This window comes from Carassius auratus, chromosome 46 (assembly GCF_003368295.1).
Source record: "Carassius auratus strain Wakin chromosome 46, ASM336829v1, whole genome shotgun sequence".
Lineage (NCBI taxonomy): Eukaryota > Metazoa > Chordata > Actinopteri > Cypriniformes > Cyprinidae > Carassius > Carassius auratus.
The window spans coordinates 2762108-2906286 of NC_039288.1; the positions used below are offsets into that span (position 1 = coordinate 2762108).

At 37.4% G+C, this 144179-nt stretch overlaps 2 protein-coding genes across 2 annotated transcripts; one reads left to right on the forward strand and one right to left on the reverse strand.

Moving 5' to 3' along the window:
• The first annotated feature begins 25505 nt into the window (after window positions 1-25505).
• LOC113063861 (gamma-aminobutyric acid receptor subunit beta-4) lies at window positions 25506-89412 on the forward strand. Its single transcript, XM_026234256.1, has 10 exons — window positions 25506-26916; window positions 29070-29164; window positions 57634-57701; window positions 68657-68877; window positions 74955-75037; window positions 77490-77627; window positions 78658-78810; window positions 82416-82672; window positions 83308-83397; window positions 83646-89412. Exons 1-10 carry the CDS (start codon window positions 26837-26839, stop codon window positions 83997-83999), a joined length of 1539 nt encoding a protein of 512 aa, XP_026090041.1. The 5' UTR covers window positions 25506-26836; the 3' UTR covers window positions 84000-89412.
• A 37673-nt stretch (window positions 89413-127085) lies between these two features.
• Window positions 127086-128452, reverse strand: LOC113063708 (probable G-protein coupled receptor 34). Its single transcript, XM_026234038.1, has 2 exons — window positions 128407-128452; window positions 127086-128266 (listed from the first exon to the last, which is right to left on the reverse strand). The coding sequence occupies exon 2, from the start codon at window positions 128215-128217 to the stop codon at window positions 127258-127260; it is 960 nt and encodes a 319-aa protein (XP_026089823.1). The 5' UTR covers window positions 128218-128266; window positions 128407-128452; the 3' UTR covers window positions 127086-127257.
• Window positions 128453-144179: the final 15727 nt, after the last annotated feature.

Genomic DNA, 144179 nt, shown 5'->3' on the forward strand with positions numbered 1-144179 from the left:
TAGACATCACCAGCATTAGAAATTAGAAATCATTTTTAAAAACTGATGACTATAGGTTAAATAAATGATTCACATTTTATCAAGTACATTAAGCTTTGTATTTTATAGGGAGCTGTCAGTGATCTATTATTGGTGTTTAACCTACCAACTGAGAACCCTGCAACAGTGTTTGTCCTTTGTTAAAGTACTGTGACCTTGATACAGCCATGCAAAAACCATGACTATATTTACATATGTAACCAAAACATGTTTGGTTAATACAAGCACTTTGAAGATGAGATGTATGGGACAAAACGTTTGTGTGCTGTTGATTAATCTATGAAGAGCTTGTCCAGTTTAAGCACTTCGGTGAGTGAGGAGCAGCAGCTGTCCTCCAAATGCAACAGTCCCCGGATGTGATGTTCCTCCAGTCCCCAGACACTGACTCCTACAGCTGTTCTTCATGGGAAAACATTCCACGATTGGAATGGACAGCCAATGTCCACACCCCATGGGCAAACTGCTCTGGCAAAACAACAGATAAATATTTACATTTGGTATGGCAGTGAGTCAGCAAGGAAAATAATGAGCTGAAGAACAGACCAAAATTATGTTCTTATTCAATGATAATCTCTGAAATGTAATTCATTTTTAAGTTATACACTTTAAAGGGGTCATATGATGCGATAAAAAATTTTCCTTTCTCTTTGAAGTAATACAAGCTCTTGGTGCATGAAGAAGATCTGTAGTTGCAAAGACTAAAGTCTAAAATCCAAGGAAATATTCTTTATAAAAGTTTAGACTCATTAACTCATTAACATCACCCACGCCGAGTCTTTCAGTAAACGCAGTTAGTGTTGAAATAGTCATGTCAGGGAGATGGTGTGTGTTTCTAGGCAAAAGTAAAAGCACTTTAATTTATTACTTGCATTTAGGAATTTTTAATGGTACTTTCAAACTTGGTTCGCTTGCCTGGTCCGAACCCAAGTTCGATTGTACCCCCTCCCCCTACGTTTTTGAACCATTTTTTTTTTGTTTTTTGTTTTTTTTTACAAAACTTCGGTACATAACGGCACTTGTGTCTGTCTTACGAATGTTCTGCAAATGCTTTAAAGTTAACACTGAAGGCGACCAGAAATTAGATATACAGCCTAAGAAGACAGCGTTCACATCATCCAAACAAACCAAACTCTGACAAATCGAACCCAGGTGCACACCAAAAGTGCTAGTGTGAAAGCACCCTAAGGTTAGACAGTCACACAGTGGAGTCAGTTGTCTTAACTGTCCGTGGCTTGTGTACTGCAAATACATAAGAGCTTCATCACTGTGTCTGCACGCCACTCTGTTCCTCTTTCGTGCTTGAACTGATGGTAAAACTAAGAACATAATGTATGACACTCACGATTATGGAAAGGGGTGTTCAATATCTGACGAGTGCTTGCAGTGTTAGGCCAATCACAATGCACTGGGTCAGTTGGCCAATCAGAACAGACTGTGCTTGTGGAAGGAGGGACTTTGTAGAAAACTATCGCTGAGTCCCAATTCGCCTACTTATACTACGACCTAACAGTATGTACTTTTTCTGTGAGGAAAAAGTACATACTTTTGAGTGTGTAGCAAAAGAGTATGCACATTCTGGGAAATACTTTGATGACGTCATGCAACGTGAACGACAACGTGGTTGCCTAGTTACGCACACCACAACTGTTAACGTTTCATTCATTCTTTATGTCCATTAAAATTTTATTTACTATTCCCATCTTTTTTTTTCATCGTTTTTTTTCACAATACATTTTACAATGTGTTCTTCAACCAAGTTGAGGAGTGAAGAAGCAGGGCTGCGTCGTCGTAGAACCAAACGCAGGTCGTTTGTGAGGCGGCTGGTTCTGACGTTCATGTGCAAAGTGTGTAACAAAATAAAATACAACTTTAATTAGTTATTAAAACTTTAATAACATTTGAATTATTACACTTAAAAGCTGAGGGCTCATCTCCGTTGCTGCATCCGGCTGCCATGTTTACATCACCGCAAAGCCATCACAAAGCTCCTCCCTCCCGCACGCAATGGGTTGTGGGCAATATTAGCACTTAGAGTGTGCATTGATCTGCACTTCGAATTCTAACCGGAAATAGTAGACCATCCGGGTATCTTTGGAAAACTCTTTTCAACATACTACGATTTGGGGCGTACTAATTCTAGTTTTGCATACTATTTAGGACTGATAGTATGCGAATTGGGACTCAGCATATGTGTTTGAGAGAGGCGGGGCATACATGTAGGGGACCTACAATAATGTACAGTATTTAAAAAAACAAATTGTTTTTGAACATAAAAGCATGTCATCATATTCTGTTACAACAAATACACAAAATATTGATCTTTAAAAAAAGCATATGACCCTTTTAAGGTTAGTTGCATGTAATTGTCCATAATTTATTATACTATAATAAGTACATGTAACATATATAAAAGGGCACTGTAAAATAAAGTATTGCCAATGGTGTTACTTTAATAAAACCATATTTTTTTTTTATACCAAATATATTTTATAAATTGATTGATTGTTCAATTTGTACACATGTAATGCATACAAGGCCTTCAGGCCCTTTCTTTCGGAACATCCTGCAGAACGTCTGCTAAGCGTCTGCTAAATGAATAAATGTAATGTAAATGTAATGTAAGAATACAATTGGAAATAAAAAAGGTAGCATCTAAAACAACTGGCTTTCTTCAAATAAAAATATTATTTAGCATCACTTAATACATTTATGTAAACAAAATTTATCTTTATGGGTTAAAGGTACAGGTTGTAGGACCTGCCACGAGAAGGCGTACTACCAAAACAATAACAATCGCGTGGTTTGATGACGCTAAGAAGGCACGTGGAATGATGGGATTTGCTGTCTTCTACCAATCCCTGACAGCCATCAATCAGACGTTTTCTGTAAAGATACGAATCAAAACAGCTCACCTGTCGAGTAAAACACAACTGAGATTGGCATCTCTTTCTAGTTGAAGTTTGTCGCGAAGCTACTTCCGCATTTGTCCATGACACTGTTGTCATATGGTTTCTACGTCAGTAAGGCAGTAACAAAGGATAAATGACGTCATTGACATGCTACTGCACTGCCCCGTGTCACTGTTTAGAATGGGAATTTTCTCATGATTTACAAGTAGTTGAAAACAGTAATCAGATGGTCAAAATATATAACACTAGCCTAGTGGTTTTTGGATATGTTACTGCAAAAATCTTACAAATTGTACCTTTAAATCAGTTAAAGGTTGCTCTTTAATGTAAAAACTTTTGCTGTGTACAGTAGTTCAAACACCCCCAACATGACCTCTATTGAGAGTGAGGAGTCACATGCCGATTTGGGTTGATTTGGGTGGGGTCTGAGCCAGACGGCCATGATGGTAGGACATGCTATCGGTTGCCAAGGGCAATGTCTTCAAAACTTCTATTGCAACAGAAGCGCGACTAAACATTTCAGAGCTCTTTAATTTTTGCGCATTTATTATGTCGGCAGAACAGAGATGGATATACGAATACGAGAAAGTATTATAAAAATATCGACCCATACGACCTACCTGCAGTGGCACAGAGACCTGGACCATTTACTTCCAAGCACACATATGGACTTTGTGAATTATCTTGTTTATGATGTAAGTCACCTTGCATTCACGCTGTTAATGGCAATCACACATTTAACTATCCTAGCCAACCCAGAACTGATTTGTCCACCCAACACAAATACCTGGTACAATATGCAGGGCCGTTTGAAGGAATTTGGGGGCCCCAAGCAACATGGACATAGAGGCCCCCTACACGCACGCAAAGCCTACAGGAACCACAGCATAGCCATACTGTTTAAGTTCACCCACACTTTATATAAATAAAAAAGTTTACAGTGCAAATACTGCTTGAAAAAAATAGTTTCGTGGAAATTCAATAGTGATTTGAACTGTTTTTTTCTAATAATATGACAGCACACACTTATCAGTTTAAACTCTGGGCTGTGCAGGATATCAGCTATAATTATAGAGCTTGTGGTCCCTTGTGCTATAGAGGAAACATCAGCACTGAGAAGTGATGCATCTGTTGATGTTGAGGATGAAGTTGATGGTTTAGCTGGGAAAATAATTGAATAAAAAACCTCTGAAATGACTTGTGAGGTACGTTTTACCATTTCACTGTTAGCATATTGAAAGAGGTCACTATTAACAGCTCAGGGGTGCGTTTCCCAAAACCATAGCTGCTAACTAAGTTAGATGGTAGACACTTTATAATAACAGTCATTAATAGATGGTAAACTGATAGTTAATGAACATTTAGTTAATTGTCATTTAATTGTTAGCAAACAGTATTTTTACTTATTATAAAGTTTACCGAAAACTTAAAGATATGTTAGCATTTCCATATTTTGATATTAGAAGGGAAGGGATGCAGGCAGATGCTTTCACTACCAATGCTTAAAAACATCCCAAGCTAATGTTTGATGCACATCATTTATTGTGTGGTTTTCCTAACCCCCATTTGGTAAATAGATTATCACGGTGGAATAGCCACTTTCATCTATGGCTGTAGCTATCGAATATTTTAGTAATCGAATATTCTACCAAAAATTCCATCGATTAATCGAGTAATTGGATAAAATGTGTTTTTGCTTAATTAAAGTGCAATATTAATTATGCAAGAGAAAATAGGCCAGCTTGGGGCCCCAAGCAATTGCTTGGTTAGCCTGCCTTGTTGCGATGAGCCTGACAATATGTGTCATTGGACTAAAATCAATTTATAACTAAACTTACACAGCTTTAGCCTACATCAAAACATGTTGAAAACATTTGTGTACATTGAACATGTCATTACAATCTAGTGTTTACGAAACAGTCGCAGTTATTTTAGTTACTTTGTCATTTTGGTCAAGAAGTGTCTGCTAAATGCGATGTAATTACAGTACAACACGCTAAAACGCATGTAAATAAACTTACTTTGGCCAGTACAACACTGTTTTGACCACCCGGAGGCTTGAGATGGCCAAGTCCTGCACCCAGCCACAGCGGAAAGCCTCGTAACTTTCCAAAGACTTGTGGCTTTTAAACTCCTGCATTGTGTAGTAACTTACACCAAAAAAAACAAGATAATTCACAATGTCCATATATGTGCATGGAGGTATATGGTCCAGGTCTCTGAGCCATTCCGCTGCAGGGAGCTCGTATGGGTCGATATTTTGGATGCCTGAGGGCTTCTCCAAATACCGCTGTTTTGCACTTGGTGTAGCCTAAAAAAACTGTATTCCATTGTTCCAATGTGCTCCATATATATCGTGTGAGGTAATGGAGCAGTTTTTAACACAGCAGTAACTTATAGGCATGGTATAACAGTGCAGAATTGGGAGAACCTCCTCTACTATTGAGGTAACAACACACGTAAACAATCATGTTTTGCCACCGGTGTCCTGCCAACATGGCGGAGACTGTGATATCGAGGGGAGGGGCTCTTTGCTATGAGGACAACTCCTCACTCTCAATATGTTTTTCCGGTTTCCTTAGTATTGTTGTCTTTAAAATGGCAAAAAGATCATCAAAACAAAATAGTTACTTAAAGGGTTAGTTCACCCAAAAATGTAAATTCTGTCATTGATTACTCACCCTCATGTCATTCCAAACCCGTAAGACCTCCTTTCATCTTCGGAACACAAATTAAGATTGTTCTTTTTTTCCAATTGTGACATATATCCAGGTGAAACTGCTTCTTTCATAGCACATGACAAGAAAAGAAAATAAGTCGTTTGGAGGGAAGTTTAATGTGTCCGTTTAAAGATTATGAGGACACAGTAATAATTTTTTTTTTAAAATTATGAAGTTCACGGATAAATCATTTATAATAAATATTACATATAAACATGAGAATTTTTCATTTGTGGCTCAAGTGGTAGAGCGTTGCATTAGCAGCACAAGGTTGTGGGCTCGATTCCCAGGGAACACGTTAGATAGCTCGAATGCACTGTAAGTCACTTTGGATAAAAGCATCTGTTAAATGCATATATTTAATTCAATTTAATTTAGGTAAAATATGGTCAGAATAATAGCAACTAGTTAATAGTAAGGATTGGTCCCAAATATAAAGTGTTACGAATGTTGTAATGTGAACAAAAATGCAAATAAAGTTGTTGTTGTTGTTGTTTTCCCTTGGGATTTTCCCAGTGCATGCCTAACATGTCTGTGTGACATAAACTTGACTCTAAACAACTGTTTCCAATCCCCTTCCCCTGCTGTGGCTATTTATATCCTAATATCATGGCAAGTACTTTATCTTGCAGAGTTTAATTGACCTTACGGGGGGGCCAGGCACCCCAGGACAAAGCTGCAGTAAGATTAATGCAGCAGAGTGTTCATGGGCTGGCTTTGAGGACTCTCAGAGGACACTGCATGCTGAGTTTATGCATTGCCAAGACTTGTCTCGCAGGCTCTATAGAGAGGATGGACGTCCCTGCCCCTGTTTCTCTGGTCGGAGGCCCATGTGTCCCAGGCTGCGACTGCATCGGTGTCTTATCGGAGGGACAGTCCCTGCAGCTTTTGTCATTGTCAATGTTGACATTACCTCTTTCGTCCATCCTTTTGTTTTGGTTTTAATTACATGTCAGACGATGAAGAGCCTGTCAGTGTATTTTTGTCTGGAGAGCATGCTAGTGTTTGGGACTCCATTGTTGTTGTGAAGCTTGCAAAGATTAGTTTTTACCATATCAGTGGGAAGTGCATTATTTGAAAAGCACTATTGAGATTCTGTGCAGTGTACAAGCAACAATAACAATGCTTTTTATGGCTTGAAGTTTCAAATTTTCTTGCATGATAAGGTACCTTAACCTTAAAGACAAGAGTTTGTACAATGGGAATAGGTTAGGCTAGTTGACTAGTCTTTAAACAAGTGATGCTCACTAAGGAGATTGTTTAAAATATATACATTAATTATAAACTGAGTTAAAGTATATTTTTGTTTGAATATCATTGAGCAGCTGTATGTGTAAAGCTGAAGTGTGTGTAAAGCTGAAAATGTGACTGTGGATACAAAATGGTTACAAAATAATTACACCTACACCAAAGCCCACCCCAAATCCAACTGTTCCTGTGTCACTTGCATCTAAACAAAGGCGGGGGGAATGCTTTTAAATGCAGATACAGTACAACATGTAATCTCACTCTACCTCTCTTGCTTGATCTCATTGCATCTGTTAATCCCTCCCCTTTCTATTTGTGACCATGCGATGCTTAAATGTCACTAAACATGTGGTCTGTTTTGTCACCATAGGCTTATAAAAGCATGTATTTGTTCTGAAACAATTCTGTCCTCCACACATATACCTCTTTTCCTATCTGTCACTCTGTTCCGCTCTCTTCATCTGTATGCTTGTGGGGACGGCCGGCCAGTGACTTCTTTGTGTAATCCATCCCTGCTGTGCATTGCTTGTCAAATTAATGAGTCATCAGTCACCAGGTATTAAGGATCGAGAAGGCCTCAATTGTCAGTCCCCTCCTCCTTTATCCACTGTTCCATCAATGCATCCATCCATTCCATCAGTCCCAGTGTGGGACCTGGACATGTCAGTCCTCTCCATTGATGATGACAATATTCACTGAAGATGATTCAAAGATAGTATTCTAAGCCATGTTTCATAATTAGTAAGTCTGATTCACCAGCAGATTTTATTTATATAAAATAAAATAAACATCTTAGGCTCATACGCTATGGGATACTGGTTTATTTCGAGGAGTGACTCGTATATTTTAACACGGAGTCAGAAACGTTCAATACATATGCAGTATTTTAATATAGAGAATGATGGCAGAGATGAGAATAAAGCATCAGGTATGTCAGGGGATATCCAAAATCAGCAACAGTAACAAGCAGAGGTCGGGGAAGGCAGCAGAGAATCACAGTCGGTATAAACAATCCAAAGTCAAACACGGAAGGAAAAATCACGGGGAAAACACTCAGAAATGCTAGACAGGACTAAACAAGACTTTGCAGTGAGCTATCATGACTGTGCTGCTTATATATGTGTGTGTGTGTGTGTGTATTAGCTGCAGGTGTGTGTGGTTGTAATTATATGCAGGTGTATGTGTGTGCAATCAGTCCCAGGTATGAGTCTGGATGGGAATTGGAGTTTGAAAATGGGAATGGACACAAAAATGCCAGAGTCCTGAGTGGAGTGCCCTCTATTGGAGTTTATGGGCACTCCAGCAGATGATTGTGACACATTAGTTATGTGCAAAAGTTTTATCTGAAAAATAACAATAATGTTGTTGTTTTTTCACTTTGCAAAATCCAGTGATTAAACAGAATCCAAGATATTCAGAGAATTCCTTACTGACAGCTTTTGTCGGTCTCTCTGGGTCCATGCCCTCCCATTCCTGTCTCGCACCGCCCCCACCCTCCACCCCGCTCTTCATAATGCCTGCGGAGAAATGTGAAAAACACATCATCACTGAGTCTCCAAATATAACCAAGCTCACACTACAGACAGATGCAGCAGCAGATACAGGAGAGCCTGCACTCTGTTGTGTGACCTCAGAGAAAGTCTTGTCCATGGATTCATAATGCACAAACAAAACACATTTCCACTCTGTGACATATTCCCAGTCCACTCTGATGTCCAGGGTCCTTGGTCAACAGATGATGTGATATCCTCCAGCTGTGGATACAACTGCAATTCTAATCGGATGACTGTGCACAAAGTGTACAGGGATTATTTATAGCCCATCTGTTTGGGTCTCCAAAGTGGGTCCGCATGTGATGCTGCCTAAATGTGAGGGATATATATGTAGAGTATACATATATATATATATATATATATATATATATATATATATATATATATATATATATATATATATATATATATATATATATATACAGAATGTGTGTGTGTCTGTGTGTGTGTGTGTTCATGCACATTACTTTTATTACGTATGGCTGTTAGTGGTGTTGGCTGATCACAAGGGGTCTGCAGATTCCAGATGAAAAAGCTTGTCTATATAGGATTGATACACTCTTGTGCTGTGTGTTCTTTTAAGGAGATGGCCATGCTTCTCGGTAACCTCAGCTGGAGCTAGTTCCATTTTTACTAACATAATTCAATTATTTTGTGTTTTCTGAAATAATAGTTCCAACCAACATTCACAAACAGCATTGCAGACTTCTGTAGTTGGACCTACAGCACTATACCTGGTTAGAATCTTCCAGTCTGTATGTTAGCATGTCAGCACTGTGTTTTTTTTCAAAGGATGCATGCTTTGTGTGAATAAAGTATAATATTCCATCATTACTTGCAGTTTGAGTTTCATTTTATTTTGATGGTCCCTTTAAAACGTTCTGTTGATTATGAGTAACGTTGTACCTATATTTTTACTAACTCTCATTAGAGTATTAGTAGATTACTAGTAGACTGGTTGGGTTGGGTTTGTAATAAGTTGACATGTACTTGTGAAGTTAATTATAGTCAGTAAAATGTATTTTTGACCATGACAATAATGAGTTAGCAGATAAGAATTAGCAGACATGTAGGTGCAACATTACTTATTGTCAACATAATGTTAAAAAGGGACCATGAACATAAAGTGTTATTGCGATCTATAATCCATTAATTAGCAGAAGTTATTACTCTACCACTGCACATGACATCTTACTGAATCAATGTACTGTAGTTAAAACAATGGAGATGTGACTATGTGATCGTATATATATATATATATATATATATATATATATATATATATATATATATATATATATATATATATATATATATATAAAATTGCACTATAGCAATTAAGCAGTGTGTTTATGTGTCGAAAATTCACCCAGATTGTTTAAAAAATATACAAACAATTATTATTATTATTAATTTTTATTTATTTTTTATTTTTATTTATTTATTTATTTTTTTTTTTTTTTTACCAAAAATGTGTTCACTACTTATAATGTATTATAATTCCATGGATGATAATAGCACCATGCTAATTGTGCCAGGTACAGCATAAAGTGTTGATTTTTGTTAATAAAGCACCATCTATAATTAGCCTAATTACTTAAATGAAAGTAATTGACTTAAACTCGTGTGATTAAACTAGATTAGGGCACCAAGACACCCTAGCGATGCCCCTGTGTGCAATAACTGTGCTTTACGATGCTGCATGTCATCCATGTCCTACTTCCAGTTGTGATCTCCTGTAACCATGATTTTTACATTGAAAGTATTCTGTAGCAGTCAACACAATGCAATAAATGTTTATTTACCCTAAACAAAATTTACCTACCCATACAGTATGTCAGACTCATAATACTTTTGATAATCTACAAAACACAAAATAAGATATCCCTCTATTCAAAATCCATGCAACGGAAGCACTAGTGCAACTCTTGAGATTGGGGAGTGAGGTTTTCCAGTGGAGCCTTATGGGTTTGGAATTACATGAAGGTGAGAAAATTATGACAGCATTTTCTTTTTTGGGTGACCTAACCCTTTACCTCATATTAAACACAGAATATTCCTTTAAGTGTAAGAGGAATCTCCAAAGTCATATTTTTTTGACCTCTAAAATGTCTATTTAATAGAAAAAATCAGATCTCATTGACCCTTCTTTATGAGTCACATGGCAATATAACCATTACTTTCCATCTGTTTTGCATGCACATGCACGTGAGCAGTATAGCAATATTAATGGTCAGTAACACTTTTATGTACTTATCCGTTTGTTCTCATCCTCAGACCGATGCTCTGTGATCACCTCTAGAAGTCACCATTAGTATCCCTGCATACTGGAGCAAAAAATACATAATTAGCATCTGCCTAATGTAGGAAACTCTGTTTTTAACTCTTTCTACGTTTTTTTGTTTGTTTGTTTGTTTGTTTTTTGTTTTGTTTTTTTGTTAAGAACATGATATGTGGCGCTGAAGTTATCAAAGGTCAACTAAGTCAGGCATACAAATATATTTTAGAAGCATTCAGTTCTTAAACCAAACCCTTAGAGCCACTCCGACTGTGAGCTCCAGCAGACCTAGTACCTTAAGATAACAGTACCCCAAAGGGTTTGAGCAGCACCTGTTCACGAAAACTAGAGCCAGCCAATGCCATCATGTTCACCTTGAACGGCCAATCCATTGTAGTACACCTTAGTTTTTCACGTGATTTTATGTCTGGATGAAGGATCAGCAGATCTTATACAGACTCTTCAATCCAACACTAATTAACAATATGCTCAATAACTTTGTAAGTCCACACTGAGTATGGCCCCTTAGGTGCCTGCAGGCCTGTCATCATACTAGTTTACCCTTGCACATTAGTATGCATATAGATCGGATGCATATCAGGGTGCACCCAAAACATCTTGTTAAACTTGTAGTGAATGTAGAATTGTTGTCCCATTGGCGCAACTTCCCTGTCAAGTGGCACACAATGATGCATGATTGATATGAACACCCCTGGCTTTACACTGGTGAGTGTTAGACCCCCACTGGATGCAAGAACAGTAGGTTTAGGCCGGAACACAGCCCATCAAGATCTATCAACATTATGTGACATTGAGTTCATCATGATCTTGGCTATGAGATAATGCAATAAGCACCGCAATAGAATGCCCTTGTTCAGCTATAAGGCGATTTTGCATATGTGAGTCTCAAAATTGGGTTTCTATGACAATTTACGTTTATGTTTGTAGCAGATTTATACTTTTTTATACTTTAACATGGTTAAAGATGTCCAAAGCTATTATCACACAAAAATTTCAATGATTTGAAAGCTATTACCCATAATAGTAAATATGTGGTTACAACGGTTATTTATTTTCACTAACCCTGAGCCAAAAATGAAAATTATACTTGCATCAAAACAGCACTCTTAAATTATTAATTTTTCAAAACATGTTTTGTGCCAACATTCAAAATATTTTGAAATTGAATGGTACTGGGTTGAAGGTAAGTGCAAAATTGTTGCTTACAGAATTAAATATTAATTATAGCAGCACATCAAGTTATTTAACAACACACTATTTATTAACTGACTATTGTGTTTTTAAAAAGTGCAAACATAATGAAATACTGCAATGTCAGAGAAACTAACCTCTGTTTGAACCATATGGACAAGAAAACAAAAAACAAAAGATGATGTCAGTCCATCAGATATATGCCTAAAATATGTTTTCTATTTAAAGGTGGAAATGTCACAGCTTATGAATAAACCATTTTTAGATTATTGTGAAAGCATGGTAACAAACTAACAAAAACATTAAAACGTAATGTGATTTAAAAAGACGGATTTGCTTCTATTCTAAAAGATATCATCAAAAAATAACAATAATTAATAATTAGTTTTATTATAATTATTTTGTTCCCACTTTATATTAGGTGGCCTTAACTACTATGTACTTACATAAAAAAATAAGTACAATGTACTTATTGTGTTCATATTGTATTATAAAACACTTTTGCTGCTATTGAGGTGGGATAGGGGTAAGGTTAGGGAGAGGGTTGGAGGTATGGGTAAGTTTAAGGGTGGGTTAAGGTGTAAAGTAAGGGTCAACAGTGTAATTATAAATGTAATTACAGAAATTAAATACAGATGTAATTACATGTAGTTTTTTATATATATAAGTATAATGTAAAAACATGTATGTACACAATAAGTACATTGTACTAAAATATTAAATAACATGTAAGTAAATAGTAGTTAAGGCCACTTAATATAAAGTAGGTCCATTATTTTTTATGCATTATGTTCAGCATCCAGTTAATTGTATTACTCACAAATGGAATACACTGTTTCCTGAACATGACTCCAAATGCCAGGACAGGAGGCTGCAAATAACACAGTTCATTACTTCGAAATGCACAGATCAAAAATGAGAAGAAAAAAAAATAAGGGTCATGTTTATGCATAAGACCTTATGACTAATGTGAGGTCAGGACTTTTAAATAGCGTTTTAAAATAGCAATGTGCACAGCTAAATTTGTCTTTTTTTTTTCTTCAGAAACCTGTACAGCACTAGTCCAGTCTTCCTGGACTAAAGCCTTCAAATAAGCTTTGTAATATGTGTACCCTGACATTTGTTCTTTCCTTCATTGTACCATTCAGGGGCGTCGGACTTGTGCGGATCTTGTGCAGCGTCCCTGGTACCATTTACAATAAAATGTCCAGAATAGAAAATCTTTTGTTTTAATAGATTTATGTGAGGCATTTGTTATTGTAGAGAAAAAAACAGATATGTTTTATTAAATGTGTAACAATAATACGAGCAGCGGTCTAGCTGTTCCAAAGAAACTAGGGGCTACATTGATCTAATTCTACAACTCAACTGGATCTAGAACACTCAGTGATCTATTGTGATATAGAACTTCTCTTCCCTTCTAGATAAGCCATTGTTTCACACTGAGCATCTGGCACATAGAGTGTGCCGTATCAACAGTGTTTACAGTGTATAGTGGGCCTTTCAGTGGTCTTTAATGCATTCTCCCAGTTGCCTCAGGCTGTGAAGAGAGATTCTAAATGTGTCCAGAGCGCCGCTCCAATGACTGAGTCAAACACAGCACAGCTCAGCCAGCACTCTGAGGGGAAGGAAGAGAAATAAGATGGAGGGGAAATCAGAGGAGGAGGGTAGGGGGATTCTCTGTGTGCCCCCTTTTCTACGTCATCGCTGCTTTCATCTATTACTTGCTCCTCACTCTCTCTCAATTTGCTCAAGCCACGCTGCCTCGGGTTTTGCACTCTGGCAATTAATTAATCAAGTTATTCATTTATTTATAGTTTCATCTTGCATTTCTTGCATTTTAGAATCAACAGGAAGTGCAGTGTCAAAGCATGCCGGACTGCACCCTGCACAATGACTCACAAACCTGTATGCATGTTATGACTTCCTTTGGATCACACTGCATGGATACACTGAGTATAGGAAGGGAGAGATTGGGCTGTGCTCACTGGCAGCTTCCTTGATTTCTGTTTTCCTTTTCTAATCGACCCCACACTTCTTAATTCTTAAACACGAGCTAAGTGTGCTTTGAATGTCAGTGCTCTCAGAATTGCAAAATAATTCTGCCGCTATTGTTCTGCCTCTGCTTCATTCTCAACAACACCAACCCCCCTTGCCTGTGTGTAGTGAATACAAGCTGCAAGCAGTCACGCAGCTGTTTCCATGGCAATATCTATCTGCGAGAAAGATTCGTTAACCCTCTCTCACAGGCATTCCTCACCAAGAGCCCACAATGTCTATGGCCAAAGCAAGTGCGCTGCTATTTACAACAGACTGTGTTACATTACAGACACACATATGTCATCTTTTTCAGTATGAGCTTTGTGCACACTTTTCATTTGTGTGGGAATATATGTTAGGGTTTATCATTGTGGCTGATATATTATTATCCACCAGGCTGAGTCCACATGATTTACTGTACTCTGAATCCACTCTATGCTATGGAAGAAAATACGATTTTGTGTGTCGGGAGAGAAAGCCATTGCTGCTCAAAGGGGTTTTTCTCAGTCGTATTGTGTGGAGGAAATCAATTAGCAGTGGCTGCAACTTTTATCGCCACCCTCAGATTTTGAAGAGAAAGAAAGAAACAAGTTCTATAGATTAGTGGTTCTCAGGTGTATGTGCTTCAGGACTTAGATTTTGCCAAAACTGTTAAGCAAATATGAAAATATATGAATGTTAGTACGGCCTGCTTAAGCTCAGCAATACATGAACAATTCATTAAAATAAATTATTTAATGTTCTCTGTAGTCGCTTATTCACCATGCAAAACATATAAACCTTATGTTTTTTTTATTTTATTTTATTTATTTATTTTGGTATAGTATCTGTCTTATTTGTGCACAGTACAAGCACCTAATTGACAGTGTGTGTTAGATAAATGAACATTGTATATGTGTATGTTATCCCTGATTAACAAATACAAAGTGTGAGACATACCTGCCTATATGACCCAAGAAACCATACTGTATCTAGTTCAGTAAAGAAATTGTAAGAAATGGTAAAGGCTGGTTGGTCCTTTATATGTAATCTGCTAGCAGACACATCTTTTACTACATGGCCAAGCCGATTTTTACAGCCAATGACTGCTTCCTCGACATTTAAATTAAAAGTCTGGTTCAGTGAGTCTGGTTCACTGGTTCAATGGTCTGGCTTGCTTGCTTGCTTATGTATGTATGTATGTATCTATGTATGTATGTATGTATGTATGTATTTATTTATTTATTTATTAATTAATGAATAAATGAATGACACATTCCCTCATCCACTTGCACACCAACAACTCATTATGTATGCCTATTCATGCAGCAGCATGAACTTATTTGAACACAGTAGTTTGTCTGTGTATTTATTGGCAGTTCTATGTGTAGCAGATCTAGCCTGCCAAAACAAAATACATTAACATTGTCATAAACATTCACATGCTTTAATGCTACTGAAACTAACAGGGAGTGATCATGATTGAAATTATATTTATATGAGCAAAGACGACAGCAAGTATGTTACAATCTTCCGTTGGTCAGTCCTCGTAACTCATATTGAGCAAACTGGCACTGCATCAAGATCAGACCAAGATTGGGAATCATATTAATGACTGTTGTGTGTTGTTTTCCTCCAAGGTAAGTGATCTTACTATGAGCTAAAACAGAAAGTATTCAATTTGACTAGTGCACTATATTCCAATTCTTCTAAAGCTGTACAATATCTTTGTGTCAGGAACTGGCTGAAGTTTATTTATTATGTCAAACATCGCTAGGTTCTTCGTGTCTCCTGAGAAATGATCAATGACAGAATTTATATTTTTGGGTGAAATGATCCTTGATATTCATAAGCCCATTGAGTTTGAACACGATGACTGCAATCAGAGCACTCCATCTTATGACCACCCATATGCCATCATGTACAAAGGGAAGGGGGTTGTGGGATTGGCTGTATGAAACAGATGAATGAAAGCCTCACAGAAAGTCTTTAGTGAGATGATATGAGAGTAAAGTCTTGAACATTCATCAGTTTTACAACCATTGATTTTCACATGCCACAAGCTCTCCTCCTGTGACGCTTCCCATCAAGGTGAGGCTGTTATCTGGATGTATTTTTCAACCTTGTGTCTTTGCTGTGACGCTGGAACGCTCTGTTCCCTCTTGAGGCAAGAGTGGAAATTATTTCAAATTTCATATCAAAATCAGTTTAGCCTGGTGTAGGAAAATGACTAACGTTAATAGTGATGAGTTTACAGATGTTATGTTGGCTAAAAAGGTTAGACCCCAACATCCAACTTAACTGAGGTTTAAACTGGAAAATAAGGGGAATCATTTCTTCAATCTGTGTCCTTAATCACTACCAGCCATAGTGGCAGAGCCTACATATAACCATAAGAGAAATTAGCCTGAAACTTTTTTTAACATTCTTACTTATAAAGTTTTTGATTTAAGTTAATAATGGACCATTTTGTTTAATTTTTTTCGTACTGTACTATCTTGTTTGACCAATGAAGTAATAATTTAAACACAAGTAACTGTTACGTTCTGGAACTTTCAGTTTCCTTTATTTGGTCTTTTTCCTGTTCTTGTGTAGTTAATCGTGTAGTTAATTGATTGATCCCCACCTGTCTCCAGTTCCCTCATTACCTCCTGTGTTCTCAAATCCCTGTCTGTTCAGTTCTTCCTCATCCGTGATTATTTGTAAGTTGAGGTATTGTGATGTTGATATTGTAACCTAACCTATTGTGATTAAACTCCTCATTTGATAAAGATCCTCCTAGAGCGATTTAGTCTTACGTTAGCATACACCCTAACTGTAACAGAATCACGGACCCAAACAGTGTAGTTTATTTCGTGGCGTTTTTTGTTTCTTTTGTTTTTGTTTTCCTCTCTCTCCCGGATATTCTTGGCTATTCCTGCAGTTCAACTACTATGCCTGGAGCAACTGGACCATTCACTAGAGGACCATACCAGGGACTTTCTAGATCTGGCGTGCCTTACCCACTACCAGCGAACGGTCCCTGAGAGGATTTTGCCACTTTCGTGGAGTGGGTGCTGGAGAAAAATGGATCTTCATGGACCATCTGCACCGCCAAAGAGGATATCTCCAGCCCCACTCCCGACCCAGAGACCAGCCAGCGACCTTCACGCCGCACGGAGCCAAAGCCCACCACAGCCACTTCCGCCCAGCCCTGAATTTTCTGTTTCTCCGCTGGTTCTGCCCAGCCCTGAATTTTCTGTCTCTCCTCTGGTTCCGCCCAGCCCTGAATTTTCTGTTTCTCCGCTGGTTCTGCCCAGCCCTGAATTTTCTGTGTCTCCGCTGGTTCCGCCCAGCCCTGAATTTTCTGTCTCTCCGCTGGTTCCGCCCAGCCCTGAATTTTCTGTTTCTCCGCTGGTTCTGCCCAGCCCTGAATTTTCTGTTTCTCCGCTGGTTCCACCCAGCCCTGAATTTTCTGTGTCTTCGCTGGTTCCGCCCAGCACTGAAATTTCTGTTTCTGCGCTGGTTCTGTCCAGCCCTGAGTTTTCTGTCTCTCCGCTGGTTCCGCCCAGCCCTGAATTTTCTGTTTCTCCGCTGGTTCTGCCCAGCCCTGAATTTTCTGTTTCTCCGCTGGTTCCACCCAGCCCTGAATTTTCTGTGTCTTCGCTGGTTCCGCCCAGCACTGAAATTTCTGTTTCTGCGCTGGTTCTGTCCAGCCCTGAGTTTTCTGTGTCTCCGCTGGTTCCGCCCAGCCCTGAATCTCTGGTATTCCCTCCCAGCATCCCTCTCCCACCTCCTCCAAGACCTGCCAGTTCCCCTGCTCCACTTCCGCTGTTTCAATCCAGCTCTGTATCTCCTTTCTCTCTGCTGGTTCTGTCCAGCCATGATCCCCCTGTGTTTCCTCCCATCCTCCCTCTCTCTTCTCCTTCTAGACCAGCCAGTTCCTCGACCTCATCTCTGCTGGTGCCAGTCAGTCCCGCAGCTCACCCTCAGTCCGGGCCAGCTGGGCGCGATGGTTTCGCCGCAGGACTGCCAGTCTCCAGCTTCGCCTTGGCATGTGGATTCCCTGTCTCCGCCTCCAGCCTCCAAGCCCAGCCTCCAAGCCTCCTTGGTCTTCGAACCAGCGGCTCCGCCTTGGCTCTTAGCTCCCTTGTCTCCACTGTGGCCTGGCATCCCACCTGCTCCACCGGGCTCCCTCGTCCCTCCGGCTCCACCTTGGTCAGTCGTCGACCATCCGCCGCCTCAGGACTCCATTCCTCTGGCTACACCTCGTCACTCCATCCCTCTGGCTCTGTCAGGCTCCTCCTTCCTTCTGGTTTCACCTCCATCCTCAGTCACTCCGGCTCTGCAGCGGTCTTCCAGGCCCTGCCTCCGCCTTGGTTGCCTGAGCCTTCTGCTCCACCTAGGCCCTCCGGATCCTCTGCTTCACCCTGGCTCTGCGGCTGCGCTGCTCCATCTTGGACTCCTCACCCACCGGTGCAGTCTCCGTCTGTCGGCCCCCTGGTGTCGTCGGCTCCTTCTCCACCATGGCTCCTTCCGCCGTCAACTCCACCGTGGACCTCCATCCTGGCTGGTCTCTGGAGGACCATCTGGCTCCTCCTGCTCCGTCTCCTACCTCCATCCACTCCACCCTGGTTCCCAGCTCCTTGATCCCTCTTTGCCTGACCCTTGCCTGCCCCACGCCCACCTCCAGAACCCCCACCATCCATCCACTGGTATTCCTCTTGGGGTGCGAAGACGCACTGTTCCTGGAGGGGGCAAACTGTTACGTTCTGAAACTTTCAGTTTCCTTTATTTGGTCTTTTCCTGTTCTTGTGTTCCTGTTCATAATATTCTACTAAAATAAAAACAAAAACTTGGAAAACTTAATTTATTTCTAATAAATTGTGAAACTCATGTAGTAAATAAATTCAATGCACACATACTGATTAAGTTTAAGTCTTTTTTTTTCTTTTAATTCTGATGATTTTGGCTCACATTTAACAAAAACCCACCAATTCAATGGTGGGTCCAATCTCAACAAATTAGAATATGGTGACATACCTATCAGCTAATCAACTCAAAACACCTACAAAGGTTTCCTGATCCTTCAAAATGGTATCTCAGTTTGGTTCACTAGGCTACACAATCATGGGGAAGACTGCTGATCTGACAGTTGTCCAGAAGACAACCCTTCACAAGGAGGGTAAGCCACAAACGTTCATTGCCAAAGAAGCTGGCTGTTCACAGAGTGTTTTATCCAAGCATGTTAACAGAAAGTTGAGTGGAGGGAAAAAGTGTGGAAGAAAAAGATTCACAACCAACTGAGAGAACCACAGCCTTATGAGGATTGTCAAGCAAAAATGATTCAATAATTTTAGCGAACTTCACAAGGAATAGACTGAGGCTGGTGTAAAGGCATACAGACGTGTCAAAGAATTTGGCTACAGTTGTCGCATTCCTCTTGTGAAGCCACTCCTGAACCAAAGACAACGTCAGAGGCATCTTATCTGTGTCAGGGGCGAAGAGAGGACTCAAACGCAGAGGATAAAGAGAAACCGTTCATTTGTACAACCGTGAATCCCAAAATAATTCAATGTGTGAAGACACACACACGAACAAAAACCCAAGTGTAAAAACTCCAGAGCCATCCATACAGTCACCTGCGGACACAGGCTGTGGAGACCACCACTGGTGCAATGCCCAACGGGACGTGGAAAAATTAGACAGAGGATCTCGGGCATGCGGCCAACATAAGACTCCTCGTCTAGATGTCCTGAGCAACACAGTGGAAAACAGGTAAGAAAAAAGACACACAGTACTGTCACAAAGTCAACACTAAATCTACTGAGAACAAGGGACAGACACAGCAGGGAATATAAGGGAAAATGGGAACAAGCGACAGGTGAGAGCAATCAGCTTGTGATCTGCTCACACCAGCGCCGCTGTTTCAGCACCGATTGCCCAGGTCACGAGCTGCAGACAATGACAGGACACAGACAACAGGAAAGCCGATGAAGCACCCTGAACCGTGACAATCTGGGCTAAGGAGAAGAAGAACTGGACTGTCCCCCCTCTTTTCAGACGAGAGCAAGTTTTGTTTCATTTCATTTGGAAACCAAAGTCCTAGAGTCTGGAGGAAGGCTGGAGAAGCTCATAGCCCAAGTTGCTTGAAGTCCATAATTAAGTTTCCACAGTCTGTGATGATTTGGGGTGCAATGTCATCTGCTGGTGTAGGTTCATTGTGTTTTTTGTGCAATGGAGGACACTTTCTAGGAGCAACTGGAAGCCCCCTCAGGGCTGGACGAGGAAACCAAGGATGAAGGAGGACTGGATGGGACCAGTGGAGATGATGGAGAGAGGAGAGGAGGCAGCTCAACTTCCAGTTACGAATCCCAGTCTATAAGATCCACCTCCTCATTTTGGCCCTTTTGGCACACCATATCCAGCTCACCCTCAGCCACAGTGCAGGGGACAGAGTTCCTCTCCACGCTCACCCTGTCCATGTCCCTCTCCCTCTTGGCAGGAGGTGTTGACGGCTCACACACCTGGTCTGACGTCAAGGCATCTGGCTCTGCTGTGGTCCTCAGCTCATTTGCTCTATGCGGCAATGGCTCGTTGGTCGCAGCGGACTCTGGCTCTCTGTCAGCGTCGTCCAGTTAGCTGGTGATGTTAGCTAGCAACAGGAACTGGCTCGTATGGTCCTTGAGAGAACGTCCTTCCTACTTCAGGAGGAGGAGGAATTTGGGGCGAAGGTAGGGATCCATGAACACAATGGAAAGAAAAAATGGACAACAAACGGAGGGTAGACAAATGGAATAAACTGTTGTAGGTTGGGTCTTCTGTCACGCTACACTGCCGGAAGGAACACAGAGTAGAGAATAATCGAGAGAGTCTTTATTAATCCAACACATGGGTAAATCCAACATGGAACACAGGAGGAAGACACACGTACTGAATTGGGGAAACACAGGTGAGAAGAATGACTAAATTAACGGGGACGTGGAACACATGGGGAAGAAACTAGACACACCTGGAATCAAATTAACCAACCACGGGAAACAGAAAACTGGGTCATGGGGCAAAAACACAGATAATGAGTCCAGCAGTATGACATTGAGATCGGTGGGTTTTTGTTAAATGTGAGACAAAATCATCACAATTAAAAAAAATAATAATAATAATAAAAAAACAAAGACTTCAATCTGTGTGCATTGCATTTATTTAATACACAAGTTTCAATTTTTTAGTTGAATTACTGAAATAAATGAACTTTTCCATGATATTCCAATTTATTGAGATGCACCTGAGTGTATATCTAAGTGAAATGACTTCTCAAATGAGAAAAATATTGGATAGGACTTTGTCCATCTGGAATTGACTGGACTGAGGTTCAGAGTTCAGTGGTGCATGAGGAAAAAAGGGGAGGGGAACTTGTGGAACCTCTAGGAACCTGTGGAAGACTGAGATCATAGTGTCCTTGTCCCACTGACCCAGTCCAAAACCCTGCCCTGGTAGAAGGCTTAATTTGATTGATCTACTGATAAACCTGTCATGGAAAGACAGCAGGTACATTGCAAGTCAGCAAACTTTGAGGGAATGGACTGGATCAGATTGAATTTGTCCCAAGGGTTCTGGAACAACTCTTTCTCTCTGGTGTTTTTAAAATAAGTCTTTTTTATTTATTTGATTACAAATTCAGTAAAAATAGAAAAATTAATAATCTGTTTGGTAACACTTTATAATAACATGTATTAATAAACCATTAAAAAAACATTATATAATACTTAACTTGCATGATTATATGAATTGAATGTTTAATGACATTTGTAAGCACTTTTATTTTACATTAATAATTTGCTAATTAATAAGGGATGTTTAATAAGTATATAAGTAAGCATTAACAATCATATTATATGTCTAGCTATGTGAATATATTAAATAATGATCTTAAAGCATTATGTAATGTCTGTTAATGATGTATTAATGAAAGTTATTAAAAAGTGTTACCATCTGTTTTAGTATATTTATTATTTCCTTGATGGCAAAGCAGATTTTTTTCAGCATCATTACTCCAGTTTTAAGCGACATCATCCTTCAGAAATTATTTTAAATGCTGATTTTGTGCTCAAGAAACATATCTTATTATTTGTGAAAAGTAGCATTATTATAATTTTTTATGTTGTTGTTGTTACATATACATAGACATACTAGCTAAATAAAAGTATAATTTTGTTTCCAAAGATAAATAAATAAATAAATAATATTTGTATATCAATAAATAACATTTTAAACCATCCCGATAAAGACACAGTCTCATCTCGGATCACCTGAGGGGAGGTACATTTTCAGGAATTTTTATTATAAACTATTCCTTTAAGAGGGTGGATGATGCAGTGTCCTCTTGTGTTCTGCAGATTTTAAACATTAACACTTAAGTGTATGTCGCACTCAAGCAAAGTTTGAAATAAATTGTGTAAGCACAAATAAACTGCCCAAAATTGTATTTTCAGAAATCAGCAACGGAAACAGAAAGAATGTCTAAGCCGTTTTAGGACAACATTACTACAGATAAAGCAATACACCATGATGTAAACCTCACTGTGAGAGTTGAAAAAAAATAAAATAAAAATAAAAAATAACACTAAATTAGCCTTCCTCAACACAACTGAGTGACATTTTTAATAAGAGAATTTGCAACAAACAGATTGAAGTGTTGTAGCACTTAGAAAGTGCATATGTTCACGTATGCTTTCCAAAGCAATTTATTTATTTATTTATTTATTTTGTGAGTCAGCACTGGTGAATTGCTGTAGCTATTGGAATTTGCCTCATGATTGCCTTTAAGTTTCCATATATTTAAATGGAGACAGAAATACATTTTCTTTTCACAGCCTCCCCTGGGACAATATGCAACAAAAAGTAAAGGGCATTAACAATCCTACAACTGATAATATATGAGTGTGGCTTAACATTTAATAGGCTCTCTTTACATTGTGAAGAAGGATTATAATCCAGATGATGCAAACCTTGAATCAACAGACAGAACTAACAATTATTGCTACATGTGTGACTGCATCATATAATAACTATTAATTAATAATATTGATAGTTCATCGTCTAGCTGACTACGTCTTGTATTATTATTATTATTATTTGTTTTTCTAAAATCCTGTCAAACGTGCACAAACTACTAGCTACTACTAAATATTGTAGAAACATAATTTTCTGTAAAGTTGCTTTGTAACGATTTGCATTGTAAAAAGCGCTATACAAATAAACTTGAATTGAATTGAATTGAATTGATGAATGAATGATTGATTTTTGTAGAAAGAACAGCTGGGTGTTCCATGAACACTTTTGGTCAGGAGAATCCAGCCCTCCCCCACCCCCATTATTATTATTATTATTATTATTCTTAGTAAAAATTATTTTAATATTGTATAGTTTGGAGATTTGTAGCTGGAGTTTTTAAGTTCTGTCCTGTGACTTGCGCCATCATAAATTATGAAAGTATGTGTGTGTGTGTGTGTGTGTGTGTGTGCGCGTGCGTGCCTCCGTGTGTGTGTGTGTGTGCGTGCATGTGTGTGTGTGTGTGTGTGTGTGTATAGCATGCGGTGCTAAAGATTCTGAAGACGTTGACAGTGATGATCATCATTCAGCTGAAACTGACTTCAGTTGCTTTTACAATAAAATAAAATCCAATTTGAATAAAATAAATAATTAAATAAAGGCATCAGAAATCTTGGTCTCTTGTGCCTGCAGCCATGTTTCTTCTATTGCTTAACTGTAAAGCAATTTAGATTCAAATAACTACGCATACAGTAGTGTCAAAGGAGCACTGTCATTTCCATTGTCATTATCCCAGTGGTGTTTAATATCATAGCTGTCATTCTTATTCATTAAAGCATCTTATGGCATTCGGACAGCCTGGAGCACTCACTAAAGTACCTTACATTAATGAGATGACTGTAAAGATGTCATGCATCCAACCCGAGGTTGAATAGAGGGTGAAACATAAAAGCAACCAGGCAATGTATCTTAATGACCTTCTTATTCTCTACATGCACTTGAAAGAGGTGTGTCAGGTTTTTCACAATTTTACCAGAGAAAGCACTTGTATCAGTGAAGGCTCAATCGACCCTTGGGTCTATGGGATTAGCAGGACTTTACTTGTACAAACATGACTCCATTAGGTAATCACATGATACATTTGCTCCGTATCTTTTAAACACAGAGGCTGACTAATGCATATTCATTGTAAAACACATGTGCATGTTGGTGATGATAGCTCTACCAAGGATGACCATATGATGATGCAACAATTTTGAATTGTATCTAGAGACAAACAAAAGGTAGGAATGTATTTATTTAAAGCAGAATTTTGTATTTTGTTGGATGTTTAAAATCAAGACACAACTATTAGTTTACCTAGTTAGCTGTCACAACAACAATATATAGTTTGAATTGCTTAAGTTTGCCATGATGGATGGAATGATATGCAGTATTTTATGTTTCAGTTTATGAAAGCGAAAGGTTGCTTCACCCATTTCTCCCACTGGAATTTCCTCTCCAGAACAGTAAGTACAACAACAATGGACTGTCCAAGTGAATAACATGGAACATAAGCAGAAGACTAGTTCTAAAAGACAAGGAAGCTTGTTTTGTGTATCCAGAACATGTGTACTCCATCTATTTTGGGCATGTACTCTGACTACTGTGTTTTGTACATGCCCACAAACCATATGGATTTTTGGGGACTGTTCTGAAATGAAAACAAAGACAAAACAGTGTGTGTTTTATGAGTATTGAGTATTTAGCTTTACATCCAAACCCTTGTCCGTGGTCCTGAACACACTCTTCCTCAGACCACCCTGTCCATGGTCCTGAAATTCCTCTTCAGACATAGTCTTCGGCACATGTACATCTTATTGGGCATTTATTTCAGAGAAGACAGAAATGGACAGCCCAGAAGAAGTATTTAATAGATTTGTGATCAATAGTAAGACAATTATCATATATGGCAGTTCATCAAGATTCCATATACCCAAGACCACTGACGACCACACATCTGAATCCACTCCACATTACACCCAGTAAACATATAATGTAAAATCAGGGGGTGTTACTTATATGGCTTGTAATGCCTCATTAAACTAATCTTGTAAAGTGCAGCTGAACTTTGCAGAGAGTGCTGACAGCCATCTGTCTCTGCCCTTCACATACCTATTCCTCATGTTTCAGTGGGGACCATCAAGGAGCTAACTGGGTGTCGAGGATGCCCACATCACCACTGAGGCCCTCATGTCCAGGAGATGCAACAGAGAAGCTTTAAATGTGCCATGGAAACACTGCTGCTCTGCATCACTGCTAGCATGGTTGCCTAGCAACTAGACAGCAAATGCCTGCATCCCTTATCCTCTGAGTAAAAATACATGGAAAAGAAATCACACCTCTTATGTGTCTGTGTAGTATGCACAATCATTTTTATAATTTAATTTGATCATTAATCTTGATCCGAGATTTCAAACTGCATGTTAGCGCATGCAAAGAACGGCTCTGATTTCAAATGGTGATTTTATCCACCCATTGTGTTCTTGAGGGTGTATTGAGCTGAAGAATGTGGAAAAGTGAAAGAATGAAAATGCACCGGGATACTCTCGCAGCATGTTAATAGGTTGCAGCTCGCGAGCCGACAAGTACAGGCATCATTCCTCCGCTAGACAAGCGCGTGGACAGACTGCCTTTCCTCTTTAGTTCGCTTCCGCTTTTATTTTTTTCAACAATCACCTGCATTTTATTCCGCACATTTAAAAAAGGACAATGTACTTTTCTCTTGTTTTGAAATCCAAGCGTGTGCGTCGGAGATTTTTGTTCCAGACTTGATTATTTTCTCGGTTCCTGGAGGTGTTATTGCAATTGAAGTGTGTCATCATTTGCTCTGAACAGGAGCAGGAACATGCTCGGGGATTCAATCGAGAGATAAGGAGGCTTTTTCCAAAAGGCTAGACAAATCTTGGACATCTGCAATCGTTTTATTGTGATACATACACATATCGCGTTTTTTTTTTTTTTTTTTGCGTCTGCTTCATATACGGTTGTACTATGGACTACAAGCTCTGACGTCTGCATCAGATTTTACTGCTGCATTTCTTTACATGTGCTTCTTTTCTCCCCTGTGACTTCGAGAGGAACATCTCTACCATCAGCAGTAGGGGATGCAGATTTCATTTTCCCCCCACCTCCAACCTTTATAGCTGAGGGGGGAAATAAATAAAAATACCACACACTGTGGAGCACCCCCTCTTTGAAGGAGCATCACTGGAGCCATGGCTTGTCCACAGCTTTGGACCTGGAAACTGCGACGACAGGTGTAGAAGGAGACTGATACTCTTCCTTTTTTTTTTTTTTTTTTTTCATAATCATATCTTTATTTTTATTTTTCATCCATGGTTTGGTTGAAGAAGACTTTTGAGCACTTTTTTTTTCAGAAGTCCTGCCGAAGCTGAGAGATGTCTGATCTTCTAGTGTTGATCGAGGGGGTCTCTGACCTGCACGGATTTCCATAGCTGATTTATAACAGCTGGGACCAATTACATATTTGTTCTTTGTCTTTTCCCTCTTTTTTAATTTTATATTCATTTTTTGTTTGTTTGTTTTTTTTCTTTTCTTGTTCATTTTCTCCTTTTTTCTCCATGGGGCCATCACACATGTGTGCATTGATGCTTTGATTTCAGTCATTCATTTGGCTTTTCTTTTCTTTTCTTTTTTTCTCCCATCCCCTTCTGTTGGATTTTCTTTCTTTCTTTCTTTCTTTCTTTCTTTCTTAATATTTTTTTCGACATCAGTTTGGATCACGGACGGTTGGATTACTGAAACTGAATAAACGGATTTGTGGAAATGTTGGGTCCTCAAGAAGACAAATTATGTGGAATTGTTTCTGCTCTGGCGGCCTTGTCCTTTGTCTGCTTTGCACAAAGGTAAGAAAATGATGAATAATGGAAATTATGACTGATTAAATAAATGAGCCCACGTGTCGGTCAAATTCTAATAGACACCCAGATGATTGACAGATAGGGAATAATGGCATAATTCTTAATGTTCTATGCCACTTTGTTGTTTTCTTTTTATATGAATAAGTCAAATCTGATTGTGTATGTGTGAGCAGTATTTGAGAGTGTGTGTGTGTGTGTGTGGGGGGGGGGGGGTTAGAGAGAAATCATATGTGTAAGAAACATGCTCTCATCGATTCTACAGCGCATATAGGCCTATTGAAAACCAAACATATTTGTTTATTTATAATTCGTCATACTATTTATATTGTCGTTGTGTCATTATTCCCTTTTTAAAATCCCTGTTCAGTTAAACAGTAAACTAATTAAATAAGAATAATTAGTGTATATATATATAACCATTTTTCGAACCAAATTCTACATCCACTCGGGCTTGTGATTTATCAGTGACAACTCAGTATTCTGGCATCAATTAAATCAGGTCATAAAGCTGTGTTTTGAATCTCGTATAATCAATATGTTGTAGCAACACTAACGATTTATTTATTTATTTGTTTATTTTTAACATCGTTTGCCAACATCTTTAACCAATAATTATTTATTTATTTCTATTTTATATATATATATATATATATATATATATATATATATATATATATATATATATATATATATATATATATATATATATATATAAAAATTTATTATTTTAATATTTTTTTATGGAATGGTCCATTGAGTGAAATACGAAAGATCAGTGTTTTCTTCTGATCCACCCCCACCCATGCCACCATGTCGCTGGCGTTAGGAGAGATCCATCATCACTCAGCCAATAAGAATAAAAACGACGACGCCTATCAGTCAATAATGGTTAATGACATGTGTTCACTGGTGATCATTGAGATGCGACGTGGCTTTGAAGCCTCAGAGGCCGAATGCACATACCCTTTCTCCATGTCTTACTGTGTTGTGGAACACCTGTAAGACGAATGACAAGCCTGATTATACTTTAAACATCGCTGCCTATACTCGTCAAACTCGTTTATTTATGATTAGTCAGTGAAAACATGAAATCAACAGTGGAGGCTTAAAACCCAATGCCATTTATTATTATTATTATTATTATTATTATTATTATTATTATTATTATTATTATTATTATTATTATTATTATTAGTAGTATTAGTATTATTATTATTATTACATTTATAAATAACTCTAATACATTATTAAACAAACACATATAAAGAATACGTTTCTATATTTACAGGTAACGATGTAATTTTATAAGCTGATATGTCCTGCTCTGTAACATTCTTTTCTGCATTTAAAACTATTTTATGTATTAATTAATAGGCATACAGTTTTAATGACCTCATAGTAACTGAGACTGAATTTGTGCACTTTATTTTAAAAATAAATTGTCATACAACATAACCATAACATATATATATATATATATATATATATATATATATATATATATATATATATATATATATATATAGTTAGGACAAAGTGGTAAAACTGTCTACAATTTCATCTAAACATTTTATCCTAAATGCTTGATGTTGGTGAAGAAAAGGAATATGTTATGCATCAACCCATCTGTTCACAGAGCCTCAGGGGTCCCTGGACCCCGGGTTGAAAACCCTGGCTGTAGACTGCATGTTTGAACCAGATAAACCCAGTCATACCAGTCGTCAAAGTTGCATGTTGAACTGACCACCCTCTGTTGATTGCTGAAAATATTATGCTTTTAAGGTTTTTGTTATGCAGAAAAATGACACAGTCATACATTTTTGTGAAGTGTGCTTTTCGTAGGTGTTACTTTTTTAGATTAAATGGCACTTTCAATAACATATGCCCTGAAAAAAAGCCATGAATTGTTCAATCCCAAAGATTGATGTTAATTATTATGGGGTGGTTATATTGATCTTGAGATAAGCCTCATCGTATTGGCAACATTCAAGAAAAAGAAAATCTGAATAAATACAAAATGCAGTGCAATAAAATCATCAATAAAAACTAATTTAATCAAATCACATGAATTGAGAAATTAGCTGCACGTGGTATAGTTTGCTTTTAACAAAAAGTTCTCTCAATTATTTCTCCTGCAGCACCTCTACCGGAATTAGCGGAATATCTGTGGCCAAGACGACAGTGGACAAACTGCTGAAGGGGTATGACATCCGTCTTCGGCCAGACTTCGGAGGTACACATGATTCTTTATTAGAAATCATATACTCAACAGTCACTGTAGAAAAGGTTACTTATCTGGAGTATAGTGATAAACATTATCATTGACTGATGCAGTATGTACATAATCACGCAATGCAGTGTTGTATGTTACTTGTGGTGTCATGTGAAGACTCAGTGTTAAAGTGAATGTAAGAAGGCACGCATTTCATTTTTGAAATTGCTGAAATGTCTCATTATTTAATAGCATCAATCTCAAGGTTAGGAGGTACTGAAAGAAAACAAAGGGTTGTTTGAGATGGAAAGGCACTGTGCTGTACTGTAACCTCCCGCCCCCTGTGAAAAGTAGTGTTGGTACAGTTTCACAAAGGCTGAGCACACCGTTTTAGGTTGCTGCTCATGGTCCATATTTCTGCACACGTTTACATTGTTGAAGGACAACAAGATGCTTTTAGAAACACAAAGTCGGGGGAAATTTTGTTTCACCACACCCAGAAGTCAGCTTGTTCAGCTATTTATCACAAGCCTTCTGTTTGTCCGCTGATATTGCAAAAAGACTGTACATTTGCTACAGAATACTCTTCAGTTCAGCTGTATTCAAATATCACATATGTAGATTCTCTCAGAATGTATTTATGTTTTTACCATAGCGGATTTTTTGTATTTTTGTATTTGTTGGTAGAAATGTCAAGTCCGATATAAAGTCGGTGCTGCATTGTTGTCTGATTTACAGTATTTTAGAACACAATGACCAATTTGAGATCATTAACACGTTCTATGTTCTCTTCAATAAAGATAGATTGGCTAGATTACTTATGAATTGTAGTTTGTTACTGATTCCATATTACGTGACAAAAAATGTAGTTAGTAACATAATCCATTACGTTACACATTTTAGGTAATATAATCTGACAACTTTTAAATTACTTTTAGGTTAAGTTGTTTATCACACTGATAAATAGGATAATCTTGTACATAAAAATACAAAGAGTAAGCAAATATTATACATTTCTTGTATACATTACATTATGTCAGGGTTTCCCAAATTGCTAAAAATTAAAACAAAAAAAAATCTGAAATGAAAATAAATAATTTTATAACTTCAATCAAAATAAAACACTTACAAAATATTTTATGCTTACTGCTAGTTTATTGCTGTTGTGTGGATATGCAGTCAATAAACTGCAGTGTGATTCCAAGTAATTTAAGAAGTAATCAAATTAAATAACTGAATTTTTTGGAATATGATTACGTAATCCAGATTACATATAATCAGTTACTACCCAGCTCTTCTTTTCAGCACAGTGTACAACACACGCAGAATTTTCAGTCATTTCATCAGCAGTGATGGCCCCTCCACAGAGCACTGATGTGAGGTCAGTTACCCTGCAGCGCTGCTCACTTGTATTGGGAGCAGCATCCGCTCTGATACACACCAGGGAACTGTAGTCTATCACATCCTGATAATTCCATCATCAGTCAGAGCCCAAGTCTCCTGACACAACTGCTGACCAACTTCAGCTTTGGAACGCCATGCATTTTAATTGGACACAGACCACAGCTATGTCATAGCCAGCAAAGAGAGAGAGAGAGCGAGAGAGAGAGATGGGGGCGGGGGGTGAAGAGGGCAGAGAGGATAGTGATGGAGAGAAAGAAAGAGGCCAGTTAGGTGGTTGAGAAACCAGGTCATCCTAAAAGAGCTTCATCTCTCCGGTCGGCTAGAGCGATAGCTGCGGGGTTTGGTCGTTGTGTATTTGTGTATGTGCGCACCCCTCAAATCACACCAACACATGAATGCAAAGTCTACTTACGCATGCGAGCATAGTTTCACAACTTTAGTGTGCGGTATTGCAGTGCAAAACATTTGAATGCTATGAAATATCTGCAATTTGTCGACACAGTTAAGGTTGCACATTTCTTTACATTTCCATGCTATTTAGCAGACTTGATATGTAGATTTTGTCTGTCCAAATGTTATAAATGCACTTATTATTAAATAGAAAACAAAGCTTCACATAATTTACTTCTGTTTGTCTCAAACACATAAAGTTTCAATTTTATGCTCATTTAGAAGTTCACAATTTCATTTTTTGATTAGTTTAAATAGATGAGTCCTTTAGGAATAAAGTGTCTCTTTATGAATGGGCTATTGAGTTATTGATTTACTCGATTCGGTCAAAATGCTGTTTCATTCAGAAACTGTGTTTTGCCCGGAGGTGAGTGAAAAGTGAGTGAGTGAAGTGACATTCAGCCAAGTATGGTGACCCATACTCAGAATTTGTGCTCTGCATTTAACCCATCCGAAATGCACACACACAGAGCAGTGAACACACACACACACACACACTGTGAGCACACACCCGGAGCAGTGGGCAGCCATTTATGTTGCGGCGCCCGGGGAGCAGTTGGGGGTTCGGTGCCTTGCTCAAGGGCACCTAAGTCGTGGTATTGAAGGTGGAGAGAGAACTGTACATGCACTCCCCCCACCCACAATTCCGTCCGGCCCGATACTATAACCCACAACCCTTCGATTGGGAGTCCAACCCTCTCACCATTAGGCCACGACTTCCCCAAAAGTCGTTGATTTAACACATGAGGTTGTACAATATTTGTACAAAAACTGAGCAAAACAGACAATATTGTGTGTAAAAAATAACTAAATATCAAGTTCTTATTTACTACACTGTTGTACAAAATCAATATCACATTTGTGCTTAGCAATATTGCACTCATTGCTTGTGTTATATAATAGAAATATAAGAGACAAAAACTTCCTTAATATATTGAGTTTGTAAGGATGTGTTTAACTTGAAGCGCAGACCGATTGGACTATGACATCAAAGTACCACGACCAGAAAGCTTTTCATTACTTTGATGTCAAACACTGAATGGTCTGCCCAACAACACTTCAACTCAAACAGACCTCATGAAATGTAAGATGACATACATATGGGGTGTGTGTGTTAACTGCGTTAAAAAATATTATGCATTTGTTCCCCATTACTGATTTATTAGATTCGTGTGTTAAATCAACAGCCCTAATCATTAGCATTTCTCCGAAATACCATTACATATTCTATGGGTGGCTGTGTGAGGCTGAGACTAACATGTACTGTATAAGATTTTAACATCCTCACCCTGTTCGTGTTCATTGTTTCAGCAGCAGTAGATGATGAGTCATTTTATTCAGCCTTGCTTTACACTCGATGCTGTTTCCCCTAGTGTTTGTACTGTGGTTACTGGCTTTGGCTCCCGCTCTCAACAAATAGCCCGATGTGGTGTACAGTCTAATCAGAATTCAGATTGCATTTTATGTTTGAGTGGGATATGTCTTTAAAAACATTGATGAATCCATATTTGATGCTGATGTTTAGGGTGAAATATGCTAGTAGTTGTCTATCTACTTGTAATCATCATCATAATCATTCCTCATGAGATACTGTTGTCCCATTTAATTTTTCAGAGACATTTCAAGGATTCGATGTGATGAATGGTTTGATTGTCACTGGATTTAAGCTCTATATTTTTTACAATCTTTATTATTATTATTATTATTATTATTATTATTATTATTATTATTATTATTATTATTATTATTATTATTATTATTATTATTATTATTAGGGGAAGTCGTGGCCTAATGGTTAGAGAGTTGAACTGGCAATCGAAAGGTTGTGAGTTGGAGTCCCGGGCCGGCAGGAATTGTGGGTGGGGGGAGTGCATGAACAGTTCTCTCTCCACCTTCAATACCACGACTTAGGTGCCCTTGAGCAAGGCATCGAACCCCCAACTGCTCCCCGGGCAGCATAAATGGTAGCCCACTGCTCTGGGTGTGTGCTCACAGTGTGTGTGTGTGTGTGTGTGTGTGTGTGTGTGTGTGTGTGTTCACTGCTCTGTGTGTGTGCACTTCGGATGGGTTAAATGCAGAGCACAAATTCTGAGTATGGGTCACCATACTTGGCCGAATGTCATGTCACTTTCACTGTCACTTTTTCACTTTTCATTGAATTAAAAAAAGAAAATACTTTATTTGATCTATTTTTTTTTTTCATAAGGGATAAGCACACTACAGCTTTAGTATATTATATAGAAATTAAAACCATACAGTGGATGCTGCTTTATTGGGACCTAACCTTAACCATTTTGGTTAGGTCCCAAAATGTAACCTGCTGATCAGATCCAATTTCAATTCTAGAGCAATTAAATATCTGTTAGGAACATCATTAATCACATTTCTTTCATTTACTTTGAAATAAATGCATCTCCTAGCCAATATGCAATTGGAAATGGGAGAGGAACTAGACAATGGTGTGTGGAGTGATTTTAATTAGCATCTGCCAAAAAGTTTTTTTTTTTTGTTTGTTTTTTTTTCCTTCATTAGGTAAGCAGCTGTATACAATTGGCTGGCTATTATTGTGAAAAGAAAAAAAAAACCTTCTTTAGAGTGAAACCAAACCTGCTGCAAATCCTGATCACCATGTCTGGGTAAATCTTTGGCTTGTGACCTGCTGTACATGATCACTTATGAATAATCTGCTAAAAAAAAAAAAAAAAAAGATCATTTTGCGATGAAACAGAATTCCCCATTGTCTAATAGAGGAACACAGTGGAATAATTACAGTCAGTCCTTGCCTTATTTACATCCTCAATAATCAGGACAGCCTCTGAAGGTCTCTGAAGACTTTGCATTTACAAGATTGCTGTTTCTCATTTCAAGTCATCCTCTCTAACAAAAAATACCTACATGTTCTCATGTCTGGTTCAGTCTATGAATGTATGAATGATGTCTATGTCGCCGGAGCCTGTTTATGTGCTGCTCATAAAAAGAAAAAGAAAAAAAAAAAACTGCTGAAAGTTTAATCAACAGAATGGAACATGAATACAGTTGCCTAGATACGCAACATGTCACACCCGAGGCCGTAAATCAACAACTTTTTTTTTTCTTCTCTTACATCATAGTTATCTTTTATATTCACACTATGGAAATAAAATTGCTCAGACATGAACCTAAATTTTCTAAAATATTATTAGAATATTAATAATGAATTTTGATTAATTGTAATTAACTGTGTTTTCAATGCAATTTGACATTAAAACAGGATATCGCAGTGCTATTTGTAAAATAATGTAATTAGTCTGATTAGTTATTACTGCAAGTGATAAGTAAGATCACTACCTTTCCAAAAAGCCATCCATCTATCCATCCATCAATCCATCTATACAGTTAATAATATAAATAATAATTAGTGTGAAGAGGTATATAAGGTATTTATAGTATTTACAGCATGTAAATTTGTTATATACAAAAGCATTATTTGTTAAAAAATTCAACACGTTTACATTCACTCTCACATAGCAGGGTCATATTTCTCTCTCATCTCTATATATATATGTGTGAACATCAACACAACATTTACCTGTGTGTGTTTATATTACATAAGCAGTTCATGCTTCCCGGCACCCCTCCAGACATACAGCCACCCACACACAGGGCATTCTGACAGAACAGGCTCCTGTCTGTTTGTCTGAATCAGAGGATGGTTTGACTGAGATTCCTATTACAATCTGCCTGCACAGAAAGATTCAGATTGAAAGTGCGTATCTCTCAATTAACCACATTTCTCTGATTTAGTGACAAGGCCACTGTTAATGCCAACAGCAGTGCTACAGATGCAATACAAACCTCCCAAGAATCCCTTGTGGGAATATTTTTTTAAAAGAGTGATTTTTACACAAAATAATACAGAAATAATAAGCTTTTTTTAAAAATAGATGTAAGTGCAAAATGATTGTTATGTTTCCGGGGCCCTTGCACTAATTGCATGTTGATTGCAAATGTATGTAATGGATGGACAAATCAGACACGTTGTTATTTGTTATATTTAATAAATAATCTGTAAATGACCACCTAGGACACTGGTGGTCACCATGGCAGTCAGGACACCTCAGCCTGATAACATAGCTTTTATGGCCCAATGGGATTGACCTCAGCCCACTGAAAGTCACTTTGAAACAGACACATACTGCCCATAGGAAAGGACTTATTTCATGAATTCATAGCCAGACTTTTCTGTGAATTAAATGCATATCCCCAAGTCGGTGTGTGTGTGTGTGTGTGTGTGTGTGTGTGTGTGTGTGATTATTGCTGTCTTGTATAGATTATTTTGTATTGTATACTGTTTTGTGTGTGCTTATGATAGAACCACTAGTAAATGTAACCTCACCTATACCATATTTAGTATCTGAATGTTTATTTTGGTTATCTAGATGAGAATGTATAGTATAGGTTGATACCTATGCAACATATTAGTGTTCTAAGATTATTTAATAGTTTTTGCATCAGCCCCCAATCCAGTTACATATGCTAAATACCATGTTTAAAGGAAAAGAGTCGTAAACTTTCCCTCCAAAAGTATAAGTCAGCATTGGCTCACTGACCTCTTTTATGAGCCTTGTTACATCTTGTTACATGCTCTAATTCACTAGTACTGGAAGAAAGTTATTTTCCGTGGCCACGAAAATATAATTTCTTAGAGTTGATATAAAATTACACTGAATGTTCACAACAGATTAGTTGATGGTTATATTACTTCTGCTACAGTTTCTACTATAATAATTAATTGTAATTATGTACATTTGCCTTTTTTAGCTAATTTGCTACATGCACTATTTATAATTGAAATGTTATGTTTTTTTTTAATATGCAGTACATTTATTTTAAAGTTTATTTTAAATGCAATTAGTTACATTACTTAAGTGTGCTTTTGTACCCAATTAAGGAGGACCTAAGTACATCTTTATATGTAATTTCATAATTACAATTGTACTTTTGATGCAATGACAAGCATTTACATTAAACTAAAATATACTTTAAAGTCATTTCTATTCAAACTTGCATGCTCATTTTTAATGATAAATTTGCAATGTAGTACATTTCAAATATATTACCTTTTCGCATATTAGGAAATACATCCAAAATAACTGTTCTTTAAATTGTTTTAAAAGCAGTCCAAAAGACTTATGCATCATGTTCCAGGTCTTTAAAAGTTATATGATATCTCTGTCTGATGAACAGACCAAAACTGAAGTTATGTCATGACAATCCATCTACTGTAGCTCTTAAATTTAATTTGCTTTTGTTTATTCAAATATGCTGTGCCACCTTTAATATGTGGATATAAGATATAAAACCCACATCAGATTACTGTCATTCACAGTATGCTAGATTCCCTCTCTTTGTCTCATTGGTACTTCAGCTTCATATGAAAAAGATGGGTGTCCTGCTCCCTGAGGAATAAGGCCTGCAGCCTAAGAGAGTGACCACTGAAATGAAACTATGAACTGAAGGCCGCTAATTACATTATCACTGAGGAGCTTACCATTTTGCCCAAGATCTAAGTTGCCCCCATGGACTGCAGGGAATCTAATAAAAAGCAGTGGCCTGTAAATTGTAGCAGTAAGTGTTTTTCCTGTGCTGGTTTATCAGTGTCTCTTCCAATTTCAGTACTATTGGCAATGTTTTAAAGTTGTTGTTATATCAACACTTTGTTTATTCACTTGGAATTTGGAGAAATGTCAAAGAAATTATCAGATGTGCTATAACTATGAAATAAATATGAAATAGAAAACAATTATAAAGCATGTATAGCTTCTTGGTATAATAATGCAGAGTCAATACCTAATTTCAAAAACTCAAAAGCCTTAACAAAATTGAATCATAAACATTTCAAACAGCAAGGATGAAAAACATGGAATCACATTCGATTAATGGAGCTTCTACTATTTTCTGTAGATTCAAACATATAGGAGTCCTAACTCAAGTGCTATGTGGCACCACAACTAACGTGTACATGTACATCACAAGGCCGATATATAATCCAAATGGTTGCTAAGTCCAAAGACAAATAGCAGTGCAGAGTAGCCAGAGGGCAGACCATCTCGTTAGCAGTGTGATTTACTATCCCCGGCCCTAGACAACAGTGTATGTGGGTGTGTTTGATGATATGTAGTCACTCTGATGGAACGAACAAGCTGACACTTCTCCTTCAAGCTTAATGCATTGCTGTGCATTACATGCAACTGTCACGGGCAAGGAGCTTCGGATAAATTTTAACCTGGGATGATGTATATGTCTGTACACTGTCTTTAAAGGGTCATATGACTTTGCTTAAAAGAACACTATTTTCTGTGTGTTTATGTGGTTTAAGTTTCAAAAAGAACATTCTTTTTCACATACTGTAAATTATTGTTTCTCCTCTATGCCCCGCCTTTCTGAAACACGTTGATTTTTACATAGTTCAACATTCTGAAAAGTGAGGTGTACACTGATTGGCCAGCTATTCAGTGCACTGTTATTGGCAGAATGCCTCAAATGTGTGATGGAAATGTTACAACCCTTACCATACTGTGATGATGTGTGTCCCAGCAAAACAAATAAAACCCATTACAAACAAGGCATTTGTTGCATCCAGTGGAATGACTTTTGCGCGTTCAAGCTCATTATTTCCAATGTAGGCTCGCGGTTTTTCCAGGCGCTTCCGCACTGCATCGAGTTAAGTAGGCATGGTTTATTCTCCTTATATGTCACAGCATATTCACAAGGCTCCTTTACAATGGAAAAGGGACAAACAGGTTTCTGCTGTTTGATTTGGACATGAAGTACAGTTTCAATGATTTACTGGCCAGCAGCAGAACTCCTCCAATGTCAGGAAAATGGGAACTGCTGTGCAGATGTTTCGCACAATAATTGCAAAAGAGAGGACTTGGTTACTAACCCTCTCCTAGCCTTCCTGTTTGAGCCTCTTACTATGGGGACAGTATATTACAGTAAATCTAGCTGTCATCACCTCTAAAATGGGTTTTATGGTCTCAGATCCCGCCATTAACAAAGCTTGAAATGGTGACGACACATCTGTAAAGATGTGAACATGGACTGTTTTCCCTCAAGAATGAGGCTACTCTAGGCTTTAGTTTTGCCATGTATCTTGATATTAAACCAGGTCAGAGTTACCGCATAGACACATTGGTGTTCTCTGCAAGTGAACTTCATTTTTTAGTAGCGTTTACTAAGGCAAGCATCACTACTGTTATTGCTTATTCTTAGGCTTAGGGATTTGAACAAACCCCACACCTTAAAGTTTTTTTTTTTGTTTTTTGGCAAAGTTCTCAATTACTCAATGCTATATTTGTCATCAGATATTGTTATTTTTTTTTTCCATAAATGAAAAAAATGCCATCATTTAATTAACCCTAACCCTCGTGTAATTTCTACAACATAGGCTAATTGGAAAAACAAGTCCCCTACCTACAATTTTGCACAAAAACATGTGCCCACGTAAAACACCAACAGGTTTTATTCATTTTCACATGAATATCAATTACAGTGGCAGATTACTGATTAATAAAGAAATTGTAGAGTTCCCCCTTTACCAATTATTGCGAGATTGCCATCTCGTAAAATAGTTATGTTTTCCCCTGAAATCCGCTTGAAAATGTCATTTTTGCTTTAGCAGATTTGTTGTGTTTCTCATGTTTGTTATTGTTATTACTATTGGTTATGGATTAAGCTTTAGTGTAGGTGGACACTTCATTTTCAAACTGCTGCAGTATGTCTAACAACCAATTTGATAAAACATTGCTACATTCTTGTTAATCTTTTTCGAAAAAAACTGAACATGCTTTTAGTGCTACTCACTGGATATTTCACTTTGAAAGTGTCGCAACATAAAATCATTTTGCAGAAATGTCGCCATGATCGTGTTTTTTCCAGTGAGCCTGGGTTGCATTTCTTTTTTATGTGGAACACAAAATAAGATATTTTGAGGCACATTCTTCAATCATCTCCATTTTTGTTCCAAAGAAGAAATCCAGGAATTGGAATGACATGGAAATTATTTGATCATTTACCCACCTTCATTTTGGGATGAACAATTACTTTAAAGGGTTAGTTCACCCAAAAATGAAAATTAGCCCATAAATTCCTCACCTTGAAGTCATCCTAGGTGTATATGACTTTCTTCTTTCATACAAATCCAGTTGGAGTTATTTAAAAAATTGTCTTTGATCTTTCAAGCTGTTTGATGCCACTTAATGGGTGTTGCATTGCATTGGCCTTTGAGAAGTTTAACAAAATGCGCATCCATTAAGAAAAAGTGTCTCACACGGCTCCGGGGGATGAACAAAGGCCTTCTGTAGCGAATCAATGCTTATTTGTAAGAAAAATATCCATATTCTAATAATTTAATAATAACTTTAATCTAGCTTGCGCTCCCTGTTGTAAAACGAAGGCAGTCCCAGGAGCATGAAGTATGGGGTCAGCATTGTGCATGCGTCGGTGAGTCTCGTGAAAACCAACGTTTGATGACAGGTGCAAAGGAAGTAAAGTTTCCTTACTTTAGCAAATTAAAACCATTCTCCTTTTGGCTTATATCGAAATCCTTCGACATTCTTCTTTACAAATCCTCGTTTTGTACTATTAATTAGTGACCATTGTTTTATTTCATCTCTCCACTGGGTTTCCTCGTGCATCACTTCTGAGCGGCGCATGCTCAAAGCTGACCTCATAAGTAATTTCCCTGGAATCTAGATTAAAGTGATTATTACATTTTGAATATGGATATTTTTCTCACAAAAACTCATCAATTCAATAGGAGGCCTTTGCTCACCCCTGGAGTCGTGTGAGACACTTTTTTTATGAATGCACTTTTTATTAAACTTCTCAAGGACAGATGCATTGCAACACCCACTGAGTGGCATCAAACAGATTGAAAGATCAAAGACTATGTTTAAAATAACTCCAACTGGATTCATCTAAAAGAAGAATGTCTTATGCACCTAGGATGTGATTTATGGCTTAATTTAAATTTTTGGGTGAATTAACTCTTTAATATGTCTGTCCACCTGAGGCAACATGCTCTACATAGAAGAAAAAAAAGTGACAGAAATATTATTTTTAGCAAACCTTTTTAATGAGGAAAAAAAAAATACTGAGGGCACATGAATGATACCTCAAACCGTGCAAACTTTGCATGGCAGACCATAAAACTTGCAAAACAGTTTAACAGATGCAAACTGAACGAGACAACCAAGCCACATTTAGGTATCAGAATTATGGGTGGACTTTTTTTATTCAAACCAATGAGCAATCACCTACTGTAGCAGCAGTATGACAACAACATAGAACAGAAACAAGTTGAAATACTCTGATATGTAGTACATTACATCATGTTGCTGCAGTGGGTTTGCTCCCACCTAAGGTTTAAGTTGTCATGGACACCAGCACATTCTTTAAATAGTTTGCACTAACTGCTAACACACACAATCATTTTGTAGACACTGGCCTCAATGAGGTCAGACTAGATGGCTTAAGACACTCCAGGTTTAGATGGAATGTACTCTAAAAACAGGAGTATCGGGCTGAAGTCTTAACAGCATGGGTGGTAGTGGTCAGTCACTGACCATTAATTTATGGTATCATTATTATTATTAATAATAATAATTTCTGTGGTAAATGTATCATGATTTATAGTCCTGAACAACTGCTTCTAATAGAATCAGTACATCATGGTGGTCAATCACCTGATGAACACAGTAGACTGACTTTATATTAAATGTGAATTTAACATTGAAAGTTAATGTGATATAAATATTGCTACTAATCTTTCATTGTTCAGAAAGAGAGCAAATAAAATTTACATTATTAAAGATTATTTTCACTGACAGTCTAGATTTCAATCACTCTCAAAAACTCCCATTAAAATCACTGAAACTGTTAACACTGTGAAATCAACATCTTAATTATAGATTCGTACACACATCTGCACTTTGTTGTTTCTGACGAGAGAATTCGCCAGAAAGAGGTATTCAGTCAGTGAGCGAGTGAAGGAAGCACCGTCCTTTCAGCGATGACTCATCGGAACACCTCTGATTGGCCATTGCATTCAAAAGCTCAACAGAATCGTGTGTGATTGGTTATAATGTGCAGCGCTGTAAAAACGAGTCTGTCTCTGGCTCAGCGCCAGCAGCAAGAGATCACAGATCTGAATTTAGCAGCTGATGATATGACTTGATGAACGTACCCGCACCGGTGTGATTGTATTAAAATTAATAAAATCTTAATCGGCTATTTTTTGTCTTTTGGAAGCTGCATTCAACTTGACTCCCCTCTGTTATAAACCACGTACAACAAACTAATGTCACAGTGATATCGTGTACTGTAATCGAATGTAGCCCAACTTATTACCTGTTAAACAGTAGACAGCACACGCGTTCATCTAACAAGGATCTCCATCGCAAGCAAATAATAGCCTTTCCAGATTTGATTTCAATTCAGTGCAGTTGTATTTCGAATAATGGTTTTTAAATAGTAGCCTATTATAAAAAATAAATATATTTTAAAAAAATAAATAAAATAAAATAAAAAAAATCACTCGTTCACTCATTCTGGCGCCCCTATGGATGAGTGGCGCCCTTAGCATTTTCCTATACCGCCTATGCCGCGGGCCGGCCCTGAAGAGGAACGTCGTTGCCTTTGTGAACAGCACATTTTTGTATTTACCGGTAATATCGTTCCAGTAATTGTATGGCAATTTGAAGCGGAACAGCGCCTTTTAATAATATCACATGCCAAAATAGTGCATTACCACCATCTACTGGTGTATCTCGCAGCTTTATGTTTATTAATTATTGTTATTTTAAATAACATTTTGCAAGGAGCAACAGTTGAAATTCAACCCATAAAGTATTCTAACATTTGGCAATTAACATTAAAAACTTTGTGTGATTTTTCTTTTTTTTTTCTTTCTTTTTTTTAAGGAAAGAGTCAGATGTTTAACATAAATATGACATAATGACTTTCAGGAGAAGGTTGATATTTCATGTTTGGCACTCCCTACTATGATATTTCAATCCAACAACAAGAGATGGCAGCAGAATAGGACGATGGAGAAAATCACTGAATTATTGAAGGACACTGAATCTTAATGCTCTTGATTAGCGTTGGATTATAAATTTACTTTATTATTATGAAAATACCCAAGATGGCTTGAAGAAAAAAGATAAACCATATATGTGTGACTTGTTTACTTGTCTTCATGTTTAATCGGTTCAAGCATTTCTATCTTCTTTTATTCATTACCAGTGATAGCTGGATGTCTTTATTCATATTAGGGATTTCCTGGAACTTCTGTGATGCATTTGTGGAGTCTCTGCGTGAGGGCGCCCTCTGGTTGCCAGTTTGAATGAAACAGACATTACATGATTTAAGCACTAAGTAATGCGCACTCCCCACATAGCAAACGGACTTGGCCCACATGTGGCCTCAAGGTGGCACTGCTGGCCTCCTGTCGGCAATGACATGTACCCTTTCAGCCAGAGCTGGGCCATGTGTGGCAATGACAGCTCGGCAGGGATCTGGCAAACAACATGAGGGCCGATTGTTGAGGAGTGTGGCCCAGATCAGTCAGGTGATATGTGGCCCAAATCAGGCTAAGATCTGGCAGCATATTTTGTGACCCATGATAAACAAAATAAATACAATATTGCAGGATAATGGTTAAATGATCACACACATTTTAATGATGTGTAGTATTGTTAAAATGAAATGGCAAGTCAAAACAGAATGAAACATTATCATTTAAAAAGTGCATTAAACTGCACTTAATTATAATTTTATTACATTTTATATTATTATTCTTGGTACAAATAATCTTATAATCCGTACTTAAAAAAAAAAAAAAAAATATTGCATTACGTTTCTACAATATTTAGTAGTAGCTTATAAGTGGTGACTGTCAGTTTGTGCACGTTTGACAGGATTTTTAAGAAAAATGAATACAAGACGTAGTCAGCCAGACAGCAATTATTATATGATGCAGTCACACTTGTAGCAATATTTGTAGGTTCTGTTTGTTGATTCAGGGTTAGCATTATCTGGGGTCCTCTGAGGGTCAGCATCATCTCTTCTCAGGTGTTCTGGATCCAGACTGGAGCTTGTGTAAATCCTAGTTACAACAGGATGTTAATCCCGTGGCAAAACATAGAAACAAATAGAGACATCATTAGCATAGCTGCTGTTGATCTAAACCATCGTAGAGCCTGCCCTTAAATACCTGTATAGTTTTGTAATCGATCTATGTCATGATCTATGGTGTCAAACGCAGCACTAAGATCAAGTAAAACTAGTAATGAAATGTAGCCTTGATCTGACACAAGAAGCAAGTCATTTGTATTTTTAACAAGTGCAGTTTCTGTGCAGTCCAAATGCTCATTGACTCTCGTCAGTTTCATCAGAGATTGTGACATGCCGTGTTTCCGGTGATGCGTGTTTTGAATGAGCAACGCGCGCCTTTACGGAGTGGATCGGGATAGTATTTTCAGCGTTTAACAACTTAAATTATGCCCTGCTCCTCACACTACTATTATATTCTGCCAGAGGGGACTGCAACTGCAATGCATCGTCATTTGGACTACTGTGGTACTGCTCTTTGACACATCTCTAATAAATTCTTATGATTAAGTTACATGTGTCTATCTGTTACGTTTCTCTTATAGACTGTATACTTTATACACTCACTCTTTATTGGTTGATTGTTCTTTATAATAATAAATAGAAAAACCAATGCAATACGTTTTTTTTATTGACCAGTTAAATGACGTGTGTTTGAAGTCTGATTTTCTATTCAGTTTAATGTACTTTATTGGCATAGTTTGTGTCTACATTAAAGCATGTCACAAAATGAACAATTCCGAACATAGTAATATACAAGGTAATAATATAAAATATTAAAATCCCAGACAGCAATATAGTGTTGGCCCAGATCCGGCCGACACTGCTTGCCGTCTGAGTTGGGTCTGGGCTATATAAGGCTCAGGTGTGGCTCAGATTTGGGGATTCTGGTTTACTTAAGGCTGAGAATTGGCACCAATAATAAAACCTGTTTTTGCCCAGTTCAAGGCCAGCTAAGGCTCATTAACTGGCTGAGTTTTGGGCCAGTTATGGCCCATGTGTGGCCCGAGTCTTTAATCCAGTTCTGGGCTGCTTCAGGGCCGTCTTTCTTTGCGGTACTTGGGCCGAGGGAAAAGTCATTGTGTGGCCCGAATCTGAGCCAGAAGACATTTGCTATGTGGGTCAGTCATATTTTTGGCATAAATAGATAAAATACTTCTCACTAAGTAATTTGAAGTAAAAATATGATAATCCATATTATGTATAGAAGTGTATAGTGTATAGAAGTGTGCATGTGTTGCTTTCCCCACACAGTGAATGCATATTTAATATAAAAGACATGGAAATGGGTTTTTGATTTTACCTACCTCTTGATAAAAGACAATACTGTCAAAGTGTATTTTTATACAACAAAATTGTACAGTATCATGGTGTGCTGTACAGTTATAGGCTGCATGCATATTAACAAGCATCCTTGCAGGTTTTTTTTATTTTATTATTATTTTTTTTTTTTTCTGTAAAATAAAATTAGGGATTGTTATTATCTTATGATTATTTTTTGTCTAATTATTATACACTTGTTGCAATTTTGCACTTTGACAGTCTGATATATTTGAATACTGTGTGTAATAAAATAAAAATAGACTGAAATAATAATTAGCATTGCTTTTTAAATACCAAATATTTTACTTACATTCATCATTAACATGTATTCAGTTACTTGTAATATATGCAGTTCAGGCCAAAACTAATAATTGATATAAGTGGTTGCATAGGGCCCTGTGACCACCAGGGGGCCCCATGTCAGGGTTCAGACAGTAATGCTGGGTATAATGACTTTGATAAAGTTTCAGTCGGGTGATGTGCTAGTCTTTGAAAGAGAAGAGGCATCACTATGAAACTGGTGCAGACTGCAGAGAAGTGGGAAAAGAGAAAAGAAAGTGATCAAGATAAGAGTGAGGGATTTTAAATAGTTATTGTTAAAATGGCAGTTGCTGTCTCGTGCTGTGAGCGCTTTGAAGACGCGGTGTGGATGTATCAGCATTAATGAATATGTACGGTATTATTACAGTGGGTACATCAAAATATGCATATAATTCTACAGATCTTATTATCCCAATGGTTTGGATTTTTACAACGCATATATTATCTTATTTTTCATCCACCAGTTAAGTTTACACCACTACACGTTTGTTGCATAAAAGTTTTTCTCATTGATCTAACAAAAGCAGCAGAAGTGCTGAATTGAAATGCAAGTTCACTCTCTTATTATTATTTTTTTTTGTATTAATTTTGGTGTTTATCCAATAACACCAAATATTTAAATACCATACCTTTATTCAAATATTTGTCTACATGTATACAGTGTTCTTTGAAAATCTGAAAACTACTTTAACTACTTAACTACTTTAATTACTTTAACTTATAAGAAGCTTGTAGATTATCAAGCTACAGTTTCAGACCAGCTTATCCAAAACTGTCCATCATTTTAGGTAGTTCTTATCACGCTAATGTATATTCAAGTGTTCATTTTTCTAATAAGTTTTCTTTTAATTAGTTATTTGAGGCTTTAAAAATGGGGTGTAGTGTCACGATTGTGAGTTTTCAACTGGGTCTGTGGGAGTTTGGGTGGATCTTTGATAACTCGGATCCAGCTCACGATCACTACTGCGCAGACTGAGGCTCCAAAATGAATCACTACTTCTCAAAATCAGGCTCCAAAATGAATCATTACTTCTCAAAATCTGGCTCCAAATGAATCACTACTGTGCAGATTCATGACAGCGGTCATACTGGGATGTTTTGGCTTCACTTTTCTATAGTGGAAGCAAGTGGAGACGTGTCTTCAATCCTTTTTAACAGTTTATGTTCAGTATTCACCCTACTGCTTATTTACTTATTTACTTAAATAAATACCCATTATTCACATGATGCCCATGTAGTCTAGTTACATTACAGTACAGTGTAGAAAATGAACTAATCCTGAGAAAAACAAGAATTAAGTTATGGGTCTGATAAACCTGCATGATTCAAAGTGTTCGGTGATCACACTGTGTCTCACAGGGGGCACACTCCCACATCCAAGGACAACTGCACACCGCAAAATCTCCCCTAATTGCTGACATCTCTCCCAGCTGGCATAAAGTCTCTTAATTAATAATGAATACACCTACAATGCTCCAGCTAGTTTCCCTATTAATTAATTTGACTCCTGAAAGCAGCCACACAGCTTCTCTCCCATGTGCCAAAGCTTAAAAGTAAAGGAGCCTTTTTGGCATGTGTGGGCTGAACGTGCATCAACACAGGATGCAAAAGTAGCGCGCATTCAGCACAAAAGTGCGGCAATGTCAAAGCGGGGCGATAAATGGACAAGCACTGCTCAAATGATCTCTATCCTGATGAGCAGAAAATGCCATCTGATTTATGGGGAGAGAGCCGGTCGAAGATAAAAAAAACGCTTGAGGAGGCTGTACCTTTCGCACCCTCTCATGCTACAGTCTTCTTTTACTTGATGAATGAATGTGTTTAGTATGTGTGTGTTAGGCGGTAATGCTTGGAAGGAGAATAAGGATCCCTATTAGCAAGTATGCAAGCATAGAGAGCACACTTTCTTTAGCAGCTTTGATGAGACACATTGTAGCTGAAGGCGCAACAAAATAGCACACTTCCAAAATAACCCACGGCACCCTCTCTGCACCCCCGGTGATGGATGGGGAAGACTAGTCCTTGGGAGTCAGGAGGGATCTGTCAAGGACAGGATACAGCCCCCTGATCATCTCAGATAAATACACAGTGAAAGACATGTCATTTATCGCAGGGCCTGAGATGGAAAACCCGTTTCATTATTATACCTCAAAAGAGCCTTTGGGAACCATTGACCTTCCGGATGCAGTTAGAATAACCGACTCACCGATGCCACTAGGGTGGCCATCCGCCTGGTTTTAGGTCGTACAGTCTGGTTTTGAAATACCACGTCTGCATACTTGCACAGCCTTGAGCCAGATGCATATTGGCCTCCTTTTAAGATTATCACTATTTTTATACTTTATCCAATAGTTTACAATTAAGAAATAATATGCTGTGTTTAAGTTAATACTGTATACCCCCAGTTTCACAGACAAGGCTTAAGCCTAGTCACAGACTAAAATGTAAGTCTGAGCTGTTTCAACTGAAAGAAACGTTCACTGACTGATCTTAAAATATAGCAGTGCCTTTGTTTCATCTCAAGATGCAGGCCAGTAACGTTTTTCTTCTAATGTACTAATCGAACCAAGTTGAACCAGGCCCTGGTGTCATACTAAATATTGTCAATATCAGTTGTTTTGCCAAAGAAAAATTATTATTATTATTATTATTTCATAATCTTTTGATCAGGTGAATTAATCCATGAGCCATTCATAAAGACAATTACTTGCTTTACTACCTTTATTCCTAATTTTGAATGAATGAATTGAATAAATGAATTAACAACCAGATGCTACCTAGTTTGTATTTAGTTTTCCCATTTCCCATTTTTCTATTCATTATATTTTATATTTAAAACATTAATATCATAACATTAAATAAATTCTACTGCATTGAGTAAAACATATAAATGTCACTTCCGATGCAGCTTTACAGTGAAGGGTGGATTTTGTTGATACTGATTTGATTTATAAAATATGAAATCAATAGCATCCTATTATTCAGATTGCATTTATATTGAATTATATTAAATTATTTTATATTATTCTAATTGCATTTATTGAAGACATTTGAGAATTTCCATGAAATGTTAGAAAATTTGCACTTATAAAGGTAAAAATGCTTCATAATGCTTATACTGTAGGTTTGAGATTGTTTTTACTGTGTCCTCATTACCTATATCAAGTTGAAGGTCATTTTTAATCTGACCATAACCTCAAAACCATCCTGTAAATCATTGGTTCTCAACCTTTTTCAACTCGTGGCCCACACAACCAAACACATATGTTTGTGCGGCCCACTGCAAAAAAATAAAAAATAATGTACTGACCCCGCTATTGGGTTAATAACTTAGTACTCAGAAGCTAGATTGTTACCTGTATTTATTGAATGAACTAGGGCTGTGCGATATGGGAAAAAAAACGAAACCAAAAAAAAAAAAAAAAAACTATTGCTATTTCTTTGATGAATTTTGCATTTTTGGTTTTAATTACGATTTTGACACACACAGATATGCTTTACATTTCAAAATTCATTCAGGATGAATTTAAAACATATTTCCAAAAGAAAACCAATAAGAGCTTTATCAAAATGTTGTAACATCTCTAGAACGGACATAAGTCAAAATAATCACCAAAGCAAAGGTGTAACTTCTAAGACTAAGAAGACTAAAAAGGTGTAATTTCTAGACTAATGGCAAAAAAATATAAATAGCCTAAATAAATCCTGTGTCCAGGGACTTTTTTTTTTTCTTTTTTGCCATGCATTGTTCATAGAGCTCACTTATTGTAGCGGTGCCTCGGGTGTTGAAATATATTTGCTATACATTATACAGGTTCACATGTTGGCTTACTCCGTCTGCAGTGTGTATACAGTATGTGTGTGCGGTGCAGAAGCAGCAGCGAGAGCGCATTAATGTAACACAAAAGCACATTAAAATAATATACGAGCGCAAATCTCTCTGTTCGCACACAGAACCGTCACAAAACCTCAGATACATGCAGCTCTCGCCCGGAGAGAGTGTGTACACTTAAAACGTGTCTCCACTCACTTAAACTGCATCCTGGGATCTAAAAAAAAGGTGCATCACAGACAGTGTGTGAACCTGGAGTTAGGCATATGGCCAGTCTGTTCTGTTCCCACGCTAGGTGCGTTGCATTCTGATTGGATCGTATAGCATACTGCAGGAGGTCAGGGCTGCAGAAAATCACGGTATAAAGCGATTTAGAAATCGCGCATGCTCACATCGTGAATTTATGATGATTTCTATTAATTGCACAGCCCTAGAATGAACTGGCAAAAAACCAGAAAATAACTCAGACTTGCACCGCTCAGCAAAACCAGATCCAGGCAGAGCTCGGCAGCAGGTAGACAGTCAGCGGAGCAAGACGTCAGGAGGGAACACGTTGTCAGCCGTTTATGTTGAACATGTTTGAATTTGTTGTTCTGTAGCATATGCAACAAAAAAAGCTAAGGTAAATTGGTGGTTTATTCTTAAACCAATAAGCGAGATCGAATAGTGGAAGCATAATTACAGTTTAATTTTTTAATAAAAAAAAAATAAATATATTTTGTTATTTAATGATCAGGGATGTAGTGGAGGCTAAATGCACGTAAACGCCGTTTACGCACCTCCCAAAATTTCGTAAATGGCGTTTACCCACCTCCAAAGTGTGTTTATCCACCTCTAAATTGAGTTTATCCACCTCTAAATAGCCTACAGTTCCTATGACATATTAAATTAAGCTCATGTTGTTTTAGTTTCATATTGTTCAGTATTAGTTTCATAGGTTGTTTGTTGTTAAAGATGAAGTCTTTCATATTGCGCTGCAACTTGTCAGTGTTGACCAATTGCTTGCGGTGTAGTAGTGGGAAGTTCGGATCATTTTATCATTGACTCGGATCTTTGAGTCTCGTTCAGCAAAATGAACTAATCTTTTATCTTCCCATCTCTATGGGACTGACAGGAACAATAAAAGACTCAGACTTCACCTGTCGATTCAGAACCCATATGTTGTGTAATCCGCATGTGCAGTCAACACAAAATGAACGAATCACTCTCTGAGACAACTCGGTAGTCCTGAGTCATATTAAAGATTCGTTCAAAATGAATGACACGCAACAGACTGCATCAAAATAAAAAAATGGATATCAGGCAAATAATAATAATAATAATAATAACGTTCCTTATTTTTCATAGAAATCATCACTCATACAGCAGCCATTCATCTCATCTCCGGTTTATTTGTGTTCGAATACAAAGTCTGTGTCATTGATAAAATATATGAAAGACAAAAGTAAAAAAAAAAATATTTGATTCCAGCTTGTTAAATGTGAATATGTTCTAGTGTCTTCTCTCCTCTGTGAAAGTAAACTGAATATCTTTGAGTTGTGGACAAAACGAGAGGACCATTTAAGGACCATTCCTGGGCATTTGGAGAAACACTGATCCACATTTTTCTGACATATTATAGACCAGACAACTAACCGATTAATTGAGAAAATATTCAACAGATTAATCGACTATGAAAATAATCCAAAACCCCTAATCATTACGCACAAGTGCATTGCATGGGAACCCCTGGATATAAGTCTCCCTCTCTATTCCTCTTTAAAAGAAATTGTTCTCTCTGTTTTGTCATTTAGTAAACTTTATAGATTTTAACCTTATTATTCCTTCTTGAGTCTCTTTAACAAGAACTTAGGTTAATGTATGAATTGAATATTGATTGTGTGACCTATATGAGGGAATAACCAGTGATACCCTTGATAGTAATATCAAATGATAGCCTATAGCGATGTCATCAGGATACACATACACCGGTAGGCAGTGGCCCACCTTACCACCTCACCCAGAATTTATAGTTTACCCACCTCTTTTTTTTACCACTACAAATCTGTTAATGATATATATATATATATAAAATCATGTTGTTATGTTATGACTTAGACATTTTGACATATATTAACAATATTATTATTGGCGGCCCACCTGCAACACGGCCTACAGGTTGAAAACCACTGCTGTAAATGAACAGTCACTACATTCCTATAATATCTGCTCTATTCACACTGCGTATTTCCTTGTACATACTGTACAGGATGTTGTTTTAAATATATCAGAAAAAGCATGGCATAATCTTGAAGGTGTACTGTATGTTGACGCAGTTCGGCAAGGTGTTTCTTCTTCTTGCTGATGTGTATTTCTGCAAATGTGCTGTGCCATATGGCTGCCTGCTGAGTTTCCTAAAACTTGTAGAACTCTACACATTTATCTCTTTGTTCTGGCCTCTGAGTTTGCAGAGAGCTTTAATTCATCAAGACCATCAGTGTCACAAAGTTGTTTTGTTAACCACAGATACACAAATTACCTCTCCAGATGTCCCTTTGTGCTGAAGTACTATTAATTCAAGAAAATAATTACAAGTATTTTGACCATTTCCATATGAAGTTTGACAAACAGGTTCACGGCACTGACTAAATAACAGTCGAAATGCATAAAGTGATGAGTACCATTTAAATCAATGCATGTGACACTTTCTGTGAATAGGGTACAAAACAGGTACTGAAAAAAATAGGGTTAAGCTAAAATTATTTGAGTGTTTTCATTTTCTACTCATCTTTTGACAAATAAAGTTTAAAACTGTAATCTGTGTGATTTTGTCCAATAGACATTAAATTGAATGGCTATTGTCAGTCTGCCTTATAGTTAGTGTTCTTTTTAGTGTAGGTGATTCCTATGACTACTTAAGAATAATAAATACGCTGTTAGAGGTGACTCACCACATCCAGAAACTTTGAAATGTCAATAATGCGTCGATAGCTATAAATGTCAGGTATAGAGGAACATTTAAGTATGTTTCTTTCATCCTGGCACATGTGATCACGTCATGTTTTAAACATGCGCCTGGAACATCTATTAATATATTTGTCCTCTCCTCAGTGTTCCATCTCTAATGATTTAACAGAGCCGTTGTATATATGTTCCTCATCTGACAAAAGCGCACGATGCCAACTCTTGGCCATTCATGAGAGGGAAAAAAGATTGATTACGATGTGTGGAAAGTGCCGTGTCTCTCATTGCAGTGTAAGAGTCACAATGCTGCCTTGTTGCTATGGTACCCCTCTGTTGCTAAGCAATGAGTTGATGATTAGAATTTTGAATCGGATGGAAGAGTGCTATTTTCTCCACCATTCTATTTCTCCATGTATGGTACTGTGCGTGACTGCATTGATGAAAGGCATGTGGGCCTGTCCTTACTCTAATTCAAATGCAATTGCCTTTTTCTACCATTCATTATGCAAATATTTACCTATACTATGGTTTTTAATGTATTAGTATAGTATCTATCTATCTATCTATCTATCTATCTATCTACACACACACACACTTCAGTCCTAGTGCATTGATATCTTGTCTTGATATTGATATCTTGAAATTGATATCTTGTCTTTGCAATGAAACAGAATGATTTACAGCAAATGCAGAAAGATGCGATAGCCCTACAAGACCCTTTAACATCAGTAGAGAGTGCTCTAGGGCGCCTCATAAAATACCACCTATGGTAAGGGACTCCTGACCTATGTATTTGTTTATTACAAACTGAGACATATTTATATTATGCTCTGTTATGCTGTGAAAGCTCATCAACTTCTGAACTAATTGGGGCGATAAATTCTTGGCAATCCTCTGTTATGCCGAAGACTTGCGGCTATACATCACCCAGATAGACTGCTATGAGTTTCCTTTGCCCCCCACCAGTAAGCACTTTCAGCTCTCTCCTAAGGAAAGAGGTTCAACACAAACACTAGACATTACCATCATCATTACCTGCAGGAGAAATACATTGCTGTGTCAGTGAAAACCTGCTTAGGGAAAAAGCGGCGACCCATGAGAATTCAGCCCAGGACAGTTGGCACTTGTGTTCCGTCAGAAGTGCTATTTTTGCTATTTCTACCTGCTATTCTCTTTTTTGCTGTGTTGGGACCGGGCTCCATGTGATCTGCCTACAGTTTAGCAAAACAAAGGCATTGGGGGAGCAAAGTGGTCGTCTGAATGGAGATAGCATCTCTAGAGAAGCCACCTGCCTTACATTTTTCATTGAAATATGTATACAGATGACAGTGCCATCAGCCAGTGCAGATGGAGAGGGAAAAACTGGTGAAAACACACTGAACTCCTGAGGTGGTGGTGGTGGTGGTGGGTTTCAGAAAGGGGAATGTGCAGGTGCCCTGAAGCATCAACCAAATAAATTCAAAAAAAGTTAAGGTATACAATGATGGAAAAAGTCCTATTGAACATTTGACAGCTTCAAGTTGGAATGATCAGCCATTTTGTGCTCTCTGTGTTTCTTTAGAAAAAGCAGCATACTTTGCCTCATGCATTTTCATTTAAAGACATTTTAAGTGTCATTATAATGCAGTTGAAATATATTCCTGATGGATGGCCTTGTTTCTTTTTATTATCAAATCAGAGGAAATATTCCCAGATCAGTACAAGTTGAGATCCATCAACATTATTTGTTGCATGATGTTGATTATGACAAATTGTTCGCTTGTCTCTCTTTATCCTCAAAAAAAAAAAAAAAAAAAAAAAAAAAAAAAAATTGACATACAATTTAAGTCAGTAGAGTCAATTTGTAAACATTAAAACATTCAGTGTTAGTATTATAGCCGCCTGACATAAAAAGTATTAAGATGATTTTAGTGTGAAAAAAGAACTTAGTAATATTTTCGGTAACACTTTATAATAACTGCATGCTATTAATCATTAGTAAAGCATTAGGAAACAGTTAATTCATCATTTATAAAGCATTAATATACATTTATAAGCAGTTTATAAATATAGATATAAATGCTTTATACCTGATTTAAGAGCATATATATATAATGTATTTAATAATTGTTTTTTTCATACTTTATTAAGGATCAATTTATCATTTCTAAATTAAGTATAGCATTATTTACACACCAGTTGTTAAGGAGTTGTGAGTGGTTCATAAGATCACTTAGAAATTGTAAGTAAATGATTCATAAACTATTTAAATGTGCATTCACACATCTTTTTATTCAGACATATAGTAATAGTTACTTATAGTGTTAATAAATGGTTTATTAACATAGTTCTACTGTAATTCAGGGTTAATTCAGGTAGTTATAAAACATATGTAGTTGTTAGTTAACTATTTTTGTGAGCTCATCTAAAGTGATGACTATTTATGTCTTGTAAAGCTTTTACAAATGAGATTTAAAGGCTGTTACTATTTCTAAGTTCTGTATCACTGTGTTGTGTTTGTTTCCGTTTTTTGTTTAGAAGATAACTGAGCCTTTAAATATCCTTTATAAATGCTTTACAAGGCATAACTAGTCCTCACTTTAGATGAGCTCACATAAATAGTTAACTGACTACTACTAAATTCTTTATAACTACCTGAATTTACTACATTTCTTGTGATCTTATGAATCACTGGCAACTCCTAAATAACTGGTTTGTAAATAATGCTATACTTCATTGAGAAATGATAAATTGATCATGAAAAAAGTATGAAAATACAACTATTAAACACATTATAGATATGCTTTTAAATCAAGAATAAAACATTTATATCTGTATTTATAAACTGCTTATTACTGTCTATTAATGCTTTATAAATTATGAATTTTCTGTTTACTAATGCTTAATTAATGATTAATAGTGTGCAGTTATTATAAAGTGTTACCATATTTTCTGTCAAAACCATTTTTTGCAGCTTTGTTGCAAGAGAATGCAAAGCCATAAACTAAACTGTAAAAAGTATGATTTAAACGCCCATATTGCTCAAGTAATACACACATTTTGACAGAAATATTATTATTATTATTTAAAATAAAATTATAAGTTTCACATTTATGTTTTATAAAGTGATCAAATATTCTTTTTACTTTTTTTTTTTTTAATGACACACATTATGCCACTGGTTGTGTCATGCCCCTGGACTCATTATGTTGTGTTCTGTGTTCCATGTTTATTGTGTCATTATGTTCAGGTGTGTCATCTAATTACCATCATTAACGTTTGACATATAAGTTGGATTCTGTTCAGTGTTTGGTTGTCTGGTCTCATCAATGCGTGCCTGTCTTTCTGCCTTGTCCCTATGGATTACCCCCTATGTGGATTATTAAAGACTTTGTATTATCATCTTCCTCATTAGGTGATTCTCTCCCACACCACAAAAGAGCCAATGCTGTACATTTCAGGGGAATCAGCCAACAAATGGCTTACATATAGCTGCCTCTGCATATTAAACTGGGATGGGGAAAAGTATTTTAACATGTATATAAACATTCTGCGTTCATGCCCTCTTTATATTTCTGCTTTTGCTTAGTCAACCTGATAAACAGCTTATGACCAGTTTGTTTTAAATAGAATTCTGTTGTTAGGGACTTTTTTTCTTTTTTATATAACTTTTTCACCCTCAATGAACTTCACCCACAGGAACTACATCATTAGTGCATTAACAGAAATTTATTACTGCAACTTTACGTTTAGCTTTAAACCCTTTTTTTTTTTTTTTTTTTTTTAAACGACAGCATATCACAGATCTTGAACCTGGAAAAAAAAATGTAAGCTGTTATTATAGGAAAATGGTTAACATTTGCAGCACTTCCTAATGATTGTAGGAGCGTAGGGAAAAACACTCTTTCTCTGTAAGAGCCTCAGACTCAGGTAAGAGGTTTTATTTCAAGCCGACGGAGAGCATATCCGGTGCAACGTTGTCCAATGTCCCTTTGTTTCATGGAAACCTGGGTCAAAAATATGTAGTGGCAGAAGCGTGCAGAAGATTTCAGGCTTTGCTGTTTACAACTAGCCAATGAGTGTTCTTTAACATCTCTTGGGAAAATTCTTGCTGGATGCCTTCACAAAGCGCACAGGAAAATGGCTCCATTTTTACCTTTGCTCCGCGAGTGCCGTTTCTCTCTTTCTCTCCATTTTCTATTTTATGAGGTGGGGTGAGAGAGTAACAGAACTGCGGGCATTTAAGAGTGAGGAAGAATGCTGTGCAAACGTCGACGGTAAAAAGCTGGGGGTGAAAAGTACCACTGCTAAAAGAAGATGGAGAAGATACACAGAGAGATGGAGGACTGCACTCTCAGTCAAGTGCTCAGTAAATATTTCAAAACTGCAGTCAGAAGAACACTTTTTTTTTTTTTTTTAGTGGGTCTGGATGGCATTTTAGAGATATTTTTAAGACTGCACAGAAGATGGATGACCTATAAGCGACCATAAAATTTACAATTCTAAAGGTATATAATTGAATCAACTGATTCATCGAATCAATGATTTTCCTGTGGCAAATTGTATATATAAAAATTTTTTTTTAGGCCAGTCATAGATAAATTATGATGACAATAAAACCACCAGTAGGTGACATCAAACTCCTGTTTTGATGAATGATGTTTTTTTAATTGTTCGAACGATTCGTTCAATACTGCTGATTCAATTAGAAACGAAACAAGCCTGCATCCCAATGTGCAAACTGTCCCATCCTTAATTCTATGTGATATTAGTAATTTACAATACTATTTAGAGCAGATAGGCTGGATAGTATGCTCAGTGTTCACCCGAATGGACGGACTGTTAAATCTCTTGCTCACTTGATTAATTTAAAAACTGATTCATTCAAGGAACGATACACTCTGTTATTATGCACTGTTGTTTAAAATTAATAACACATTTATGCATGCGCATGTAGGCCTACTGATATTCAGAAAAGTAAATTGCTTGTGCAATGAATATAAAAAACAAAAACTCATACATGGGTATTTTTTCTTAAATTGTTTGAATTATAAGGTTATTTCTACACAGTGAATTATTTTGGACAAGACGTGCTTTTGTTTGATTTTTGCAAAAATCTCTCAATTCCTCACAGTTACACATACAGCACAATAACATTATGTCAGGGGAATGTTTTTTTTTAATTCTAATGAAGGAAAAATCATACCTTTTCTGTTGTCTTCTTTTTGAGGAAATTCAAAAGTTGCGCTTGAACCGTACCACATAGCTTTAACTGACCAATCGCTGTATTCCTAAAATTATCTACTTGAGATATTTTAACATTTCAGTCGCATGATAAGTTTTACATAATACATGTTATTAACCCAAAGGGGATGGTCATTGGTTGATGGTTTTATTGATGGGATGCTTTTTATCATTTTTTTTTTCAACCAGGAGGATGCCATGCCCCTGCTTCCCCCCTTAATTCGAACCCTGGTCATGAGCAATTTGGGCCTATTGGAAAGGATTTTTTTTGTGTTTGTTTGTTTTCTGTAGCTATGTGGGCTTTATTCAGTTTTTTGGAGCTTTTTGTAACATATGCGTTCTCACTTGCACCCACATAGAGAAAAGGAAAACTCTGCCAATGTTTAGAAGATTGTTTTTCTCTAATAGTCTGTCTAAGACCGCACACCCACAGTCTGTTCATTGACTGTCTGATGCATATTGCACACAAAACTGGAAAGTTTTTTTTTTTTTGGGGGGGGGGGGGGGTTTGATTCTGATTGGTGAGCTTTACAGAACTTTCAGGAGTAAGCACTCGGGATTAAGTCCATCTGGAAACAAAGTTGTGTTTACAAAACTCTGGGTTGATACAATGAGTAGAGAATGAAATAATCACTCGAAAGTTTCCCACTTTAGAGGCTTCAGATTTACTCAGATTTTTGAAAGCACTTAGTTCCATGTAAAATGGATATCAACAAGCTGAAGTGTATTTGGCTTATGTCTGTGAAAAGGTCTCCACTTTAGAGTTTGTGTTATGGTGATGCTGCAACACAGTGATTATATAATTGTCTAAACGTTTCTCTCTCTTTCTTTTCTGTAGGTCCTCCAGTCATTGTGGGAATGAGTATAAATATTGCCAGTATTGACTCCATCTCAGAAGTCAACATGGTTAGTAACACTGATTTGGCATTACTGATATTGCTGTTGTTTCTAATTGTTGTTTTTGTTATTCATGATATGGGTAAAACACCAAGGTTCCTTTATTTTAACACAGTACATTGGGCTGAATTTGACAGACTTTTTGAGAATAAGTTAGCTGTGTTTCTTTAGTAATATACAATATGTTTAAAGGCTGTTTTATTGAGTCTTCATGGCAAGAAAATGATCAGTATGGATGATTATGTATAACTGCGGTCATGACCAATTATGTTGCACCAGTAGACCTTTTGGCTCTGGACCATCACCTCAAATTAAACACCACCCTGGAGCCCTTAAAAAGCAGTTTACTTAAAGAGCAGTCATCTAAATTTCTGCTGACAACTCCCTATACATACTTACCGTGGAGACCCCATGCAGACTTACTGCATTCATCATTTCTTCATGCAGAGTCAGGGACTTTGGTTTTATTAGCGCCTCGGCTTCAATGCCTGCGGCCTGAATCCATAAAGTACCCCAGAGATGAGGTGCTGCACCTGGATCAGTTACTGTCAGATAATAATGGTTTGACAGTAGGAAATATGTAGCCTGACTACATCAGACTTCGTACTTCCGCTCAATTTCAGTTCGCTTCTGTACTCAGTCTAAGATAGCGAACTATCTCCCAGCTTTCCTCCGGCTCCAAAACAGCCAGCCAATCAACAAACAGAGGGCGGGATGAGAGCCGTGATGTAGACGCTAACGCCGAATTTAGGATTGTAGTTTAGGTTAGGGAAATCGAAAATGGACACGGAGACACGGGATGCTATTTGCTCTGTTTTGGACAATATTCCCAGCATTTGCCAACTGAAGCCCGAACAAGAAAAGTGTTTGTTTTACATTTTGAATGGAGGTGAAGTTGTGGACCTACTCCCGAGTCCCGACAGGTTTTGGGAAAAGATAAATTTATCAACTGTTACCTAACGTTAGTGGGAAACTGGAGACGCCTTACAGTGGAAGTTCGAGGCGGCTGAGCCGGCGAATAACATACGTCATAACCAAACGAAATGCGACTGGCTTATGGGTAACCAGTGATTTTAAACTTCAGACAAGCACCCCCCCCACCCCACCCCCCACAAGAAAGAAAACACTTGTCAATTATGCCCTTCCAGAGTTTAGTATTACCAGGCTAGGAAATATGATCTAAAATTAGATTTCTAATTGGGAAATTTTCAGAGAACACCTGGAAAATAAAGCTCCTTCCACATTAGTTTGATTCAAAAATCTGAAGGCATGTTTTTTTTTTTATTTAAACAATCAAATAACAATCCCCATTAAAATTATATATAAATTAAATAAATTTAACCCCAAATTATTTTTGGTTATTTTCATGTATCCTTAAAGGGACACTAAGCAGGAATTACTCCCATCTAGTGGTGAAATTGTATTTTGCATTCAAACTAATTTTGCTCGCCAGCGCCTCGCTTTTTCAAATGCGCGTTGCATCTACGGTAGGCGATATGTACCAAAAAGCTTTGACGGGATGTCTTCTAATAGCACTTCGTCGAGTTTTCCTTCAGGTGAACAGGTGTGTTATTTCAAACAAACTGCAACATGACAACTAACAAACGAATGTTACAGTATGAATTACTGACTGTGGAAAACATGAAATATTGTAATTAGTAGTTATGTCTAATTTATTCGTTATATTTTCTGAATTATATGAATTGTTAGATATAAAAAAATATTATAATATAGACTGTAACACTGACTTACCTGTCGAGAAGAAAACTGGCCACTTCAGCGTCTCTTTTGAAATCTTTATCCAGCATTAGCTCTTTCCACCTAGAAAAGTCTTCCCCGACATTAACTCTTGTTTTCTGTAATCTACGGTCACGTTTCCTTTTACGTTCTATTTTTGACTGTTTTGGCGACGATGTTTTCTTCTCCTGTGGCGCGGCATATGTTTGGTCCATAATAAGAATGCAATCCAGACTTTTAAACTTGCCGGTGCAGTTTCAAGCGCCTCTCACTGCTCTGCACCTGCGTTTCTGGCTCTGACCGAAAACGCGCTGTGGAAACGCGTTGGCTTAGTACTTTTTGTCCCCCTCTGCTATTATAGTTTTGCAAGATGGCGGAACTACATGGAAGCCTCCGTCGACCTACCCGTCCCATGTATATAAAGATAATAAATTCTTCATTTACAAGGATTAGTTTAAACATTGGCATAGGTATTTGTACACCATTGAGGGCATATTTATGAATAAAAATATTGATTTTAGATAATAAAATACCTAAAAAGTTACTTATTGTCCCTTTAAAATTAGCTAATTATATACACACTTTGCCATTCAAAGGTTTGGGATCAGTAAGATTTATAATGTTTTACATGAAGAAGTTTATTCTGCTCATTAAGTCTGCAATTATTTGATTAAAATAACAGTAATTTTAATGAAAAAGAATGAATAACAGTAATATTGTGGAATATTATTGCAATTTAAAATAAAGGCTTTGTATTTTAATGTACATAAAAAAATGTTCCTTTGATGCAAAGCTGAATTTTCATCAGCATCATTACTAGAGTATTCAGTGCCACATGATCCTTTAGAAATCATTCTAATATTCTGATTTAATATTAATATTAAATACCTTTTTGCTGCTTAATATTTTTATAACCTGTGATTTTTTTTTTTTTTTCAGAATTCTCTGATGAATAAAAAGTTAAAAAGCATTTATTCAAAATAGAAATATTTTGTAACAGTATACACTGCTGTTCAAAAGTTCAGAGTTTAGTTTATTTATTTGTATTTGTATTTTTACAGAAAAATTATTTTTAAAGAAATTAATGATTTTATTCAGAATTCATTAGAAAAGTTATAATAAAGACTTATACTGTTAGAAAACATTTCTATTTTAAATAAATGCTGTTCTTTTTTAACTTTACTCAATAATACAATAATCCTGAAAAAAAGTAACAGCTTCCAAAAAATAATAAAAAAATAACACTACTACTACTACTACTACTACTAATAATAATAATAATCACTTCAACTGTTTCCAAAAACATATTATAATGATTTCTGAAGGATCACGTGAAACTGAAGCGGTCATGTCAACCTGTCAAGTGGACTTGGGTGCGATACGCTACCTTAAGGACCTATGTGTAAATTAGATGGCTGAACTTCTGGCACTTCTGAGGACTTCAGTTTCCAGAGGACCCTAATGCATGCCGTGTCCTCATTATCAGTGAGGGTCCTTCGACAGTCATCACAGGCAGCAGTTTTCACCTGACTAAAATAAACCCTGCTGAGTTGATGTGTGAACAGAAGACACTATGCTCAGAATACATTACAGTAGCTCCTCATTTTTAGGAAACAATTTCACTTCTTCTTTTTCACAGAAAAAGTCATAACTAAACACTTCTTTCAAAGAGGTACTTTGAAGATTATGTACCGGTCAAGTTCATTTACCTCTCTGACATTTCTCACGGTCCAGTTTTGCCTCGAAGAAAAAGGTTAATGATGGAATAACTTGTTGTTGTGCCGAAATGTTGGTAAATAAAGAATCACCTGCATGTGAGTGTGCAGTCTTATGCCTCTTTATGCAACTTTGATGTCTTCTGACCGATACCTCAGATGGTGTGCATATGCATGCTTATTTTACTAGGGAATCGATATTGATATGATAGTGTCTGGCACCAACATCCATTCCACTTTCAAAGTCACTTAAATTACCTTTCTTCCCCATTCTGATGACCGGTTTGAACTTCAGCAAGTCATCTTCATCACATCTAGATGTCTAAATGCATTGAGTTGATGCCAAGTGATCGGCTGATTAGAAAAATGTGTATATTATACATATTACACTTGTATATTACACTTGTAAGTCATCCAAAAATGTGCTACTCTTCAACAACAGTACAGTAAAAACATTCAAACTAAATTGTAAAGACTAAATTGTAGAGAAATTTGGAGCTCAGAAAAATCGACACTGGCAATGAGAATATAATGTTAGCATTCATAAATGCAATCACTCTGACATCAACTGAATGTACAGTAGCAGGAACATATATTGTAGTATTTCCTAGATGTGTTTTAACTAGAAAATGGTTTTATTATCAGTCTGGCTAATTAAAGTATCACTGCTGAATTGTTGCAAGCCCATCATCAGGTTTAGACGATGTTGTTTATGCTACATCTCCTTCATGTGATACTTGCATTAAACTGCAGGTGTGTTAATTAGCTCTGGTCGCAGCATTATTAAGCTCCAAGTGAAATTTAATTAAAATCCAATGACAGTGAGATTTGTATAGATTAAACTTCACATAACATCGCTCCCAGGCATTGAAGGGACAACACACTAGCTTCACGATGCTTAATTTCTAATTGAGAGAATGTACAGACATAACAGTCTAAAATCACAATAATTACAAAATTACCAAATGTGACAAAATCTCATAATGAGTCTTAATTTTGCTTGAAGATGAACTAAGATTAAAGGGGGCATATAATGTGATTTAACATTTTTCTTTCTCTTTGGAGTGTTACAAGCTCTTGGTGCATAAAGAAGTCTCAAGTAAAAAAAAAAATATTCTCTATAATAGTTAAGATTCAACCACACCTACCTTAAACTGTTCATTATGACATGACCCGCGATTGTCCACATCACAATGTGGGAAGATTTGCATAACACCGCCCAAATGTTCACACAAAGAAAAAAGGTGTAACTTTTATTCCCGGTGTTTTGTCGCCAACATGTTGTGGAGTCTCTGGGCCCTATAATTTACCCAGCGCAATGCGATGCAAGGCGCAGCACATTTTCCCATCCAGAGTCACGTCGTTTAATTAGCAAATGCATTTGCGCCTATTTGTCTGCTTATGAGCGTGCTGGTCTAAAAATCAGGTGTTTTCAGGCGCATTGCTGGCGCAGTGCTATTTTAAGGAGCTGAAAATAGACTGCGCCATAGACCAACTCCAACGTGCTCTAAAGTCTGCCGCAATGTTTTCTTTTTTTATTTAAAGAGCGTGTTAGTATAGGTGGGTCCGCCTACACACTGCTTATTAAACACAGGGATGCACAGCAGCACACAAACATGGCAAATATTAAAAATTAAAGGATTGCAATGCATAATAATTTTTTGTAGGCTAATTAAATATATATATCGATGTATTTGCTCGCACACGAGCAGCTCCGTTTCATCTCAGAGACGCGTTTTGTCTTTGTGCTTGCCAAATTCCGTCGAGCAAATAGCAAATCCGTCATGGCATGAGCGCAACTGGCTCTTAAAGGGAATGGAAGATGAGACTCTGATTGTTTATGAACAGCAGCAGTGTAAGAACAGTGGTAATAAATACAGTTGTTTGAGTGTACAGTAGTATTGTTAATGTATTCTATGCAAAATATCAGTAGTGCAATAATATTTTAATAGAAATAGTTTACTGTGTTTTGTACAGTAACAATGTTAGACAGTTTACAGTGTAATAGCTTGAACAATGTACAGTCTGTGCAAAATATGAGTAGTGCAAATACATGTTTGTAAAATACTTTGACCAGTGCAGTAAGAGAGAAGGTGCAGGTTATATTGGTTGTGTGGAGTTCAGAAGGGTCACAGCCTCAGGGAAGACGCTCTTCCTGAGCCTACTTGTGCGAAAGCATAGGATCCTGTAACGCCTGCCAGATGGAAGTCCATGAAAAGTCCATGGTTAGGGTGATAGGCATCCAAGATTATATTCCTTGCCCTGCACAGGCAGCGCTTGTGATAAATATTCTCAATAGTAGTTAACTGGGTGCCGGTGATCCATTGAGCAGTTTTCACCACCCGATGGAGTGCTTTGCAGTCAGATGTGGAGCAATTGCTGTACCATACTGAGATGCAATTTGTGAGTATGCTCTCAACGGTACAGCAATAGTATTCCACAAGGATCTTGGGACTCAGGAGAATCTTCTTAAGGCTCTGTAAGAAGTATAGGTACTGCTGTGTGCTGTGTCTGCTGTGTTAAGGGACCAGGTGAGGTAATCAGAGATGTGGATGGCAAAGAACTTGAAACTCGAAACACACTCCACTACAACTCCATTAATGTAGATGGGGGTGGGTGTATGACCCCTAATCTGCCTGAATTCCACAATGATCTCTTTGTCATCTGGGTGTTTAGTTCCAGATTGTTGGTGGCACACCACACAAACAGGTGTTGCACCGCATCCTTATAGGCTGACTCATCAACATCTTTGATCAGACCTACCACCGTGGTGTCTTCTGCAAATTTGATTATGTTGTTGGAGCCATAAACAGGAATGCAGTCAAGGGTGTAGCCTATAAGTCCATTTTCATATTTAAAGAATTTGCCACTGATGATTTAAATGAGAGTTTTGAGCAGTGTAGAGTAGTGCATGTTGTTTGTCGTTTCTCCGATCACACATGCAGACATGGTTTTATGTTTACGCAGCACAGTACACGTCTTTTTTCTCATCTGTAAATATTGATTAATAATTGTAAAAAAAAAAAAAAAAGGATTTTGGTTCAGCTTCTTTGTTGCATACCATTCTGTGGATCATCGGAGCAACTGTTGTTCACTTGAGGGAAGATTTACGTTACAGTTTAAAATTAGCAAAAAATACTAGAATTTAATAGAAAATTAAACTCATAATATTAAGTTTGTCATTCTGGGTAGAATGTCAACATTTGTTAAAAAAAATAAACAAAAAAAATTTTCAGGAACTATTTTGTACAGTTTAACAAACCCGTTAAAGAAAGTCATAAAAAAAGACAGATATCAGAGATGAAAGATGAGAGACATTTTGGGAGGAACACAGAGTTATGATGCCTTGTTTTCTTCTTACCGCAATCCCTCCACTTGGAGCCACCGGAGAATGTCCATCCTGTTCCAGGCAGAAGATTTTATTTTAATTTGTTCAAAGTATTCATTCAAGTATGAAGTTGTTTTCTTTCACTTTCCCCCTTCTTTTCTTCTACAAGAACAAGTATGTCTTTTTGATTTATCCATCATGAAGGTACTGCCAAAATTTCTTTGAACTGTGATGTTTTGAAGATGCCGCACAACACAAGGTCTTCAATCGGATGTTTTGTTTTACTTGCCTTTCCCTGGACATTAAAAAAAAGTAGTGAAAATGTGCTGTGCTACATCCGAGATGCAAAGGGTTGAAAATAATCCAACAACTTAAGAGTTACAATGACATGGAAGTAGTGACAGATTTTATTTATTTATTCATTTATTTTTTTCAGCATATCCAAATGCAATGTATTAGACAATGAAAAAATGTAGGGTCGATGACTAGTATTTTAATATGTGGGCATTGAACTAAGATAAATCTGAGTTTGTAGGGGGATGACTTCAGTGAACTAAAATATTGGAGTCCTGTATAGTGTCATTTTCACCGTAAGGTCTAGATGTTACATTTCAATTAAACATTACAGGGGCAAAAAAAAAAAAAAAAAAAACATAATAATAATGAAAGTCAATTTCATACCAACTTTAAATACACCGTCATATGTAATTTCTTAATTACAAAAAATGTATGGTTAATAAAATCTGTCATTTTTTTGTAACTTGTATGTTATGTATTTAAATAGTATGCTACAAGTGCACATTCCATACAATTAAGCACACTCTTTTTTTTTTCAGAAGGGTTATTGTTATATACATTATAGCAGGGTATAATGTTAAACCTTACAAGTTCAATGAAAATTAAAATGTATGTATAAATTCAGAAAAAAAAAAAGAAATTAGGCATGTATTCCAAAAACTTGAAATTAGACCTGTATCCCCACCATACTGTCAAAAGGGTCTAAAAGATTTTACTTTCTGGATGAAATCATTTTATAAAACATATATACTATATTATTATTATTATTATTATTATTATTATTATTATTATTATTATTATTATTATTTTAAAGATGTATCTTACATATCTAATAGTTTTTAATCAGCTGAACTAATATTTATCCTCAAATTGATACCTGGACAATTTTCTATCTGGTTTCCGACCGCATCACAGCACAAAGACAGCCCTCATTAAGATAATAAATAATATTAGCTTAAATTATGATTCTGGCAAAAAATCTCAGTGCTGCGTTTGACACTGTCGATCATAGCGTACTTATACAGAGACTAGAAAAAAAACTGGTTCAGGATTTCTGGTATGGTACTCAAATTGTTCAGGTCATAATTAGAAGGGAGAGGGTATTATGTGAGTCTAGGGGAGCATAAGTCTAAGTGGACGTCCATGACATGCGGGGTCCCACAAGGCTCAATTATTGCACCGCTCTTGTTTAGCCTGTATGTGCTCCCACCATGTCAAATAATGAGAAAGAAACAAATGCCTATCACAGCTATGTTGATGACACCCAGATTTCCCTAGACTTATCACCAAATGTCTACAGCCCCATTGAATTCCTCTGTCAATGCATTAATGAAATTAACAGTTGGATGTGACAAAATATTCTTCAGTTAAACAAGTAGAAAACTGAAGTCATTGCATTTTGAAAAAAAATATGAAGTTCTCAAGGTGAATGTATACCTTGACTCTAGGGGTCAAATAACTAAAAATCAAGTCCGGAATCTTGGTTTGATTCTGGAGTCAGATCTTAGTTTCAGTAGTCAAGGGTAATCCCCTTAGCAATTTTGCCACCGGCAGCTGGAACCAGCTTCCAGAAGAGATCAGATGTGCATGCTAAAAAATTAGTAATATTTAAATCTAGACTCAAAATTCATTTTTTAAGTTTCAATTCGTTGAATGCGCACTGTGCAATGTCCAAACTGATTGCACTGTATTTTATGTATTGCACTGTCATTTTCTATTTTTAACTGACTTAAATTCATTTTAAATCAGTTTTAAATCATTTTCAAAGTTTTTAAAATCCTTGTTTTGTTTTTGTGATTATTATTATTATTTTTATTTATTTATTATTATTTTACTTTCTTTTATGTAAAACACACTGAATTACCATTGTGTAATATAAATAAACTTGCCTTGCCTTGCCTTACATATGATCTAATAATAACATACACTGGTAAGACTATTCCACATTTTCTGTATGCCTAGATGTCAAAAGATCTCTTCAAAGAAGTTCAGACACTGGAAACTTCTATTTGATTATTTGTATCTGTTTATCAGATACTACAGAAACTATGAAATTGGCCTATGAAATATTCTGTTTCTACAACAGTTTGTAAACAAGAGCCTCAATGGGAAGTCAAATACTTTATTTCTTTACAGGACCATATCCTTAAATCATGCAGCACAATTAAATGTAGGCTTATTACATTAGACTAGTGCACTGGTTGGCAACTTCTGCAGAGTCTAACTCCAACCCTGAGAAGAAAATAAAAAACCTCACCTGCGTTCAGCCTTGGTAATCCTTAATACATTTATTAACTTGTTCAGGTGTGTTTGATTAGGGTTGGAGCAGCGACACTCCAGGACTGACATTGTCTATCCCTTGTCTAGTGTCTATACAGAATGCTTTATCATTAAAAGCACTGAAGCAGTGATGAATCATATCAGTAGGGGACCTTAAGAGTGTTCCCAGCCAATACTGTTTGCCCAACATCCAAAAGTCACTGCTCAAATGAACCTTATCGCATCAAACTTGTATATTTGCGTTGCTTATTTAATCATCAACGCTGGTACACATCTCAATCCATTCCATAATATTTTCATTACCTTCTTGTTAAAGGGGGGGTGAAATGCTCGTTTTCACTCAATATCCTGTTAATCTTGAGTGCCTATAGAGTAGTACTGCATCCTTCATAACTCCAAAAAGTCTTTAGTTTTATTATATTCATAAGAGAAAGATAGTCTCTACCGATTTTTCCTGGAAAAACACGACCGGCTGGAGGCGTCACGTGTGGGCGGAGCTAAAGAATCACGAGCGCCAGTAGGCTTTTGCGTTGAGAGCTGGAAGCTGTGTCATTACCTTGAAGACAAAATTAAATGAAATTTAACAAGAGCAGCATCAGCAAAGGTGTCTCTATGTGGTATGTACTGAAACTGTATATATTTGCTTAGCGGTTTTGGAAAATGATTAAGTTCCACTTTGTCGTCTTTTTTTTATTTTTGTTTTAAAGCTGTACATTGGGAAAGTGCAGTTTGATGACAACATCGCATGTGGTTTACTTGATGTGCTTACACGCCGATAGCTAAGTTAACAACACAGAGATATTTGAAGCAGTTTTACTCACCGCCTGCGGTTCCAACACACGATCGTGACCCTTTTTCGTTGGGACTGCATCATCCTTAAGAAATAAACGATGTGCAAATCCGGCGTCAAACTGGGCCTTGTTTGTAAAACAAGCATCTTCGAAATGCAGGGGAACAAACACAAACACTTGCACAACTCCGTTGATGCTCTGTAAAAATAAACTCCATCCACTGGTCCCTTAATGCTGTTTCTCTTTTGGTAATCTGTGCAGGGTTGTCTTGCCCTGGCAACCAAAAACACACTCCTTTGATGACATTTTGCGACGCTCTCGCTCTGATCAGTGAATCGCTCTGATCAATGAAATGTCTGTGCTCAGCCTCGCTATACGGGAGCGCGCGTTCTTCCGGCAGAAGTGCCTTAGGACCCATATAAGGAAATTCCGCTCCATCTAACGTCACACAGAGCCATACTCGAAAAAAAAAAACTTTCCGAAACTTGTGACAAACCGGAAGGAGTATTTTGGGAACAAAAATACTCCTTCGAACGTACAACTTAATTTTTGAAACTTTGTCCATGTTTAGCATGGGAATCCAACTCTTCACCCCCCCCCCCCTTTAAGTAGAAATGTTTTGTAATGAGTTTGCTCTTCTGCATGTTACAATTCTGTCAAACCAGGGCAAACACACAAAACAACACAAAAACAACAAAATTGTTACTTGTGCCAACTAAAACTGTCATTTGAAAAGTTTGTTTTGAAAATAACTGTAAATAATAAAGACTTTCAACCCACCTTAACTCGCTATCTGATTTTCTGTGCTCTTTGCAGGACTACACCATCACCATGTATTTCCAACAGAGCTGGAGGGACAAACGGTTGGCCTATGCTGAGATGGCTTTGAACCTCACTTTGGACAACCGTGTGGCTGATCAGTTATGGCTCCCAGATACCTACTTCCTGAATGACAAGAAGTCTTTCCTGCACGGTGTGACGGTGAAGAACCGAATGATTCGTCTCCACCCAGATGGCACAGTTCTTTATGGACTGAGGTAAATTCCATTGCTGTTGTAACATCAGGGTCTTTAAGTCTGCATGAAATCGAAACCGAGCCTGTTTACTTTGTTATTGCACATTACTAGTCTTGTGGTGAACAATTAATCAGAGCAAGGTAATCCACAGAAGAAAAAAAAAGAGTTTGCCTGCGTAATCTTTGGTTAAAATCTGAACCCTAACCCTAACATTTGCTTCCCTTCAGAAATGCCTTCCTTCCTTCAAATTGACAATCTTCAATAGAGCTAGAGATGTTGCGAATGTGTGCAAAAAATTAGCCCTGTCCTCTTATTTTCCTTATTCAACGGTTAACACAGACTTTAAACTGAAACTGAAAATCATGAAAAGGTTTCACTCACTCACTCCAAGCTCACTTTTTATATCTAACCTGAACTTTGCAGCCATATTGTGTGATATCATTCTTGAATTCATTATTCATATCAGTATCAAACTTCTTTGTTTAACTTTAATAATAGGTAAAACTTCATGTCACACTTGCTTGCACAGTTAGGGACAGGTTATCTATGGGAAGCTTCTATTTGAGTTGTGTGAAAGATCTGTTAATGGTTCACAGCACTGGCAAACTGTGTTGAAAATGAAGGTGCTAATGGTATTGGGTGGAAAGTGTGATCACATGAAGAGTTCAGCTCTGTTTCGTTGTTCAAATTAAATTCTATCTAAGGTGCATCTTACTCTCTCTCAAAAAAATAATAAATTCCCAAACCCACAGTAGCATGATCACACCTTCATCGTCTGAACTACCCAGGCTCATTAGAAATATTTGCCTCTACGTACATATCTGCAAAAAAAAAATAAAAAAACTATATATATATATATATATATATATATATATATATATATAACGTTCCTATATGTACGAATCGTTGCAGTTTCCAGTTGAAATTAACATTAAAGGCAGTAAAACTCTAACAACATTTATTCTTTTTCACACAAAATATAATTATAATACAATATAAAATATAATATAATATTTACATGGCCAGAGTGTCCATAAAGAAGCTAATTTTCACACAGTTCCTTGGAGAATATTATGTTATACAGTATTTTAACATATTTTAACATATGCTGCAAGATTTGACAAATTATACATTTGAATGTTAGAATCACGTATACAGCTTCGTATGTACTGTATGGGTTTTATATATGTATGGGTAGCTCATGCAATACGGTGTTGCTCTTGCGAGGTTAAGTACTCTGGTAAAAATTCTGTTGAACTATGGTTTGACAAAACAGCTCAAACCCTTGTATAAGAAAGTTAAAATTGCCCAGTTCCATCACTAAATGTGTTTTTATATCACTTTTGAATTTGGTAGCACTATCGGTTAGGTTAAGGGTTGGGACTGGTGTAGGGGGTATGTTACTTCCCAACACAATAGAGCATTAATCTTTAAATCCCCGTATCAACGTAATAAAAACATGACCAAGGTCACATATTGAACGTGCATTTTTGCAAAACTCACTGGACATTTCACTTTGAAACTGCTGCGAAACATTCCGTGAGGTATACGCAATATCTGTGTTGCAGTAATGTCACTTATTTCCAGTGAGCCTGGGTTACATCTGAACCACATTAATTCAACAATATAATGTAGGATTGCCATTGTATAGGACAACAATATAGGTTGCACTGTGCCACATCCAGTGAAGACAGCATCACTGATTATAATGGCTTTTAGCTGCTTTTAAATTCATCGTATGATGCTGCTCATTCCCTTACAGAAATGAACTATGGTTTTACTCCAAATAAAAACAATGCACGTTTATTATAGTTAAATCATGGTAACCACAAATTAAATATGGTTTTGCAACACTAACCATAGTTTATCCATGACATTTGTAGTAAAACTGTGTTTATACAAATGGTAATCAATAAGCCAAAAAACCATGGTACTGTAACTACAATTTTACTATAATAGAATTCAACCTTATTTTTAATTATTTTTTTAATTACAAAAAATATTCAGTTTAGACAAGGTGTAATAATGCATAATTTGCTACATTTATTATTTAAATTTATTACACAGCTCTGTGGAATACTTGATTCTGATTGGTCGGTCGCGATTTTAGAGATATGTTATCCCTCGATAACAACCAGTAAAAGCTACACATGCTAAAATATAAAAAATATAAATATAAAAAATAACACATGCTAATCTGAGTAACTGAAGTCAGCACTTAACACTCTTCTTTAACACACAAGTTAGTATACCTTAGTATACCTTAAATGTCATCAAGTTTGAACTTGCTGCTTACTCGCAAGTGATGTCTTCATGGAAGCTTTGCATTCAAATATTTCAACAATTTTGTTTGTCTAATTATTTACTTATGTGGTAAGTAGCCATGCAATAAGCAGGATAATGTACATCCAGCTGGTTGTTTATGCAGAAAAAACCCCTTCAGGGTGATATTATCCCTTACTTAATATATAAAACTAACAGTAGACCATCTGAACCCACTCATAAAATCACCTCTAAAATGGTTACACAAAATATGGAACATCTAAGAACCGCTGTCTCAAATGTCAACCTTTTTTGGATAAACAGAGGCACAAGTAAAAAAAAAAAAACACTCTCCCTCCTCACTCTCCTATGCATTAACCCAGAACCGCACCAGCGAGGCAGAGAGTTTGCTTTGGGTGCCCCACTTAATCAAAATATCAATAATGAAAGATGACAAACTGTTTCCTCTTCCAAGAGGCTCTGGCACAGGTGGAATCGACGAATCTAAAACGCCACAGTGTTTTCTTCTTTTTTTTTTTTTTTTTAGCATCGCTGTAGTGAATTAAAATGTTGAGGAACTACAGCATGTTTGCAGTATTGATACATCCACTCTTAATAAAGTCTTAAGATGGGTCTTTTCTGGCAGTAAATTATTCAAAAGTCAGGGCTGTTGTTAATGATTAATTATCATAGCATGCCCTGCTGTGTCTAAAAAGGGATTTCGAATTGATATGCCTTAGTCAGCTTTAGTAGAGCTACAGTATATATGCAAAGCATCCTCCATAATGTGAGCCACAAATGTACAGATTTATAAATATGCAGTGGTTTGTACTTTATGGGGATTTGGAGGAGAAAGCTAATGCACATATTGAAGGGTTTAAAGCAAGCAAAGTATTTTATAGATTGTTTACACAGAGCATCCAGGGTAACTGAATGTTTACTCCACATTTCTAAGAATGCATGATAATGAAGAACTATGAGTGGCACAAAATTAAAACTAATGAAAAACACAAACAAGCAGCTGTTATTGCATAAGGTATGTTATATATAAATAAAGTGCTTCAACGGATGTTGTTTGCTCCTTAGCCACATATAGAGGTTGCATTTTGAAAGGTTTTGAAGCTAAAAACAAACACAACCCTGCGTGTTAATTACAGGATGCTCACAGTAAATATCACAGAAGGCAGTGTAATAGCTACATTACTATGTTACACCCATGCTCTGTTAACTAATTTAAGTCCACTGTCATGTGTATGCCGATTGCTGTTGCCACGTTCATTGCTACTGTCCATCAAATTTATAGTTATATAGCACTTAATATAGTTATATAACACTACAAGAAATGAGAGTGTTAGTTGTATTTCGATTACAAGTTAAAAATGACTTGCTATACACAGTCCTGTTATACAAATATTTCACAGTACTACAGTATATGCATTTTTAATTTCTTATTTCCTTATCACAATGGGATTATTTATCTGTTTTCCTTGCATATAAGTGACAGACTGAGCAGGTCATTTTTCACTCGCAACATCGTAGACAAGATGAGTCAGTCTCCATCTTTCGGCAAACTGGCAGCTGTCACAAATTTATTTTGTGTATTAAAATTCATTTTGGAGGCTTGATGCAAGGAAAATTCACATGTGTTGCTACATTGAGTTTTGTGGAAAGGCTTCCATCGTGTCCTTACTATGTGACAAGATTCTAACAAATGTGATTCGGCTAGCCACAACAGACACACGACAAAATAAATCACAGCCAATCAGAAGAGGTTCTCGGTGGGCTTTCTCTGCAAGCACACTGCTGTGTAAAGTACATTCTTTTCTTTTTTCTTAATATATTTTCAAGATCTGAAAATGATCTACTGTTGCTGTCAACACAATGATTTACAAACTTAAATTAAACCATTATTATATTTTACAAAACCCAATCAGTACCTGAGCTTTCAGCTGCAATGTCACATCCCAAACTAGAATCTCCCGTTAGTCATCATGAGTGGTTAGGGCAAAAACTCTGATTAACATTGAAAAGATATGTTTGATAACATGGTGTGGTGTATCTAGTTATGGCTTGGTATTAGTCTGAATTCCATGCAGCTTTGAAGAATACTTTGTTGTCACTTTATAGTATGGAGTATTGAGATGGTCAAATAAGTCTTGAATGATCTTTTTTGACCATCACAATACTCCATACATCAGAGCTGTTCACTAAAGTGCACACGTCTGTCAGCATCAGATTTTACCAGCTAGTAGATCCTTGGAGAGACTGAGTCAGCACTGATTATGTGGCTCCAGACTAGAGGAATGGGATAAGAGAATGAGGTCAGTGGAGAACAAAACAAATATTGATGATTAAATATGGTATGGATATACTGTACTGCATATGAAAATTATTCTTTATTGTTAGGGGAATTAAGAATACTCACGCATCTTCTCATCTGCACTGAAGAAAATGTGTTAAAACAGTTCTCATAAATAGTACATTTCACAGACAATTACAAAGAAATGGCAAGTGACACATTTAATGTAACATTACATTTCTTTACATTTTTTTTTTTTTTCTCAGATGTGCAATGTGTTGAGAAATAAGCTTTATGTTTTGAAGCATTGTCAAAATGTTCTGCATAGCTGTTAAAATCTGGCCAGTTCTGGCAATTGGTTGATTGTGTGCTCTGAACTTAGCGTACTTAGTGATTTAGTGATTTGTGTGTACACAGACAAAGCAGGATAATATAATACAATATAATATAATATAATATAATATAATATAATATAATATAATATAATATAATATAATATAATATAATATAATATAATATGTTCACTGATCCTTTATCTATGATCCTATTGCAACATAAAAAAAATGAAGAATGGTCCACATAGAAAAAGGGCATTTTCATGCCAGGTCAATTTGTAAATCAGTTTGGCCAAAGCTTTTTCTTTTATATATATATATATATATATATATATATATATATATATATATATATATATATATATATATATATATATATTTTTTTTTTTTTTTTTTTTTTTTTTTTTTTTTTTGTCTAACTTCCTTGTTTTTACTAATAATCATTGTCTGATTTAATGAATAAGTATGCAATGTTTCTCAAGCTAGCCATGCCATGCGATGAACTGGCACACCATCTAGGATGTTATCATGCCTGCGTCCCAAGACTCTGAGCATCACAGCAGCCCAACACTTAATATTGTGATAAATATTTTGTGATTTTTGTCAAAAATATATGGTAACAATTTATTTTGATGGTCCCTTTTGAACATTCTGTTGACAATAAATAAAATTGCACCTACATGTCTACTAACTCACATTTGAGTATTATTATGCTTTTTGGTTAATAATTTCTGCTAACTCTTTATTGTGATGGTCTCCCAACAGACATTCTACTATAAGCATCTTTGTGTTAAAGGGAAAATCTAAATAAAGTGAAACCAAAATTACACATTGACATTTAAAATGAGTAAATATATGAAGTGGCATTTTTTTTTTTATGTGTGTGTGTGTGTGTGTGTGTGTGTGTGAGTACATTTTTTTTCTGCTTCTCATTTAATATATTTGTCTTCTTTTTATCTATCTCACCTTACAACCAGTCAATATCCAAAACCTCAACACAATAAAATAATTACATTTTCATCCTTTTTTCTTTCTTTTTTTTTTCTTTGAATAAGAGAATAGATTCCAATCATTCCAATCCAATCACGTGGTGCAGTCAATGCTAAGCTGTGATTTCCTAAAGGTTCCCAAGGTAACAGTGTCTCTCATTCTCACTCTTTTCTTCTACCCATTCCTTGTTTTTCTTGCTGTCCTTTCTCCAGAATAACTACTACAGCAGCCTGCATGATGGACCTGAGACGGTACCCCCTCGATGAACAGAACTGCACCCTGGAGATTGAGAGTTGTAAGTGAAAGGAAATGTGAACACGTACACATACTGGATCTTTTCTAGATGTCTACTGTACTACACCCATAGAGAGCATAATTTGCTGTGTTCTACACAACTTTCTCCGTATACATGGTGAATTGAAAAAAAAAAAAAAAAACCTTCTTTTTTTGTGAGATGAATCATGGCAGCAAAAGCATGAAAATTTTAATTACAATAAATACCCTTTTTAAAACAACGTTTAGATAACCCCCCCAGAGTTGCCAGCCACAACCAGCATTTTTGATCAACTTTCATGGGCCAGAATATTTAGTTGTAGCAACATCTGCAATATGTCAAAAGAAAGAACTGAAAGGTTTTATGCTAGCTTCATGCATTTTTATTTTACATTTGTCATGATTAAATTAACTGTGAGCTCACAAGCCTAGTTTGGGAAACCCCTTTGCTTCATGTCAGTATGGTACATTTAATGGTAGGTAAAAAAAGAAAAGAAAAAAAAAAGTAATCTAAAACTAATCCAACAAGTAATATATTACCTAAAATAAGTAACCTAGACTACATTACTAACTAGAGGTTTCATAATGGAATCTGTAATTAGTAACGGAATACAATTTGTAAGTAATCAACCCAGCTTATATAAAAATCCTGGGAAAGAGTAGGAAAGAAAAAAAAACATGATAAACAGCAATGTGTTCCAATCTCGTTGTGGCTGTACTGGATTTCTTGCAGGTCATAATATGCCAAGCTATGAAATCAGATGCTATGCAATGAACAGATTTTTCCTTTGAACTAGATCATTTAAACAAACTGTTTGAAAGAACACATTTGAGAAAATGAATAAGAATCCCCATCACCGGCATGATAGTCTAATCTTCATTAATCATCCTCACAACCTACACAGCACAAACGCCAACTCTAACTCAGATTCTAACCACATCACCTTGAAGAAACCATGACCATGGACAACAGCAGTTTGAACTCATCCAGCTCATCAATTTCACTTTTGCTTCTTATCTCTGTCCCACTCCACAGATACTAATGTAAGCAAACGTAATCATTAAGCCCATAGAGCAATCACCCACATCTGCAGTCCTGCCTACTCTGTCTTTGGGTGTCAGTAGTGATAAATGATCTTGTAGGGGTTTGACACTGAGGGCTCATGGCACATTTGACAGAGGTAGGTAAGATTGAATGTATTTGGTGGTTTATCAATGAAGTCCCCTGCACTATCGATCAGTCAGGCGTACCAGGATAGTGTGCCCTGTCTATCACGGGTACATCAGAGGAGCCCAGTCAAATAGATAGATTAGTTTTTTGAATGATTACACCATTCACAGTGTTTCATGCCAATCAGTGGGTCAGATGTCACAGCCTGCTGAGGCATGACATTTTTTTATTTTATTTAGATTTGCTTGTATCAACATTTCCTTACTTTTTAAACTAAAACTAGCTATCCCGATAACTATTCTTTAGCTGTCACTAACTGCACTGTGGGCTACATTTATGAAACATAAGAAAAAGTTTATTTGTAAATCATTCTTAAAACACAGTCAATGCAGAAAATGTTCATTAATGCACAGATTATTTGTAAAAACATTCCTATGTAAATTGTTGCATTCATTGCCTAAACCCATCATAAATATCGTCTTACGTCTCATTTAATACATGCAATTTAAAAAAAATGTTTTTGCATAAATGGCCTAATTTTGTGTAAATTATTCACAAAAGCATTTAAACTGTGTATAAAGCCATTCTCGTGTGATTCAAGATTCAATATTTTTATCTGTCACATACATGGTTATATGGAGAGCATATGGCCAGCAGTGAAATGTATGTAAATGTAAGTAAAATCTGAATTGCCTAATTTCATAAATTGTGAGCTCAGCAGAAGAAATGTCTGTCTATATTACATAATTTGTCTGAATTAAAGAATGTTTTTTACAACTTACAACAAACATTCTTATGCTTTTAATTTTGTGACAACAAGCTCATCATAATAATATATATATATGAGGATGGAAAAGCAGAGACAGAGGATTATTATTGATATTTATTTTAATTAGCTAATTTTGAAATAACAAACACTTAATTTGCATATCTCTTGCCACATTCTCTCTTTATGACACGGCTTGTCATACAAAAGCACATTAAACTCTAAAATGTTTGATGAAACTGAACGCAGCAACCATCTAGCACAGCAGAACCATTTATTTGTGCAATTAACAGTGCTGATAATGACACATAATGCAGACCAGTTTAAACACAAACCACTTTTTTTTTTTTTTTTTTGTCACCACTGATGAAGGAAATAACCTACAGTAATTTGCTCTGTTCAGTTCAGCTTTCATTGCACAAAACATCTCTGAGACCTGTCTGCTAGATGTAAAACTGGCATTGTCCAGTGTAATTATTGTATAAGATGCATAACACTCTATTTAAACATTTATTGTACTGTCTACAATCTCTGCAGATGGGTACACCACAGATGATATCGTCTTCTTCTGGCAAGGAGGGGACAATGCCGTGACAGGTGTGGACAAACTGGAGCTGCCTCAGTTCTCCATTGTGGAGCTACGTCTTGTGTCCAGAGAAGTGAGGTTTACTACAGGTATGGACGAATCCCTTGCATGTAAAATGGGGTTAATACCAGCACTAAATGGTCACTTAGAACAATGCAGTGAATAAGATTCACTGAATATTTAAGGTTATCGCAATGCACTGCTCAACTTATATTAATATAGAAAATGCGGCTATCATCTTAAGTACTCTTGCTAGTAAGCACTCTTATTTATTTCATGGGAAGATTCACGGGGAGGTGTCCAAACAAGAGTGAATAATAATAATAAAATATTGTTGTGATTGGCGTCGGGTACCGTTCATATTCAAATGCTATTTAAATTACAGCTTGATCAAGTTATTTCCCTTTCTCTTTGATAAAATTGCTGCTGAAAGGCTCCTGGTGGAATTTGTTCTATTGCATCCTTTTCTGAAAAACCGCAGTGGGATTGAAACCACAGGGAATGAGCAAGAATATTCATTCTTACGTTAATAAATAGCCATAGCAATTTGAATAATCAATTGAATGAGTCAGTTATTCAAACCACACCTGACATAAAACTGCACAGTTTTAAAACAGGCTTGTGCAGGCCAATTTTGGAAAGGCTTCTTGAAGCATGCTGTTTACAGTTGTCTTAAACCGCACACCAGATTTTACACATTAACAGGACATGCTCTTCAGTTACATAATTGATTTGTTTTTTCTCTCGTTCTCAAATTCCCTGTATTAAAAAGCTAAATGGGGAAAAAAAAGACACTGTAGGCTTTTGTGACAATTCTCAGAGGAATATAGACACTGTCTGCTGAGAAGGGAATTTCAGAAAAATCTGCCATGTTTGCGACTTTCTGCCATGTTTAATTGGAATGGAACTAGTCCCTGGGAAGGAATCCATTGCTTTTGGGAAATTAAATGCTCCATCTGAACAAATGGGAAAACGACTGTTGTCAAAGTGCAGACTTTGACAATTGCAAATTGTAGATGTATTTTTTTCCTGTGCTTGCTCTTTTGTGATATCACTTACATGTTGACATCTCTATTTTTATTATTTGTTTGCTTCTGCTGTGTACTCGTGTCTCCTCAGGTTCATACCCTCGGCTGTCGTTGAGTTTCCGCATCAAGAGAAACATCGGCTACTTTATCCTGCAGACTTACATGCCCTCCATCCTGATCACAATCTTGTCCTGGGTCTCCTTCTGGATTAACTATGATGCCTCTGCTGCTCGTGTGGCCCTGGGTAACCTTTAACGTTTTGCTCATCAGGAAGTTATTTTTTCCTGTATAAAACTATATCAATCATTTTGGTTGTCTTCTGCTAAAAAAAAAAAAAATCTTATATTCTACTTTTTGTCAAACATGATGAGCTGCGTGAATATTCCCCAATGCAATAAACTTGAGCAAAGCCTTAAGCTTATGTGATGCTCAAAGTTCACTCGGTTTCAGCTTTGACTCCATTTGCCACTGATTTCACTGGAAGATTTGCTTAAAGTTTTGTTATGTGAGTGATGCAGGTACTATGCAAACCAGCCCAAAGCATTCTAGGACAAAAAAGCTTTGTGAAACTATGCCTATTTTTTTAATGCAATATATCACTAGAATTTTTCTCTCTTTTAGAAGATTTTTTTTTTAAATCTTTAGTTTGTTTTAAAAAATGAAGAGTTCAGTTATTTCAGGCTTAAAATATACTGTCACGTTCTACAAGAAACCTTACTACTAGACTACTACGTAGGGTGGCCATATGCGCCGTTCATAAGGGACACGTTTGGACAGGATTTTAATATTGCCTAAAATATCCAGGTTTCTGCTGTTTGCATTGAAGAGGTTGATCATTGTGTGACATTCATGGAAGCTCTAGAGAGCAGAGCAGATGGCTCCTGATGCTTTCGAATTGCTCGATCACCTATTCTGGTGTCTTTTTTGATCGGTGTGCAGCAAAACTTCAAGTCAAACAAGTGAATAAATACGTGTACATATTGCATAGCTTTGATCGTTTTCTGTAGATCTCACCTTTTCACACGCAGCCTCAAGATCGGTCGATTATGTTAAATATCAGAGATGTATAAAGTACTAGAGACCCATACTTGAGTAAAAGTACAAGTGCTCTATCAAAAAAGTGACTTGAGTAGAAGTTGAAGTGCTCTTTAAGCACCACACTTAAGTAGAAGTAGTAAAGTATTCAAAATTTTTTGTGCTTAAGTATTGCAAGTAGTCTATTTTAAAATTTACTACTCAAGTACTGAAAGTAAAAGTAGAAGTATTGTGTTATGTAGCTATTAAATAAAGTAGTCAAAAGTTTGAACATATTGTTTTTACTATTTCAAATGATTAACCTAAAGGACAATCACAATTCCTTTGACTGTAACTTCTTGTAAACAAAAAAACGGTTACTAGGGTTAGTTAGCCCAATTTGCAAAATGATGTCATTAATAACTTACCCTCATGTTGTTTCAAACCCCTAAGACATCAGATGGTCATTTAGAATTTTTTGAAGCATCGAAAATACATTTTGGTCCAAAAATAGCAAAAACTATGACTTTATTCAGCATAGTCTTCTCTTCCGTGTCTGTTGTAAGACAGTTAAAAACAAAGCAGTTTGTGATATCTAGTTCGCGAACGAATCATTCGATGTAACCGGATCTTTTTGAAACAGTCCACCAAATCGAACTGAATCGTTTTAAACAGTTCGCGTCTCCAATACGCATTAATCCACAGATGAATTAAGCTTAACTTGTTTAATGTGTCTGACACTCCCTCTGAGTTAAAACAAACCAATATCCCGGAGTAATTCATTGACTCAAACAGTACACTGACTGAACTGCTGTGAAGAGAGAACTGAAGATGAACACCGAGCCGAGCCAGATAATGACTCGTTCACGAGTCAAGAACCGTTTCTGTCAGACGCGTCCGATTCGTGAACCGAGGAGCTGATGATACTGCGCATGTGTGATTTAGCGTGAAGCAAACCGACACACAGAGCGTCTGAACCGAACTGATTCTTTTGGTGATTGATTCTGAACTGATTCTGTGTTAATGTTATGAGCCCAGGTGCAGTCAACGAAAAGGACGCCATTGCATCGAGCGCAAAAGAATCAGTGAACTGTTTTCTTCAACTGGTTTATTGAATCGAACTGTCAGAAAGAACTAACGTTACTGGTCATCCGAGAACCGATGCAACCGGTTCTTGACTCGTGAACGAGTCATTATCTGGCTCGGCTCGGTGTTCATTTCTCTCTTCACAGCAGTTCAGTCAGCACGCGCAGTCTCGCTTGATTCGCTCAATGATGTGGCAGCTTCATCAAACCTGCCATCTACAGTTCTGGCAGTGGTTTGTAATGGAATGATTTGTAACATTATTATAATTGTAACGAGTAACGATGCAGCACATGAAAAAAATATCGGAGTAAAAGTATTAAACTCAGCGAAAATATGTACCGAAGTAAAAGTGGAAGTAGGAGAAAAAAAAAATATTCTAGTAAAGTACAGATACCGCCTTTTAGTACTTAAGTACACTAGTGAAGTAGTTCTACTTCATTACTATACATCTCTGTTAAATACCTACATGTTACTGGTCAAACTGCTTTGGATGTTTTAGGCAATATTAAAATCCTGGCCAGGACGTGTGCCAGATGAACGGCGCACATGGCCACCCTGCTACTACATAGTAGCATGTCTTATTTCACCTTAAAGGGGTTATATGATGCCTTTTAAAGATCATTATTTTGTGTATTTGCAGTGACAGAATATGTTGACATGCTTTAATGTTCAAAAAACACATTTTTCAAATACTGTACAATTGTAGGTCCTCTAAGCCCTGCCTGTCTCAAAGTCCCTCCTACCGACAAGTGCAGTATGCTCTGATTGGCCAACTGACCCAGTGCATTGTGATTGGCTGAACACCACAAGCACTCGTCGGAAATGTAACGCCCCTTTCCATAATAACGAGCTTCATCTTTCAAAATAAATGTAAAGACGGTTAATAATGTCCTTAGATTTACTATCAGTTCAAGCCCGAAAGAGGAACAGAGTGGTGTGACAGACACAATAATGAAGCTCTTATGTGTTTGCAGTACACAAGACGGTTAAGACAGCTGATTCCACAGTGTCACAAGTGCACACACACAAACACATACGACATGCAAAACTCCACATTTGAACATTCAATAGCAAATACTTAAACTAATAACAAAACATACTTCCAGTAGCTGATTCAGAAGTGCCAGATTGTTTGTAGTAAAGTCAGAATAACCTCCTATTATACTTTCACGAAACAGTCGTCCATAAAATGCGTTGCTGTTCCGTTGTAAGTAATCTTAAATCTTAAATTCCTAAATGCATCTACTTTCAGAAGGCCAAATAAAGTGCTTTTGCATTCACCTAGATACACACATCATATCTCTGACATGGCTGCTTCAACACTGCGGTTACTGAAACCAAGCCTTTTTTCTTTACTTGAACATTTGGGCGGCATTCCACAAATATTTCCACATAGTTACATAGAGATGTGGGGTCATGTTTGAATGAGCCATTTTAGGGGGGGGGGGGGGGGGGGGGGCGTGGCAGAGTCTTAACTTTTATAAAGAATATCTCTTTGGATATGAGACTTTAGTCTTTGCAACTTTACAGATCTTCTTCATGCACCAAGAGCTTGTAACACTCCAAAGAGAAAGGAAAAACTGAAATCACATCATATGACCCCTTTAATGTCTTTTGGGTATGTCTTATTTCAACTTTGGCCTAGAGTAGGAGTATGTCGACCTTGTTAAGTGGTCCATGAAAGCCCTGACGCAAGTCGCGTGAACGTTTAACGTTTTCATTGAAGTGACTAACATGGCTTTCTTGCAGGTGTAACTACGGTGCTCACTATGACAACCATCAACACCCACCTGAGGGAGACCCTCCCAAAGATCCCCTATGTGAAAGCCATTGATGTCTACCTCATGGGCTGCTTCGTCTTTGTTTTCCTGGCCCTGCTCGAATATGCCTTCGTAAACTACGTGTTCTTTGGACGGGGACCCCAGCAGCAGAAAAAGATCAACGAAAGGCTAAACAAAGCCAACAACGAGCGTCCCCGTTATGAGGAGAAGCGTCTGAGGGAACAGGTATGCAAGGTCTCTTGTAAACCATTTGCACAGTTCATTTTTGTGCTAATTAAAAGCTAATTTAAATTAATTTAATAAGCAATGACAATGTTCATGCGTGTCTAAATGAATATGTATTCACTTAGTTTGTAAGCAGAACAACTTCTCTCATCAAAATAACTATTGCCTGAATGAATCGCTTCACTTCACTGCTAAAAACGAACATTCAATAGCCCATTAACCATGACTTTACTTAATCAATGACGAATTTCATTTGATTGAAGCTGCATTTCATTAATAAGAGAGGTTTCTCTTGCTCGGAAAGTTACAAATTACATTGTCATCATGCTATCAGAATCTAGTCTGCGTCTTGCCGCAGGCTTCTTTTTCAATCCAAGCACCGTAATGTATTGTGAGATAGACCCTTCTCAAACTGTGTCAGCCATTTACATAAAAACTCTGGTAAGCTCAGTTACTAAACCAGAGTAATGAGAGTTTGACTGAATAAAGTATTTGTGTCTTTGTCTATTATGCAAGCTTTTTCTTCTTCACCCTCATATTTATGCACTTTTGAATTCTTCAAAAATTGTTTCTTGATTGTCAGCTTATATGGGCATTTTAATGTTCTCTGCATTTTTTTTCTTTCACATCGCAAGGACTCCATTTCAGCGCCGTTTCAAAGCAACACCCTCAGGTCATATACACAGAGAAGAAATCTGTATCTCGAGGAACAAAGAAAAGTTGGGGTATATCCATTTAGAAATCATATCAAAAATGCAAATTTAGAATCAGAAGTTGATGAAATATTGTCATTTACTACTTTGTGTTAATGCATTTAAACATTCTGAATAATTCTTGTAAAGTTTCCTCTTCCCAAGTAAAGTTTGTTGTAACAGTGACATCACACTATTGTTGCATGTGCATGTAGTAATTAGGACGGTCCGTTTCCTGTGGCTGCTTATGACCACCCTTCTCTGTCTTTTACTGTCTTAAGGTGGATGCTTACGGAAACATTCTTCTCACCACTTTGGAGATGAACAATGAGGTGATGCCGTCCGACGTTGGCAGCAGCGTCAGTGACTCACGGAACTCCGTCATGTCTTTTGACAGCTCCGGAGTGCAGTTCCGCAAGCCCTTGGCTTCACGAGATGGGTTCAGCCACCACTCATTGGACCGCAGCGCCCTGCGCAGTCGTGCCAACTGCCGGCTAAGAAGGCGCTCGTCCAAGCTGAAGCTCAAAATCCCTAACTTGGCGGATGTTAGCACCATTGACAAGTGGTCCCGGGTCATTTTTCCTATCACTTTTGGATTCTTCAACCTTATCTATTGGTTGTATTATGTGAATTGATATGTGTTCCCTTAGGAAACATGGGCCATATTTTGAGAGCACATTAAATTGGCTTTGATACATTTGGAAAATATGTGTACACATATATGAAAAGTTGATACATATGTATATGCATATTTCTATATATTATATTTCTATATACACATGCGTGTGTAAAATCTAAAGGACTTTTCTGGTGTAAAAAAAAGAAAAAAGAAACATATTATACAGAATGACTTGAATGTTTAAGAATAATACGTAAGAAACATTTCAAGTATCTGAATTCTTTTCCTTCTGAAACAAACAATGAACAGCATACATTAGTCCCCTGTTCGAGGCTACGGAACTAAAGACTGCATGATATTTTTGCGAAAAGAAAAGATGAGAAAAAGAACGCCTCATCTGCTTTTTATTGATACTGTAATCAACTTCTCCCAACCGCAGCTCATGACTTCAGAAGTGGCTTGTGCATTCCGGGGCATCAACAGAGCAGGCCCCAGGACCCGATCCACTGCTTTCCCCATGCCCATTGAAAAGACGGACACTGTACAGCAACCTCTTTTGGAATTATTATGTGTCATTCCTTGATTTTGCAAGTGACAAGCGTTCTCTTTATCGGAACTCTCAGCTCTGGTCAATGGTTTACACTGGACGGCCATCTTGAATTTGCCCTGAGTCAGTATGTTTCATTTTCTGTCTTCTCTTTTTTGCAGATTCTCCTTCCTTTCATTATTGAGCTATGGTATACTCATATTTTTGGGGGGTTCACCTAAACATGTTCTAGAGGTAGTTCATTAATATATATAAGAGTACATTCATTCATTCATTCATCCCGTAGCCTTATTGACATGGTCGGGTAGAATTGTTGTTCTTTCTTTACTATTGTTCCTAGTGCATTTCATCTGTTCTATTGATACAGTATTCATTAACATCTTGTAGAGCGTTGTGTTGTTTGGAATGGAGGAAAACCCTTAGTAAGCTGTAACGTTTCTTTAGAACTTGGATTTGAAGTAAGTCCAACTATCTGAACATGTTAAAAATAATGAGAGAAAATATTACTGTGTATTCAACAGGGGACGTGACCATGTTTTTATCTGAGTCAACCACTCAAACCATAGTGTGACCTGATATTGTATATATTCAGTCATTGTAGTGATCCATCCTGAGAATGATATACGCTGATGTTTTTAGTTTCTCTAAAATGTGCCTGTCTTAAACCTGAAGGATGTGTCCTCAGTTCATCAATCAGTGAAAGAGGGCCGAATGACCCTTGATCTTTGACCTTTCACTTTAAGCACTGCAGACCCACCCACAGCTCTGACGTTTCGCATCTTGGGATTGAATCTCAAAGATGGATGACATCAGCATAATCAGGAAAAAAAAAAAGCTTCTGAGTCTTTTCGGGGCAAAATGACATGTACGATAAAAGCCATGAACTGAAGTGACAACCAAAAAGGCCTATAATCCATTTCTCTTTAGACCTCTGACTCACCACCCACCATTTCTTTTGGGCTTCACCTCATTATGATTTACCTCAGCTTCTTTGACATTGAGGTGGCAGGATCTTTCTCTATCTCCAGGTGACCACAAACTCCCGCCTAAATCCATATATCAATTCATCTACCATCCATGTTCATTTAAATCTCATTTGTGGTAGGGTCTAGGTGTCGCAATACTCAGAGGAGAGTAGAAGCATCCCAACAATTGCTTTTCACAGCAATGTTGGAACAGTTCTTGAAGATGTGGATGAGAACTGAATTGCTGAATAACTGAGCAAGGTGACATTTAAAAGTGACGAGGGTCCAGTAGTGGTTTGAGAACACGAGAGCCCAGGATTTGCTTGAGTTCCCTGAGGAGGATATCCTGAGCTGGCCTCAGACCTCAGAGATCAGCACAGTCCCTTGGCTCTCAACCCCCACACCTGAACTCCCAACACTCGGTAAAATGTGGACCAGCCACCAAATCGCCAACAGATCACTCATTCCATGAAGAAACAAAGGAGTCAGGGAAATCTGAAAGTACAGAAGGATGTAACTCAAGGTACTTGAAAGGTCCTACGTTACTTGTCAGCAGATGACCATAGAAGCACGTCCCTAGGATTTCCACTTATTGTGTTATTATATGTGTTATTGTGAGCACGACCATAACACCTGTGCAAGGGAGCCAGTGCTCTCAAGTGCAAAGCAAGACATGCACAGTTGCATGAACAGCGTAGCAATTAAGTTAAGCGCAAATCTGCACTAAAAGAAGATGGAGGTCAGAGTGCTTTTCTTGAAAAACCCTAGCTATTATGAGAGTTATGGGGATGCCTTGGCCTGTTGAGACTCCCAGTAGGCATTCAAGATGCTGCAATCCTTTGTCAATGAAGGTTCAAAGGCAGAGTAGTTAGGTATACACATTTAATCTATAGTGTTTAGATGTGAATTTACAATGTAGATCAGACCTTCTAAGCTACAATATCAATCCACCTCTACTAGTGCAGTGTTGTAGACAAGTGTAGTGATAAGTTGAAAATGCCAACTGCACCATTAGCAAACCTTTCTCTTAATGGTTTCAAGGGAACTGGACTAGTTTTTTTTTTTTTCTTCTTCTTTTTTTTTAAGACTGGAAAATAAGATTTTGCTTTGCCTTTGTCAAATGAGAAAAGATGTGAAAGTGGCATGACTTCTAGGTGGCATTTACTTTTACGTTTATTATCATTTGCGCGTCAGCCGCTATTAACTGATAAGACTGCACAAATAAAAGGATGTGGATATATTTTTGTATCAGATATTACAGCTCTGATTTATCAATCAGTGTCCATAGGTGCTTTAATTGTTTCCTTAGAGTCACTAATAATAGAGGGAGGGGGGGGAATGCATACAGCATCATAACCTGTGGTTCAGTATATTATCCATGAGAATAATTAAAAATTCTTAGTAGTAGTTTGTACAAGAGGTTTCTTAACTATATACATATATAAGTTAGCACTCATTTACTACATAGCTTCATTACGTTCTAGTAGACTTGTTGGCACTATGCAGTCTTTCTTGCTAATGATCGGTTTAATGTTCCACAGGGCAACCTGAATCATTATTGGTCCATACGTCCTGACCAATCACCATAGGCAAGGGTTGAAATTTTTGATAGAGTAGGGATTGGCGAAATGCTAAAACAGCCATACTGTGCCACTGAGACATGTTGGATGTTGAATTTGTTCAAACTGATATTGTGTTCAACATGTTCTTGTAGCACCAGCACTCTGTTTATTCACAGTGAACTTACACCTAGGAGAGATTTTTGGTAAGATTCTGGTTTGTGGGCATTCGTCCCTGCAAGATTTGCCTTAACGAGATCACTAAGCATTTTTCATGAAATATTTCTGAGCAATACAATGCAAATACAACAAAGTTCATGGGAGAGTGATTCTCTTTCAACTCAACTCAAGCCTTAATCATGGTTATAGAGCATTATAATTTGATCATTGGACATTTGGGGTACAATTAATTTAGCAGTTATAGAACCTAGAATATACGGTGACAAATAAGTCCCCACAAATGTCTCACACAGGTACTCTGTCTATGTTTCCACTGCGTAACCTCAGAACCTCAAAAAGTAAAACTCAGTATTTACAGGAATAGGATCCTAATGTCTCACCTTTTTGGATCTTCATCTTACAATTATCACTTTTTCCCCAGTAAATTAAACCTTTATATTTCACATTATTCACAATTTTTTGTAATTGTGACGTAACTGTGACATTTTCTAAATGCGACTTTATTTCTTGTAACTGCATCTATGTATCACAACAACAAAAAAGGTTATTTTAGTGTTTTATCCTGGTTATTTGGTTCTGAGTTGTGTGAGTGGAAACATGGATACTGTAGAGTAATTCAGGTCAAAAATGATGGTATGTATAACCTATTGGGAAAAAAATAAGATAAGTGATCAGTTTTCTAAGTGTGCAACCTACTACAGTACAAAAACATTAATAGATAGCTCTATCAAATATCTTATATCTACAATGGCACAAGTTGCTGTTTTATAAAAAGCTACTAAGTTACTATCTAAAGGAGCAGGTGCATGCAACAAACCATACTAGCATTTCAGCTTTTTTATTTGAAAGTTTAAAATTTCACCATAGTGCTAGGATAGATACATTATCATTAAGACCAATTTGCCAGTTTACAAGGGTCATTTGGCCAAAATACTCAGATAAATGTAGCAGCGCTGAGTTGAGAGGGTGATGGTAGTCAACTCCTTTTTTAATTTATTTTTATTTTTTTGTTAATAAAATCGTTTAGGTTTTTAATCTTAATTTCAAAACCACAAATACTAGATTATTACCAAGTCAGTATGATTTTGTCTTTTGTTGTCTGTTTGATTTTTTTATTAAATTTATTGATCTTGAAGGTTGGTGGCTCTGTTATCAGTCTATTGAAGAATGTGTCAGATGTGTGGGCTTTAAATTGTGATATAAATTGCTGCTAATTACCACTTTTAGCTAGTTATAATCAAGACACCATTCAGTCTTGACCATTTTATTACACATGTGTCATTTATAGTATTTGGACATTCTTTGTCACCTTAAAAACTGTGTTTAAAAAAGAAATGGGCCCTTTGTGTCTATATTTGTAACAACTGATCTTGCTCACTCTCTGAAGAATAGTGGCTCAGCTATAGATACACTGCTGTAACACAAAAATGGCAGGCTCTGTCTATGGAGATGGACGTTATATGGGAAATAACGGAACAAGAATAGCATTTGGGATAGCATTGTGTCAAGGTAGCATACTTTTGAGCACTGATGGGATTGTTGGCCTTTTTAGGAGAATGTGACTCATCGTAATTATTAAAGTATGAATACTTCTGTGTAATTTGCTATCTGGTTAGGGGATAGGAGACACATTTTCCTTTTGCCTTGCACTTTGCTTTAGTTCTAGACAAATATATTGTTTGTTAATGTTTTTGTCCTTTTTTTTTTTTTTAAAGAGCTTTGCACAAATTATGGGGATTGGGGGGGGTTGGGGGTATGGCAGAATTCAATGAGGCTAATGTGTTCTGATGACAGTGAAGGACATTATAAGCTACGCACTTCACACAAATCACCCCATAAGTTCACTTCCATTTTCATACAATGAACATAACTCAACAAATCATCAAATAGCTTTTACTTGAGTACATTGTTTTTGTCTTTTGCTGCATCAAACCATAAAGCAGGAGATAAGGAAGTACAAAAACTGTTGAACTGATTTTAATGTGAATTTTCTTGCCTCTTGTGTATATGTGTAATTACATGTGAATTGTATTGTAAATATGATATCTTTCACTTATATTTCTTAATGCATGAACAATACAGGGCAGTTGGTAATAACAGCTAGCCTCAACGCTACTGGCATGGACAGCTTTTACAGCACCGGCATAACTTCTGCAAACGAAACCTATCTCTGAAAAAAAAGAAATGGAGAAAAACTCACAAAAACGATACCGGTTTTGTTTTGCATGTCTCTTTCCGGAAAGGTTTATTTTCATAAGTTCTTTTCTATTCTAAAACTGGCCATTCCTATCACCCACACATACAAATAAAGCGTTTTGCTTCTTCCTGTGCACAGAGATTGAACCAAACACTGTAAATCTTAAATTAAAAATGGAAAACAAAAAAGAGAAAATACTAACTATATCAGAAGAGGAGAGTTATGGAGAAAATTACTCACGGAATCGTCATTTGAACAAAGAAAAAAAATACATGAAGATATGCACATTTTCATCATCTCTTGCTTTTTTGTGTGTATCACATACAGTTTAGAGTAGATCGACACACCATCAGTTCAAAGTAGATTAGACCTGCTTACATTTCATTGAACAAAACAGCAAGTTAACATACCATGCCATGAGAATGCATGACTGGCAGAGCAAATTCTCAGTTTGTTGAAATGTATGGGCCAGTGACTTTGCTGTTCTGAATATTTTTTTCTTCTTTACGCCAGGATAGCGTTACTGATATAGCGGATTATAACACATAATCACAGCACCCACAAGCAAAATACTAACCTGAAGAGAAAATCCTATTACATTTTTTTTTTTTTTTTTTTTTTTAATTGGCAGATATTTAGGGCAATCACGCAATTTGAGAATTAAATTGCTATTCAGTACTGTTTCGTTTCATTTCTATTTGCCTGTATTCGTTGTATTCTTTAAATGAATTGTTAATTCTTATTGTTGATGTTTTCTCATAGCAAGGAAATATAGTTCTACTTTACATCCTGCCCTGAAAGTGAAATCCATTCTGTTTTTGTGTTGTACTGGTTTTGTTCTCATTAAGCTCTTGGTTTGATTCTGTTGAACTCTTGAGGTGTGATGATTTTTGATGATCCATTTGGGGGTATGACTTGTCTTCATGAAATCAACATTTGTAAAGTATAAGGTTGTGTTCTCTTATTTTTCTTTACTTTGTCTTTCTTTCCTTTTTTTTTTTTTTATTTGGTTTTTGTCAGTGCCAATTAATGTAATGGTGTCAGTCAGCTTTTCTAGGTGTTTGAGCAAAATGTGTTTTTTACTAATACAAGATGTTACAGTATGTGGTACAAAAAAAAAGGGTTGAGTAACCAACTGACTTTTTACAAATAAAGGCTTATACAGTAAATAACAACAATGCAGAAGTCTTTTCATTTGCTATTTGTGGACTAATGTCTGCATTTCTTTTCTGCTGGCTATTGGTTTAAACTCATTAGTCCCCAAATGGTAAATCATGTATTGTTTTCAGAACATGATGTAAGGAGAGACATTTAAATTGCTGCAGGTCTTCACACTGTCATTTTCTTTTCTTTCTGTTTTTAAAAAATAAAATACATATTTAGGGCAAACTGAGATTGCAATCAGACGCAAGTGAAGACCATTTCAATGTCTTGTATACTCAGTTTGAATTTGATTATAATAATGACACAATATTAAAGATACACCTCCCGCCCAACCCTCGGTCCTGAATAAAATACCATCAGAATCCCTGTTGGAAGAGTGTAATCTTTGCCCCATAACAACATTAGTTTGGATACTCATATTTGGCAAGATTCTGCAAGAGAATCAGAAGAAGAGACATGTATATTAGGGCTCCCATATGTCGTAAGGAGAGTAGTCTAACTTGCCTTGATGAGAAACTGAAACAGTTGCATCACTTGGTAGAAATATTTTAAAAGACAAAACCAAATGAAGAAGTCTAAACACAGGAAGTACCCAGCTGCAATGCAGTGAAGAGAAAATAAGCTCTCCTTTTGTTTCATAGTTGATTCAATTCATTACATTTAACATAGATTTGAATCCCTCTTTGCTATTTTGTGGAAAAATTGAACTTTCTATGAATATTATACAAACTGGTGTCTTGTTACATATTTAAAACATTAGATACACTAGTTCCAAGTTTTGTGATGGGAGAACTACTAGATTTAGGTTTAAAAATATATATATCTAACCAAATTCTTGGAAGTATTGACTTTCTAGACTAAATAACATTAAATTCAAAACAATTTCTTAAATTTGATAATCAGTTGAATTTATATTCAACACATTGGAGGGCTATTTGTTATTATTAATGACCAAAATCAATGGTTGCCACATAATAAAACTGTATTGCTGCATAATACTTCCACTACAAAAGTTTTACTTACTATTAAACCCAACAAGTAAAATAATTTGTTGTAACATTTTACACAAAACTACTCTTTCTGAAACTTTGCTCATTAAAGCTGCGGTAGGGAACTTTTGACGCTCTAGCGGTTAAAAAACAGAATTGCTTGTGTCTTGCGGAAGAACATCGTAGCCGGAACTACTTCTCTCTGTTTATGTCTATGAAGAATCACAAAGGTACTGGGTTACTCCGCTGCGGTATCCCCGAAGCAATCTAAAATAGTCTGAATATAAACACTTATTATAGGTGCACCCTAGTGATTCAGGACAAGCTAAAAACATGGTTTGGGAAATGGATTCATGGTGTACTCACTTATTATATAAATTTTTCTACATTTTGAACACAAACAAAATTACGGACCGCAGCTCTGATTGGTTGTTTCTTACCGGGAGCGGATGACTTTCTGCAAATGGCAATAGGAGCACTGGGAGGAGCCAGAGGAGCTTGATTTTTTCACAGATTATCTGTCTCATATTCTACTGTCAGGACATAATGACAGGTTTCACAAATATGTAAAAAAATATATTTTTACAAAAGTTACCTTCTGCAGCTTTAAACGTAGCTTTAAGGAAAGCTTTACGGTGGGGGTGGGGGGTGTTGGCATGGGATGAGACAGAGAAAAGAAAAATCCCATATAGAAGCTTGAGGGAAATACAAAGTTGTTGTTTTTGTGCTCCATCTTGCCTCAGTAAACTTTGAAAATGTTCCCAGTGGAGGAGAGACACTTACGGGGCTAGGAGTACAAAGATCTGTTGGGAAGATGGAAGAAGAGCACTGAACTAGATCAGCCAAATGTGCCGGCCATTTCCTTGTTCCATTGTCAGCACTCCATAAAAAAAACATCAAATATTAAGAGGATGCATTAACATGGGCCAGAAACTGATGGCTGTGAGGGGTAAAAAAGAGATGAAAACACTCAAAGAAGTGGAAGATTCCATCATGACTCTACTCTGCTGGTTTCTGTGAGCCGTGGACAAATCTCTCCATCTTGAAAAGTGGTGGTCTGTCGGGTTTGGTACTGTATGTGAAAGCAACAAGAATTACTGGTGAATTATTTGTTATAAGTGGTGATGTTAATATAGATGGATGACTGATATATGTACACAAATCAAATTAAGTTTCCTTTAATACATTAATGCACCACTCGCAGAACCAGATGGAATTGCAAAGATTGTAATTGTTTTCAAATACATTTTCCACAAACAGTCTTCGGTCGTCCACTGGTCAGAAAAATGTATAAAACTTACAAACTAATTATTTCTTATAGCCATTTCTAGCTAATATGTAAAAATATGGCCTGTATTGTCAATATAAAGACATTTTCTGTATTCATTTTTCACAGGTGTTTTAGCTATGTTTTTAATTACGCATCACATTGTGCCATGTTTTAATGGAAGAAAATGACCAGAACCTTTCCTGTTTCTATTGTTTTTCTCACAGTGAAGGATCTTTACATTAGTTTTTCTGCTATGTATCCAGTCAGGTGTCTAATATCTAGTTCTTTGGTGTCCTATGAAGCTATAAATAGATTGCAGAAAGTCACTTGGGGGAATAAAGTGCCTTGCTTGAGGGCAGAAAGCTTCCATAATACTTATATTTATAAATGTGCTGCATGTGATGCGAATATTACAGTGAAACGTATCACCAGCAGAGGAATTTCTGTTGATAACTACATTCAATACTCACACGGGGAATCTGTTATGAAAGATGCAAATCAAATTAGTGACCCACACATGCTCTTGTGACCACACTCATAAATGACTTTGGAGCCATTAAATTGTGGATGTGTTTCTATTAGAATCAATGTTGTCTTTTATGTTAAGTGCTTACACAATCGGACTGAAAGGTTACTGTATTTTATTTAATATCTTCATGTATTATAGTCATATTTAGCAGACTACAGCTCTGCTTGTGATTTTCTAAATGCTTTATATCACCCTACGTGACTAGATGTATTGGGCTGTTACCATATGAGACTTTTCACTACATGATTGTAGTGGGCAAAGGAATTCACAGTAATAAAAGATTGTCACGTTTATCTGTTTCAGAAAAAAAAAAAAAAAAAAAAAAAAAAAAACTGAAGTGCACTTTTGCACTTTCCACTCAATTTTAGGGTATATTTCACAAAATGTGCAAGAAGAAAACATAAAATAATTTAGCAGAAATGTTGCTATAGCAGTGTAAGAAAGCTTTTTTTAAATATATATTTGGATATTTTTGGTAAAAAAAAATTTGGGCATGACTGTCAAAATGACAGTAATGTCAACATATAATCTTCTAATGTATAAAATGTGTTTAGCATTTCAGCATTTTTTTTTTTCTTTGCATCTCATTTGGTTATAAATTATGACTCATTATTGTATTCTACATGGATATGCTTTTTCAGCCATTGGGCATCTGTTGTCTAGATATCTGTATTGATGGATTTGAAAAATCCATATCCATCGAGCACAAGATGAAATGATAGACAATTCATGAAAAAGCATATATTGTTAGCAATAAAAGGGTTGATTTATCACTCAATGGTTACAGTTATCGCTTAAATAACATAATGCAGTATATGTTAACAATATTGTGGCGCAACCATTTTAAATTAATTTGATGGTGCATGCTCAAAAAATAAAAGACAGGATGAAGATTTACTTTGGGCAGTATGACTAAAAATGACGTGCCTTTGAGGTTGTCCCACATATCTCCAATGCACACATTACACGGATGCATAAATGCACATACACACTCACATGAGCGTGCGCACACACACACACACAGTGTAGTGCTGTTCAGTCAGGAATGAACAGATAAGGAATGCAGCTGATAAAATATTAAGACTTGGCGCTCTTTTATATTTATCATATGACCAATGCTGCACAAGTGAATCTATTTCTGTCTTTCTGTCTATCTACGTCCCCTTCCTCCCTCACAGGCTTATTTGCTCATTTTATTTTCAAGCATTAAAAAATGTCTGCCAATCGTGTCAAATGAAACATAATTACACTAAAGGAGACTAATGATTGACTCAAATGATTCATAGTAATTCCATGGCAATTTCATTGTTTGATTCAAACAAACACGTTTCCTTGGGGATTGCATGCAGCCAGTCAGATGCCTTTGCTTGTATTTGACAAAGGAGCCAGAAATAGGTTTCATTAGATGTGCAGTGCATTTTCAACAGTGACTGGCACAAATCTCCATTAAAAACACTGCACTGTTTTTATTAGTTCTGTTTTACACATTGCTCTGGCATGTCACTCGTGTTTGTGGTGTGCTATGGCACAAAGATCGAATATGGCTGGAATATAATCACAGCTAATGGCTAGACTGGTTTCTCTAGAGAACAGGAGATGTAAGCCATTTTGTTGACTGAGGCACACACATCTTTGTCATCACTTGGCTCCAACTCCCTGCAGCTCTGGCAGCAGATGGTTGACTGTTTTCTTAATCAACACCACCCTCTATTGGCAAGAATGGTCTTACAGCAACCCTACAGCAAATTAAGATTTAGTTTTGCAAGATTTGCATTTTTGAGAGTGGAAAGAGCCTGGAGAGTTTGAAATCAAGAAAGAGCACAACAAATATGATTTCCTCAGACACACCTGGAATGCCACTATAAAATTATTATTATTTACAGAATGACTACATCAGCGTGTGTTGCGGCTAAAGTTTGCAGTAACTTTTGGTCACAGTGAGAGCACCATTTTGGCAAAGCCTTTGCTCTTATGTATTCCCTGTTCAAACAGAAAGGTTAGGTTTGGGTGGTTTGAAGGGCTTGGTTCTTGAACTATGATTTGCGACATGCTTTTGTTAGTCGCTTTTTATACTTCAAAAAAGCATATGCATCCCTGAGTGCTGATGAGTCCATATTCTCTTCTCAGTTTGCAAGGAGATAAAGACTGTAAGTGATCAAATCTGTAAATGCATGTATCTGCATATACAGGTGCATCTCAATAAATTAGAATGTTGTGGAAAAGTTCATTTATTTCAGTAATTGTAATTAACTCAAATTGTGAAACCCGTGTATTAAATAAATTCAGTGCACACAGATTGAATTAGTTTAAGATTTTAGTTCTTTTAATTGTGATGATTTTGGCTCACATTGTACAAAAACCCACCAATTCACAAAAATCTCAACGAATTAGAATATGGTGACATGCCAATCAGCTGATCAACTCAAAACACCTGCAAAGGTTTCCTGAGCCTAAAAAATGGTATCTGTTTGGTTCACTAGGCTACACAATCATGGGGAAGACTGCTGATCTGACAGTTTTCCAGAAGACAATCACTGACACCCTTCACAAGGAGGGTAAGCCACCAACATTCATTGCCAAAGAAGCTGGCTGTTCACAGAGTGCTTTATCCAAGCATGTTAACAGAATGTTGAGTGGAAGGAAAAAGTGTGGAAGAAAAAGATGCACAACCAACCGAGAGAACCACAGCCTTATGAGGATTGTCAAGCAAAATTGATTCAAGAATTTGAGTGAACTTCACAAGGAATGGGTTGAGGCTGGTGTCAAGGCATTAAGAGCCATCACACACAGACCTGTCGAGGAATTTGCTGAACCACAGACAACGTCAGAGGCGTCTTACTTGGGCTAAGGAGAAGAAGAACTGGACTATTGTTCAGTGGTCCAAAATCCTCTTTTCAGATGAGAGCAAGTTTTATATTTCATTTGGAAACCAAGGTCCTAGAGTCTGGAGGAAGGGTGGAGAAGCTCATAGCCCAAGTTGCTTGAAGTCCAGTGTTATGTTTCCTCAGTCTGTGATGATTTGGGGTGCAATGTCATCTGCTGGTTTTGGTCCATTGTGTTTTTTGAAAACCAAAGTGTTGGATAAACCAATAAATCTTGGAGCACTTCATGCTTCCTTCTGCTGACCAGCTTTTTGAAGATGCTGATTTCAATTTCCATCAGGATTTGGCAAATGCCCACACTACCAAAAGCACCAAAAGTTGGTTAAATGACCATAGTGGTTGTGTGCTTGACTGGCCAGCAAACTCACCAGACCAGAACCGCATAGAGAATCAATGGGCTATTGCCAAGAGGAAGATGCGAAACAAGAGACCAAACAATGCAAATCCATACCACATCAGCAGTGCCACAAACTGATCACCTCCATGCCGCACCGAATTGAGGCAGTAAATAAAGCAAAAGGAGGTCATACCAAGTATTGAGTAAATGTACAGTAAATTATACTTTCCAGAAGAACAAAAAAAAAATCACTTTAAAAAAAAAATCACATTATTGGTCTTATGAAGTATTCTAACTGTTGGGATAGTGAATTGGTGGGTTTTTGTTAAATGTGAGCCAAAATCATCACAATTAAAAGAACCAAAGACTTAAACTACTTCAATCTGTGTGCATTGCATTTATTTAATACACGGGTTTCACAATTTGAGTTGAATTACTGAAATAAATTAACTTTTCCACAACAATCTAATTGATTGAGATGCACCTGTATATGGTAAAATATAATGTTACATCTTACATTAGAAAAGAGATGGCTTCCATGCTCATAGGCATGGATTAAAACTAAATTTAGATTTTATGAGGAATCATGCCATCATGCCACAGGCTTGTAATGTGTGAGATGTGAAATATTTATATATTTACACTTGTTAACCCAATTCATTTTTGTGCATGTTCTGTAACTTGTGAGCATGTTCTTCTTTATCCCATAAACAAAGCACGATTAGCAAAGGCTGATTTCACCAGAAAACAACACACTGTTAAAATGTAAAGACTCTTCCAAATCATATGTCTGCTGCATGCTAGTCCTTTCTCCAAAAGATAAGGAGTCTTTATTAACTCATTATGTAATAAATACACTTTCACTTTTAAATGCATTTCAGTATCTTATCTATAGTATATTATAATATTGTCCATTAAGACTTCTCAGAAAGCAAACCCAATGATGCTCGCCTTATCAAAAGCCACTTATACTGACATCAGCAGGAAAACCACTGATGAGCACCAAAACATGTTTATTCTTAAGTTTTATTGTTTATTGTGTAAAACAATGTATGTATTTATTTATTTTTTACATTTTGGATGTATTGCATGTGTTTTTTCTAAAAGACTGCAGAGCACAAGACATCATATTATGACCGTCACAGTGTCCATAGAAATGTTCCATGCTCAAAGTCTAGTGTGACCACAGCTTGGAGTCTCCTCGACTGCCCTGAGGCTCCCAAGAGGAATTTTTCATTTGCATTTGTATGTTGCTCTTATATTATAAACATGATTCATGAATACATTTAACTCAAACTGGCAGTCAGAGGCTGGGGTGCAAATAAATAAATGTGCGGTCACTGCAGATTTTACATTCCATTCACTCCCATTCATATAATGCTTTGCACTAGCCAGTCTTGAAAATAAGATATTTGTCAGTATATCTGTCAACCGGCGACTTTGTGTGCACCTGTGCAACCCACACTTCCAAACTTATCTCTTTAATTGACTCCAGTTAGATTTTGGAAGCAAACGCAAGTTCACAAGTTTTTTTTTCTTCCTGCGCTGTGAGTTATTACTCTGTGTATTCAATAAAAATCATGAAAAGTACAACTTTTGGTGCTATTAGTTTTGTTAGATTGTGTGTAAGTATGAATTAAAGTGATATCAGACAACTTTTTCTTTCTTTTTTCCTTTTCTTTTTAGAGTAAGCAATGTAGAAATCTATATATAATCAAAGGGCTCACAAACTTATTGCTGTGACTGTAAGACTGAAAATACCTTTGATATATAGAAGTTAGAAACAAAACCATTTGATAAATACTTTGAAACTCCCAAAGTGTTTGCAAATGTGTGTGCTATATGCATCTAACGTTCAGCCAGTGGTCTGTGGGTGTGCTGTCTGAGACTGAGATTAACTGTCATAATTCCGGCCTGTATTCAATGTTTTTATGTATTTTTTTTTTTTTTTTAATTAGGACTTTTAGTTGCTTCCTGTCTGATGTTTCTTTGTAGTCAGTTTGTAGTCACAAAAGTTAATCAGAGAGCACAGCACTGAACAATTTCTCTTATTTTTCTGTTCTTTGGAGAAATTTATTCATGCCTTTATCACCAGCAGGGTGGACTGTTGTAATGGTCTTCTCACCGGCCTTCACAAGAAGACCATTAGACAGCTGAAGCTCATCCAGAACGCTGCTGCCAGGATTCTGACTAGAACCAGAAAATCTGAGCATATCACACCAGTCCTCAGGTCCTTATGCTGGATAATGAGTATTTTTATTATGTATAATAAGTACTTTTGCAAATTTATAAATAACTCAATGGCCTAGGACCTAAATTCATAGAATATGTTCACTGAATATAAACCTAACAGAGCAATCAGATCATTAGGACCGAGTCAGTTAGAAATACCAAGGGTTTACACAAAACAAGGAGAATCTGCTTTTATAGTTACCATGCCGCCTGCAGTTTCCAGAAGAGATCAAATCTGCTAAAACAACAGTCACGTGTAAATGCAGACTCAAAACCCATCTGTTTAGCTGTGCATTTATTGAATGAGCACTGTGAGATGTCCAAACTGATTGCACTGTATTTTATGTGCAATCATTTTCTATTTTTAACTGTTGTCAACTCATTTTAAACCTCTTAAATCAATTTTTAAAACATTTTCAAAAAATTAAATTCCTCATTCATTGTCGTGATTATTTTTTTATATTATTATTTTATTTTATTTTATGTAAAGCATTTTGAATTACCACTGTGTATGAAATGTGCTATATAAATAAACTTGCCTTGCTTTGCCTATACCTGTATACAGTAAACAAAAAAAAGCTTGCTATTTAAATATGAAGTCTCTGTATTCTGTGTGTCTTTGGGTAAATTAATGGTGCTGGTGCAGTTTCTCATTGTGTTTAGAGTGTTCAACGTTTTGCGGATTCCTCATTCATATTTTCTGTTTTTCTAAAGTTCATAAACAAAAGTCCTGCAGTGATTAGAATTAAAATTGATTTCTGATTCTGAGCCATTATTGATTCTCATATTGTACCCCGTTATGCATGTAAAACTGTACTTAATGTGTAATGGGGATTCAATGAGCCAATTTTAAATGTCATTTTGATTCATAGAATCCAATGCAAATGTTTGAAGTGCCAAAGATACACCCACAGGCGCATTAGAGCTTTCTGACTTTTTTTTTTACAATGTATTTTTAGTAGATTTATTTCAAAGTAAGGGGTGTCCAATCCTGCACCTGGAGGGCCCAGGTGCTAACAGCTTGCACCAGAGCACAGCCTATTTTTTGCAAAAAAATAAAATAAAAACTACTGTCAAAATTCACTAAAGATGCCCAGTGAGAAATTCATGATGACAAGGCATGGGGACAGTTATTTTTGCAGCTGACCTTATTGTATGTGCATTTCTATGAGTTTCCTTTTCAGACTGAAAATTTATGGGAAAAGAGTAGAGTTATTTGCTTGTTTCCTTACTGATTATTTATATAGAGTTCAATATCTATAATTTAGTTCAATATCAATAAGGGTGATTGGGTTAATCATTATGGAAATTTACTGACTGGTTCTGTGTTCCTTATTTTGTGCATTTTCAGTAGATACATTTCTACTTCGGGTTTGGGGACATCTTACCTCTCTTTTAGTATTTTACTTTTTTGTGCTATAACAGATATATTTAAAATATTTATATAAGTATTTTCTATAGTAGCACACTAGCCGATGCATTTTCATGCACATGTTAATTAAACACGATGTGTTAAATATATTACAATTTAAAAGTAAATCCACATCGTCCTACGTCTATCTATCTATCAATAGCACTCTCTATTGTTGATAATATACTGTACAGTTGTTTGCATAGGAGTGCTGATGACCCTATCTGGTTTTATTGTCCAATAATGTCTGGTAATATTATTATACCTTATTTACTTCTGTAAAATTTGTTTGTACAACAATACAAATTTTACCATATACTGGGGCTAAACCAAAGTTGGTAAACGGGTTTGTGTTGATGTTAGGAATTCATTCTTCACTGAGCTTGAGTGCTATCTGTAGCTCTTGTTCATTTACCCAGTTACCAGGACAACCACACTGGCCCTAGTTACTACACTGGTTTCCATGGGAACTATTGCAGACTAGTCTGTTCATTGTCTGTGTCAGAAATTAGAAAACAGGTGAAAACATTGGCCAAGTGTCATGCAGTATATACCTGTGAAGAGTGTTTAGCTACAGTATTTTTACTTTTTTTTTTTTTCAGTTTCCATTGATATAATGCAGCTCTTCCAAAGCCTAGTGATCTGCATATAGTATCACAGATGCATGATTATGCTTGTAAGGCAGCTTATGAGCTTATTTCCTAACTACACTTAGCGAAAACATAATATAATATAAATGTGTTATATTATTACAACTCCTTCATTACTACCTTATTCTAATTGAAACAAATGGAAGGAAACACTTGATCCTTGTTCATTTCCTGTATCTCTGTCTGCCTTGTTTGAAGCTTGAAGTTTTTCTTTTTAAGTTTCTATGCTCAGTGTTGTTTCATAATTTTGTAACTGGGCAGTGCTTTGTTGAACAGAGGAAAATGATGAAGCTATTTAGGCCTGATAAAAAATGGTAAAAGGTGAAATGGACAGAGGAAGTGAAAGTTTAAAAACAATATTTCTTCCACTCTCTTCAGAACTGATTTTTCCAAAAGTGAAGCCCTTCTCAAAGTACTGCGCTCAAATGAACCTCTGAACGTCACCGATGACTTCACTTCACTAAAACAATGGCAGTAACAAATCAGCAGCAGTGTTGCAGTTGTAGCAGCAGTAACATTTTACCATGTTCATAACCATGCCAATCTCTCCAAGAGTTGTCATGACAGAAATGTATATACTTTTAAAATATTTACAGCAGCACGACTGGTCTTTAACGAACCCAAAAGAGCCTGTCTTACAGTTCTCTTTATATCCTTGCATTGGCTACCGGTTGCGGCTCGCATCAAGTTCAAGACATTGATGCTTGTATATAGAACAGGCTCAGCACCCGCCAACTTCTACTCACTACTACAAAACTAAATCCCCTCCAGAAGTCTGAGTTCCGCTATGGTACCATCGCAGAGAGGCTCAAAATCACTTTCCAGAACATTCTCGTTTACCATTCCAGGCTGATGGAATGATCTTCCCACTCCTATCTGGAATGCCGAATCCCCGACAATTTTCAAGTGACAACTGAAAACTCATCTCTTTCGAAACTACTTGGCTGCATCTCGTTAAAACACATTTCTCTTTATTTATTCCATCTTTTTCTAGCTTGTGCTTATATGAACAATGTCTAAAACTTGGTATTACAAGCACTTCCTGTGTCTGTTTGCCTCTTTAAGAAGAATGGCTTTATGTATCACCCAATTGTAAGTCACTTTGGATAAAAGCATCTGGAAAATGACAAAATGTAAATGTAGTATTATCCTTAAGTGCAGTCTAAATGTAATGTTTTTGGAGAGTTCACCACAGAATTTTCATTTTGCAATGTCAAGTTGAAATTTAGTCCTTTAAAATCACATTTGAATAATTAAAATACATTATATATATATATATATATATATATATATATATATATATATTTATTTATTTATTTATTTATTTATTTATTTATTTGTTAATTATGAGATGGGTTGAACATATGTTCACACAAAAACATGCACTGTCTGTCAAAATCCTTCTAGAAAATGTGTGCCAAAATCCTCCAGGCTTCTTAGGAATTAATCAGAAAGCATGCAACCATTTTTTTTTCATTTACAGTAGCTCTTGACCTTAGTAATCCATATTTCTTTTCTGATCCAAGAAAGTAAAATAAAATGATATAAGATGATAGGGAAAGCTCTAATTATTGTGCAGATGAATGGATCTTGTGATGGTTTAGTGTTCCTTAACTATTTTCTGAATGATATCATACCCACCATCTTCATTAAGTGGCTTGTATTTAAATCATTGGGCACTAAAATGGATTGTCAACAGATGGTGAAAGGATATGACTGTTAACACAGTTGCTTAGTAACACAATCAGCCCCTGAAATAAGAGTCAATGGCTCCTTTGCATATTTCAATCGAAGGTGAGAGTACAATTGGTCGCCACCATGCACCAGAAGTGTGTCTGAACTGAAACCTATGTTCTGTATGTAGTACAATACTGTTGCTACTTAAGTGTATAAATTTTCTGAATCTAAACACAAAGAAATACTTTCTAATATATAGTAGGTCATCCAGTTATTTGATGCATATAGAAAATTTGCACACTATGCACTGTATACATACTGGGTCCTGAGGAAATAGTAAGAGTAGTATGATAGTATGGCATTTCGAACACAGCAATAGAGTCAATTTATTTTGCAAGTATGATGAACAGTGCTAAATGTAAGGATGCGGAAGTGCAGGCACTTGAAGCAAATGTAGCACTGTCAGTTGTCGTTGGAGATTCTTAATCCTCCTTTCCATTCTTTCAAACGCTTTATGTATATGTTGACATTCCATGTCCATTATTGTGTAACCCGCAAGACATCACAAAAACACAGCTCCGATCACAGCGTCCTCCATCCTCCTGTTGTTATCGTTATTCTTATTTGTTAACGTTGTAGTACACACTGTCTGTACAAATGCAACCATTTAAATGGTACTCGTAAACAGTTTGCGCAAAATCGTCCCAGTAATTTAGTACTGTACATTTAGTTCTCTAACTAAAGTGGTGCGAAACCCTCTTCTGTGTATAGAGTTGTTCCGATTCCGATACTTGTATCGGAAAGATCACCGATACCACAACAAATTCTGGCATCGGCATCGGAGAGTACATGAACCCATATACCGATCCGATAACATTTTCTTAAACAAGACCTAGTTATGACCGCTAGCTTTGCCTAACCGCTGCACGGTTCTTCTTCGCTGCTCAGAATGCGTTGCAAACACAGGAAGTTGTGCTGTGTTGCCACAAGCAACCTCTGTTTAGAGCAGCAAAGAAGAAATGAAAACGCGTTAGCAGCACTGATCTATATATGACTGGATTGCACATCGCGTTCTAAACTGCCAACAGACACATATATTATCTATATTATACATCAGTGGTCAGCAGTATATCCGCTGTTTAGCAGTATTTCAGACTGGACCAAGCAGACAGTAAAACGGTGACTAGGGATGCTACAAGTACTGGCACTTCACTACCAAGTCAGTGCTGGAAATTTAAACATGTGATTATACCGCCGTCTCCGTAGTACCTTAGTAAGTTACCGACTCCCGAGTATATTCGGTACCCGCAGCTGCATTTAGTTGCTTCCGTGTTAGTCTAAAGGGATGGCTCCAGACTGTAGCCGAATAAATACTACTGTCTGTGAATATGAAACTTCAAAATACTATTTAAATATTACTCCTGCAAATTCTACATCTCTGTGGGTGAAGGGCGCAGATACGCGGGAGCTCGCTGTTTTGTAGTCTCTGCCGTGTGTGAGGACACAAACGCTTAAACCGTCACTTCATGACAATTTTCCGTTTCTTTTGAGAATACTGTCATATTATAAACACAGACACTCAAAGATTTTCATGGCAACTCATCAAAATAAATGTTCGGTTTAACGTGAGTAAATTGACAATATATTAAGCTACTGTTGTAGCCTACAGTAGATTTAGCTATGTCTCTATGTAGTAATAATAATAAAAAAATATGTCTCTATTAATAATTATAACTATACCTAGACTGTTGCTTGTTTTTTACTTGTTTTGTTGTAAAGAGATTATCTGATTAATATATCATGTTTTATATTCCTAGACTTATTTGTTGCAGTTTTTTATACAGTTATATTGTAAAACTAAAATACCTTTCTTAGTTTGCGGTGTTAGATTTGTGGCTGCATTTGAAGTTCTTTTTCGCTTAAGAAAATAAATAATATTACTGTCAAATTCATGTCAGATAATAAAAATACTGTAATAAATACAGTAGTTCCCCATGTATTTGTTATTGTTTTATTAAGGGATAAGTCTGAAGCACACCATAAAATAATTCTAGCAATTTACACAGGGCTAGTAGTATATACAGCTCTATATAAAGATACACACCAGTGATGCGCGGGTCAATGTATAAACAACCCGCACCCGACTGATGTTTTCAACTAACACGCCCGCAACTTGGACCGCAAAAAAAATTAAAATTAAATATTTTACCTGACCTGCTTCCTGACCCGCATTTTTTAAAAGTAGTAAATGCGTCGCCCCTTTATATTAATATGATTACTTAAATAGGCTTTAGCCTACAGGACCATAAGCGTTATGACCGCACACAGTTTAGTAATAAACTGGTGTTTTCTGTGTTGCTGCTAAGATGAAGTTATTAGTGCGGACTCGCCATAAACGCCAGAGAGAAATGCACATTTCATATGGATTACATAATCAGAGAGTAGCCTATTTATTTTGGTTTGAATATCTTCGTTTAAAAGTAGACATTTCAAGCTTTCTGTAATATATTGCCTATATTTCTTTTTAAACCCACCAACTAAAAGATTAAGACAATATCTGACCCAAAATATCACCCAAAGTTTTTACAGCTTTTTTCTTAGCTATTTCAGAATCTGGAAAAATGACTGGGGCTAACTTGTTACTGCAGCCATGTACGGCATGATAAATGCTCGTCAGTTCTGCTGCCCAAACTTTGTCAGCCTGTGGGTCATTTGGTTTATTGAAATACGATTGCACTGATTTGCATGTTTCTTGATGATGTGCTTTTTTTTCCGTGGTACTCACATGCACCATGTCGCTTCACGTCGTATTCTCCTCCATGTCCCACAGAAAATAAAGCTCTCTCTGCTTCGCCATCTACAGGTCTTAATCAAGGGTATGCTTGTGACGATCGTGCATCAGGAAAACACAAGGAGAGGGGGAGATCCAATTGCTGGTATGTTTATTTAACAAAAAATTTAATTCAAAACAAACAGTCCAAGTAGACAAAAAAAACAAAAGAGGGAACCGGATGGAACGGACAGGGAACTCGGAGGACGAGATAGCAAGAGTAAGTCTCGGGAGACGAGAACATAGGTACACGAAGGGTAAGGACTCCATACAAACAACAGGGAAAGACAGGTATTTATAAGGGGACTAATGACAATAGATTGCCTGCACCTGTGCAATTAACTGGAGTGCAATTACTGTGAAGACAGGACCAGCCTAGAGGATTTATGGTGCCTATGGTGAAATGGCTAAGGAGAAGTGAGCTCACTAGTTGACACCCAGGAAAACAGAGACTGACAGCGTGATATTACCCCCTCCTCCACGGAGCAGCTGCCAGATGCTCCACCTGAAACCAAGAGAAACCCAACAGATAAAGAAGCTAGGAGGGAGGGGGAGCGGCGGAGGACTTTGGGGAGGGACAGAGGGCCAGAAAACATAGTACACAGAGACAGGAGAACCAGGTAGAATAGGAAAAACAGAGACAGGAGAACCAGGTGGAATGGGGAAACAGAGACAACACACCCAGGTAGAATGGGGAAACAGAGACAAAACAACCAGGTAGAATGGGGAGACAGAGACAAGACAACCAGGTAAAATGGAAAGACAGAGTCAAGAGAAGTGTAACACAAAACAAGGAGTCGAAGAGGGTGGTGGACCGGCGGAGGAACAGGGGGAGGGACAGAGGGCCAGGTCCAAAAGAAGAAAACAGACAGAAAGACAAAAGAAAACAAAAACATAGGTCCATGAAGGACATCACGTGATGCCCACCAGGGTGGAACAGAAGACCACCACAACCATGTGGTCAAGGCAGAAGCCCTGCAGGGCGGAGCAGAAAACCACCACAACTGTGTGGTCAGGTCGGAAGCCTCCCAGGGTGGAGCAGAAGACCACCACATCCTTGTGGTCGAGGCCGAATTCCCCCAGGGCGGAGCAGAAGACCACCACATCCGTGTGTTCAGACCAACGGGAGGACGAACCTCTGGTAATCCCATGGTGTTTCCACTGGACTCCAGAAGACCGGTGCCGACCCGACTCTGCTCATGAAGACCACTGGTGACCCGCATTTGTTCATGAAGATCCCCGGTGACTTGACTCAGTCCTTGAAAATCCCCGGTGACTTGAATCAGTCCTTGAAGATCACCGGTGACTTGACTCAGTCCTTGAAGATCACCGGTGACTTGACTCAGTCCTTGAAGATCACCGGTGACTTGACTTAGGCCTTTGAGGATGACCAGTGACTTGACTCTGTCCTTGAAGATCACTAGTGACTTGACTTGACTCTGAAAGGTCAACGGTGACTAGCCTTGTGTCTGGAAAGTCAATGGTGACTAACCCTGACTCCCGAAGGTCAGCGGTGACTAACCCTGACACTGGAGTGTCCACGAGAACCTGACTAGACTCTGGAGGTTCAACCGGAACCTGATTCAACTCTGGTTAAGTCAATGGGTACCTGACTCGACTCTGGACGGTCAACAAGAACTAGCCCTGACTCTGGAGGGTCAACGGTAACTAGCCCTGACTCTGGAAGGTTGACAGTGACTAACCCTGACTCTGGAGGGTCCATGAACACCTGACTCGACTCTGAAGGGTCAACCGGAAACTGACTCAACTCTGGAAAACCCACTGTAACTGCCTTCCTCTGCAGTGGCTCCGGGCTGGCGGCCATCTTGTCCAGTGGTGCTGGCTCTGCAGACGTGACGTGAACAGTCTTGGGAATCTCTAGGATTTTTGACAGCCTGGAGAAATAATCAAAAAATGTCACTTCTGCCATCTTGGGCGTAGGCGCTGAGCTGATGGCCATCTTGCACTGTTGCGCTGGACTGGTGGCCACCTTGTGCTGTGGCGCTATGCTGGCGTCCATCTTGCCTCCTGGCGCTGGGTTGGCAGCCATATTGTGCTGTGGCGCTGGACTGGCGGCCATCTTGTGTTTTGGCGCTCAGCTGGCGACTATCCTGCATGGTGGCGCTGGACTGGTGGCCACTTTGTGCTTTGGCGCTGTGCTGGCGTCCATCTTGCCCCTTGGCGCTGGGTTGGCAGCCATCTTGTGCTGTGGCGCTGGACTGGCGGCCATCTTGTGTGTTGGCACTGAGCTGTCGGCCATCCTGCACTGTGGCGCTGGACTGGCGGCCATCTTGCACAGCAGTGCTGGCTCAGCCGATTTGCGTCTCCTCTCCCCTCTCTGGTCATAATGGGGAAATGGCAGCTCCCAACCGAACCCCGGGTCAATTGGAGCCCAAGACTGTTCCGGAGCAACCTCGCCTGGTTCCACGGAACACAACTTGGTGAGTGCCCTCAAAACCATTTCTCTCCCGCTTGATGGCCGGGGAGGAAATTGGAGTAAACATACAGCTGCATCTCAAGGGATGGAGTCCTTCTGTGACAATCGTGCATCAGGAAAACACAAGGAGAGGGGGAGATCCAATTGCTGGTATTTTTATTAAACAAAAAAGGTAATTCAAAACAAACAGTCCAAGTAGACAAACAAAACAAAAGAGGGAATCGGATGGAATGGACAGGGAACTCGGAGGATGAGATAACAAGGGTAAGTCTCGTGAGACGAGAACATAGGTACACGAAGGGTAAGGACTCCATACAAAAAACAGGGAAAGACAGGTATTTATAAGGGGACTAATGACAATGGATTCCTGCACCTGTGCAATTAACTGGAGTGGAATTACTGTGAAGACAGGACCAGACTAGAGGAATTATGGTGCCTATGGTGAAATGGCTAAGGAGAAGTGAGCTCACTATTGGACACCCAGGAAAACAGAGACTGACAGCGTGACAATGCTGCGGTCCATTCGCTATTAAAAGTGCACCTTCTCTTTTTCATGACCATTAACCTGACCGAACAGCGCGCGCGTCAACAGTTTGATTGATGTACGACTGAGCCTATCGACTAACGCTTTTATTTCTCTCCTCTGAACTATTTGACATAAGTTAACACTACGCCTATGGACGTATCCGTGCATTTATTAGGCAGGATCAAATGAAAAAGTGGGACAGATGCTCAATTTGCATGAGGCAGGACAAAGGGTAAAATTCCTGTACAACATAAAGTGGGACAGGTGGCCACTCTATTCACGCAAGTTATTCAGCCAATAAAGTGTAGGCCTATATATTTTAAAATCGTGTATAGTACTATATAAATTACAAAGGTTTAATTGGCATCTTTATTTCAAAGGACCCGACCGACCGCTACCTGAATATAATTAAAAATATTTTTGGATGACTCGTAACCGCAGGTGACCGCAGGCACCCGCTCATTTTGGATGAACCCGCGCATCACTGATACACACCCAGGTATCGAATCAGTGCTCGGTATCGGCATAGCTAACATAGCTAACATAGCTAACATTGTTAGTCCTAAGTGGCTGATCATAAAAATAACAGGTTATGTGACAGAAGTTGAACTTTAAACTTGAGTGCTGCATTTTTTGTTTCTTGTGCAAGACGCGGGTACAACAGCAAAACAAGTCCAAGCACAAAAAAATAAAAAAAAAATAAACACTTTAATGTAGCCTACAACCACTGTATGTTTGAGATGTCATTTTCGTGAAGGTCGACAGGCTGAAATGTGCTGTCATTATCTTTGTTGTTTACAAAACATTGCTAATAATATTATCATCCATGTGGAAAGACATTTCCCCACATTGTAGAGAATACCAGGACAACACACACGCAAACAGACAGGCACACACGATTTCATCTTAAATATGAATAAGTTTGTCTGAACTTTTCATAGTTTTAACTTGTAAACGTTTAAGTTGCATTTATTTGTTTTCTTTTATTTATTTATTTATTTATTTATTTATTTTAATCTCAAACCTTTTATTTGTTTTATTTTTATTATTAAGATGTTAATAGTTAACTAAACGGTGCAAAAAATGAAAACTTTGATGACATTAAATGTCTTGCTTTGGTCTTCACTGGAAGTGTTCTGTTTGCTCTGCTAAACTATAAACTAATACTAATACTAATAAAATAATATAATATAAATTAGTGAAACTAAAAATAAAAACTATATAGAAATGTGTTTGCACATAAAACAAAAAGAAAAAATAAATAAACAAACAAACTAACAAAACCATTGATGAAACTAGCTAAAACTAAACTGAAAACAATAGGGGTGTAACGGTTCACAAAATTCACGGTTCGGTTCGATACGATACACTGATGTCACGGTTCGGTTCGGTTCGGTTCGATACGTTTTAGATACAGCAAAATGTAAAAACATCTCAACTTTTTAGAATGCCGCAAGCGCACCGCGGGTCATGTGACAAGAACCAACCAATCAGCTTCATCCTTTCCCGTAACAACGTTGAGAGCTCAGCCAAGATGAAGGATCAGCTGATCATAGTTGTATATGGATTGCAATTTTGAAATAAATTTAGTAGCAGAGCTACTGCAAGCGATTTTTAGAGCTGCAAATCCATTTATCCTTCGCTGAAATTTCCGCGTCTCATGGAGAGAGCACGTCATTGTTGCTTAGCAAAGACAGACGCCTCAGGAGAAAGCGGCGCGACTAGCGTTTTCCACGCGTTTTTAGGCACGATATGTGAACGGCCCCTAAGGCGCTCGCTCACTCAGCACGCGCTGAAGGCTCGTTGCAAAATGTCGAATGCATTTAACAGACCAGAAATATAAGATCCTAAAATAACCAACAGGTCCGGTGTTTGGGTTGGATTCCCTGTAAGCTATAATACCGGTGTCTAAATGATGCAGGGATAGTTTGCTGCGTGCATGTTTCTCCTTTTTTTCGTCTTTTCCCAGATAGTACTGACGCATATATCCCAGATATTTTTTTTTGTATTCCCGCTGGTGTACCCTGTCATGTTGCAGATGCGACATACCGTTGTTTTTTTTATCCACCACTCTCTTGCCATCACCATTATAGCTTAAAGGGAATCCAAAGTGCACCCAAACACCAGACCTGTTGGTTATTGGAGGATCTTCTCATTTCTAGTCTGTTAAACGCATTGGCTATTTTGCAACGAGCCTTCAGCGCGTACTGAGTGAGCGAGCGCCTGCTGAGTAGCCTAACATAAACATATAAGATGGTGTTTTTTTCTTCTTCGGGAGTGTCAGGGGCGTTGCCTGTTACGTTGTTTGGGTTATTGGGCTACCTTGTTGAACGCATATCATTATATTTCTCTCTCTCTTTTTTTTTTTTTTTTTCAAATATAATTAATTACTCCAACGAACCGTTCGGTATACATAATGCGTACCGCGTACCGAACCGAAAGCGTCGTACCGAACGGTTCAATACGAATACGCGTATCGTTACACCCCTAGAAAACAATATTAAAATGAAAACTGTATAAAAATGCAAAATTATCATAACCTTGTGACAAACGAAAGGTTAACTGCAAGGTAACACTCCAGCTTGTCACTATTGAAAGAGACAAAAATTCCCATGAATAGTAATAACACAGAATAAGGCAGTCTTGGAAACAAAACAAAACAAAATAAAACCATTAAAATATCAAGTAAATAAGTAATGTGATACTTGGTGCCACAGTGATACTCTTGTCCCAGAAATTATTTCTATAACACGATACTCAATATGTTATCCCACGGTGAGTAAATTTTCCCTGTTGCACCTAAACAAAATTTGCAGGTTCCCCCACCTGCCAAATCTCACTTTAACCACTAAGAAAACTTTTTTTTTTTTTTCGTTACCTCACGTGACAAATGACAACAGATGTAATGTAAACAGACAGTAAGTAGATTGCTGTTCAAGTTCAATTCAAGATTTCATAAACGAGCAACAATATAGATCACGAGAGTCCTTGATTAACTAATGTCTTAAAGTTAGTTTATTCTTCCAAACTGAAGAAGTGTTTCGTGTTCAATTTTCATCCTAAAGAGAAGAAAGGGGGTAAAAAAAAACACAAAGAAAAATATATAATCCAAACGAGTGTTTGTGTATGGGTGTGTGTGTGTGTGCACTGAGAGTGTATGTGTGTATGGTGGCTGCGTGAAGCAGTGATTGTAGAGGCCGCAATTCCTGGGGAAAGAGTTTGGAGATTTGGCATGAGGTAAAAAAATGATTGATAGCATCACTAGTACCTGAGGCAGGCGAACGAACCATGCTGGATTGTGTTACACCAGGCAGGCGAACGAACCATGTAGAGCTAAATTTCACCCACACTTTGGTGATCGCACCCAGTCAGCGCATGCACAGAGATTCCAACAATGAACAACAACAACCTTCAGGTAGCGTGTGTCCCATTCCAATAACATCCTATATGTGTATTTACTTGTCCCCCCTTCCATTTCTAGCTCTCTTTTATATTAAATTTCCTCATTGATTTCCGCCCATTAGAAAAAGTGAAAAGCTGGTATGGATTTCTTACATATTGTCACAATACTTTTATTTTTTTAGTTTAAAAGAAGTATACTAATAGCACAATTGAATATACTTATTTTTCATAAGGGTACACTCAAAAACTCTAGCTCAGTGGTTCTCAAAATGGTTGGTTGAACATCGGTTCTGGGTCACAGACAGCAGAGAAAAGAGAGAGAGACCAACTATTTTCTAAAAAGGAAGGCCATCAGTACACTTATATTTTAAAAATCAATTAAAATTCTACATTTCATCAGATTAAAAACAAGGCAAAAATAATTTGTACTATATTGCGTTCTACTTTTTTTCTCCTGCTCAAATATATGGCAACCTAAAATGAAAACCTCTTGTGAGACGCACTGAACGATCTTAGTGATTGGCTTTTTGCACAAATAATTATTTCTTTCTTTTTTCTTCTCCAACATTTTTCATATGTGTGTGTGTGTGTTTTGTGGGGAATGTGGCTATATCTGCATGATTACTATCTCTATGACTGATTATCAGTGATAGACAGCTTTCAGTGTGAATGATGTCTAAAGACTGATTATTGAATATATGGCACATCTGTATGATTACCACCTGTATTAAAGCCATCAGCATGTGATTACAGACTATTTGAGTGTCTATTATTGTAAATGCTGTATTTCTAGAATGGTGTACTGTAATTGGCATACATAGTTAATTATTTATACAGTATATATATTTATTATTATAATCATTTCTTATTATTACTCAAAGTATTGTTATTGTATTTTTCTAGTGCTCAGAAAAAGAAAAAAAAAAACTTCCAATGTCTAAGACTCTGTCTATGGTTTTATAATTGACAAACTATGCAGTGTCATGTTTAATGACTAAAATAGTTTTTAGAACCTTTCAATACATTTGGTATTCATAAAAATGTGTGTGTGTGTGGGGGGGGGGTATGTTTCATATATTTTTATATGAAATAAAAAAAATATTGTTTTTTCATAGTCACTTCAGTGTCTATAACTTTTTTTTTTTTTTTTGAGCATTTTTAACTCTGGATGATGGACAGTAAAGCCCAAAGGGTCTTCTTTCCAAAGACACTATTTTGTGTGTGTTGCACACCGAAGTCAGGAACTATTAACATTTTAAGTTACATAGGTCATTTTCAGCTGTGAGTCCCATAATGGGAGGTGTGATTAACAGGTTAAAACAGAAAATAGTAGACCAAGTCTATGACAGCTTAAGAAAGCATGAAAAGAAGGAGAGAGAGACTTTTGACTTTTCTCCCCCTTTTAATTCAAAACAACTAGTTAAGAAACAATCTTTACAATTCACCAATAAAAACAATTCTCCAAACTCATCTCTCACCACAAGAGCATTTTTCAGACTATACATCAAATAAAAAAGGTGCATATTATTTATTAATTTACAGTATGTATTTCCAAAGCAACATGACCCTCTACTAAAGATTTGAACATTTAAAGGAAATCCGCATTTTCCCCTTCATTCTTACAGTCTTGTTCAAAATAATAGCAGTACAATGTGACTAACCAGAATAATCAAGGTTTTTCGTATATTTTTTTATTGCTATGTGCCAAACAAGTTACCAGTAGGTTCAGTAGATTCTCAGAAAACAAATGAGACCCAGCATTCATGATATGCACGCTCTTAAGGCTGTGCAATTGGGCAATTAGTTGAATTAGTTGAAAGGGGTGTGTTCAAAAAAATAGCAGTGTGGCATTCAATCACTGAGGTCATCAATTTTGTGAAGAAACAGGTGTGAATCAGGTGGCCCCTATTTAAGGATGAAGCCAACACTTGTTGAACATGCATTTGAAAGCTGAGGAAAATGGGTCGTTCAAGACATTGTTCAGAAGAACAGCGTACTTTGATTAAAAAGTTGATTAGAGAGGGGAAAACCTATAAAGAGGTGCAAAAAATGATAGGCTGTTCAGCTAAAATGATCTCCAATGCCTTAAAATGGAGAGCAAAACCAGAGAGACGTGGAAGAAAACGGAAGACAACCATCAAAATGGATAGAAGAATAACCAGAATGGCAAAGGCTCAGCCAATGATCACCTCCAGGATGATCAAAGACAGTCTGGAGTTACCTGTAAGTACTGTGACAGTTAGAAGACGTCTGTGTGAAGCTAATCTATTTTCAAGAATCCCCCGCAAAGTCCCTCTGTTAAAAAAAAGGCATGTGCAGAAGAGGTTACAATTTGCCAAAGAACACATCAACTGGCCTAAAGAGAAATGGAGGAACATTTTGTGGACTGATGAGAGTAAAATTGTTCTTTTTGGGTCCAAGGGCCACAGGCAGTTTGTGAGACGACCCCCAAACTCTGAATTCAAGCCACAGTACACAGTGAAGACAGTGAAGCATGGAGGTGCAAGCATCATGATATGGGCATGTTTCTCCTACTATGGTGTTGGGCCTATTTATCGCATACCAGGGATCATGGATCAGTTTGCATATGTTAAAATACTTGAAGAGGTCATGTTGCCCTATGCTGAAGAGGACATGCCCTTGAAATGGTTGTTTCAACAAGACAATGACCCAAAGCACACTAGTAAACGGGCAAAGTCTTGGTTCCAAACCAACAAAATTAATGTTATGGAGTGGCCAGCCCAATCTCCAGACCTTAATCCAATTGAGAACTTGTGGGGTGATATCAAAAATGCTGTTTCTGAAGCAAAACCAAGAAATGTGAATGAATTGTGGAATGTTGTTAAAGAATCATGGAGTGGAATAACAGCTGAGAGGTGCCACAAGTTGGTTGACTCCATGCCACACAGATGTCAAGCAGTTTTAAAAAACTGTGGTCATACAACTAAATATTAGTTTAGTGATTCACAGGATTGCTAAATCCCAGAAAAAAAAATGTTTGTACAAAATAGTTTTGAGTTTGTACAGTCAAAAGGTAGACACTGCTATTTTTTTGAACACACCCCTTTCAACTAATTGCCCAATTGCACAGCCTTAAGAGCGTGCATATCATGAATGCTGGGTCTTGTTTGTTTTCTGACAATCTACTGAACCTACTGGTAACTTGTTTGCCACGTAGCAATAAAAATATACTAAAAACCTTGATTATTCTGGTTAGTCACATTGTACTGCTATTATTTTGAACAAGACTGTACATATATGGGATTTTAAAGGGGTCATATGATGCGATTTCAATTTCCCTTTCTCTCTGGAGTGTTACACACTCGTGGTGCATGAAGAAGATCAAAGACTAAAGGCATAAACCCAAAGATATATTCCTTATAAAAGTAAAGGCTCTTCCACGGCCTCCTAAAACACCTCATTTAAACACACCTCCACATGTCATCACAATGAGGGAAGATTTGCATAACACCACCCAAATGTTCACGCAAAGAAAGAAGGCTTAACTTATTCTCGCTATTGCAGCCGGCGCCATGTCATGGAGACTGTTTTGTTGTGAAAGCTAAAATACTTTCTTTGGCCTTCCAAAAGAGGACACAACTAGAAATCAGTGTTTAAGTAGTATTTAAAACACTGTTCCAGAATAGTTCAACCCAAATATTCAGATGTGTGCAGCACATCTTATGGAGGACTGTTTCCTGATCCCGGAAGAGAAGACGGCTGTTCTGACTCACAGTCTGTAAATACGTTTACATATGTAAAGGATTTGCACTGAAGATTCAAACGCGTGTTTTGATCATGTTTCAGGCGTTTGTTCTAGTGGTACGGAAGTTCCCTGCGAAGTGGACATCACAGGATATTCTGCAATGATTCCATTTCGAACCAAACATATATGTTCCATTCAAATTGCATTGAAGTGTGCAGATGTGAATTTATATGAATTTGTGTTTATTTACAGAGGTATATGATTTCACACTTGTCCGTGTGTGGAGATGTTGTGCAGCACAAATCCATGAATGAATGTTTTGAAGTGAGACAAACTTCAACAGATTTCCCCTGCTCAGGGAATAGGGAGCCATGGACACTGTGTAGGGACCATGTCAATGGGAAAATAATTCATGCACAGGGCTCACTTCTAATGAGCTGATTATCTGAATCAGGTGTGTTAACAAAAAGAGACATACAAAATATGGAGAGCTGGGGGGTGTGAGGACTGGAACTGACAACCACTGGTGTAGAGTAGAGCTTGTTGTTTGTTGTTTCTCTGATCACAAATGCAAACATGGTTTTATGTTTACGTGGCGAGTGCAACACAATGCATAAAAACACAGTATGAGTCATTATAATCCGTAATAATAAATCCCCCACTGGATGCAACAAATGGCTTGTTTGTAATGGGTCTTGTAGTACCGCCTATGTTCTGACTGGGACACGCATCACAGTATAGCAAGGGGCATAACATTTCCGTCACATGCTTTAGACATTTGGCCAATCACAATGCACTGGATAGCCAATCAGAGCACACATCGCTTTTCAGACTGATGAGCTTTGTAAAAAATGACTAAAAAAATGAAAGGCGGACATAAAGGAGAAAATAATGTGGAAAACAATGTGTTTTTTTTTTTTATTATTATTATTTTTTTACCTTAAATTGCATAAACACATTTTATTACACCAAATACACAAAATAATGTTCTTTTTGGCAACATCATACGAGCCGTTTAAAACAGCCAACATTGCCTGTCCCACTAGAAAGTTAACAAGTGTATACTGTGCTTTCCATTCTTCTTATACTTCACACCAGTGGTGTAGTTGTGCCTGGAAAAGCGAGTATTGTCACGATCATTAGATGGAGTGCCCATGAACTTCAGTAGAGGGCACTCCACTCAGAACCATTCCACCCATCAACCACCAGATCTCACCATATCATCACTTGGACACTAGCACCTCATAGTGTTGCACCACACCCACATCTCCCATGAGTTACTGCATCACTATCACCTTGCCACACCTGCACCTCATTCATCAGCCAATTTCCTTGCCACACCTGCACCTCATTTACACACACATATAAGCAGCACAATCACTCCCACTCACTGCGAATTCTTATTTAGCCCTGTCTACATTTCTGAGCATTTTCCCCTGTGTTTGTTATTCCCGTGTTTGACCTTTGGGGTGTGTATTCTGACTCCCTGACACACCTGACGCCATTCCTGGTCTCTGCCTGTCTGACCATTTTGTTTAATAAATGCTGCAATTGGATCCGAATGTTTGACTCTGTCTTTGTAAAAGGTACACTCTTAATTTATGCCCCCATTTATTTATTTTTTTACACATTTTCACGTGCTGCTACTTGACTTCATGGAGTAAGGATCATTATGAAATTAAAATTAGCCACGAAAGAGGTGCAGATTTTGAGATAAATAATGGAAAATGTGAAAAATTGCAGACTGCGACAATTAACATTTTGTCAGAACCTCTAGTAGACAAGCTATTTTGTTTAGTTATCTGTAGGAGGATCGTGATCTCTATTTGATACCAAAAATAAAATAAAAAGCATTGTGCAGCCTACTCCTGTGTTTGACTGACTGATTCTCCCATGGCATACAGTGATACCTTGTAGAATTTATATATATACTTTTATAGTGCAAAAAAATATATATTAAAAAATGTTTAATTGTTTAGAGCATTTTTAATACTATTAAGCACTAGGCAAGCTGCGGTATTAAAGATGACCACAAGGAGACGCCAAAAGATCACTAAACCTGACTGTTCAGGCTACTATATGGATCCACTCATCTAAAAAAAATGCCATTAGGCTTCAGAAGCCTCCATTATAAAACACTTGTGCTTTTAAGCCAATTACATGCTGACAAGAATAATTCTGGACGTGACTCTATACACAATCTCTAATGAAATCGGTCAGGTTTTCTCTGTAGCAGATGTGAACTATAGGCTACTGTATGAAGGCATTACTTTACTGGATCCTTAAACTTTTTAACAGTAAAAAAATAAATATATTGCCCCAGACTGGCTAATGCAGGACACTAATAAATGATGCGCATCAGAGTGGATTTAGAAGTGGGTGGGCAAAGCCAGCTGATAAAGAAGTGGGTACACGCCATACACCTGCGTATTCCCTCCACTACATCACTGCTTCACACCCAACATTTCTTTTCTTTTTCTTTTTCTTTTTTTTTTGGTAAACAAACATAAAACCAAGCTTGGTGAATATTTTATCCAACCCTTCAAACAATTCAAAAGGAATTAATCTTAAACAATCACACACAAAAAAAGTTGAATAGAGATATATGATTTAGAAAAAAAAATATTTATTTACAATTGCTCAAAGACTCATTTACTACAAAAATCTTAAAGACAATACATTCATCAAGAGACACATTAGAGAAAACAGGAAGAAAAAAAAACATCACACAATGCACACAAAGCACCATGACTGCACCATATTTGTTCAAAAGTAGAAAGATTTTGCATAGTTTTATACTGTAAAACTGAAAATAAATCAACATTCTAGATTTTACCAAACTCAAAACACACATAAACATCATCAGTAGACATTTGTTCAATCTTATTTTTCAAGTTAATATAAACATTTTTGCTTGCCCTAAACAAATTAAAATTTAAACTGACTGATAAAACTTTTCTCTCTCTCTCTCTGTCTTGAAAATGAAAATGTTATAATTTGAAGCATTTATACTGTAAATAAAACAGCTTGTGAATAATCTCATAACATTATTTACTTCAGAAAAATCAACAATAAGATAATATACCTGAGTTGCAGCTCATAACGTTTTCGGGAGTCCATACAAATGTTTTGCATATGGGCCTGTGGCTTACTTGCTACTCCACTGTATGACCACTTTTTATTTTTTTATTTTATTTGACAAGGTTTAGTCCAGGTGCTAAAATAAATCATTTCCAATCCACGGGACACAGTTGGAGCATGCACACTTTGAGCAAGAGCTGAGATTCGTGATTGCAGCGAATATGTTTTAAGTGAGAGCAGCATATACCTGAGAGCTCGTCTGGAAACACAAGACACAGGAACACAAGACTGACTGGGGGTGGGCACTCTGAAGGCGTCTAGGCACAGGGTTACTGGACGGAAGGCCTCCAGGGTGGAGACCCTTTCTGGGACCCACAGCGGAGCAGGTGACTTGGGAGGCCATGAAGGAGCATGGAGCTCGGGAGGCCATGGCAGAGCAGGTAATCCAGGAGGGCATGGTGGAGTAGGGAAATCAGGAGGCAATGGCGATGAAGGCAGTTCAGGAGGCCATGGCAGAGTAGGGTACTCTGGGAGCCATGATGAAGCAGATGACTCGGGAGGCCTTGTTGGAGCAGGTAGTTCAGAAGGCCATGGCGGTGCAGGACCTTCAGGAGGCCATGGCGGAGTAGGGAACTCAGAAGGCCATAGCCATGCAAGCAGATCCGGAGGTCATGGTAGGGCAGCCTCCAAGGTTGTGGCCCTAGCCCCCGCCCCCAACCCGGCCTCTACAGCTGGAGCCCTACTACTCCCATTTTTCATGAGCTGAACTCAAAGATCTAAGACTTTTTTCTATGTACAGAAAAGGCCTATTTCTCCCAAATATTGTTCACAAATCTGTCTAAATCTGTGTTAGTGAGCACTTCTCTTTTGCCGAGATAATCCATTCACCTCACATGTGTGGAATATCAAGATGCTGATTAGACAGCATGATTATTGCGCAGGTATGCCTTAGACTGGCCAAAATGGAAGGGCACTCTAAAATATGCAGCTTTATCACAGACCTGTTGCAAGTTCTGAGGGAGTGTGCATTTGGCTTGCTGACTGCAGGAATGTCCACCAGAGCTGTTGCCGTTAATTGAATGTTCATTTGGCAGTACATCCATCCGGCCTCACAACCACAGACCACGTGTAACCACACCAGTCGGGGACCTCCACATCCAGCATCTTCACCTCCAAGATCATCTGAGACCAGTTCAGCTGCTGCAACAATCGGTTTGCATAACCAAAGAATTTCTGCACAAGCTCATCTGCATGCTTGTTGTCCTCACTGGGGTCTCGACCTGACTGCAGTTCATCATCGTAACCGACTTGACTGGGCAAATGCTCACATTGGATGGTGTCTGGTACTTTGGAGAGATGTTCTCTTCACAGATGAGTCCCGATTATCACTGTACATTGCAGATGGCAGACAGCGTGTATTGCATCGTGTGGGTGAGCAGTTTGCTTATGTCAACATTGTGGATCGAGTGGCTCATAGTGGCGGTGGGGTTATGCTGTGGGCAGGTATATGTTATGGACAATGAACACAGGGGAATTTTATGGATGCCATTTTGAATGCACAGAGATACCATGACGAGATCCTGAGGCCCATTGTTGTGCCATTCATCCATAACCATCACCTCATGTTGCAGCATGATAATGCATGGTTCCTTGTTGCAAGGATTTGTACACAGTTCCTGGAAGCTGAAAATATCTCAGTTCTTGCATGGCCAGCATACTCACCAGACATGTCATCCATTGAGCATGTTTGGGATGCTCTGGATTGCCGTATATGACAGTATGTTCCATTTTCTGCCAAAACACAACAAGTTCACACAGCCATTGAAGAGGAGTGGACCAACATTCTACACTGGACACCTCTGGCTCATCCATCACAACCCTAAAGTGGACTGGCAACTGCGATCTGTCTTGGCCTGGAGAAATAAGTGTAATGAGTCTTGTCTTGTGTCTGCCTGTACATCTGTTTCTGTGTCTGTGTTTCAGGAGGAAGCAGTGGATTTTTAACGTGCCCACGGAGTACCTCACCTTTAAGGAAGTGTTCAGTAAGACTCATGCTGCTTCTCTTCCTCTGCATTGTCCCTATGACTGTGCCATAGATTTACTGTCAGGTAATCTCCGCCTCTGTCAGGTATTGATTACCAGGGACTAAACAGCATCAGGGTAAAGACTACTTATCCTTTGCTGTTGATGTCTTCAGCCTTCAAGAGGTTGCAGGGAGCATTGATCTTCATGAAATTTGATTTACATAATGCTTATAATTTGGTACGCATTAGGGAGGGGGATGAATGGAAGACCGCTTTTAACACCCCCAGGGGGCACTTTGAATATTTGGTCAAGCCTTTCGGTTTGTCCAACTCCCAGCAGTCTTCCAGGCGCCCTGGTTGGGTGTTGGATGAAAATGCAGAGTTGTGTGGCTGGTTGAAGTTGAACTCGACGTTACAAACTTAACTCAGAACACGAAACTCTCAGACGGAAAAAAAATAAGTAAGGTTTGACGAGACTAAGTTATGTTCCTTCTCATCGTGGCTAATTAGCAGCAGGAGTGCAGACTGAAGCATGCTTGAACCGCACTCAAAGAACAGTGATGACTAACAGCATGGCTAAAAGCTAAAGCTAGGTAGCAAAGCTACAATCTAAAAGCTAAGAGCAGGCATGACTAGTAGCAGAAGCAAAGCTAACAACTAAAAGTATTTAATCCTAAGTATTTAAAATGGCCTGTTGGCCACACCTCAAATGTTGTCTTGACCAATCAGATATATATTGTCTTGGCTCGGGGGTATCATAAATCATATGTTTATCTTACCAAGCATGTGGTCCGAATTTTCCCACTCTTGCAGGGTCTAATTTTGGAAATGATTCCTATAATCAGGTTATGATATATTTGACAAATAAATGATTGTCTGAACTAATTCAAGCAAGCAGATTTGATTATATCAATACTAGACATGACTATGTATCCTATAGTTATCAAAAGACATACACAATAAGTGATTATAACATGATAGGCGAATGTGTAGGTTACATATAAATGAATATGGAGTTAAGCGATGGAATGATATTCATTTAGAAGTCATTTTGGAGTTCGTTTTGGTCCATATATATGTTTCTTTGTCATTCTCTGACATAGGGATGTTCTGTGAAGACCAGTGGTTCAAAGCCCCTCCCCCCTCAGGAATTTCAGTCTGGTTCAGCGTTCCATTTCAATTACTAACAACAACTTTGACAATCTCTCCTGCAAATTAAAATTGTCAATAATTGTTCTAGTGGTGTTAATGTTGAAAGCTGTTGTGTGAGTTGGTTGGTTGGTTATCTTCCTTGGGACTTGTGGCACAGAATGATGTATGACTTCCTGAAGAATTCGGCTCGTGTTCCAAACACAGCTTTGATAGACTCTTTAATTTGTCTGGTTCGACTCATTTCTGTTACAGCAACAGAGAGTTATTGGCAGTCAAGTTAATATTGGGGTTAACAGAGGGCTCAGGGGTACATTTTATTGTCTGGACTGATCAGAAGAATCTGGAATACATCAGAAATACCAAAATACAGATCTCCTTCTAGGCTCGGTGGGCATGAGTGTATTTTACCTGAGTCACTAGTTGTATCCACACTCACATGGGAGGTTGAAACAAAGGTCAAGACGGCCTTAGAAAGGATAATGCCTCCACCCGATTGCCCACAGAATCGGTTATTTTTGCTGAAGGGATTACTATCAGATGTCATTCAGTGGGGACATTGTGGCTTATGGCTCACGACATTCACAGCTTTGTTTTGGCTTGCTTGATTTGTGCCACTGGAAAGACTTCCAATCGACCCCCAGATGGGTTACTTCAACCGCTGCCGGTCCCTTCGAGACCCTGGTCCCATATTGCGCTAGATTTTATTACCACCCTCTCGCCCTCTCAGGGCAACACAATAGTTTTGTAAGGATGAAAGAACCTGAGATACTTTGATCTCCTGAGAAACAGACAATACAAACATGACCTCCTCACCTTCCGGCCATTTGTTTCATTTTAAATCCCGTCACCCATTCTTCCTTCTACTGAGTCTGCTCAAAATGATTACATGAAAATGTCAATCCAAGTGAACTAACATTCATGTCTAGTATCATTGGAAATGTCTCTCAATCAATGGTCTCAATCTTACAAAAGAAGATTAGAAGATAATACAGATCCGAAGAGTCAAGATATATTTTGATTACTGTAATGGGAGTGCCTTTTTCCAGGGTCTTCCATGTAAATTACCTTCTGTTCCCATTGAGTTGTAAAATCACCCAGGCTTGAGACATGAGTTAATACAAAAGGATCAGGGCGATTTCTGTAGCTAGAAAGCCCGAAGTGTGTTGTGTGTCTCTTCACTTCATACTATGTATTTTCTAAGGTCAGGTATGCATATTTTACTTGTAGATTCATCTTTGAGAATTTGATGTTTTGTATTGATATGATTTGATGTGTTTTCAATTGAATATGTAATTGGCAAAATACATATCTACCTGACTGTTAATAAATTGTTACTTTGTTATTTTGATTCTATTCTGTCTTACTCTGTAATTATTGACTAGTAGATCACGTTGTATCCTTGTTAGCAACATGAGCACCCGAATGAAAGAGTTAATATTTCAACCTAAATTCGAGGTCACACTAAAATTGAGTCAGATTAAATAAATAATGGAGTCAGATTTGAGTTTGACCTAAACTGAATAACTCTACGTGCTGAAAGAAAGAACACGCAGGAAACCTTCATCCAGCACCGGATACCTTCCCTTGGCCGAGTGCCTGGACCTTATAGTTTTGACCATGGTGGACCGGTTCACGAAGGCTGCCTACTTTATGTCCTTGCGTAAATTACTCTCAGCCAAGGAGACAGCATTGACCTTCATAGAACACGTCTTTCACCTACATGGCCTCCCGACAGATGTGGTACCCAACAGGGGACCCCAGTTTGTGTCCAAATTTTGTAGATTCCTGCGAGCGACTGTAAGTCTGTCCTCAGGGTTTCATCCCCAGAGCAATGGTCAAACCGAGAGGGCCAACCAAGATTTGGAAAGGGTGTTGCGATGCTTGGTCTCCAAGACTCCTTCCTCATGGAGCTAACAACTGTCAATGGTGGAGCATGCCCACAATACGTTTCCAGTCTCATTGATGGGCCTATGTTCATTCGAGTGTAGTTTAGGGTACCAGCCACCAATTTTTCCCAGTCTGGAATCCGAAGTCGCTGTCCCCTCCATCCATGCCTTTGTTCAGAGGTTTCACTGCACATGGACTAGAGGCCGCGAGAATGTACTCCAAGTGAGGGCACACACCAAGGCTAAGGCCGACGCCATGAGGTGTCCCTAGGAGGGGGGGTACTGTCATAGTTCATGAATGCATTGTTTCCTGTTTGTCTCATGTTTATGTTGTTACATGTGTGTGGGTGTGTGTGAGAGGGCATGACCGGCCATCATTACCTGATCAGTGGCCAGCGGATCTCACTCACGGTGCCAGCTGCAGCTAATCCACTCACCTTTAAATACTCATCCAATTCTCATCTCTCTTGTCAGATCGTTGTTTGAGGTCCTCTGTGCTGCACGTCTGTCTCACTCCTGTTCCTGTTCAGCCTGTTCAGTCTCATGAGTCACTGGGGAGGCAGTGGCTCAGTGGTTCATGTAGCTTGTCTACAAGCCGGAAGGTTGGTGGTTCAATCCCCGGCTCCACCTGACCAAGTGTCGAGGTGTCCTTGAGCAATACACCTAACCCCAGCTGCTCCCGATGAGCTGGATGGCACCTTGAATTGCTGACACCACAGTTGGTGTGTGAATGAGTGTGTGAATGGCTGCATTGTGCTTCCTGTCTTCTGTCATGACAGTAACAAATATAATATTATAAAAAGGACAGTAGTGTGTATGTATATATATATATATATATATATATATATATATATATATATATATATATATATATATATATATACATACATATATATATATATATATATAAATAATAACAGCAAAGTGTGGACAGCTTAGGTTTACTGCTGCTTAAATTTTGATGATCATGACTGGTTATGGTCCAAGGTCTATGTAACTAGGTCATAAGTGAAAATGAAAATTAATTGGTGATCTTTCACTTCATGTTACTAAATCAGTATCATTAGCACTAGGTGCCTAGTCAATCTTATAAGATCAAAATATGATTTCACAGACAATTTGGTTTAACCTAAAATGTATGCCATCAACTACTAGTGTTGATTTCGTCAATGAACATTATGACTAAATATTGTTGTCAACGAACCTTTATCACGTGACAAAACAAGATGAGAAACAATGTAAATTCTAGTCATATGACAATGACTATAATTAAATGTGTAATGCAATGTTGTTGACAAATAAAAATGAGACTAAATGTGGTTTACAAAATAAAACTATGCTAAAATGTATCTTCATGTTCATTGACAAATATTAGTTGAAACAAAATGTTATAACATTATTTCGCCTTGTTTAGTCTCGTTATTGTTGATATTTTGTAGTATTTCTATTTCCTGTGTCTCACTTCAGGGACTGCATCAGGTTGCACTGTGCAGATCCAGGCGACATCACTTCTTCAAGCCCCACTCGCAGTATTATTTAGAAGACGACAACAAACAAAGTTTCGTCTAAACTACTAGGTACTTATACTTTACTGACTGGGTTAAATAGAATTGCATTACTAAAAAGAAACTAAAATACAATTTTCATAGACTAAAACTAGACAAAAATAATCATGGATAATTCTGACTGAAATAAGACTAAAATGTTCAGACTTTTAGTTGACTGAAACTTGAATAGACTAAACGTGGCTAAAACTAATAAAAACTAAAATGACAGCTTCACACATAGACTAGACTAAAACTAAATTTAAGACAGGCTGCCAAAACAACACTAAAAAATCATCTACTCATCCACATAACCAGTCAATTTTGACACATAATGGAAACATAATCAAGTATTTTGAAAATATAAAAATGCAGAAAGTTTTTTGTAGGGTTAGGTTAAGTGGATGGAAAATACAGTATGGTAAAACCATTACATCTAAGGAATGTCCTCATAAAAAATGGAAACCAGTGTGTGTGTGTGTCTGTGTGTATGTATTAAATGAAAAATGGAGTGTAATTGTAAAATGATCTGAACTTGAAACTCATCAAGTCACAAACAAGATCCTACAAGTCACCCACAAGCTGCAGAAAAAAGAAGAAAAAAAAAACTTCTCATCAGTTCATCAATGCTCTCTCCAATCTGTTGATCAGAAACAAGACAACAAACCCACACAGCAGCTCTGAGAATCATGTCAAGCTCCCTAAACATATCTAAGACATCAGCTGAGAACTGCAGTTTTTGCAACAAACAATGCAAAATTGAGATAAATAGAGATATTTTATTAAAATAAAATGTATTTTGTATTTTATTTCCATGCTCTGTCACAATAATGGCTTTAGCCAGAAGACAGGCATGTATAAATATGTGCATAAACAGTTTATAAAGGGTATGAAGAAAAATAATGAAGACAGTTATGCATTTTATAAAAAAAAAAAAAAAGAAACAATAAACAATTTTTTATACTATTTGCATTTGTAATCTTGTTCAGGTTTCGGTTATTTAACATCAAAATCAAATCAAACATCTAAAAATATTCTTCGATGTGGGAAAGTACTATGTATGTATATTGCTCTAACATTTAGAAAAAACTTGAATGTGGCTAACACTTAAACAGAGTCTACCACCACAAACATGGGTTAGACTCATAACACAACAACACCCATGTCTACTACATGGGAACTATCACAAACAAAGAAATCCATAACCTTTACAAAGGTCATTTTCTTATTACACATACTATCATAAATTACAGGTCGTTCTCACGGTTAAATAAAGTAATGAAGGAAAACTAAAAAGTCTATCCACTAATGTACACTCAAATACTCTAGTTCAGTGGTTCTCAAATGGTTGGTTGCATGTAATTTCTGGGTCACATATAGCAGAGAAAATACAATGCTAAATGCAAACTGTATACACACACAGAGAGAGAGAGAGAGAGAGAAAGCAAATTAAACTACAAAGCAAATATACTATTGTATATTTGATATATAAATCAATGCTTTCTATATCTTAATGTCAACAGCTGTCCATCCAATATATTGTTAAAAAAAAAAAAAGTTCTCGCAGAGAACTTATAAAACACATTTACAAAAGAAAATTTTGAAACCAAATGCTCATTTTCCTTTTTAGCCTAAATTATGTTAATATACATTGTGTTGGGCCTGAACAATTTCATGCAGGTAAATATTATGGTTTGATTTTGGATAAACAACTTTGACATTTTTTTTCTGGGCACCACCACAAAATTGACATCAAAAGAAAACAATCTGAGGACCAGTGCCTCTAGAGATAATGCTACAACTATAACTGTCGGTTGGAGGATCGGGCACACCTTCTTATTTATAATTATTAATATTATAAATTTATTATTATTACAAAAATGTTAGAACCATCATACATGCACGTATACTTAATATTCATGTAAATATAGATATTATGTCATATGATCATATATAAATTCACTCACCTGTGCCCAAGCTGTGTAATAGTACCAAAAGTAAACATCATTTAAAACTAAATATTTTAAATTTGTTGATTTTTAAAAAATTGGTTCAGTAGACCTCACGAGTTACAAAAGGAAAAGTAATCCTTTCATGCTAAATTTCAGTGAGTGTGCGGTTTATGCTGATTTTAAACTTGCCCTGAATGGCACACAGTATTGTCTTCCTGTATTCACTGGATAAGAAATAATAGATAATTGGGTCAAGGCAGCTATTCAGAGCAGACAATAGCAAGGAACTCTCATTTAAGATGTGCAACAATTGTTGGCTTTGAAGATCTCCAATCACATTCATCTGAGCCAGAACGTATGGTATTCGTATCGCATGGTAGGGCAAGAAACACAAAGTAAAAATGGACGGTACTAAGAAAGTCTTCATTATTACCCTTTTTTTGCGACTTTGTGCCTTAGGGTCACCATTACCCATGGACATAGTCTTAAGTTTCTTAGTGATCTTAACATAAAAACAAAGAAAGGCTACATAGAAAACTAGGAAGAGCCCCACTGTAGTCAGGTTAATGGTCCCACTGATAGGCCCCTTGCTGTGGAAGTGGAAGCAAACCTTGTTGCACGGATGTTTCTGACTGTTGCTTGTAAAAAAGGGAATCACTCCTCCTGCGATGAGGATCACCCAGACGATATAGCTTGCCATTTGGCTCCACTTTGTCTTTTGTATTCGAAAGACCCAAACAGGCTTGATAATTTTCAAGTAGCGATCCAGACTAATGAGGCTGAGGAACAGGATGCTGGAATACATGTTGATATAGAAGAAGATGCCCACCACCTTGCACAAGTAGAAGGGACCTTCTTTGTTGTAGTAGTAAACTCGCAAGGGCAAGCACATGACCAGCAGAGTGTCTGCTATTGCAAGGTGCTGCATGTAAACGGCCATGGAAGAGTCTGTGTGTCGCCGAAGGAAAAATATATAGAGCGTGACAGTGTTGCAGAGGAAACCAATGCAAAAGATGACAATGTAACCCATTGACAAGAAGGGTGACAATATGCCATCATGAATCTGACAGGACACATTGGTGGTTAAATTATTTTCCTGCATCATTGTGACAGTGAAAAATTGGTGTACACTTGCTGACCAGTGCTCCTCCTTCCTAATGAGGCATGTGAGGAAAAGATTTTTAAAATATTGTCTGCATTATGACAGGTTCTTTCTTGATCTAAGTATTTCTACAACTTATTGAATTGCTTTTTTACAAATGTTAAGATCTGAAGAATAGAAGAACTCCCTTACCTGTGTAGCTGGTTTGCTTGTGCTTTAGCAAGTGACTAGATACATGACAGTTCAGAAACTCCAGTACCTATGCAGGAAACTCTGCTCGCATGTGACGTAGAACCCTGGTTGCTGTGGTTGACGTGACTGCAAACCTCAATAGAAATTGCAAAGAAGTGCTAGATAAACCAATCTGATAGAATAGAAAAACTCACTTCCAGTTTCAGAGCACAGGAAATATCTGGTTGCCTAAAAGGAAAACTGGTGACCATCACCTAGTCTTTACCCCCAACGCTGCACAGTTGAGGCTTGCTCCTGGAGAGCCACTAGGATTGGAATTAAACTCTGCAGGTCAATGGGTCTCCAGGAGAATTGATAATGACCTCTGCTTTAGAGTTCTTTGATTTGTAACAGCCTAAACAACCTTAAAAGAACCAAAACAAATAAAAATATGCTTCTCAGTGTCCTCATCTTCTGTCATGTGCTTAGTAATAAAATGTTGTAGATGTTTCACTTTCACACACAGTAAGATTCTTATCAGACTCTTCTATAAGATTCTTTTTATTTTAACATTTATTCTGTTTGGTTCTACAGATCATAACAAAAGCCATACACAGAACTGATGAGCTTCGTATTCTAAAGATCCCTTGAGCAAGGCACTGAACCCCCAATTGCTATATATCTCATAGATATATATCTCAGTGCTGTGTCTGCACTTGGATTGGTTAAATGCAGAGCTCCATATGGGCTCCCATACTTGGCAAACGTCACGAATTTCAAAAGTCACGACTTTCACTCAGACTTGCAACCTTTTGGAATACAGGCCAGACTCTCTAACCATTAGGCCACAACTACCCCCCAGAATCGGACCATTAAACAAAACATCTGATGAAGCTTATTGATGAGGGAAAATAAAGCTCTCCGTGGTAACAGGGCAATGATTTCACACAGTACTGCATATTCAAAAGATGTATTTTAAACATCAACTCTTATAACTGTCTGCAAACCATAGCTCTTTTGTAGACCACTTCTCATGTCAAACATCTGACTGGTCAAACAGTTTACCTGCGATTATGGATTGCTTGATTTGATGCAGACTTGACAGAGATTTAGTATTAAGTAAAATAATGATCACAACTATTACATTTTAATTGTGCATCCCAAGCCCATGCCAGTAATAATAATATTATTAAAAACATAAAACATGTCCAAAGTAACGCAATTACCGTGTCCCAAGTATAAAAAATGTATTTCCATCCTGAAGTACATATTTTACATTCACTGTTATGCAAATTTATCATAAACACAGCTCAAATGCTTCCTACTAGTGTGGCCCAAAACATTTAGAGAGTTTCATTGTTTTGACTATAGTAACTAGGGCTGGGCTGATTCGCTAATCTGCCGATTCAATACTATCCCGATACTTGTATGCCGATTCAATTTATTTAAATGTAGCAATGAAAACAAGTTTAAAATATATTTTAAAGTATAATTTATTTCTATAATGCACAGCTATATTTTCAGCATTAATTACTCCAGTCTTCAGTGTCACATGATCTTCAGAAATCAGCAGTGGCAGAAAATAGTTTTGTAATTTTACAAAATATTATTATATATTTTTTTTACTATGTTTTGAACTTTTTATTTAAAAAATAATCATAAAGAAAAAAATTGACACTCCAGAAATGCAAAGTTTTCTTCCCCATCCCTTCCAATATGGGGTGCGTTTCCAAAAACCAACTATGGTCACAAGTTCCATCGTTACCAATAGAGGTCAGTGGAACTAACGACTGTAGTGAGCTAACTGCAGGTGTGATTCACATCATTCATGTACGTCATGAGCAGATGCATCATAGTGGCAATAATGCGATTAGGTGCATGCAAATGTTTCCCAAGCAGCAAATCAGTATATGGAAAATATCATGTGACACTGAAGACTGGAGTAAAGTTACTGAAAAATTCAGCTTTGCCTCGTAATTATTTCAATAAATACATCTTAAAGTATATTCGAAAAACAGTATGAAAACATAATTTTTTTTTTTTTTTTTACAATATTACTTTTTTTTTGTAATTTTGATCAAATAAATGTAGCCTTGGTTAGCAGAAGAGACTTCTCTTGAAAGCCATAAAGAAAATATTCCAGATTTATGACTGGTTGTGTACATACATAAACAACATTAACAAGATGATCCTCCCTTTCTGCTGCCAGAGAAAGATGTTGACAGTGCACACTCAGGACGAAGAAGAACGCGTTTAACAATTTTCTCATAAACTTGCCATGTATTATAATCGTGTCCACAATTGAATAATTTGTTCCCTCAATGTACTAAAATGTGCACGATTACTTTTACATTTCATCGATTTGCTAAATCGTCTGCTCAATTTACTAATTTGTTCTCTCGATTTATAAGTAGTGGACACAATTAAGCAAATTGAGGGAGTTAAATAGTCAATTGTGCGCACGATTTAGCCTACTTTTTCCTGCATGCCGTGTAATTAAAGCACATTACCACCAGACATTTATACCAGACGCCTCATATACGACGCTCAGGAAACAATGTAACTTTTTTTCTGGAAAAGAAAGTGCAGTATCTTCTGAATTGTTTAATATCTATTTATCATGTCTTTATTCATGCACCAAATTACGTATGAGTTGTATCAGTAAGTGTACTGATAATTTTTTATAATTTTCACTGATAACGTCATTATTATCTATCCCCATCCTTAACAAGACAAACATTTTCTGTTGTTTATATTGTGTAATCTATGAATTGATGTGTTCAGTTTTCTGTGCTCATAACTTGGTAACACTGCATGGTTGAAAAACAGGTGCAATGTTCAAAATGTTTTGGCTTAGTATTTTTAGAAAGTAGTGATGAATAAATGTTGATTTGTGAATGAATGCATTGTGTTTTTGTCTATTTTATATCAAAATGTAATGTTTTTGTATTGGTTTGCATTGCATGTATGTAATGAATGTATTTACTATGAATCCCCTATAATTAGATTACAATTAGATTTCATAAGGTTTATTTTTTGCAGCACAGATGGATTGAGTTTATTAGTTTTTTATGTATTTCAAGGTAATGGTGAGGTGAAAATATTAAAAGTAGAGGTGGACGTGGTATTTTGGTCGTTAGGACATACTTGGTACGTTGCTGCGACCAATATGATCTGTAATGTCACGTCCTCACAACGTGCCAGTTTGGTCGTTAGGGCGTACTCATCACGTCCCAGTGACGTTCCAATTTAAAGGGTTAGTTCACCGAAAAATGAAAATTATGTAATTAATAACTTATGTCTTTCCAAACCTGTAAGACCTCCGTTCATCTTTGGAACACAGTTTAAGATATTTTAGATTTAGTCCGAGAGCTCTCAGTCCCTCCATTGAAGCTGTGTGTACGGTATACTGTCCATGTCCAGAAAGGTAAGAAAAACATCATCAAAGTAGTCCATGTGACATCAGAGGGTCCGTTGGAATTTTTTGAAGGATCGAAAATACATTTTAGTACAAAAATAGCAAAAACTATGACTTTATTCAGCATTGTCTTCTCTTCTGTGTCTGTTGTGAGAAAGTTCAAAACAAAGCAGTTTGTGATATCCAAACTCACAAACACTGCCTTATCAAGCCTCACATGCAAAATTAAATTGAACATTTTCTAAATACAGTCGGTTTCCTTCTGAAATACAGTGATAAAAAAAAAAAACACTTTGGTTTTTGAAACCCTGCAATGTAGTAGTTTTAAACCATGAAAAAGCAAACCAGCATGCTGGGTTAAACATAATAACCCAACTGGTTGGGTTAAAATAACCCAGCGTTGGGTTCGTCCCTTTTTGACCCAGTGCTGGGTTGCCAAAGTAACCCAAATTGGGTTGTTTTCAACCCAGCAGTTTTTAGAGTGCAGTTGACACCAACTCTAACCACATCTACTAATAAGTCAAGCTTCTTATTCCACAGGATAACCACACCCTCATTTATCTTACCACTAACCAGGCCACAATGTATTCTCCATGATTATGTGGCTTTTCATGGGAAGCATTCCACTGTTTAGTAGGTTAGAGTTCAAACAACACTTTATTTTAGGATTCAATCATATCAGAACCAAACAGTCAACTGATCAGTTTTGTCCTCGCTTAGAGAATTGTGTGGACTCAATGAAGGAGAACCTTTGGTATATATAATAATATATGTGCAGTTAATGGGACAGCCCAGCGGAGCTGACTCAATGGTACTGGCTTCAGCGATTCTATCATCTAGGGTCCACTGGAACACAAGCTCAGGGAGAATGATGGTTTCGGTTTTCTTCAGCTTTTTCCTAAGGTAACAGCATCTGCTGTCACATTCTTTGTACCTGGATGACAGGGGGAACTGGAATTTCATGAAGAAAAGGACCCATGTTGCCTGTTGTGCATAGAAGCACTAATGCTTTTTACATGTTATGATGATCTGTTAAAAAGATTTATTGATTTTGGGGCTTCTCCATCCAGGGCCAACACTCTTTTAGAGTCAGTTTGACTGCCAAAAGACCTCTGTTGCCATTGTCATAATTTTGCTCTGCCAGGGTAAGCTTTTTGGAAAAGGCGGCGAATGAACAATATCCCCACCAGGCTACAATCAGTGAGAAAACAATGCATTTGCATCTCGGGAGCAAATAACACTGGAAAAGAAAGTTTTCCAGGAGCAGGGTTGGAGATCCCAGTGGGACACAAATTCTTTAAATGGATCCGGGGGTGCTGTGCCTACAGAGTTTATTGAGGTACGGTCCAGCTTTTTGTCTGGGGATACTGGATAAGAGGAGACGGGAGTATTGAACTTAGGTATTTATTGACAGAAACTGATCTGCAAAAACCTTGTGGAGTCATTTGGTTTGAACTGGATTGTGCTATTTACATTCTGTATAAAAACAAGGTAGTTTTTAATACAACCTTAAATATAAACAGTACGTATATACAGGTGCATCTAAAAAAAAAATAGAATATCATGGAAAAGTTATTTATTTTTTGCAATTTAATTCAAAAAAGCAAACTTTCTTATATTCTAGATTCATTGCACACAAATTGAAATATTTCAGGAGTTTTTTTATTATTATTATTATTCTGATGGTTATGATTTACAGCTTAGGAAAATAATAAATATATATATATATATTTTCTCAAAGATCAATCCAAAAAAAGATTTACAAAACAGAAATGTTGAAGATCTCCAAAGCAGGTTTAATTATGCACTCAATACTTGGTTGAGGCCGCATTTGCATGAATTACTGCTTCAGTACGCAGTGGCATGGAGGCGATCAGCCTGTGGCACTGCTGATGTGTTACTGAAGCCCAGGTGGCTTTAATAGTGGCCTTCAGCTCCTCTGTACTATTTGTCAGATGTTACTTATCTTCCTCTTCACAACACCGCATAGATTCTCTGTGAAGTTCAGGTCAGGTGTGTTGGCTGGCCAATCTAGCCCAGTAATATCATGGTCATCAAACCACTGGAAGTGATTTTATCACTGTGAGCAGGTGCTAAAGTCCTGCTGCAAGAGGAAATCAGCATCTCCATAAAGCTTGTCAGCAGATGAAGCACAAGGTGTTTCAAAATCTCCTGGTAGATGGGTGCATTGACCAAGTTCAGCACAGTGCCGTTGAATGCCATTAAAACAGCGAGCAGGCTGACGTCAACCGCATACTCCAACAAGGAAAGGCCCTTATCGGCAAGGGAGGTAAACTTAGCTTAGACAGAGTCCTGGGGCGTGACACATATACTTGCCATATCGTCACAGCATTAACATATTGTTACTCTATTGTTGGTTTGATTTCTTCTATCGTCCTCATTTGTAAGTCATTTTGGATAAAAGGGTCTGCTAATTGATTAAATGTAAATATTAAACAGTATTCATTCATTTCAGCCAGTTTAAAAACCTAACTGGTTTAAACTAATTTCCTGTCCAAAGATTTAAAATTATTTATAAACATGATAACTTCAAAAGCTTTACCAGTCATCTGAAAAAAATCATCACTTCTTATGCATTAACTGCGAAGCTGTACAAGACCACGACTGCTATCATTGCCCCCACAGGAAGTGTCATGAGCTTGTATCAAAACTCATGTTTTGCATGTCAGCCAAACCACAAATGCAACCATAATAATCTTTGAACTTTCTAACTGTTAAATCTGCAGCTCAGTGCTAGAAAATGATGACACCAAAACCTTTCCAGCCCACACTATCAAACTCCCCTGTTTCACAACACTACAAGGAACGACACTACAAGGAACTAGCAGTAAAGTCATTCTGGTAACAAATCAAAGGAAGTGTGATGCAAAATGTAGGGATTTCACACTAGATTTGATAACCAAAACATCCACATATAGCAAGCCATTGATTAATTGAATAAATATTTATTGATTTAAATACATTTGCTAAAGTAGAACTTGTCGAACCTGTGACCTGTTTTTGTTTGTTACATCTACAGATGTTTCTTGGATGGTGTTTCATGTGCAGATCATCACTTTTACTCTAGCAGTAATTTACTTAGCTGAGGGAGCAACACACCCAGTTTTCAATGAGAGTGGGGGCTCAACCTACAGCATATTCCAATGCTGGAATGAGTAGCAGTAGGTTACCTAGCTGAGGGAGCATAAACCCAGCTGTCAATGAGAGAGGGGGCTTGACCTACAGCATGATCATTAGAATCAGAAGGGTTAGCGTACTGCAAGCTAGCCAAAAACTCAGTGTATCGGTGAGGCAGATGAAGAGCCTAGTTTCCCTGATGCTGCTGGTTCCTGGTGCTCAGGAAAAACTTAGAGGGAACAAATCTGATACGCATAACCCTTACCGTACAGGATTTTAGAAAGTGCTCAACGTGCACTCTAACCACAAGTAGTTTTCAGAAAGTACACAGAGCTTAACGTGTGTACTTAAAGCTTCCCAATCTGTTCAAAGATACCCAGAGATACTGAACCGAATGGGAGAGACAAGCTCAAATACAACTCTCTAAGGCAAGGGGAGCACTGCCTGAGACAGCATTACACAAGAAGGGTCTCACAAAAGCCACCATATATGGTTATCTGAGAAGGATATGATATAAACCATCTATCAAAAAACTGCCGACAGGCGCACAGTACACATTTCCTTCATAAACAAAAGGAAATTACTCATTTCCATGGTATCACCTCAACGCAACACACAGCATGCATTCAGCTCCCACAGGAGCTAAACACGATCTGACCAAACGCTAGATTACCACAGAAATCAAGCCCGAGTGAAACTGCTGCCACGAATGCATTGTTATTCCCTCAAGAGACGAACGCACTCATGCAAACGCTGTCTACAAAGTCACAAAGAAACATGCACTCGTCAACACTGTACACTTCCAACAAAACAGTCGATGCAGATGAAGAAAAGAATGATGTGTTCTCCAGGCGCCTATTTATACTATAGTCGCATGGGTAGTGGCATCATGGGCTGTCGCCAGCCATGTGTTGTAGGTGTTTTTCACTGTATGCTCTAGACATGTGTCATGACGAGGCCTTCCCCATAGCAACCTCTAGAGAATGCAGTGTGAAGTTAGCCCTAGATTAATGCTTTCAGTTCTAATAGAAATCTTATACAGTACAGTTTGTTGATCTAAAATTGTAATTGTGAATTAACAGCTGTCAACCACGTCGATACGCAAACACTCGCTCTGAACTTATTTACCCTGCACATATCTTATTAAGGTCGCACATGTGGACCTGCGGATCACTTATGTGCACCCCTGGACATAGTCTTCTTATAAAAATCTGAATGGTAGCTAAAAGGTATAAAAACCCCTATGGAGCCTCATGAACTCACCGCTGTGTTCTAGCGAGACAAGAACATTGAGAATTTATTTTAAATTGTAACATATTTAGATATAGTTTAGTGTGTGTATGATGATGATAAATCAAGTCACCTTTATAGTGCTTTACAGTATTAATCAGATAAATAATGTGTCGATAATGCAAGAGGTCAATAGAAAACAGACAGTTTATCAGGTAAAGTCAGTTCATTGTTCAGTGATGTCATCATCCAGCTCAGTCAAGATCAAATAGTGTCTGCGCAATCAAGTCAACAATGTTGCCAAAATTAAGTGTTCCTAACTAAGCAAGCCAAAGGCAACAGTGGCAAGGAACCAAAACTCCATCTGTGACAGAAATGGAGAAAAAGAACCTTGAGAGAAATCAGGCTCAGTCGGGGGCCCAGTTCTCCTCTGACCAGATGATCCTAGCATGGTTTGTTTTAATTCCAGTCTGCAACACAAGTCAGAATTGTGCAGAGGACTCGTATGGTTGCTGTGGTCTAGTGCCGATGGCCATCAAGGTGGTACTGGTGGTCCTTTCTAGGTGCTGATCCACCATCTGGACTGTATACGGACTGGATCTGTGTAACTGCAGTGCCCATCTGATCTAGATACAGACTGGACCAGGGTGGCTGTGGTGATCTCAGAATAAGAATGAAACAGACTAATATGAGTGTAGATATCATTCTTCTTAAAGAGCCACACAGATGGGAAATCAAAAATTACCTGTATTACAGTGTATGATGTAGCTGTCCATCAGTGTAAACAATGTGCAAAGTAATTAAACCAAAAAGTACACGATTTATAAAGTTATTGGCTTCTAAAGTAAGGAGTCGACTCTGAATCGCTGAAACGAGTCGTTATATATTTCAAATCTTTTGCCCATCTCTATGAACGTCACTAGGACACTTTGCATAATAATCTCCGCCTACCGTCTTGAGAGAAACGGAACTCTGACCTGCCCCCCCCCCCCACACACACACAGACGCTCTGGTTGGTGTGATAGCATCATGTCGAGGAGGCAGTGTGTTTTTAATTGTAAAGGCAAGTTTGTTTTATTTTCACTGCCAAAGAATGAAAATCAGAAGAACCAATGGCTAAAATTCATTTTCACCACAATACCAGAGCAGTACAACAAATCCCTTTTGTTGTGTTCACAACATTTCACTGATGACTGCTTTTCTAATCTCGGTGAGTACAAGGCGGGATTTGAAAAGCATTTGGCCATAAAAGAGGGTTCATTACCAACTTTATTTAGACCAACAAGCATCTCCGAATCACAACACGAAGTATGATTATGAAGTTATGTGTTTGTTTTCTCCCGAGCGTCTTATCAGTATGTGTGCTGTCTGCAGCCTTTTTCTGTCCTGATATTCATTTACAAACACGTCATTAAAATGAAGTGTAACAAGTGCTGCTAACAGATATTCTGTGATAAAATAATCCATATGAAAACAACGCGATGTCCGTTTTTCACGTCTCCCTTCGTTATATCTAATGTGAACACGCCCCCGCGCTGAACGCGCTATTCAGATTCAAACTGAAGCGCGTGGTATGAATATACCCACACAGAGGAAAAAGCAGCGAGATTGTTCAAGTTTTTTATTTTACTGTTTGCTTCGCAATGAGAGGAATAAGACATAATTCACCCCAAAAAGATGCTAACGCATTGTTTACCATGAAGTTGTGTGCGGAACAACCAATCAAAACTTGTTTTGTCTATGTCAGTTGACCAATCAGAACACAGTATGCTACCGAAAGGTGGGGTTTAAGGAAACTGAATCTTTTGAACATCTTCGAGCGAACCTTTCGGGGATCTCTGAGAATTGAGGTAATTTTAAAATTATATTTTGACAAAATGACAATGTTTTTTAACCTTGGATGGATTTAAACCTATTGTGCATGACTTATAAACAATGATAGGAAGCTTAGAATTTTCATCTTACTGGCGCTTTAACTATAATCTGTTATGAGCTTGCTCAAGTACTTAGGAGCTAAACCATTCAGGGCTTTATGAGTAATAAGTAAGATTTTAAAATGTATACAATGTTTAATAGTGAGCCAGTGCATTGCTAACAGAACTGGGCTATTTCCTGGCATTTTGGACCAGCTGAAGTTTGCACAGAACAACTACCACATAAAGCTTTACAATAATCTAACCTTGAGTTCATGAATACATTAATTTAAGTCTCTTGACATTGAGAGCACAGGTCATAATTTAGACAATTTTTTAAAATGGAAAAATGTGGCTTTACAAATGCCAGAATTGTAGCTTTCAAAGGAAACATTGCTATCAAATAGCACATCTAGGTTCCTAACTTATGACAAAGAATTGACAGAGCAGCCATCAAGTGTTAGATCGTGTTCTAGATTATTACATTTGGAGTGTTTTGGTCTGATAATTAACACCTCTATTTTTCCCTTTTTTTATTTGACTGTAGGAAGTTTTTTTATATCTAACATAGCACTAACATAGTCATTTTGTAACTCTGATGAGAGCAGTCTCAGTACTATGATACAGTATAAACAATAAAACAGGTGCTTCCAGAAGTCATAGAGGCACCTATTTTAGTATCTTAGATGGTATAGGGTCTAACATACATGCTGAAGGTTAAGACAAGTTTAAACAATTCTTTGTCTCCTATAGCAGAGAATAAATGAGAATTGTTCTTCGTGGGATCTATAGTGCACTGTCTGATGCAATACCGCAGCTGACGGCTGCATGTTTATAATTTTATCTCTAATAGTATTCATCTTGGAAGGAACGAAGTTCATGAAGTCATTAATGCTGTGTTGTTGGTAAATAAAGCACCTGATGATGCTTTATTTTTCTTTAATTTAGCCACTGTACTGAATGAATACCTGGGGTTATGTTTGTTTCTTCTAAAAGAGGCGAAAAGCAGATCTAACCACTTTAAAGCCTTTTCTGTTGGAGGAAGTACTTTCCCTCCATGCAATATGAAACACCTCTAGTTTTGTTTTGTTCCAACTGCACTCTATTATCTGGGCTGCTCACTTTAGGCTGCCAGTGTGCTCGTTATATCGGCCTGTTTTCCTTAAAGTTGAATGCTTTAGGATTAAAATCGATTATGGGGAAGACAGTGAAATGTGTCCGATGGGAGGAGAGAAAAAGGGTAAAAGGAGTGATTATATGGAGTACCAGTGGAAATGTCTAAAGAGAAGATAAAGAATAACATTATAGATGTAAAAGTGATTCAAGTTAAGCGACTGCCGTTTGTTAGAAGTGAGGTGAAAAAGGATAGCCTATCAGTATTATTGCATTTTCAAAAATGCAGATGATTTTACCATCTGGTTGGGTTCTTGTGCTATATTGTAAAATAATAAGTAGCACCACCTATCATATGTTATAAATGTCAAAGGTATGGACATGTAGCAGCGATCTGTAAAGGAAAACAAAGATGTGGGAAATGTGCAGGTGAACATCAGTATGAAGAATGTAGTGAGAAGGATAAACTGAAATGCTGTAACTGTGGGGGCGAACATAGTGCTGTGTATGGAGGATGTGAAGCTAGGAAAAAAGCAGCTGAAGTGCAGAAAGTTAAAGTTGCAACAGGAATATTATATGCAGAAGCAATCAAAAGAGTAAAAAACTCAACTCAAACAACAATAGGATCTGAAACCATAAATCTAGTGAAACTTCCTGAAAAAGAAATCCATCAGTGCAAACATAACAAAGATTTAATAGTGTTGAAATGCACAGAATTATTGACCTTTTATTGCTGAAGTGGTGAATTGTTCTGCACAAACTAGCAGCAGAACGGAAAGGATTAAGATAATCATTAGAGCAGCAGAGAAATGCCAAAAAATAATAGATGTAACAGTAGACTCAATTAATGAAGCTCTAAAAGGCGGAATATCGGGAACAAAAGGAACATATGGTGAAGATATATGAAAGGACTGAAAGTAATTCAGTGGAATGCAAGGAGTCTTTTATCAAATAGCAGGAACTGAAAATAATTCTAGAAGAGGTACAGCAGATATTTTATGTATGCAGGAGAAAGGCTTAAACCTCATTTTGATTTTATTTTACATGGGTATGAGGTAGTACGTAAGGATAGGGAATCAGGAAATGAGGGAGGAGAAGCTACTTTTATCAAACAAGGATTACATTTTAAGAAAATAAATAAGGAATTAGAAGTGCTTTCTGTGGAAGTATGGTATAGTAGTAGGAGTATTATTGTTATAAATATATATAATCCATGTAAAAAAAAAAAAAAACGCAATAAGGAGAAACTTGTAAATACTGGGAGATATAATTGAAAGAAGGTTTTTTGGTGTGGTGATTTTAATGCACATAATACTATTAAGGGGAGTGGTTATACAGATTTTAATGGCAATATACTTGAAGAAGTATTGGTAATTAGGATTTGTATGTCTTAATGATGGTGAAGGTACTAGACTGGATGTAGTAAGAGGAAAATAATAGGTGCTTGACCTTACAATAGTATCTGAGGATTTAGCAAAAATGAGTACGTGAAAAATAATGAACAAATCCACTATAGGCAGTGATCATTATCCTATATACTGCACTCTTGGTTTGGAAGTGTATTATATAGAAGATCAATGTATACCTAGATGGAAGATGAGAAATGTGGAATGGAAACTAAAATTTAGTATAATATGTAGCAATAAAATAACTGAAATATCTGAATTAGAAGATGTAGATGAATGTATTGTAAGGATTAATAGGATAATACATAATACATAGGAGGTAATTGGAAAAATGGGAAAAACAAATAAAAGGAAAGCAGTTCCTTGGTGGAATAGAGTATAGCTGTTAGTATAGCTGTTAAAAACAGGAATGCAGCTTTCCGGAAGGTTAAATCATTGTATTCATTTCATGAATTAATAGAATATAAAAAGGCACAAGTGATAGTTAGGAAAACAATAAGAAGGGAAAGGCAAGTGTACTGGAGAGAATTCTGTAATACTTTGGGAATGGAAACACAAATTTCGGATATATGGGGAATGATAAGAGAAAATAAATCCACGAGCCTCAGAAACGCCGACCCTGGTCTCCTTCCTTCTCTGACATACGAACATTATCACACTGGTGCCGAATCCCGGGAAGGAAGGAGAACGACACCGCCATGCAAACTCCATCAGGACCATCGGGAACGCCGTTTGCGGAGCTCATCACATCGCTCGCGGGCCTGCATCAGGAACACCATCAAGCCCTTCTGGACTTGCGGACCGACCACGAACATCGGTTTCAAGCAATGATGCAGGTCCAGCAGGAAGACCAAGAGCTGTTCCGGAGCATGCTGGACCAGGTACGGGTGATTCCGCTGCTGTCGGGGGAGGCCCAGAAGGCTGCTTAACAACTGACTGTCCAGAACCTCCTGGTATATGCAGACTTAAAAAGAGCAGTGCTCCAAAGGTTCAGCCTCAGCCCCGAGCAGCACCGTCAATGCTTCTGGTCACTAGAACTGACTGAAGCGGGCCGGCCCTTTGTCTTAGCCCAGCAGCTCCGGGACTCATGCCGTGGTTCAGACAGAATAAGAAGCAATGCTGGGGTTTGGAGTAATCGAGGAGTCCCACAGTGATTGGGCGAGCCCGATAGTTTTGGTGCCTAAAACGGACGGCTCGGTGCGATTTTGTGTGGACTATCGCAGGGTGAATGCAGTGTCAAAATGTGATGCTTATCCAATGCCGCGGATTGACGAGTTGCTCGAAAGGTTAGGTATGGCTCGTTATATATTGGCAGATCCCCTTATCTCCCATGTCTAGAGAAAGAACAGCCTTCACCACGCCGTTTGGATTACACCAATTTGTCATGCTTCCGTTCGGCTTGTTCTGGGCCCCCACTACGTTCCAGCGTCTCATGGATCGAGTGCTGTGTCCCCATGCTGCATATGCGTCTGCCTACCTGGATGATATCATCATCTACAGTGGGGACAGGTAGCTGCATATGGAGCATGTGAGGGCTGTCCTCGAGGCGCTGAGACGGGCAGGGCTAACGGCCAACCCGAAGAAGTGCGTGGTTGAGCGGGTGGAGGTAACGTATCTGGGCTTCCACTTGGGTCACGGGCAGGTGCGTCACAACCGTACATAACCATATTGACAATATTTGATCAACTGGTCTCTCAACGCAATAGACACCATCTTCTCGACTAGAAGCTTGGGTTCAGGGAATCTGACTGCCCTGCCAGAATGTCCGCAGCTGGCTATACGATGGATGGGTGGGATAGGTGGCGGGTCGTGTGTCTGGTGGCTCTTTCCGTGGAGGACATTGAAGATATCTACCTATTCGGAACAATGATAACCTGTTTTCTGCTGATTGGATTAGGCTTTGCCCTGGGTTATCGTAGAATTCAGGAAACAGTTACAGCTGTTACACTGAGACTATTAACCGCAATATGGATAACATCATGAAGAAGCTCACGGCTTTGCAAAGTAAAATGGATGGATTTGGAGACCAGAATGGACAAAGAGTAACCTTGTAATTGGAATGCGGCTACTCGCCAAGACTAAACAATCACAATGTTGTTTTTCTTGGCGTCGCTCTATCCTTTTGGAGCGTGTACGCACTCCATCTTCATCTCTTTCTTAGGTGGACACACCTGTTTTTGATTTGAGTGGCTGATTAATGGAGCTGATTGATACCGGTATAAATCTCAACGAGGAGGAGAAAGAAGCGGTTGACAGCGGTCTTATGGGATAGCCAGCAAACAAGCATTTTTATATTTGTGTTTGTATTTTTTTTCTTTGTTAGTTGTTGTCTGTTCTGTACAATTCCGTTCCCTGGTTGGTATGTTCGTTATTGACGTCTGTTGTGAGTAAATAAATAAATTTGAGCGACTCGTTTTTGTATATGCTACATAGAACTCTTCTCTCTGAGCTGATATTTTTTATGAGAGTTCGTTACAGGAGTAAACATAAGACTAGATGATGATCTGAGATATCATTGCTCTGCTGCAGAATTTTGCCATTGACATCAATTCCATGAGATGGTATTAAATCTAAAGTGTGACAATGACAGTGAGTAGGTCCTGTCATGTGCTGTCTAACCACAATAGAGTTTAGAATATCTATAATGCAATCATCCGGTTTTAGCCAAGTTTCTGTCAAACAGAGAACATCTAGTAGAGCTGCATGAGTATGACAAAACATATAATTGCAGATTATTCCTTTGAAATTGCAATTGCTATTATTAATTAAGATTAAATTAATGATGTTAAAAAAAACCTTGACCCGCTGACTGTAATTAGGCCAGCCTTTTTAAAGGTACACTTTTGTACCATATTTAGGGCTAAAAGATCAGTACTTTTAAGTAACATTATTATTAACTAAAGCATACTTTAACCTTTGAAATGGTATTGCCCGATTGTACCATTTTTCTTTCAAAAAGAAGAGCCAAAAGTCGCTTCATCCATTCAGATGTGACACAGAATTATTTTTATAGCCATGTCATGTGATATACTGTATGAGAACATTAAAGGTTCTGTAGTAATGCTGGCTGAAAACCGCTACGATAATGTAAACTTCATGAAGAGGTAAACTGAAAACTGCCAGCAGGTACATAGGCTTGTCAATTCAGCACCATACTAATTTACCATGGTTTTACTTCCATGTTTACTAGTGACCACTATCTTACTAATAGGCCTACTAATTATAAGCAAGAATGTCTCTCTTTAGATGTTTAGTTCTAATTAATTTTAATATAAATAAAATGTTAATTCTGTTAAGAGCCTGGTTGAATATACATATCAGTTTCTTTTAAAAAGTCGGTATGTATAATTTACAAATAATAAAGTTCTTAAAGGGATAGTTCATCCCAAAATGAAAAGAATCATTTACTCACCATCATGTCATTCCATATCTGTATGAATTCCGTTCTACTGTGGAACTTAAAGAAGATAATTTGAGAAATTCAAGACATTTTTTAGAAATCAAAGGTATAAGCAAAATGAGTTGGTAACACTCTACTGAATATCTTCTTTTGTGTTCCAGAGAAGAAAGTAAGTC

Bases quoted from the DNA above. Each gene is read 5' to 3' on its own strand.
- LOC113063861 (XM_026234256.1), top strand. From the start codon at position 26,837: ATGTTGGGTCCTCAAGAAGACAAATTATGTGGAATTGTTTCTGCTCTG. The intron at 26,917-29,069 runs GTAAGAAAATGA...TTTCTCCTGCAG, and splicing joins TTTGTCTGCTTTGCACAAAG to CACCTCTACCGGAATTAGCG. The intron at 78,811-82,415 runs GTAACCTTTAAC...GCTTTCTTGCAG, and splicing joins TGCTGCTCGTGTGGCCCTGG to GTGTAACTACGGTGCTCACT.
- LOC113063708 (XM_026234038.1), bottom strand. From the start codon at position 128,217: ATGATGCAGGAAAATAATTTAACCACCAATGTGTCCTGTCAGATTCAT.